This window comes from Strix aluco, chromosome 3 (assembly GCF_031877795.1).
Source record: "Strix aluco isolate bStrAlu1 chromosome 3, bStrAlu1.hap1, whole genome shotgun sequence".
Taxonomy (NCBI): Eukaryota; Metazoa; Chordata; class Aves; order Strigiformes; family Strigidae; genus Strix; species Strix aluco.
Genome location: NC_133933.1, coordinates 9623138 through 9766036, shown reverse-complemented (window position 1 = coordinate 9766036; position 142899 = coordinate 9623138). Strand labels below are relative to the sequence as shown.

The window sequence follows — 142899 nt, the reverse complement described above, 5'->3', positions numbered from 1 at the left end:
CATGCCAGGCCCTGCAAAAAAAAAAAGGCTTAAGCCCTCAAGGGAGCTGACATGTCCCCTTCCCATGCAGGAACCTGCTCCGCATACAAGTGAATCCACTTTCAGTTCACAGTCAGGCTTTCCAAAGCCTGAGAATTCACTGTAAAGGAGGCTTTCCGCCTTTTAAGCCACCCCTGGAAACACTATTTCCCTTCTTCCTGGCATCACAAAGTTGCCAGCAGTGCTATTTCAGAGAGCAGAGTAGAGCTGTTCATCTTCTTCTTTAACACCCTCAGTTTTTGCTTAGGTCAAGACGTGCTCATCTACCATTTTCTGGTGATTCACAAGCCAGAAAAAGATCCTGGCTGCTTCAGAGAAGGGATGCACGAAGCCCTCAGTCACCGTGAGTCACTTCTCTGCCGAGTGCTAATTTTGCATCAGAAGCATGTTTTACTTGTATTTTGAGAGGACTTTTTTTTCTTTTTTTTTTCTTCTCAGTTCTGTCATTTGAGGACACACCTTGCCTGGGAGGTGGTGAACACCCAAAAATCCTGTGAAACTTGTGGGTGCCAGAGACTCTTATGTGAGATTTGGGACTAGAGCTTTCCAGGGTGTTAATTAGTGTAGACCTCCTGATTTTGGAGGAGCAACTTAATCAAGTCCATAATCAGTACAGCTGTCTAAGCAGGATGTTAAAAAATAATCAAAAAGGTGAAGCTTCACATGGGCTCCTTCATGGAGGGGGATTTCTTCACGGTGATTGAAAACACATCTTTTTTTCCTTCTTTGGTTTATTTGCTGCCATTGTACTTAAAAAAATCTTCCCCGGTGGCAGCAAAAAGGAAGTCTAGTAGGTTTTATGGCATTTTCAGGACTTTTACTCTCTGGCAGTCTGTATACTTGATCTTGATCTTTTGTTATGTCCTACTCCCTTTCTCTTCCTTAAGTTTATCAAGCTAAACTGTGTAAGTATTAGCTGTCATAGTAAATACATGTTGATGATCCTGAGTTAAGAGGAAATAGAGCACTTGGTACCATTGCAAGCTTCCCTTCTTCTTGTAGGTAAAAGTTGATAGGTCTTGTTGGATCCACACATGCTGTCATCTTTAAATGATTAAGCATTGGCCATCAGTAGCCAAAGTCTCAGTATTATACAGTGAAGATGAAGCTTGCAGAGGACATCCCTCCTCAGTAATGAAGTCAGGGAGGATGCTGGAGATTTAAGTCCCTGTTCCCCAGCAAACATGGTACATGCTGCACCACAAGCAACCACAGAGAAGTTTCTCTTCTTTCTTCCTTTTCCATCTAATTGAACGTTAGAGGTGCCCATCTAATTGAATATTAGAATGAAGGCTACAGATGGATGACAACCTGCAGAGCCATACTGTGAGATGTCCTTTGACAGGGTAACATAGAGTAGCTCTGCTGGGAAACAGAAGCTGGGGCTAGGGTGGGAAGGGAGGAAGACAAGAAAAAGAAGAAATAGAGGAAGTGGGGGCCAGAAAATTCCTCTTTGACTCCCCTTCTACCAGGTACATGATCACTGTACACTCACATGAACACTAAGTGCCAGTGAAACAGCCTGAAACACCAAATAAAACACAGGCCGTAGCCTTAGGGCCAGTAGAAAGAATGAAGAGAGCCAAACGTTATTCCTCCTCCAGGAGATGTGGGACATAACCCAGCACAGCGAAACCTGCTTTTCTTCTTGCATGAAATATGCCCAAACAACATCTTCAGGACTTGGTACCTGAATGGGGGCTTCTAATTATTTATTTACATCTGCAATTGTCTCTGCTTGATGCTCACATATCTGTGTGTACTGTTGAAGCTCACTAGCAAGGGACGGGAAAGCCCTATTAAATCATTAAGCCTCTCCCCTGAAGTGCGGGCCGCGTACTCTCAATCTGATAGAAACCGATACTGCAGTTTATCTCAGCCAGAAGTGCTGTGAACACTTAGCATCTGTCTCTTAATCTCATTGTTTTCTTAAAATACCACGTCCTTGGGCTCTGCTGTTATTTCAGCAGAAAAAGGGAAACGCGAGGGGAGATTGTGCTTAACCAACCTGATCGCATTCTGCAATGAAGTGACTGGATGGATGCAGGGGGAGCGGTGGGTGTTGTTTACCTCGACTTTAGTAAGGCTTTTGACACCGTGTCCCGTCACATCCTCATAGACCAGGTGACAAAGTACAGGTTAGATGTGTGGATGGTGGGATGGGTTGAAAGCCAGCTGAATGGCTGGGTCCAGAGGGTTGTGGCTGGTGGCACAAAGTCCGCTTAGGGGCAAGTAGTGCACCCCAGGGGTTGACACTGGGGTCAACGCTGTTCCACATCTTCATTAATGACCTCAACGATGGAACAGAGTGTGTCCAGAGTGAATTTGCAGACAATACAAAACTAGGAGGAGTGACTGATACACCAGATGGTTGTGCTGCCATCCAGAGTGACCTCAACAGGCTGGAGAACTGAGCTGTCATGAAGTTCAACAAGGGGAAATGCAAAGTGTTGCCCCTGGGCAGAAATAACCCAAGGCACCAGTACACACAACTGGCTGGAAAGCACCTCCGCAGAGAAGAACCCGGGGGTCCTGGGGGACACCAAGTTGCACATGAGCCAGCAATGTGCCTTTGTGCCAAAGAAGGTGAACAGATTGGGCTGGAGGAGGTGATCCTGCATCAGGAGGGGTGTCGCCAGTGGGTGGGGAGAGGTGATCCTTCCCTTCTGCTCAGCACTGGTGAGGCCGTACTTGGAGTGCTGGGTCCAGTTCTGGGTTTCTCAGTACCAGAGAGACATGGACATACTGGAGAGAGTCCAGCGAAGGGCCAAAAAGATGATGAAGGGGCTGGAGCGTCTTTCACATGAGGAAGGGCTGAGAGCTGGGACTGTGCAGCCTGGAGAAGAGAATGCTTGGGGGGATCTCATCAGTGTATAATACCTGTATTAGTATTAATACCTGCATCAATATAAATACCTGAAGGGAGAGTATAAAGAAGACAGAGCCAGGCTCTTCTCAGTGGTGCCCAGTGACAGGACCAGAGACAGTGGGCACAAAGTGAAACACAGGAGGTACCCTCTGAACATCAGGAAACGCTTTTTCACTGTGAGAGTGACTGAGCACTGGCACAGGTTGCCCAGGGAGGTTGTGGAATCTCCATCCTTGGGGACGTTCAAAAGCTGTCTGGACATGGTCGTCATCAACTGGTCTAGGTGGCCCTGCCTGAGCAGGGCAGCTGGACCAATTGACCTCCAGAGGTCCCGTCCCACCTCAACCATTCCGTGACTCTCCAATTCCCATTCTTTTTTTTTTTTTTTTTTCCAATTGAGGAGGCCTTCTCTGCCTCACAATTGCCTAATTTTTTTTAGGCAACATCAGCCAAGATATTTGGCATCATCAGACAAGATTTCCAGTATGGGGGAACTGAATCCTATTCCCAGGGCCTCAAAGACAGATATTCAGCAACAAGCACTACATTTCGTCAGGTATTTCACCACTCTTCTCCAAAGGGTCAGTATCATAATCATGATATTCAGTAGGTATCAGAAACTATGGGATTTTTTAATCCAGTAAACCAGGGCTGTGTTATAGCACTGTGATATTAACAGAGTCTTCCTCTGTTACATCTTGCCTGTAAGTTATATTTCAATAGAGGAAACCATTTGTATCCTGCCATCTCCTGAGTTGGCCAAACATCCACAAGCCTATTGCTAATCTGCTTTCTCTAATGAAAGCATCAATTCCTAGCAGCAATAGTTGTCATTAAATCAATAAGACATGTAACCCATTCTTCTGGTGCCTCACACGAACACTTGAGCAGCTTGTTAACAAGATTTGCTAACGCAAATCCCACAGTCCAGAAATTTCCCACCAATGCTGCAAAACATAACAGTATTTGGCTTATGGAAGAACTTTTCTGGTTTGCTTTGTTCTCCTAAATATCTTAACCCTGTTTTCCCTCTGATTTTTCAGTGTTTGAAACCTGTGGAGCAGCTTTGCTCAGGTGGAGGCAGTTCAGGCTTGAATGAAGCACTGACAGCGAACATCAGGCATTGTTTTCTGCAGGCAGTCAAACACTGCCACAGAGACAGTCAGTTCTTCGTTTGACCAGCAATTTATTTTTACCCCAGGGAAGCACTAACTCCTAGTCATCCCTAAGGGGTTTCATTCTTTCCCTGGGATCTATTCCTGATACATTTTTTGAATCGTTTGAAAGTAAAACTGTGGCCTCTTACAGTCTCCTAACACTCTTCTGGCTGGTAAAAATCCTGTTCCTGGAAATCTGGTGGCCAGCTAATGTTTTAAGGATGAGGAGATGATCCCAAGGTTGGCAGCTTTGCCTCCAGAATATTTCCTGCCGTTAAAGTGCAGCTGATGTGGCTTTTCTCTCGAGCACCAGGAGCAGCCTGTCCTGACAAGGGAGTGCTTTTATGGTGTGAACAAGCGTTTTTATTGGTTTTACAGGTTTTTGGTGGCTGGGTCTGGCCATCTTCCCAAAAGACCTTTATCCTTTCTCCATGCACGTTTGTGTGTGCATAGTGAGATCGAGGACTGCAAAAATAAGCGTCATATCGCTGTCTTGCTGTCTTGTAGACTGTAATTAGTTTATGTCTGAAAAGCACGACAACAGAGAAATGTCTCATGTGTGTCTGTTCAGAGAGACAAGCAGGGAGGTAAGGAGGGTGATGATGCTAGAGTAAGAAGAGGAGAAATATAAAAGGAGCAAACAAGCTGGCAAAGAGAAGGCCAGAGGTGCTCAAGGACAGACACACAAGGAGTCAAACTGATTATGAAGAAGAAACATAAAGGGGAGCAGCATAGAGAGATGCGGAAGAGCAGTAATGACAGGGAGATGGATCAGATGGGCAAGCCGTGGATTGAAGGCGAAAGCACAAAAGGGCAAGGACAGATACATATGGCTTTGCAATTAGTGGCTGTGATTTATGTTTGCTTCTTTGTCTTATCATCCTTCCATGGCAGATGTCCTGCAAGCAGTGGCAGTGAGGGGGGTATTTGGGGAGGGGAGAAAGGGGATTTTAAATAGTCACACTAACCGTGAGATATGGCAGGGACTTTCTAGTAGCCTGTACAACCTACCCAGGCAATTCTCATTAGAAATATATTCTAAATTAAGTAGTGGCTGACATTTTAAAAATAATTTTAAGAGATCCCTTCTCCCTTTACCCCAACATTTGAGCTTCTCACAGCACTTTTCTGTTCCCTCAGACAGAGCCTGAGCACTCAAATTCTGGTTTGGGTTTCAGCTGGTGGCTGACAAGGGGCTGGGAGGAGGGAGGGAAGCAGGAATGAAGGTGGTGCAGAGGAAAAGCCATCTTTGTTGGGACACATCTGCTACACTGCTCCCTGATCCTTTCTCCTCATCCTGACCATCCGCTTTCCTCTGTACACACACACACACACACAGGTTTCTATCCCATCCATTGTGCCAAATCTCAAAGCAATATGATCGCGTGGCCATCACTTTGAGCTGGTGAGGCATGAGGCTAACGGAGAAGTTCAAAACCAGGAAGGGGTCTTAGATATTTAACTTTGATTTGTTTTCAATGTGTTTTTTCCACCTCTGCTCACATGGCAAGATTAACACCATAAGTGGGGAGCAATGGGCTAATCTTTACCCAGGGCTGGCCCACAGGGTGTTCCAGCACCTTCGGTCCCCACCACGGAGGAGGGGGTACCTGAAGCGGGGCTGTGCAAAAGGAGAAGAAGGAGGTAAATGGGGTGAATTTGGGAAAGGAGGGGTGCACTCCCTTGGGATCAGAGGTTGAAGAAGCTCGGTTGTTTGGAGGGTACCAGCTGTAGCCACAGCAAAGGCGAGTGGTGGGGCAGGAGGGATGTGCGGGTGACCACGAGCTCCTCTGCTGGGTGTCCCTCAGGGAGTGAGTCAGGACTTGTGGGCTCACCTTTTCCTATAATAGTCGAGGCCGAGGGTGTTTACCCTGTCTGCTCTGGCAGCCCGAGCACAGGCACCCTTTGTAGTTCTCCTGCCCCAGCAGAAACCCACCCACAGCTCCAGGCTGACAGGCTTCATGCCCAGGGCACCTCAGGACTCATGTCCTTCTCAGGGGAATCAGAAATAAAGATCCTGGGATTGACTGTGTTAACAATGACACTATAGATCCATATATAAATGCAACTACATTAATATATTAACTTTGTTTTGTTGTTCAATAGCTCCAGGAAAGCTTATGTCTGGAGTGAGCACACCTAAACCCCTCCTGAACATCTCATTTGTTAGCCCGGGCAGGCTCACACCATGACAGCCTGGAAATGAGACTGTAAGTGCAATTTTTTCCTCCATTATTCTTCTTCTGGAATTTCTTTTGCTGTTTTTCTCTTATCCGCAGGTCCTTTGGGTGAGCAGCTGGTACCTGCTTGCCCAGCTTGGCTGCCTTTTCTTGATATCCTGGCCTCTTCCTGATCTTCCTTGGAGGCTGTAGCAGCTCCCCTGCCCTTAGAGGAGCTCAGGAGGACCCTTGCCTGGGAAATGGGGATTTGCTGCCACTTAGGCCAAACAAGAGCACACACTCATAGTAGTAAAACAATAAATCTCCTCTGACATTGTGTGTAAGAGATGCAAATCCCTGGTTTTCTATCTGGTCTGGGGAAGGGACATCCCTGGTTTTCCTCTAAGCTAATTTGTGAACAGTGATTGAGAAACACAAGTCAGGTAAAACACAGGGATCCCCATTTCCACTGTCAGCCTTTAAGGGAGTCTGTATACCCTAAAAAGTCTGGAAACAGTTACAGGAGACAGTGTCACCAGCATGCTCCCAGCCAGAGCTCATCCCTGTGCTTGGAGGTGACTTCTCCCAGCTGTCTCCTGCTTCCCCCTGGAGCCAAGAGCCTGCAGCAGGCTCTTGTGAAAGATGCCTTGTTAAAGGTGGCTCAGTCGAGTATCTGTGGATCCCAAATTAAGAAATAAAAAGTGGAATCCTTTAAGAAGTGAATCCATTTTTATCCTGGAAATCAAAGGTTACCAGCCCAGCCTGGCTCGGTGGGGTGCTTCAGGCTCTCTGGAGGAGAGCTTTGGAGCAGCTTTGACAAGTTCAAGAGGGAGAGAAGCAGTGGGAAGGGATGGGAGTGAATTAAATAAAGACAGAGGAGAGAGAACTTCCTTATATTAACATTCACTGCCCAGCTACAGAAAGGGAAAAAAAGGCTTGGACGTTTGTTGCACTTCCAAAACCACATAGAAGTGGAAGTGCATAAATTGTTTTAAAAAACGAAAAAAACAACATGTGTTAAATTGTATTTAACTGTCAAAACTTAAGGGGGGAGGGAGAAAAGAAGAAGACATCAATTGGTGGGAGAGTGGAAAGTATTTTCATTGAAAAATGTCAACAAGCTCTCATAGAAGCAACAACAAGCAGCAGTGATTGTGTCTGTACAATACAAGTCCCTCTTGCCTACGCAGAAGATTGGTTTTATTTTTCCAGTTTCAGATCACCTACCTTTCCCACAAGAAAGCCAGATAAAACCCTCCAGACATCTTGACTCCCCCTGTTGATCTCTTCAGAAAACTTTGGGTAACAGAGAGGAGAAAAGAAGAAAAAAACTCAGAAACAAAATCTGACAGTAAGGTCCACATCCTCAAAGACCTAAAAATAGCTCTGAGGACTGGGGTCTGTGTTGGCGATGATGTTTTGGTGGTGAAGCTCTTCCTGCACATCCTGGCTCCTAGCTCAAATTTGGGCATGGAAAGGAATTTTCTAGGTGTTTAGGTTGCTGCAGGTTTAGTGGCTTGCTGATGACTTCTAGGTTTTTTAATTCCCTAATCCTACGTGAGCTTCGTAGACTAAGAGAGACATAATCCAGGCTCCTTGAAAGAATCTCACAGAGTTTTGTTCTTAGACAGAAAATGAATTAGGTTAAGCCGGGATTAGAGGAGACACACCACATGCCCGCTTGGCCCCGTGCAATCGCAGTTGTTTATGTGTGAGCTGAGAAAAATATGTTTTGGGAAAAAATAGTTGTAAAAAATAGTGGGTTTTCCAAAGTGAAAAAAAGTAATAATAAAAGGGAACGTCAGAAGGTTGGGAAGACTTTCTCAAAATGGCAATCCCATGGCACTAAACAGCCCCAGAGGTCAGGGGGAAAATAAATCTAGGATGGAGCCAGCATCCATGGAAAGATGGAGGTTCAATGGCTGTGGATGGGTCAGAGAATATCAAGACAAAGCTTGGCTGAGCAAAGAAGAGCTGATAGGGAGAGAATACTTTTAGATCGCAAAGATCATGAAGATTTGGGTGGTGTTTTAAAAACTGCAGTCGCAGCAGGTAAGTGGTGATGGCCCATGGGTTGCTCTCCTTAGCCCCAGCTTTTCTCCAGCCCTGAGAGGCCAGATCCTGCTCTGCCTACCGTGCCAGAGCCGGGCTTGCTGAGCATGGAGCGCAATGCCCGCTTTCTGGATTTTCTATTTTAAGCAGCTTTCGTCAGAGGTGAGGAGTTGAAAGTTGCCATGCCGACAGGGAAATTTCAGGCCCTAAAATAGTCAAAACTTGCTCCTGCATCATGCGAGTGTGCGTATGCTTCCTGCGAGGGAGGCGAGGACCAAGCTAGGAGGGTGCAGGGAGGCTGTAAGGATCCTTCTTTTGCAGGGGAGAAACGACTCCCTCAAAAAAACATCTATAGGGTGCTTTCAGACTCCTTCCCTATAGGTATCTGGGTAAATTAAGCAGCAGCGTGCAACAGACAGCAGCAGCAGTGAGGGGATCCTAATGATCACAGCATTAAAAAAACCTGATTATTCCTGGTTTTACTATTATTGTCACTGCTAGAGATCTTAGCTTCCAGACCCTGATAAGGAAAAGCAGAGGAAAAGAAACCAGGTGGTTTAGGAGGGAATATGCATTTCTCAAGGAGGTCTCGCACTATGCTCATGGCACAGTAGTGGTCTGTCACAATGTAAAAGATTTGCAGCTACGTGCCAGAGATACCCAAGCGCTGCACCAAGCACCTGAAGCCTCCTGTTGTGCAGGACTGAATGGGCTTGGTTTTGAATTTTCCCCAATGTTCAATCCAATTTGAATAAAGATCCCAAAATGTGGATTTCTTTGGGGTTTTTTTAAAGTTCTTTAAAACTGGGGTAGCCCCTGCAGAGATGCCCAAAACACTCAAGCCAGTGACACAGATCTGCCTGTGATTAGGGGACAGTTTTCCCTCTTGCGTGTACTTGGATGAGGTTATTCTCCAGCCTCACAGATGCACGAATGCAAGTGCTGTTTAGCCATCCCTGAGTGAGGAGAAAATCAATTCACTTCACATGCTCAGAGACAGCCACACTCCCGACCCTAATGGATGCTGGAGCATCTCTGTGACCACCAGAAATTAACTCCAGCAGAGCCTGGGAGGCTCCTTGCTGTGGTGATACTCAACATGCCTTTCAGTCGGGGCTAATCACAGTTCACCTTTCATTTCCCTTATTCTGCCTTTTTTTTCTCTCTCCCTTGCTCCTATTGTTTTTCCCTGCTCGCCCCTCCAGCCAGTTGTCGCTCTGCAGTCCACGCTTACAAATGTGATTTCTTCTGATGTATGAATATTTCACAAGCGTTGCCTCCCCGGGGACCGGTGCCTGCCGAGGAGGAGGCAGTCTCTTCGGGGATGGAAATGGTAGCAAATGACAATCTTAATGAAAGATCTCTTCTCCAAGGGCATCTCTGCAGAAGAGTACACCATCCTGCAAGAGCTCCCAGCTCATCAGGGTACGCCCTGCTCTCCAGATGCTTGAGTTGCCTTTGGCCATGGGTGATGGATGTATAAAGAAATACAACTTGGTCTTTTCCCAGGATACACAATTTCATAGGTTTGGAAATGTGTTGGGATGCTCTGGTCTGAGCTCCTCATAAGACTGATGACATATCTTCCCTTCAGTAGACATGCAATGGCATAACCCAGAGAGTGGCATGATGCTTCGGGTGAATTTTTTTCCACCTAATGTCAGGACAGAGGAAATTCATCACATAATTCCCTCCCTCCTGATACACATAAGTAGCTGATAATCAAAACGTATATCAAACCCAAACAGCAAACTCAGCATCTTCACCAAAGAAATGTGCACATAGGCCCATGTTTTCCCATATCTCCATGTCATCATCCCCTTCCCATCTCCTTGCCCATCTTGTCTACATCTGCAGGCCACCAAGAGGAGCTGGTACCCAACTAACATGTTTTCCAGGGCACTTGTGACCCCCAGGCCCCCCCGAGTTTTTCCAGTGAGGCCTCCTCCTTGCTGGATCTCCCTTGCTGTGTAGGACCTCTTGCTTCACACTGGCTTTCTCAGGATGGTGGCGTGCATAGTCGCATCTGCCTGACCCCAGCAGTATGTGTATAGCTGTGTGTATATGTATAGAGCTGCCTTTTAGATATCCTAGCTGTCTTAGATTACACCTTAGATACATCTTATTTATCCGAGTAGCAGGCACAGCCCATGACTGAGCACGGTGCTGTCTGTCTCGCCGACAGTGGGTGGCACTATGCAATCAAAATAGCTTTGCTTCCCCTTTATTCCACATTTTTCAGCCTGGTGGGGTTTGAGCCGTGCGGTTTTGGAGAGGCAGGGAGCGTGGGCTTCTCACCGCTGGCACCTCGAAGCCGAGGTTCGTCGGAGGGGAGCTCGTCCAGCAAACTGCCCAGAGGATCCTTCCCTAAGGAAATCAGAAATAGCAAAGGGACTCTGGAAGCTGAGCCTGGTTTGAGTCGTGTTCTTCACCACTCTTTTTTTTTTTTTTTTTTAATTTAAGGAGCAAGAAGTGTCTATTAGGAAAACTCGAGTACGGTTGCTACTTTGTTGCCCTTTTTTCTTGTAAAACACAGAGAATAATTGCTGGTCCACTTTTCCAGGATGATGTTAATTTGTGACACTCTCTCTCCTACAAATAACTTTAAAATACTGGAACTCGATGTTGTGACTCGTTCTTGACAGCAAGAGATGTGGAACTTGATTTGCGTCTGTTGCGATGATTTTTCTTCTGTTAGAGATGCAAGAGAGATACTCGAGGTCTTGCTTTCATCTGCCTTAGGACTTTCCCATCAGCAGGCTCTCCCTAATTAGCTCCCATTGCAAAACTTCTGCCAAATGGAACTGATTGCAAATGAACAATAGCAAGATGGTGCGGTCTATGAGACCATGAACGATGGTACAGTCAGGTTCATCACTAGGGAAAAGGACACAGAAATGTTTGCCCAGATTGCTAGGCTTGACAGGAGCGCAGAGCACTTGAGCTTGTGTGAAAACAATGTTCTCAGAGAAATAAATAAAGTTTCTGTGATATTAGCAAACACTGAGCTGTATGGCAAACTGTATTTAAAAGCTGAATGGATATTTTTTACCTAAACCACACCCTTGGCAGGGAAACAGTGGGGTGCTAAAGAAATAATGAGAAAACAACCACGTATTCATGATAAAAATGCAGAATCTCCTGACACCTCAAAGGAAGACCCAGTTTCAAGGTGGCCCATGCACTAGGGTAAAATCCAGTGAGTGTTGTGCTGTATATATGCCAAACCAGTTTCTCAGGCAAAGGCTGGTGAATCATTTCCAAGTGATACATTATACCAGGAGATGTCAGTGTCTCCTGTCTCTACTCCGTGTGCTTGGGAGGAATTTAAGGTAGGATCTGCACAGTTTGCAGCTGGGACTCGTGCTGGTGCTAGGATCTATTTGATGGAAAGTTGCCCCTGCTTTAAACAGAGGAATGGGATCAGCTTTCAACAGCAGCACAGTCCATGCAGAAAAGCAACAGTGAGGTCAGTAGGGGAATTACAACTTCTGTTTGGCTCTTCAAATGGGACAGGGATACATTCTCATTTGTACAAGTCCTGGTTTCACCCTGAATGAAAATGACCACAAAATAGGATGCTAGGACAAAAACACTGTGTTCACACTTCACTCAGGCAGCCCAAGTAATGTGGTACCCTGCTGAAGTCAGGTAAAACAACAACACATCATCTCCCTGGTGGATATTTTATCCAAGGTTCCTCCACTCTCTGTCACATCTCAGCCAGTTCAACTTCCTTGAGGCAGATGAAGATCCAAGAGAAGAAACTGGAACACAAACATCTTCAGAGCCAAAGGCATTGTGTGACCCTGGGAGCTGCTGGTTGTGCCTTCAGCACCTCAGGCTCAGTTTAGAGGACAGGCTGTGCTTAGCCTGGCATGCCGACTGTGTAGACATATCCATCAGCAAGGATATAAGTCATGCCTGGGAAATAAAACACAAACAAAACAAGTCTGCAAACTGGAAATGCTCAATGTCACAAGATGGGGTCTCCGCTGGCTTTGGCAACCAGGAGGGCTTAGGGTGACCCTGCTTATGGTGGTGACATGGGACCAAGCTTCCATCCACAAAGAGAGCATCCCCAGTTGCTCAGAAAACTATAGTTTACCTTGGGGTGGAGCAGGAGCCAATCCTTCATTCTCTTAGATGTTTGGAGGAAGTTTTTGAGAGAATAACCGTGCTTCTTTCACAAGCCCAGACTAGAGAAAAGGAGACTTTCACAGCACTGAGAAACCTGGTCCCTACATGCAGGGAGAGCAGCGATGGACATCAAATGCCTCTGAAGTGCATTGAGAAGGCTGGGCAAGCATACACAGGGTTCGTGCAACGTGCAGACCACAAAGGAGATACACCAGCAAAGGACATGAGCATGCTTGGTGGAGTACTGCTTTTTCCACTTCCAGAGGAGGCCTCTTTGGCAATTACAAAGCACACTCTGCTGTAGTAGGCCAGAGTGGGTGACTGGTGTCTCCAGGTATCACTGTGTCCACCTCAAGGGATGACAGCTCCTACAACATCGGTCTATGACCAATCCCAACCACCCTGTGCTAACAGTGTGTGTCTGTGAGTGTCACGTTTCACAGCTCTCTCACAGTCATACCCTGCAACTTCTTTATTTTAAAGCAAATGACTCCGTGGACTTTATGCCAGCACTTCAGATTTTCTAGTGTCTATACATCAGCCTAGTTTCAGAGACCAGTGAGTTTACATTAGTTGACACCAGCCAGGGTCTGGCTCAGCCTGTTTGCTGATGGCAATGCCATATGTTTTAGTGTAGCTCCAGCAAGGTTCATCTTACTGGGACCAGATGGGAGAGCAAAGGGCTCTTGTCCCAGGGGAGATGTCTGAGTGTGGGAAAACACCAGTTTCCCTGAGGCATGCTGCCTTTGTGCACCTTGCCATCCAAACCAGCAAAGACCTCAACACAATGTCAGCCTCCCTGCTGCCTTTTGCAGAAGCCCTGGGGTTCAGGTGTACCAACCACATGGGCCAGACCTTCACCCTCTCCTTCACAGCATCTGCTCTGCTCGGATGGATGATGCTCAATAGCAGGGGAACACCAAGGGACAACATCTGCCACTGTGGGAGTTTATATTTTTTTATATAAAAAGCTCGTGGAAAAGCCAAATTCTGCCCTTGCAGTGAAATCTGTGAGGCTTTATGGAAAATCAGGCAAGGCAACCATGGTCCTGTCACCTATGCCAGAGCCTGGAGGCCCAGTTTTTCCTATGATCAGCCCCACCAGTCCCTCATCTTTCTTACTCCAAGCTCACCACCCAACAGCTGTCCCCGCTATTCCCTTTCCATACAGCGTATGGCCCAGTTTCTCATCCTTTAGTGGTAAAACTAAATTTTACCTACGCAGCTGGGAAATGTGAAACTTAGCCCAGACTTGTGCCTGTCCAGTGCCCGTGCAGGCTGCAACACTCAGCAAGCCCTGAGGCTGAACCCCTTGGTTCAGACTTGTCCACCCAGCTTTGGTCTCCATCACTCCTCTTCATGCTGAGTGTAAACATTATGGTTAATGTGAAGGATTCACAGCCCTCTCATGAAGGACTTACTATCAACAAGATGCCCTTTATGAAACAATTTCTGCCAGGATCATTTAATAAGAATTATTTTGCCATGTTTTATCTTGGTTGGATCCTTGGTGGGACTGGCGGGAGGTTCACTTCAGTGGGGCCAGAGACTCACTCATGAGCCAGAGGCTCTCAGAAGTGGCTTTGGCTTTTCTCAAATTAGGCTGCTTGTGACTCACAAACTTGTGTCTTGCTTTCAGATGAGAGAGAGAGATAGAGGAAAGATGGGTAAATAGGCAGATTGGTGCAGGTTTCATCCCAGCCTCTGCAAATTGCTCTAGCTAAATCAGAGATGTTGCTAGTGGGCTTTTGACACACAATTCCTGCCTGCTCCTCAGTTAAACTTTCCCTGGGAGCAGAAAACAAGGGGATTTAAATTTCTTGCCAGGACCAAAGCACAGTGCTAGTAAGGTGAAATGACCCCTCCAGCTTGTGTGCCGTGGGAGGCCTGACAAGCAGCCTGACCATGTGATGTGTACGGATCTCCATCATGGCTCTCCATGTAGCTGGGGGACCTCTGGGTTTGTCCAGAAATCCTTCACCAAAATCTGTATAATTTCCCACCAGCCTTCCCATATGCCTGAGATCTGGAGGAGAAAACTCTGTGTACAGTAGCCAGCTGCAGGGAGGACTAAGGGAGGAACCAGCAACAAGAAGTTGGGTAAAATTGTCCCCTTCATGCTGGATACCTGCTTCACACGTGGTGGGTGATAGGCTCCCAGGAAATGACTTCTGAATATGTACAAAGTTAAAGGAGAAGTGCTGTGTTCCTGCTGTCTACAGGAGAGCTGAGAGTACAGTTACACACCTGGTTGTAACATTTTAATTATTAGAAACCTGAAATTCACTGAATGTATTTAGAAATAAAAGCTGTATTTGCCAGTGAGGCTTCTGATACAATGACAAGAGAAACTCCTAAGATATTTGTGGGTTTTTCACTTTTTGGAATTGGTTTATCCCATGTGAATGAAAATCTCGACATATATTTAGAAGTTCCCCCACCACCAGTCAGAATTGTTTTCCACCAGAGCTCAGGTCCTGGGGAACGACTCAGGGTCCTGAACACAATATTTCCCTGTTTCAGAGTTGGACCTGTGTACTCTAAGCACGTGCGTGTACCCTCACACGAACTAACACATCTCTTCTTGTTTATCTGGTTCAACCTCTTGTGAAATACTTCTATCAGATTCTGTGCTTTTTCAGCCCAATTGCCCTGAATGTAATTACCCAATCTTGATAAAACTGTTTAAATGCGATTAGCCAATGTAATTGTCCAATGATAGAGTTGGTCCAAAAATTAAAAGCAGCAGAAAGAAAAAGAGGGGAGGGAAAAAAGAAAATGAGGCATTTGCATCAGATTTTTAAGAAATTTACTTTTCTTATTTGACAGTATGGAGGGAACAATGATCTGTAGCTAGAAAAAGATTGGTTTCAAAGTGAGAAAAAACCACCCCTGCCTTATCATCAGAATTCATTCCTTGAAAACAGCTTTCTGTCTGAAAATTCTGACCCAGGGAAGATTTTTTGCCATCTTGCCTGTGGTCCTCTTTAGTCATCTGGAGGCACATGAGAGATGGTATCACCTTGTTCCACATAAGTGGGATCAACAGTGGTCAATGTCCTGCAAAGAAAAATGTGTCCAGAACCTGCTGGAGCTGGCTGGTGATGCTCTCCCATGAAAGACACTAAGCCCTGATGATTTTCTTGTGTTCCTGGGGAAATCATTTGGGGATGAGGTGAGAACCTTGCTCCAGGTCTGCAGGCAAATGCTGTGTCGTGCACACTGGCTTCTCAAATGTTTGCATCCTTCTTCATGCAAAATAGTTCTTCCAAAATATCCTATGGTCACTGCCTCGGTCTTCACTGAGAGGCCCTGAGGTCGAGGGCTATTGGCCAGCTCAGTCCCTTTCTTCACCAATTCTTCACCATTTTCTGCACCATGTGAACAGGCCCATTAAACCTTCAAACTCCAAATCAACACAACTCTCCCAGCTCAGTAATGGAGGTTATAAGCCAGCTGAACAAGTCGAGGCTTACTTCTATGCATTCACTTTTCATTCTTCATTTGACTAATTAAGCAAGAAACCTGGCTTGTAAATTAAGATGATTAAAACAAATGAAGCAGTGTAGAGTACACCCTTAACTGTGCAGATCATAGGTCACTCCATCTGTACTTGTTTGCTTAGCCCACTCCGGACAAAGTCCTAGCAGATTTTGAGCATTTAATTGTCAACTCTTCATTTTTTACGGTTCACTGCTTGCAAGCCCACAGATTGTGTGGACATTGAGAGACAAAGGGCCAAATCCTGCCCCATCCTGCCCCACTGGAAATGAACTGAATCAACAAGACAGGCAAGCTTGCTGCCGAGGGTGGGACATGGCTGTGCCCGGCTGCTTGCGCTGCAATTTGAATTGAGCAGAAGTAGGAGACAGTGGTGTTTTACCAAGGAGGAATTTCTTACCTTGCAAGACGCCCTGTACTGACCTCCTGTCCCCATCAGCTTTGCCTTTTCAGCTCAGGCTGGATCTTGCAATTTGCCCTGAACTTGCTTTCTCTGGCTCTTTCCAGCTGGGAGCAAGGGGCGACCAGGCTCCGGTCATAGGACTCATGACAAGTTCATCCTTGTGCAGGTGCTGGGGTACCCTGGCTGCACCCTTTTCTTTCTGCTCAGCACCAGATCATTAGGGGACCGAGTACCACCCAGCCACCACTTTCATAAATGTGCTGCAGCATTGCAGGTATCTGAGCTCTTCCTGGCAGCACCCATGGTCCTCTGGAGGAGAATTGAGAAGAACTCAATCATTTAATTTTGGGGAGAGAAACCAGGGAGATCAAAGAAACCCCCACTCCTGTCTCAGCCACATGTCCCCTGGCCATGCTGGGGTGAAAATGCCACAAGGCTTTTGCAGGCAGATCTCTGTCCCCTTTGTTTCCCAGGCCCATCTGAACATCTCCTTTCCTGCCTCCTTAGGAGCTGTGGCCCCTGCACAGGTAAGTCGGGATTCTGGATGGATGCAGGGAAGAACAGACCTCCAAACACCAGTATTTTTCTGCGCCCCAAGGCTGTAGGTGAGACAGTACATCTGCTGGCTTGAAGTGGATATTGTTACTGGAATTTGGGATTCCTTTCGGATTAAGCATCATGCAGCACTCACAAGGCTCCACTTAGCCGACATGTCTGAGCTCTGCCTGAAAATCTGATTTCCCTGTCATTACTTCTAAAACTGTGTTTGCCTCTCCTTTCTTTTTTTGCTTCTTTTCATCCTGGCCAGTTGTAACATGCACCTCCCTGTTATGTTCTTCAGATGTACTGCTCTGTTTTTACTTGAAGTAAATAATTCTCTGTGCTCTTTTCTCCCCCCTTTCCAGCATTGGCCCTTTCCCCAAATTCCTGGTGCAGGCAGTTTGTTTTCTATGGTTTTGCTTCAGCTGAGCTTGGTTATTGAATGCGCTTTCTTCTTTCCAGAGAGACTCCTGATCCAGCCCCTGGGCTGTTTTTCCAACACATTAAGTGTTTCCATGTCTTTCCTCTCCCCCACTCCAAGAAGACTTAGTTTTATCCTTTTAAAAAGTAGCCATAACCTTTTACATCTCTACTTCTGGCCCGTTTTCTAAGGACACAAGGTGTATTTAATGGTGCTATGCACAGGTATATATATGTCTACCTGTTGATTCCCTGATAACTTGGACCCATTGGCCAAATTTAATGAAGGTGAACAGAGAGTTACAGGGCTCAAAGACTTCAGGTTCTGAAAAGTCTTATGAATACATCTGAATGAGCAGACAAGGAATATGCTCTGTGTTTCCTAACCAAAGGGCAGAATAGATACTGTGGTTTTGGGGAGAAAAGCTCAAAAATATGACCCAAGGGCTCCAGATCCAAAGGCAAATTAAGAACATGCACTTATTTTTAAACCCCATGCTTTTTAAACCATAGTCTTGTGATTTTGGAGGGACCAGACTCATGACTTTTAAACCCTTGGGTATGAAAGCAGTGATGCTGGAGTCTCCTTGGAGCCAATAGACAACCACAACCCCACGAGGGTACTGCCTCACCTCCTTTCATGCTGGTTCCCTGCCAAGCCATTCCTAGAGGCAGGAAAGCAACACTCCCAGCTTGGAGTTATGGAGTTATGCTTTTGCCTCCGAATATGTGGTACAGGTCCACCAGGGAGGGGACAGCATGGGACAAAGCAGATCAAAGAGCTGGATGTACTGGGTAATCTCGGGCAAGTCACTTTACCTTCCTGTGCCTCCACTTCTGTTCTCACCCCACAGAAACCCTTGATGTTAAGACTTTTCCCTGCCGTGTCTGTACAGCACCTACCACTTCAGAGTTCCCACCACGTTGTGCCCTGCAGGCAGGGACTGCATCAGGCCCTAAAAATTAATTGTTATGGGCACAGCAATTTCATTCAAGAGCCACGGGATCAGTATCACCGTACAGAGTGAAGGGGATAGCCTGGCTTGTACCAGGCATTTCTCAGGGGCTTTGTCCCTTGAAAGGATGCCCCTTGGCTAGGGTTTGTCTCACAGGCACTCTTCCCAAACAGCTCCAAGAAGATAAAAAGCTGAGGTGGGAAAAAGGAAAGAAATGAAAGAGCAGGCAGGAAAGGAAGACAGAAATTGGGAGACAGAAAGCAGGAGACAGCTCTCTTCTGTGTCAGAACAGGTAGTTGCTGACTCAGGGCAAAATATTCCCATTTGAAGACCAAAAAGCCTCCCTAGCCCCAGCCTCCTGCATGCACAGACCCCACAGAAGCAGCCAGCGTGGACAAGGTCAGCATTGCTCCCCGCTGAGGAGCACAGCTGAAAACAGCCACATCTGCTTCCTTTAGGAGTTCAAGTCACCCCCCACAAGGTCTAATAATTCAAGGAGAGCCTCTCCAGGGTGTGCATTTGTCTTCCTTCCTAACCGTATTTGGCCACGATATGGGTGTTTTACCTACAGCTCCCACACGAAGAAACCCCCTTAGCTGTAACCCAGCTTCTCCCTCCCTGCAGACAGCTATTTACAGGATTTCAATGGGTAGGTCTGAAACGACTCCACGTCCAGAATTGCCACTGCCAAAGGAAGGAGACGGGGGTCTTTGCAAAGGGCTTTTATAATCTTCCTGTTGCTCTGGCTGGCAGCTTTCGGCATGAGTCCCACATTCTTCAGTAGCCCTTTCCTTAGCAATGAATAGGCTTTTAGCACACTCTCATAATGGTTTCTTTTCCTGTGGCACTCAGAAAAAGCTTTCAGCCTGCTCCAGCTGCCGCCTCTGCTGCCTTTCCTTACCCACCAGAAAGATGCAGTGGCTCTGCTCAGCATATCCTCTGCCTCTAATAGAGCCACTCTTTCACCTCTGAAAAGAGGTGGCGTGTGAGCAAGGGGTGGAGGATGGCTTTGCCTCTGTTTATTTTTCCTAAAGCTCCTTTGCAAGCTGGGGGTTACAAGGCTGAGTTAGGACCTCTTCACCCTCCCCAAGAAGCACACGTGCCCTGCGGGTCAGCAGCCCCGATGCAGGATCAGGGGGCTTCAGCCTGGGACTGTCGCCCTGCTCCTTGGCTGCATCGTGCCAGAGACTGAATTTGCACTCCCCGATGCAGGAGGTCTTGGCTCCAATTTAAGGCAGGTGGAACGTGCATGCTCCTCCCGCCTTGTTTTCCTCATCTTAATTCCCAGCAGGGCTCTTACTCCGAAACCTGCAGTGACAGGACTCTTCCACAGCCACAGTAGTGTGTAATCTACTCTGCATGGGTATGTTTGGTTTCTTCCTCCTGGATTTGATAATGATGCTACTTAATTAGGGAGCCAAAATTGCTTTAGTTTAGGCCTTCAGAGCTCCCAGCCCTTATCTCAGATAGCTATATTAGCAGGTACCCTAGACAGCTTTGAAAACTGTACAATAGAGACCATAAGCTCAGATTCTCAAAGGCTTTGAGATCAATGAGAATTACAACCCCTAGAAAAACGTTAGATACCTATGTACTTTTCTAGGTCTGGCTAAGAAACATGTCTGAAACTCTGAACTTCAGCAGCAAAAAGCTCATTTTCCATGATACAAACATGATGGGAGGAAAGGCAGAGAGTGGCAATGCAACAGGCTGCTGTGACTTCTCAAGAACCTGAAGTTATTTTCAGACTAACCTGCAGTCTCACTACATGAGTTTCTGTGTCTCCCCTTTCTCTTAACTTTGTTTTTTCTATTTCACTGCTCAGGAAAGCACTGAGTATGTGTTTACCATTTTCCTTATGTATATGTTAACTCCCTCACATTTCCACATATTTCTGCATATCTTTTCAGGTTTAAAGAGAAAATCTACATCCGCCCTTTTCTCTGATGTTAGGACAATTACTTTGTGATTGACACAGAGAGTTGGGAAAACATTAGACACAAAATAAGTTTTAGCCTGGTTCCTAAAAAATTGTACATTGGCATATGCACTGGGAGATGCATCTCTGTGTGGCTCCATCCATCCCTCATTAATAGCTCTTGATTCCAGCATGCAATTTCACCAAAATTTCACTGAAAGATGGAGATCTCACAGGAAGTGTATTTCTGTGAGTTTCATAAAAATAAGCGGGTTGGCTGAAGAGAAACTTCCACTAAGGAGCTGTCTGAGATTACCTCTGAGCAGAAATCCGAGGATTCACAGCCTTGGAAACCTACAGCTTCATTAGATGGGTTGGTCTTAGGCACCTCCTGAGCCTGAATGCCAAATTCTATTCATCACAAAGGAGGGAACTGCACTCGGTGGCTGAACAGCAGCCTCGGAGGATAGAGACAAAGAAGCTGTAACGCTTTCCTAAATCAGTATTTCACGGGTATAGCAAACACAGCAAGTTTTTAGTGGTTTGATACTTTACACGGGTGGTTAATACACCCACTTGGTGAATCAACCAAGTCAGAACACATCGCTGGCCAGATGCCATATTCTGCAGTAGGTCAGATGCAGCCCCGGTAGCTACCTGCCTCTCACTGCCCTAAAAGAGACTTACACAGTCCTGGGGTCTTGTCATAAATGGCCAAATACTTCTTTTCTTCAACAGTGTCCTTCTTATACCAATCAGGTATAAAGTTAATTTTTCAGGGAGGAGGGGAGGGCTCTACGCTGACCACTGACATAAACATTATTTTGGATACCCCTGATAATGAAGTATGGCTGTTACAGTAACACAGCATCTGACAACCTCAGAGGTGCGGTGCTAAAATACCAGTCTGAAAAATGGAAGTACCTGCTTTCTCCTCGGCACTTTTACTCCTGTTACAGCATTACAGCAACACACACACACACAGAGCAATTGCTCTTTGCTCCAGGCTGGTTACTTTTCTGCCTAATCCATGCACAGCCGTCAGCGGCCTTGTAACTACTGGCCGTGCTTGAATCTGCGGGCACGGACCTTGGCAGCAGTGCATGTAGCACTGTTACTGCTGAAGAACAGCACAGCATCAAGTAGGGAAACAACTTCTCTGGTCATGAGCAGCTGCCTTCCTTAGCTCCTGTGTGCTGACTCTGCTGCCTCGGCTGTAGCTGGCAGAGGAGAGAGGAGTTTCCACCTTTCATCAATCCGTACCATGCTCTTGTGCTCCAGTCTCAAGGGGTACAGAAGAACCAGGAAAGGTGCAGAGGGTGACAAAAACATGCACTGAGCTCTGTACAGGACTAACAACATCTCTGGAAAAGAGATGATGGGGTTCAAAAAAACAGCAGAAAATTTTGCAGGAGGAAAGCGCACGGAAGGCTTTTAAATCCAAAGGACTGCACCTGGAAACATCTGAGCTGCAGATTGTTGGATGCTTGGAAAGTATTCTCAGAAAATATCACATGTTCTTGTTTTGATTATTCCTGTGTTCTTCCTTTCCAGTATTACTCTTCTTACAATATTTTGGTGCTCTTTTTGCATGACCCCAAGGATCTCTACAGCTGCAGTTACTTCTCAGAGACCTGCTCGGTCCACACATTTGCTCCCACGGCCCCTTGGTGTGGCCACTGTCACACTCCTGCAGCAAGCTGGGGGCATAGGAAGACATCCTCACAGGCCAGGAGGCAAAGGGCAGCTGCACGGTCCCCTGCATTCCCTGGCAGAAGCTTTGCCACTCCTGTTGGCTGTCATTCCAGTTTACTGTCACCCATAATCAGGGATACAGTATTCATTGTCATACTGTAATCAGGGATAAAATGTGTAAGGATAGAGATTCCCCTTGCTGCTTCTAGCCACTGAATCACAACCAAGGTTCAGAAATTGCTCATGCTTTTTCCTCTCCCTAATGTAGCTTTTTATAGCATATTCCATACAGCTGATGTAAGTCAACGCATGCTCTGCTTGTGTATTAATCCTCGAATGCCAGGCAAATCCTCAGCTGTCTAACTTACCCGCCTCCTGCCACTGGCCGGGCGCTTTATCAACCCACAACCATGGGAGAAATCAGCAGGCACTTCTACTTGGAGCACTCACAAGTTCTTCATTCGAGCATGTTTCCCATAGTTGAAACCCTTGTTTCCCTTGCTTCTTCAGTAGCAAAGCTCCACCATGAGAGGAGATCACACAGCTTGTTTTCAGATCAGCCCAGCTTGTTTTGAAAAGCCTGACCTTGCATTTCCCCTGCCAGCTAGAGGCAACGTCCCCTGCTAGGACAGGATGTCACACATCCAAGATCTTGAACCTCTGTGCTCATTCTTGCCCTTTTTTCCTGCTTTTCCCCACTTTACCCTCAAAGAAAAATCTCAGGGAGGCCCTACGAAGGAGAATATGCCATTTTTCTTGGAAGGTGAGTTGGGGCGCTTCTCTTCCAGCACATAACAATTTGGTTTTCTTCATGTTTGTACATTATTATGGTTTTGAAAAAGGGGACAACACACCCAGGTTTAAATTTACTCCTGTCTCAATTTAGCGCTCTTTCCAGAGTCATTCAAAGGGGTCTTAGAGTAAACAAGGTGCGTGTGGGGGTATTATTCTATATTTTTCATCTTCTTGCTGGTAAAACTGCATGTGCCTCTGGAAGATAAAGTTAAATATTTACCCTAGGTCAACCATCCCTGTCTGCAGAGTTTATATTTTGTTGGAGTTTGGGCAAGCAAGTGGTATTTGCAAAATTCCTTGCCTGCCTCTGCTATTAGAAAATGCACTCACAAAGGCCTTTTTTTTTCATCCTCAGAATATTTTCTGTCAGGTGTGAGAATTTACCTGGCCTGGAGAGACAGTGAATCCATGTGTGACTCTGTGGTAGGATTGTGTTTGGAACTGGCTTAGTTCTGTTTCTAGCCAGGAACCTACATGCAGCAGGACCTGAGGAATATTATTGGGATCTAGCATCACAGAGGGCCAGAGGGTTTTCTTTCCATGGTTTCAGGTGTCTTGAAAACAGGCTTGTTCTGATAAGTCCAGGTGTCTGCATGGAGGTGTTTGGTCCTGCATCCAGCTTGAGATGGGGTGAGCAGGTCAGTGGTGGAGCTGGGAAGAGCTGAGGAGCCCACTCCATGTTCCTCCCAGAGGCAGGCGGAGAGCATTTCTGTGATGGGGCTGGAGTCTGTCCAAATTGCTTGGCATCCCAGGCTCAACAAAGTCATCTTGCCAAGCTAAAGTCTGCATACCAAGGAAGTGCTCTAGGCCTTCCTGCCTCAGCCAGCATGCTGTGGCTCTTCTGAGAACTTCATTTTGCCTGGTGGAAAACAAGTTCTCTCCCGCATGCTTTTCATGTATTCTCCTCAGAAAAAGGCCACTCTGTAATACAGCCCCTTGGGACACTGCAGGCTGCCCAGAGCATCTCTGTTGGGATGTTTGGGAGCATCTTTATTCAAGCTTGTCTTGAAAAACACAAATAACCAAAAAACACATCCCCTTTCTGCCCTCTTCCCTTTCATCTTTTTCCCTCCTCCCCCCACCATGACTTACAGGCATCAGTCTTCAAACTACTTCAAATCAAAGCAGTCAAGGGAGATGGACTGATTAATGATAATTTTGTAAGCCTACAGAGGTTTCTGTTAGGTCTCCCAAGAACAGAGGGTAAACAGCAGCCAGACCCAAGGAAGCTCCTGAAAGCTGCAGACGACCATACTGGTTTTACAAAGGGGGAGATAAGGTCAGGAAGCCAGAGGGAAGCGGAGGCGGCAGGATGAGTGATCACTGCACTCCTGCTGCACACAGCTGGTATGTGGTTTTGTAGGAAACATCACCTGAGGCCTACTCTAACCTGTGCCAAGAGGGCACGTATCAGATGTGAGGCTCAAGGAGCTGCAAGCAGCTCTTTGAAAGCCTTCCTCTCCTCCCCTAGTAAAGAAATTTGTCTGATTTCTTTCAGACTTTGTGTTGACCTTCCTTAGGTGTGGGAAACCTCCTCTGCTTCTTATGGGCTTTTCCACCCTCTGAAAACAATGTCATTTTTGTGTCAACAACTTAATATGTGTTGATGAGACCCCATGAGTGACTGAGAAAACACCCACCCGATGAGTTTATTGTCATCATAGACTATCAAACACTAAGGCTGTAGCAATTGCTAGTTTATTTCATGGGCCTTGCTCTTTCAGAAGTATTTGTTACATATAGTCTATTATCCTTGTGCTTTGTGGTAGTACATACTAATACCTAACATATGCAGTAGGACAGATAGATACAATGTAGTAATGCAGAGTGGATTCCACTTTTTCCTTCCCCAAAAAACAAAAATCTCAAGGCAGAAGTTGTCTTTAACACCTTCATTTCTGGCTGAGATGAGCAGCACTGTGCAGTTAACAGTCAACTCTGACTTTCCCCAGAGATCACAGCTGTTGTTATCCAGAGGTTTTATATTATTAGAGGCCACCATGAAGTTCAGAGCTAGCTCCAGATGTGGATGTCCTCAGGGTCAGTGTACATTTATATTTTGGAGGTCGGGACAGAAAAAAAGTAGGAAGCAGTTCAGCTGCCAGGTTAAATCTCCTCTGAGGAACAAAAGAAATAATCTTGAGTTTGTGATGTTGTGTGAGTACAATATATACAGAAATCACAGAGGGAGGAAAATAATGGTTTTCTATGATATGGTTACACAGTCTGGTTTTGGTGAGACCTGCATTGTAAGTCAGGGGTGGGGCGTGTCACAGGACAGAAATTACCAGAAACCTGGGTATCCTAAACCAATTGTCTAGGTCTCCTCCATACACAGTGGAGCACGGTAGATACACTCATGGGAATTTCATCTCATCTGCCTCAGACACATCTTTTAAAAGGGGTGACCTTCCCTATATCTCTATTGACCATGGAAAAAGCAAGAATTAGACATGAAATTTCTAGGTGGCAACAGCTAGATTACATAGATCCCATCCTAAGTGCCCATCCCACTGATTCGCAGCAAGATTGTGGTAAAGGTTAACGCTGGGAATGGATGAGCAGTAGGAAAAAGGAATTGTAAGCCTTTCCTCAGAGACATGTCTACATCAACTTCCCTCAACAAAGTGGGACCTTTTCCGAGGGAATCAGCTCAAAATGAGTCCTGTACTCTGCTTGCTTGGTGCTGAAACATAGAGGGGAAGGACCTGATGCCCTTACAGCTGTCCAGATTCTTTCATTCCCTTCACCGAGGCTGGAATTTCAAATACCCACCATCAAAAAATGCTATCAAGCAGAATTTGACTGGAAATCAGCAGGACCTCTTCCTTCCTGGGCCAGTGGTGAAAACTGTGTTGGCTGTCTCCTCACCAAAAGCAAAAGGAATTTTAAAATTTTATTTAAAACAAACAGGATTTTTTTCCTGGTTTTCGTTTGTTTGTTTGTTTATTTGCTATTGCCTGTTTATGATCCCTCCGATGATTTATGGAGGAAGCACTCTAGCCCTGTGCAGGTGAAAGCCATCTTAGACAATAAATTCTTCAAGTTGCAATAGGTAAAGTCAAAAACCTTAATTTAGAAGCACCAGCAGGGTGGACATTGGAAACATACAGACTCACTCACTGGAAAGCTCCCAACATCTACAAGCGCTGAAATGAAAACATGACACAACGGATCAGTCAACGGTTACTACTGAATAAGTCAGTGGGCCTCAGAGTTAATCACTGCAGCCATCCATGAACTCTCACAGGGTGCAGAAAAACAGTTAGCTTTGCCTAGAATGTCTTTGGGATGATGTCCATTCATGTAGTGGGAGGTTCACATGCTCTATTGTCTTCTTCTTGGCAAAAGCCTTGTCATCTGAAGATACGTTAGGAGAAGAAGGATAAATTTGAACCAGTGTTTAAATAGGAACATCAAGAGAAAGAATAAGCGATGGGAAATTGGGAATCCGAATTCTCATGGTGTCATTGACCAGGAAGCTTGACACAAGCATCCTTACATCAAGGCGTCCTTCACGAAGGGTTGGCTATCCCCAACCAGCCTTAGCATGGGTTAAAAAACTTGCAGTGGGATCTATGATTTCGGAGATGTGAGTTTCTGCAGGTCACCTGGCTGTTCTCGTGGCACTGCTCTGAGCAATGTCAACCCTGCAAGGACATGGGGAGATCCTCCAGGGGAGAAGGACCCTCCTATTGATTCATACTATTTTAATGCTCTATTTTAAGGCTCTAATTTTAAGGCTCTATTTTAACTCTTGTGCTGGTCTCATAGATGTGCTGCTACAGATGAGTTTTCTGATTTAATATGTTCTCTGTGTTCACACTTCCCTGAATTTCTCCCCTTGTTTGCATATGGGAACAGCATTTCTGCTCATTGTTTGGTTTTAGAATATTTTTTCAACTGAAACAGAGAATAAAGACTTCTATATTTTTGTATTTATTTTTTAATTTCCTGTCGTCCTTTCTTTTCCCCTTTTCTCTTCCCCTTTTCATGGAAAGAAAAAAGGGTGAGACCGAGAGAGAACAGCATGGAAAAATGGGAGGGAAAATGAAGCATGACATTTTCACAAGGTATTAATTAAAAATCCTTTTTAGAAACCATCCTTTCTGATGGGGAAAGAAACAATTATTTTGGAGGGTTAATTGTTTATTATTCGCAAATCTATTTGCAAAAAAAATAAAACCAATTTTAGAAGACCCATGTAACTTTTTGTTCTTTTGAGGTTGGTGGAATTTAGTATCTTTGAAATTGTTTGCAGATACTTGCTTTTCTCTTTAGTTTAATCTCTGTTTCCTCTCTCTGCTTATCCTAATTTGGTGGAATACTCATTCCCTGACTTCCACAAACCAAGTGTTCCTCAACGGGAAATTTATCAGGAAAAAAAAAATAAAATCAATAAGGATATGCCTGGTATCTTGAGTCAAATTTCAGTGCAAGAGCAAGCTGCGAGTCAAGACTGCATCAGGCTCTGAGGTGGGTAGTGGTGGTGGCAGTTGCTCGCCGGTGGTGCCATTACCTATTGCAGGACACCTATTCAGGCGGCGTCAATTCCCAGGAGATCCAGCCATGATGTAGGGATCTTCGGGTCTATCCACAAGGCTGGAAAGCAGAAAAGTCTTATTAAATGGGGATTATTGCCCCATCACGCCCTGTCAGTCTCTTTAATTAGTCCGGTCTACTCAAAAAGCAAATGCGTGGCTGGTTGTTTTCACAGCACGTTTTCTGCTAGGCTGTGCTTTGCTGATGTCAAGGGAATGAACTGAAATGAAGCCCCTTCTAAAATCCAAACATCGGCTGAAGCTCGTGCAACTGGCTCTGTGAGTCAACACAACTCCAAGGCCCTTGCGGATTTGAAAGCCCCAGGTGTCCTTTATCAGCCCCTCATACAGTCAGAGACATCGTCTGCACCTCAGACAACCTCCTCGTGTGACCAGACGGGGGTTTCAGCCCGGTTCCTCAAGGAGCATGCCGGAGCCCATGTGTCTGTGCCACCCTGCCACCGATGAGCCCGTGGCGGGGGACGGCTTTGACTGTGGGGATGGGGAGCACAGCCACCACCTGTCCTGATGCAGAGGATGGCTCCTGCCTCTCTGAGAGGTTCCTGGAGAGAGGAGGGGGACACTGAGGGGGCGTGTATGAACCATAGGGACACTGAGGGGGCATATGTGAGCTGTGGGGACACTGATGGGGACATGTGTAATCCATGGGTACACTCAGCAGACATGTATGATCTGTGGGGACACTGAAGGGACATGTACACGCCATGGGGAGACTGAGGGAACATGTGTGATCCATGGGGAGACTGAGGGGAACATGTGTAAGCTGCGGGGACACTGAGGGGGACACTGAGGAGACATGTGTGAGCTGTGGGGACACTGATGAGGATGTGTGTAAACCATGGGGACACTAAGGGGACATGTGTGAGCCGTGGGGACTCAGGGGGACACTGAGGAGACACATGTGAGCTGTGGGGACACTGATGGGAATATGTGTGAACCATGGGGACCCTGAGTGGGTATGTGATCCGTGGGGACACTGAGGGGACATGTACAAGCCATGGGGAGACTGGGGGGACATGTGTGATCTGTGGGGAGACTGAGGGGGACACTGGGGGGATGTGTGCAAACCATGAGGACACAGGGGGGCCATGTGTGATCCGTGGGTATGCCTAGGGTGACACTGAGGAGCATGTGTGAGCTGTGGGGACACTGGTGGGGATGTGTGTAAACCATGGGGACACTAAGGGGACATGTGTGAGCTGTGGGGACACTGATGGGGGCATGTGTGAACCACGGGGACACTGAGCGGGCATGTGATCTGTGGGGACACTGAGGGGACGTGTATGAACCGTGGGGACACTGAGGGAATGTGTGTGAGCCATGGGGACACTGATGGGGACATGTGTGAACCGTGGGGACACTGAGGGAACATGTATGAATCATGGGGACACTGAGGGGACATGTGTGATCTGTGGGGACACTGAGGGGACATGTATGAACCATGGGGACACTGAGGGTATGTGTGTGAGCCATGGGGGCACTGGGGGTACGTGTGTGAGCCATGGGGACACTGAGCGGGCATGTGTGATCTGTGGGGACACTGAGGGGAGATGCGTGACTCGTGAGGAGACCGAGGGGGACACTGGGGTGACGTGTGTGAGCCCCAGGGACACCGAGGGACACCGAGTAGACGCCTGAGGGGACACGTGTGAGCTCTGCGGCACTGCGGAGGACACGGAGGGGCTGCGTGCGAACCGTGAGGACGCGGGAGGCTCCGCGGGGGCGCGGCGGGGACGTGCGGGGCCCGCGGGCGGCGATGGCGCCGCGGAGACCCCCGGCAGCGCTGGCGCGGCCCGGCCGGCGGGCTGGCGGGGTGGGGCCACGGCCCGGGGTCCCCTCCCGCGGGCGGGGCGGGGCCAGGGAGGCTCCGCCCCTTCGCCCTCCCGCTGGCGCGCGGCCGCGGGGCGGGGCCTGCCCGTCCGTCAGCCGGTGGGGCAGTCGCGCGGCTGGCGGCGGCGGGCGCGTGGTGCCGCGCGGGCAGCGGACGAGCGAGGAGGGCGCTGCCGCCGCGCCGGGCAGCATGGAGGCGGCGGAGGGGAAGGCGGGCAACGGCCGCAACGGCCACGCGGAGGGCCCGGCGGCGGCGGCGGCGGCGGAGCGGGGCGGCGGCGGCGGCGGGGGGCGGCTGCGGGGCTGCCGGGGCTTCCTGCGGCGCAACGCGCTGGTGGTGCTGACGGTGTCGGGGGTGGTGGCCGGCGTGGCGCTGGGCGCCGCCGTGCGCGGGGCGGCGCTGGGCCCGGCGCAGGTGGCCTACCTGGCCTTCCCCGGGGAGCTGCTGCTGCGGATGCTGCGGATGGTGATCCTGCCGCTGGTGGTCTGCAGCCTGGTGTCGGGAGCCGCCAGCCTCGACACCCGCTCGCTCGGCCGCCTGGGAGGCATCGCCCTCGCCTATTTCCTCGGCACCACGCTGCTGGCCTCCGGCCTCGCCGTCGCCCTCGGCTTCATCGTCCGCCCCGGGGCCGGCGCCTCTGCCCTCAACGCCCCCGGGCTGGGGCTGCCGGGCGCCGTGCCCACCAGCAAGGAGACGGTGGACTCCTTCCTCGACCTCGTCAGGTGAGGCCGCCCCGCTCCCCCCACCCCGCCCTCCCTCCTTCCCGCCCTCCCCGCCGCCGCCGGAGGATGATGACAGACCCGGCGGTGTTGCACGCTGCAGCTGGGGAACCCCCCCCTTCCCCCCGCCCTTCTCGTCCTCCTCCTTCTCCTCATCCTCGTCCTCCTCCTCCTTCTCCTTCTCCTGGCTTATACAGAGGCACTGCTTTCTGCCCAGGTACCTGCAGCCCAGTCAGGTACCCCCCTTTATTTTTAATTTTGACTGGGTGGCTGTGAGGATGAGTGCAGGCTTGCTCAGAGCTCTGGGTGCCCGGGCCCGTTTTTGGTCCTGCCTGGAGGGAGAGCGGCTCCTAGGTGCTCGCTGCAGGGCAGGTATGGCTTTGCCTGGCACCTTCTCCTGCCCCGCTGCCTCTCTTGCCTGTATCCCGCAGGCAGGGCAGGGCAGCTTTCCTCATCCCTCACACACACCTTTTTCTTTTATTCCCTTACCCTTTATTTAGTCTCCTCACACAAATGCCAATCTGCCTTTTATAGTGCCCTCCGGTAGGTGTGGGCATGGAAATGCCACCCTGTATTCCTATTGAGGACGTACCCTAAACACAGTCTGGCATGAGGACAAGCCTGTATGTTTGTGAGCTTCACATCCCACCTCTGCACCTTGCAAAGACAAGACTCGCATTCCTCAAAACTACCTCGAAGCAAGGCTTCCACTTCTAGCCAGATTGTTGTCTTTTTGTCTTACCCTTATTCTTCCTTGAAAAGTTGCAGACTTTGCCTTTTTTTGTTTTCTCAGAGCCCATGTCTTGTTGAGATCTGTCCAGCTCTGTAAGAGAGGAACACTTACACAAATGGGGCAGACATCCAGCCAGCTTTTTGAGTGTCGGACTTCCAGCTCTTGTGCTTTGATGAATCTTGGTGCAGAACCCCAGATGTGAACAACTGATGTGTTTTGTTATCCTGGGTCTGGCTCTGCCACTTTGTCACACCTGAGTAGTGTTGGGCAGTCATGGAAAAGTGTATTACAGGTGTCTGAGAAAAGCGGTGGAATAAAGGAAAATGGGGGAGCAGCAGCTGAGTCTTTCCCAGTGAGCGTAGCTGAGGGGGTGATGGGAAGTGATAGCGCATCAATAGGGAGCATGGAGGTTTGCCAAAACATTGGGAGATGAACGGGTGTGGAGGTGGTAGATGTTACCAAGATGCAAACAGAAGAGTAAGGGAGGTGACCTGCGTACCAGCGAAGCGGCTGGAGAGTTGTGCTTAGCAGATATCTTTGTAATTGCAAAGCTGAGTGGGGGATTTTTATTTAGACTGTTTGCTTTGCTTTTATGAGTTCAGTTTTTCAGCTGAGAGACTTCTGTGGTCTGTTTGGGTAAATGGATGTGGCAACAAAGAGAAGAAGTTCTTAAAAAAAAAAAAAAAGGCAGCCCCAAACTGTATTTACATGTTAATGTCCTTTTCTCCCCCAGAAACAAGTATGTTCCCTTTGGACAGAAAGTAGGCCTGGTTTGTCCCATTGGCAACCACATACTTCCTGTTCTCAGCCCACCTCTCTTAAGGACCAACAATTAAGGATCTTTCTTCAGGACCAGCAATTCGTGACAGCATGTTAAAGAAGTAATAACAGAACAGTGAGAGTAGGTGGCCTGGCTGTGAAGGGGACATGGAGTTGAATGGAAGTGTAGGCAGGTGAAAGAAAATTACAAAAAAAATGAGTTGGCACGAGCAGGAGAGTTGGGAAGGTGACTGTAGCGGTGGCTGCCCCTGGGTGCATCCTGACGTGGCTGCTGTGGCTAGTGTTTCATTCCTGTGTCGCCACACAGCATGGAGTAAGATGTAGCTGAGAAACAGGGCAGGGATGCTTCAGTGAGCTTCGGGCTGTGGGTAACATCTGTGAAGCTGGGAGCAGAAAGCTGCTTCTTGATGTGAGCTGTAAATGCAGGTGGAGAGTTCATCTTTGAAGGGGTTATAATGCTGCTGGGGTTGAGTCCTTAACTCCAAAGTAACGCTCATAATGATGAGACTTGGGTAAAGCATGCGGGTTGCAGAGTGGTTTCCTTCTGGGAAATGAGGGGCCAAGGGGCTCTTCTCCTAATGCTTGTACAGTGGGCTGTGAATTCAGCTTTTTCTTGGAAGGGCTGTTGCAGCCACATTGTTGGGCAGTCCAGTTCTCACAGCAGCGACAGTGAAATCCAGTCCAGAAGAGATGTAAATGGCCATCACTAAAACTCCCAGTCTTAGCACAAACCCCTGACAGACCCAGGGATGGAGTGAGTTATGTGATTTTTCTGCAAATAATACCTCTCTCCCTCTGCCTTTTAAATTTTTTTAAACTGTTTTCGAAAATGTGGGTGTTCTGGTTTGAACATCAATCTTGGTCTCTGCCCTGGTAGAAGGTACCAGAGTAAACTCATCTTCAGTTAACAAGGTCTTGAGTCTATAGGGCCTGGAGGACTGAAAGCGTTGCCTTCAGTGTGGGTGGGTCTTGCAGCATCTTGCTCTTTGCTTTTCCTTTTCTCTCTTTTGGTCGTGAAAGTTTCTATTAGACGCAATAAAACTTTGTTTTCAATTGTGACACAAGACTGTGTCCTTCAAGGCTTCACTGCTCAGTTTCAGATAAAAGGTAAAAATGAGGCGCAAACGGGTAAACTGAGTCCACCTACAGACTGAATGCAGATGTAAACGTGGCCCAAGGAGGAAACAGCAAAGAGGAAATCGCAGCTGTGAGTCAGTATTTGCCATGATTTCTGCAGGGGTGACACAGGGTGTCCTTTCCCAGGATGCAGATCCTTCTGCTTTTGGGAAGTGTATTAGAGACCAGAGATGTTGCTTTCTATTGTCGCAGTGATGTCTGGAGGCCAGCTTAATTCTTCATCGTGGTTTTCCATTTCCAAGTCTAAAGCTTCCACACAACCATGCACCTATGTGTGCAGACACGACCTCTGGAGATTTATCTTGGGCTTGGTAGCAAATGAATGATGACTCACTGGTGAACTGAAAGGCTGTCTCTGTTTTGTTTTGTCCACTGACCATAACCTCCAGGTTTAATTTGTCTGCCTTCCTCTGGTTGGAGGTGCTGGAGCACCCTCCTGGCTTCCCTTCTGGCAAGTGCAGGAGGCAAACCTTGAGCATGCCTGGCCGGTGCTTGGTTGGGCACCCGTCGTCCTCTGTCCTCTGCCCCAGGCCACTGTGTGGGGACAGCAGAGCTGTCCTGAGGGTGCCTTTGTGCCACACAGCAGGGATGCTGATGGCCCATCTTATCTCAGGTCTGTGGAGCTCCCTAAAAGGTGAACATGGCCAAAGGCAGGCAGAGAGTGCAGCTCAGTGATCATGGGGAGGGATCCAGCAAGAGTTCAGAGGTGCTTCCACAAGGCTGATGGCTTAAAAAAACCCCAACAAACCAAAAAGTGAGGTGTGCTCTGAACCCAATGGGGGACCTTGGATTTCTTTAACTCATCCCATGTCAGTGAAGAAAGACAGGCTTTTCCAGAGTTCAGACTCTTACATGAAGCCAAGCTCTGGAGCACTCTTACTCCATGTGATCTTAGCTGAAGGTGGACCTTGTGAACATCTCCAGAGCATCTGGCATGGAGAGCAGCTCGGTTGTACCAAATAGGTGAGTGCTGAGTGCCAGCAAAAGAAGGGAAATTTTAGAATTTCTAGTTTCATCCCTTACTGGTTTGGTGGAGAAGGCAAAGCAAGAGTGCTTGTCATCTCGGCTATGAAGTGGGTAGCAGGTGGAGGAAGAGGCTAGCTGTGATATGGTGGGCTCTGGGGCTCAGCACCCTCCTGGGTAGGTGACACTGCAGAGAGCCAGCTTGGCTCTGATCGCACTGGGCATCTCACCAGGGAGAAACAGGTGAGGAGGAGAGAGGTGGTGACAAGGAGGTGACTCCAGCCACTAGCTAACACAGGCCACCTATAGCTTGTTGGAAAGTGGTTGAAGCAGCAGGATCAAGTGTTTTGCAAGAATCTATTGATTTGTTAACACTTTTGGCGGGCAATTGTCAAGACTGCATGTTTCGATAAGGTCAGAGTTTTGGTTTAGCTCTGATTTATATTTGCTGATTCAACACAATTAAACAGATTCACCAGGAACCTATTGATCCTGTCAAAATTTCCAACAGCAGGTGATCCTGGCATTTCATTTCAGTGAGGCCAATGTTTTGCTGTAATTTTATACAAAAGATTAAGTAGAAAATCTCACTCATCAAAAAGGAACATTTCAATAATATGTTTTACAATATATTTTTAGTGGAAAAAAAGGTCTGGAACAGGCTTTCTTTGCCCAGTTTGGGGATGAAAACATATTTTGAAACTGTGGAATTGGCATTGGGAAGGGAATTCTGTTTTTAATCCAGCTGTAGCTGTAACAGTCTAAGGAAGGAAGAAGGTAGTAGCATCATCTGCTTTTTATAGGAAGGGTAAGCAGAGGTCCTCATATCTGCCCTGAGCAGTGAGGTCAGGGTTTCTCGAGCTGCCAGGCAAGTCTGCAAAAGCATTTTAAATTTTATTGCTCCTCGCTGCCCTTTCTGTCTCTCTGCCAGAGGTTACCAGCTGTGCTGCCAAAGGGAGTACCCACGGCGCCACCAGCAAGCCGGTGGGTTGGCTCCGAGCGCCTTCGGAGCGGGAGGGAAGGCAGGCATGAGCTTGAGCACAAGGAGAAGCATCGGTCGCATTCTGCTGGCCGGGCTGCAGAGCAGATGGCCAGGGTGGACCACAGAGTCCGGAGCACTCATGCAGTGACCCTCGCTCAGGCATCAGTTGCTCCAGCAGCACTTGTTTCTTATAGCCTTGGTCTTTCTGGTGAGTCACCGAAATGCAGCAACTGTGAAGGCTCTCTCCGAGATCGCAGTGTGGAAGGAGAGCAAAACTTGACTATTAGGAGAGGAGGGGGTGATGCCACCTTCGTAGTGATAAATAGAATAGGAAGTGGCCAGGGAGCAGCTGCCGTTGCAGTAACGGCGGGTCCCCCAGATAGGCTAACCACATAGCTGGATGGCTAGCTCTTAGCTCTGGGGTACTCTCAGAAAAAAGGGAAGTTGTAAATATTACTGTCCACCTCTGCTTGTGTTGCTTTCTGAGCCTGGATTCTCCCTTGAAGTATAGGGATTGCTGACTGATTTTTGTAGAAAGAACTCAATGTTTTCATTCATGTGCCTGCACTGTCTGGTGGGTATTTTTAGGAAGCCTCCTTTCTTTTGTTCTTTATATTCATTACCTTTTACTATTTACTGACTCCCCCCAGTTATGTTTTATTTTCCAAGAAACAAATAGGCAGACTGGATCGTCAAGACAAAAAAGTACCCAATAGCTGCTATAAGTAAACACATTTTCAAGTTTTTCTGTGTTATAGCAAATGCATTCACTCAAATATGTTTATGCCCAGGGCGTGTATGGTGCGTCCACACACATATCAAAAAACAGATGAGGAAAATTGTTGTGTGATATTGAATGAAGATCTTGGGACAGAAAGAAAAATAAAGGTACTGGAGCAATCAGAACTGGGCTCTAGCAGGTTGCCACAGATATCAATAAAGTTGCTGTCAGTGGACTCCTACTGTTGAAAACACTTCATTAAAAAAAAAACCAAACCCACAACCCCCCACCTAGGAGATAATGCAACACAGAGTATTTTTTTTCTAGGCTTCCTCACAAAAATATGTTTTCCAACAGCAAAGTTCTTGGCCTCAAAAGTGGAACCTTTTTGTAAGAAGCAATGCAGGAGGAATGCGTAGTATTTTAGGGTTTCGTTCTGCTTGCCTGGACTTCCCTTCATGCTTTTGCTGCCAAAGTTGTTTGCAGAGCTCTGTCAAAAGAATCGTTTAGAAACAGTTACTAATAATAATCCCTTACACATGCAATGAAGGAGTTCCTGTGCCATCCTTATTCTGCTGGTGGAAAGATACAGGGTAAGGAAGAGAGGAATTTGCCCGTAATATCAAAATTGAGAAGGATGGGAGCTACAGCCCCTTTTTGCTCCCTTTACAGCTCTTGGTTTCCTTAGTCATCTAGGATTCTTGGTATTGGATGCTGCAGCTGAACTAAGGTTTCTCTTACAGCAAAAACACAGTGAGACCTTCTTGCTAAATTCTGTTAGGGGAGTAACGGTCCCTTCTTGCCTGGTGGGAGCAGCTTCCCACTGGAGGAAAGAAAAAAGCTGCATTTATCCAGCTGTGCACAGTGAGTACAGTATTCAGACAGAAAGTATTCAGACCCTGAAACTGATGCTGCTGCTTTCTGGTGCCTATTTTAAGAGGATCCGAGACAGATGCTTTCTCACACTGCGTGTTGCACAGGTACGTGAAGGTTTCCTGGCTCAGCCCAGCTGCTGTTCCAGCCCCAGGACACAGCTGTCACCCTTGACAGCTGTCCAGTGGATTTCTGATATTTTTGGGGCGGGGAAGGGCTGTCTGCATGACTTGCAACAGGCAGGGACTTTCCTGCGAGGGCAGTAAAGTCTCTGTGTACCAGTTGGGTCCATCCGTGGGTAATCCATCCCTCTCCGCGGAGCACCTGGGGTGCACACAGCACGTCTGTCCCCCTGCCGTAATGTCATGTGTCACTGGCTTATCTCATTCTTGCCACATACAGCAAGTTTCATCTCTCTGCATTGGGGCCAAGGCTGCCTGGTCCCAGATGCCTGTGCTAGGCTCCTTATCACCCAGACTCGGGGTTTCCTCAGCGGTGTGCTCTTGTGATAGTCCCTGTCCACTTCAAAAAGTCATTCTCTGGCACAGAGCATGGCAACAGCAAGGATGGGGCCATCAGAAACAGCAGCAACAGCCAGCAGTCCAGGGGTATAACCATGGTGATTGCCTTAAACTCCACGTTCACATCTGGCACAGGCTTTCAGAACACAAAAACCTTCTCAACATTTGGTCTGCGTGGAAAACCCAACTGGCAGACACCCATATTTAATTTGCATGCCCAGTTACCCAGCTCATCAGCTTTCCTGTTTGCCGCTTCACCCGGACAGGAGGGATGTTCACACTTCCCTGTGTGACTCCTCTGCTTGGGCTTGGGGACATGGTGAAAGCCAGCTAGCAGGGACAGAGCTAGGCCTGGGTTTCTATGACAGGTGAACTTTGCCTTGCCCCGCATGGTGAGCAAAGCCTGCAGGCTCAAGCATGTGATGCGCCCAGACAGGTCACCAGCCAGCTTCTGGCTCTCCCTGGAGCATGCAGCATCCTGACCCATCTTTTTTAGGTGCTGCTGCGGTGTTCTTGCACAAATCCATCTTAAGGTAAAAACCTGTGGTCTGACCCACCCTTAATTAAAGCTTAATTTAATTCGCACACTGACTGATCTTAAGTGAGCAATGCGAGTAGTCTGTGCAGCACTCTTGCCTCTAAGATAAGTCATTTATTTGTTTCTCGCTTTTTATGGCCTGACACATTTTGTATTTAAACTTCAGGATTTGAAACAAAGAGGAGCAAAACATTATTTTATGCATTGTTGGGACTGTGCAGTCAGGTGTACTTAGAAGCTGGATTGAACAAAACAGAGCTCCTTCTGAGCTGCTGAACTGAGATCCAAATTTTTTACTTGGTGGATTGTCAAAAATGCTCTTCGCTGTCCTCCAAGGCCTGCGACTGGTGCTCCAGGGCTAAAGGAGAGTGACTGCTATATGCTCGTATTTGAATAGCTTTAGTGCTATTCACATTTGAAGCAAGAACCTGCCCCTTCCCTTGCTGTAGCAGGGCTGCTGGCATCACTTCAGTATGTGCTTTAAGTACATGCTTGGAGTTAAGTTAGTGTTTAATTACTGAGGCCCATGCCTGACATACTGTGTAAATTATGGAGGGTTTGGTTTCTCGGCCACATTTAAGCATTGGAAAACCATATTGTTTAGGCTTTAGGATTGCTTCCTTTGGCTTTGTTTCATCAGGATGGAAAAGCTGATTTAAAATAAAAAGTAATTTGATTTCTGGTTGGTTTTCAGTCTTTTTTCATCTCTTTACTTCTTCACAATCCAGTCAATTACTTGTTTAAAAAAGAAATTATCCAGCTATGAATAGTTGAAAAGAAATATCCTTATTTTCCCAACAGCATGTTTTCTTGTTTTGGTTAAAACTGTGCACTGAGCTGGGCCCATTTGTATATGTGATGTTTAACTCCTGATAAAAATAAGTTTGCTTTCACTTTACATGAGGTTTTTATCCACCAGAGAGTTCCAGCTGTTCAAGAAATTGATGAACGTTAGCTGTTCCATTGATCTTATTTGACCAATTCTTAAGCAGCTTTGAGAGTTAGAGCTCGCTCTTACCCTTTCAGACAGACAGACGTATCGTCAAATTTTAAGGAGAAAAAGTTGCCGTTTCTTTCTTGCTCAGTGGAATGTATTCTCCAGAAGCCAAATTATTCTTACAGCAATTTGCAACTGCCTCCTAGTGCACAGTACAGTTGTAATGCAACAGAAGCTGAGGTGGTGCACAGGAGCCACTTGTTTGATGAAGGTCTGTGTACTTTAAATTGCTGTCAAGGCTGTGGGAAAGCCCTCGCTGTGTGGCAGGATAAGGAGCTGTGCAATGGAAAATACTAAAGTCCTTATCTGTGCCATATCTTAATCTCCCTCTTGCTTCCAAAGATTTGACTCTGTTGCTCTGTTTCTTGCAGTGGTTCAGATTTGTGCTTTCCATGTCCTTCGTGGAATGATCACAACTGAAAGCCTGGTTTAAAAATCATGTTTGCCAGAGTAACTACATAAAAACCTCGGGGGAGGTTAGCAGGGCCCAGCCTGGAGGTAGCTGCAGCTTCCTTGGAGCAGTGCAGGGAGCAAAGGATGGGGAGCAGCTATCCCAATATTTTTTGCCACAGTTAACTGGCTCTGGGTGAGGTCTTTTGTTTCCTTACTGTAAGAGTCACCATGCCTCCTTGATGCATTTGGCTGGCAGTGTTTTCAGTTTGTATCCCTAGCCTTCCTGCCCTCAGCAGCTAGGGTTCTGTTGTGACCCCAGAGATCACCTTTTATTCCTATTTTGTTTTCTGACACAGCAAAAAAAGCTGCCATTTGGCTAGGGGAACACATGCTCTTTGCCCACCATAAGAGGAGAAAGGAAGTGTAGCATTAAAAACAACTATAAAATACAAGAAGCAGCAACTTTTTCCTTACATGGTCCAGTTAACCATTTTTCCTGTCCTTGTTGCTCCATAGATGCACACATACACTGGATGCCCAGTAGAAGCGTACGTCACTTTGCATGCTATCCTCTCTACACAAACCTAATACGTTGGATTTGCATTTCTGTACAAAGGCACTACCAAATTCAGATGTTGCAGCTTTCCGTATGAGTTGCCCTTACTTTCATCTGTGCTGTTTAACCACTTAAGCCCTTGCAGACAACTCTGGGCCGTGACATTGTTCTGCTTTACCTCGATGTTCAGGGAAGCTGACCTTGTTGTGTTGAAGGGTTAAGCTGTTCTCTTAAGTGGATTTTGCTGATTGGATTGTCCTTCATGTTGATGCTGTGAGCAAAGTGTAATCACATGAGTAATGTTAAAAATCTGCCTGACCCTGGAGGCCACGAACTGTTGCTGCAGATGGTGTGGCTAAGCCAGTTTCTGTAGCCACTGACTGATGGGTGTGTATAACTAGCATCCTGTTGGATTGCCTCTGGTGTCCCTACCCAAATGGTTAGGTGTGGCAGACAAGCAGGACCTTTTTATGTGAACAAATGATGATGGCATTTACACCTCTGGAGATGTAGCAAGACACCTGCTCCGTGTTGCCAGAGTATCTTCTGTACCTCACTCATGCCGATATGCTTGCCTTTGCAAAAGGAATTCAGTTTCTGAGAGTAAAACACTTCTGTGCATTCGTTTCAGAAGTTCTACAAGAAATATTTCATTTTCTTGTTTGTATTTTACAGAAACCTGTTTCCTGCAAATCTTGTTGCTGCAGCTTTCCGAACGGTAAGATACATGTGGGCTTTGGACATGAGCTACAGTGCACAGACAGAGTGACTGCTCCTTTTGACTAGAAAGATGGTGTAGAAAATACCAAAAGTTAATTTATTTATAGTAAGTGGGATTTTTAAAAGCACCTGACATAATCAGACATACAACTTCTATGGCAAAGGGTTTGATTTTGAAAAATACTCCTCAAGAAAAGTATCTTCATAGCCTATGTTTAGCACCTCCACCAAAATTGTTCTTTAAACTTTTATACTTTGGGTGCCATGTTAGGCAGCCGTGGAAACTCTGCTTTGTGCCAGGCTGCTATCACTTTGCAGGAGCTAGCTTGGAAACCCTTGGGTACGTAGTTTAGAGCTGGGCTCAGAACACACAAGGCTAAAGACTTTTAGTCTCCCATGTGTGTAAGCGTTACCCGTTGGCTGATGCTTTTATTCAGTATTTTCCTTTGCTGGATTAATCGCTCAGCCTGGCTTCTCTTCCGACAGAGAACTAAGGTAGGATGATAACTGGCACCAGAACACAGTGTGGTTTAAACTGATGGACAGGAACTGTGAGGATCTAAGAAGATTTTGCTTAGTTCTTATTGCTAATTTTAGATGTCGGGGATAGACACTGTTGAGAATATTGCTCTGTGGCAGAGTGATTCTTTATGATACAGGAGCAGAATAATAGCTTTTGCCTTCATGGTATTCCGTGGGTTTGTTTTTGTATCAAAACCAAGGTCAAACTCTTAAAATCAAGTTCCATTTTGAGTGTATATATAATACAGTACAAGTCAGTATGCCATAAATAAAAATAGGAGCAGCACAAAAATATCATTAAGAAAAGGATATTCTGTGATACCTCAAGTGTCAGGGTTCTGTATGTTCAGGGATTAAATAAATAAGTCCTCCTTTCCTCTGTGCTGCTGTTGTCACAGGTAATTGGCAAGTACATAAGCTTTTCTGTCCTCTGTTTCATATCTAAAAAAAACAAGCACAAAGAAGTGCCCCGCTTTTGGGAGGTGTCTAGCTTATTTATCAAAGCAAATTGTTGCCCTGGATTTTAGATATTTTACTGGCAGTTTTAATGCCTGCCTTACCATTTCTGACAGTGAAACAGCGCAAGCGCCACGTGCCTTCTGCAGCAGCCAGTGTGACAGCATGGTGTGCGAGTAACAGCAGAGTGGAGGAACGGGGAATTCCTCAGCTGCTGCCCAAACCTGGGAGCCCAGATCATAGAGCACTTCCCTGTTGCCACATGGGGAAGGAGCTGCATATGCTGTCACTCCCTTTTCTTGCACAGGACAGGCTCGTTAGCCTGCACAGTATGGTCTCCAGACAAAGGCTTCCTAACAGTAATCTCCTTGTGAAATGCTAGATGGTATGGTCATATTGACAATCTGATCAGCAAACATTGTGATATTGTTTGTGGTTTTTTTTTTTCCTTACTCTCAGTATGCAACAGAATATAAGATGCTGCGCAGAAACACTACCTCTGGAAATGTCACGTGGGAAAAGGTAAGGTCACTTCTTAGGTTTTTATACAAACCGTTGCCAACTGTAACATTTGACTACTTCACAGTCTTTAATCCTTTCCAGTCGTTGAAAAGAAACAAGTACTTTTCTTTGCCTAGAACTGAGACACGCACAAGCCAGATGAGTTACCCCCAGCCACCCAAGAAAGCTATGATGGATAGGAGAGTTGGGCTCAAATGATCTGACCCTCGAGACCTTATTTTTAGACCATGATTCCTTAGACCTGGTCCCACTTGATGTGATTTTTTACTAGTGTCTCTGCCTCCTGTTTCCACATAACTTTCTGTAGACTTGGAATTAAATAGCAATCAGGCTGGCTGAGTATGTCGCTTAAACCTTACTCTTTGTTAACAGTTTGGAGAGAATGAGCTTTTTTTCACTACCCAAGGCTCTTTTTGAAAAAAAAAGAAGAGGTTAGTTGAAAATGTTTTCTTGTTGCCATGTTGCTGAAATTTTGTTTGAAGCAATAACAAGTGGTCAGAAGGAGTAAAAATTATAGACAGAACATTACAAATAGGCTGCTATTGCAGTGGTGTCAAAAAGGAAACTAATTTGCAGGTGTAGCTTAGGTAGAGTGTTATCTTTCATAAGTATCTTGTAGGACTTCCAGAAGTGCTCTACATCCTGTTGAGTGGCATCTCTCCTGCAGCACGGGGCTATCAAACATCTTTATTATTGGCAAGAGCCAACATATTGCAGGTCCAGCAATGATTACTGTTGTCTTGCAGACAGCATGCTGTGAAACAGACCCAGTATCCCAGCCTGCGTTGTCTCACTTCACTCCAAATGAAGGATCTCATGTGCTTTCATGAGATTTTGAGGAGACAGGTCTGAGACTGGAAATTATTTTGGGGATTATTTTCTATTTCTCAGGCTCATTCTGACTATCTGAGATCAGTGTTGGATGTTGGGTTACTATAATTTTAATATGATTTGACTGCCCCTAGGGCAAGAGACTCATATTTGTCATGTAAAGGCTCAGCAGGGGCTTGCCCACCACTTTGTAAAACCATTGAGGAAAAAGCAGTTTCTGCTCATGCAGAGGGTCTCTGAAGCGTATCCCTGAGCACAGGAAGTACTGGCCTCGTTACCTCCTCCTCGCCACGCGTGGTGCGTGAGCAGGTGATGCAGAACAATGTGTTTCCGAACTCTGCTTTCGGCTGACGGGCTGAACTTTCACCAGCCCCGGAGGCAGGGTGACAGGTGACTTGGATGGCACAAGAACTGATCAGGGGAAAAGTCAGCCCTTGCCTCGAAGCTGGCTATCGCATGGTGAGCAGTTTCACTGGGGAAGAAGGCAGCCCCATCTGCCCAGGCTCTGCCCATGCCTGTAAGATTGCATTAGCCCAGATCAGCACTCACCCTGTCTGACACGGGTGTGTGGCAATGACTGCCCAAGGGCCATGTGATCCCAAAAGAGCACTTTCTCTTCTCAGCCATTATATCCTCAGGCAGTACATGCCCATGCAGGCTCGTGCTGCTAAAAAACAAGTTTAGTATGAAAGGCTGTAACAATGTGCACTTAGACACAAGAATAACTCCGCACTTGTTTACAGAGTGTGAAGTTATTCTTCGTTTAAGCAGGGGTAAATGAAAGGTGAGTAAGACTCTTCTTCATCTTCAGTGTCAAGTTTGATAGGGGCTCCTTGGCAACCAAGCACGGATCAGGGCCAACCATATGCCCTGGACATAGGCTTGGCTGTCAAGTACTTTTTAAATGCTTGTTCAGAGGCCTCACTCTTCCTCAAGAGATAAGATTGCATCTTCTGGCAATTTAAAACATGAGATTCTTTTTCAGCTTTCTTCTTTCCTTTTCCCACTTACCAGACTTGTTTGATGCAACATCAGAAAAAATACTCTGAAATTGTCACTGGTGCCTTTTTTTTGCCAGTGGTTATGATGTAAAGGTTATTTCTGCTATTACTTTTCCAAAACTTTTCTTTGAGCAAAACCAGACCTGAGCTTCTTTAATTCCAGAAGACGCCCTACTGTCTCTAGAGAAAAGCGAACCAAATAAAAAGAAAGCATCATCTCAGTTTTGTTAGCTCAGTTTCAATACTGGTCTGACCACATTATTTATGGATAGATGAGGGTTAAGTTTGGAAAGGAACAGTATGATTTTTGGATAATATGTAGTATAAATATCATAGCAATGGAAGTTGAGTTTCAGAGAAAGAAGATGATATTCCTATCTAGTCTAGTTTTCTTTCATCAGTAGAATATTTGATCGAAGAGGGGAAATGTTTTCCTTCTACTTTCCATATGAACAGCATAGAGCAAAATTTTCCATTGATTATATTTCTCCCCTGCCCCCGCCACTGCTTAATAGGTTCTGTCTTCTCTCAGTGATGATATGAATAGTGGGGCACGTAGATGTCTGCTCAGCCACGTCCTTTTTGTTGTTTCACATGCTCCCCTCGTGTTTACCTAGCTTTTATGGCCACATCCTCTCTGTCTCTTCAGCAGCAAGGCGTCCTGGGGCACCGACTATCTCAGTTCCCCATCTGCAGCACAGGGAGGCTGTGGGGGGACTCGTGAGTTCCTCTTGTGGCAGCAGTAAAAATACACAAACCTGTGATTGCTCTTCTTCCTCACATCACATGGCTGCCTTTTCTTTTCAGCCACCTACTACTGGGACAGCTCAATGTCAGCAGTTGTTTCCTTGATAAGCATTTGTTTCAAGAGCTTTAAAACAATAGGATCTTCAGAGAGATTCAAGGACCAGAAGAGCTCCATGAGTCTTCCTACCAGAACACATAATTTCAAGCAAACAATAATGCGTCCCGTAGTTTATCCAGGAACAAAGCTCTCATTAAAGCTGTTTTTGTTTGGTGTCCACAATGCTGCTTGGTTTGGCAGCTCCTTTGGGGTGATGCACTCTTCTGTTAGAGCACAAAAAGGCTGTTCAGCATCTGCCAGTTTTAGAGGCTGGGATTGAGAGGATCTTCCGCTGAGGATTTATTGCTGGACTCTTTCCATATTGTGCTGCAAGGAGGTGAAATTCCCTGAATGCTGCACATTGTCCCCTTGATTTGCAGGGAGTGATTTTTTTGCAGTAAGTTACTACTCCATGCAAACGATGCACCTTCTACCTACCTCTGCGGTGACGGAAGGCAATGGTGAATGTTGTGTGTTGTAAAGAAATTGGGTCGAGGGAGAAAGGGAGAGCAGGACCTGAAAGCGGGGACAGGATGGCAGTGAACAGAGGGAAACGGCAAAGAAGTTTTTGGTGGCTGTACACAGAGTCCTCCCTCCGGTCACCAAGAATTCAGGGGTCCCCAGATCACAAGACCTAGGCTTGAAGGACTAGTAGGTGTGAGCACTTGGAGAACAGCAACAGCAGTGATTGCAATACCGGGAGCAAGGTGGAGAGAGACGTCTCCGAGGGTGAAAGAAAACTAAACTCCATGTATTGTCATTCTGGAGAGGTTTAGGGGAGTTCAAGGAGAATTGACCAATTTATGCACAGTAGGCCACTTTGAAGGTTAAGACAAAAGGTGAGAAGCCACCTGTGTTGTGGCTGTAGCTAACTGGAGATGCTACTATCTCTTTCCCTCCTCTAGCTTCCCAAGAACAGAATCTGGCAAACCTTTGGCACCCATGGCTCTAAAGAAGGTGGAGCAGCTGATGTTTGTGGGGATTGAATGACCTAGAAGAGCCCTGGACTTCTCTAGTCAGGGAAGTGACCTTCCAAATTAAGCACTAGGAGCTCTGGCCCTGATTCTCCTGTGTGCCTCCCAAACTCTGTCCTGCTCTGTGACCCTGTGTGCCCTACACAGCTGGTGGGAAGCTGAACAATCCTCTTGTAGGTTCAGTACACTGTTCCTGAGGCTGGACCTCTGAGAAGCCCAAACAGTAGCAGGTTGCTGGGCTTCAGGCTCACACCAGTGCATTTAATGAGTTGAGAAGCAAATCTCTGGTAGAAGGAGTTTAAAGTGTGGAGATGCAAAACATCGGTGTAAAGTAGTATAATGAAATTCCCTCCCAGTTACATCCAGGTCAGGATGCTGGGCCCTTTCAGCAGCTTGAAACACTGAATTTCTGTTCCATAGCAAAGTTGGATATTTATTTTTTTCTGAATGAGAACCTAAACAAAAGATCAATGTTTTTAGGATATTTTTATTGTGGAAAAAGTTTGGGCTTGTTATGGTAAAATTAGGGTCGACGTAGCGCTGAGAGATATGGTGTAGATGGGAACTGGCAGTGTTAGGTTAATGGTTGGACTAGATGATCTTCAAGGTCCTTTCCAACCTAGTTGATTCTGTGATTCTGTAATTCTGTTCCAAGCTGAACTTTTCATATTAGCCTTGTATCAAATGAACCCAATATAAGATGATATAATATAATGAGTTGGAAAAATAAAACTAACCACAAGGTGAAAAGTTGTATCAAAGTGAAAAAGTGTTGCATTCACCCCCTGTGAATGAAGTAAGTGTTTCTTTTCTGGTGTAAAAATGTTCACATTTTGCCCAAGTTGACATTTCCCAGACAGAGCTTTGGTTTTGATGACATGACATGGCAGCATTATTTTACCCATTTACTTTCTTCCTGCTAATAAATAAGTCATAAAATTTGAGACTCATACATCGATTTGTACATTGTTACTGATGAATTGTCACTGAAATTTTGTTAGATTCTCTTCAGCCTTATGGTAAACCTTATCTCCCACCCTAGAGTTATGTTTAACAACAGAAATGGAAAATAGAAAAATGTGTGCATGCCATGTACACAGACAATTTATTCAGTTAATGGGAGGGTGTAATTTTTTTGTCTAACTTTTCTAACCACAGAAGAGTTTAGGGCTTTCAGGCACACCAAACAGAACATAGACAAAACTATCCAGAGAGAAAAGTGTTACTGTGTGTGGACAAAACAGCACGTTTCTTCAGACATCTCCGGAGATGCACTGCACCCCATTCTTAATATACTGTGCATGTTTTCGATTCTTTCAGTTGGAAATCAGATAAATACTGACAACTTAGCCCTGAACAAGCAGCTACCATGAAAAAATTGCAGATCCTATATGTAATTATTTTGTAGCTAGCAAATAAAAAAAGCCAGACCTCCACTGTTGGTAAACACTTTTGTTAAGAGCAGTTTAGTCTTCATGCTTTTGTCTATAATTTGTGTTTTATCCCCTTCCCTGCAGTACTTTGTTTTCACCTGCTGCTGAGAGACAGTGCAGTTCAGCAGTATACTTCCAGAAAAAATATCATCTCAAGAAGGCTGGTTTTATAAGATTTAACAGATCAGTATCCTGAGTTCTTTAGTCAATACTAATTTCAAGCTTTTAGCTCAAAATATATTTTTCTTTCCTAGTGTTGAGCTAGTGTCTGCTTAAACTAGCTAGAAGGCCAAAACTTGTACACAAACCTAATCTGTTTAAGAAGCCCTTCCAAATAAAACAAATATTTCACATGTTAAGCTTGTACTGCCAAGTTGGGGGGAAAAAAAACCCAGTTTGTCAAAACAATTATATTTTTATGTAGCCACAAGAACACTCATTCAGTTCATATGATACTACGTTGCCAAACAAGGTCCAGCTCTCTTTGAGAAACAAACCGTGAAGGACCAGCAGAGCAGACTTATGAGTAGACTAGTTTTTGTCAATAGGTGTATCCTGGTTTTATCCTCTTACTTCTACCACACAGCCACATGATTTCTGAGAAGGGGAACAGGTATTTATTCTATTCTCTCTGTATCTCACATGACTGGCCGGAACAGATTTGCTACCTTTCTCTGCCCCTCTCCCCACTTTCTGCTTCATAACATTGGTTGTTTTCTTGTGGTTTTCACCTTGGTATAAATATTGCACTAAAGCAAGGGAGCGGGCAGTTTCTGAGAGCAGATTCCCACAGAAGCATGTTTGGGGCCAGACCGCTGCAAGCCTCTTGCAGGTATGATTTGTTTAGGATGTAGAATATGATAGTGCCGACAGCGAATGATGCTTGGTGGAATAAGCAGAGCTAGGAAGTCAATGTCACCAGTATCTGCCATTTATACCTCTGGTCTCTCCCACACCTATCTTCCCTCACGGGGAAACTGGGACGAAAGTTTCAGTCTTTTAACCGCACATGTGTGATTGGTGTCCATGCTGCTTTGCATCTGCAGTGGAGCTTGTCCTGAGTAAAATGCGGAGGTTTGCTGTTCAGGTCACTGAGAGCACACGTATTGTATTGAAGGGCATGAGGGGAGGTAGTGGCAGGCCCATTCCTTCTCCAGTGAATCCATGCCAGCTCATAACTAAGGAGGTTTGTATCTGAACTGTGTCCAGATCTGGTTTGGTTCTCTTCAACAAAATAGGTTCTTCTTTCCCAAAAGAGGTTCTGCTTGTTGATTTCAGATCAATTGGGCAGCAACAAAATGAGGTGACCCTTTTGTTGGGTTTTGTTCTGGTCCCATGTCTAACAAGCCTTCTTTTTTTGCCTCTACAGATCCCTGTTGGTACTGAGATTGAAGGGATGAATATCCTGGGACTGGTGCTGTTCGCTCTGGTTTTAGGAGTGGCACTGAAAAAGCTTGGCCAGGAAGGGGAAGATCTGATTCGCTTCTTTAATTCATTCAATGAGGCAACTATGGTCTTGGTTTCCTGGATTATGTGGTAAGTGTGTGACTACAGGTACAATATTATGCTCAGTTCAGGAATCTCACTGTTTGTCCATTTCTCCAGCTTTTTCCTACCAGATCCCTTATCACAGCAAAAGTGAATGTCATGTTGTCACACGATAGGGTCTTCTTGCTTGTGCCTTGTAATTAGACAGTCACACATAGCTTAAGGTATCAGTCTGGAACACCTCAGAGGGTTCTTCAGGACCTCTAATTAATTTTTTTATTAATTAGTGGAAAAGAAGCTTTCTATTTCAAAGCAGCATAAGCCCATGGCTAGCTGCCGTCATGAACCTCAAGGCACTGGCCTTCAATTAATCAAGGGGATGTGAGTAAGTGAGGAATATGGTCACGTGAAGGCCAGGGATGTCTGTGCTTGGAGTGCACTTGCAAATGCAGTGAGTACCTAAAATCGTACTTGTAGCTTGATGGCGGTTTTTTTTTCAGCCTTGATTTTTCTGTTGGTCAAAAGTTTACTTGTACTGACCTGAAAGATAGCCAAGGAGATCCGAAGATAGCCCACTCACTGGTATTGGTTTGAGAGAAACCCTGCTGAGCACATGAATACAGAGCCCCATCTGTCTGCTTGCATCAAAGGGTGATAGAGAACCTACGTCCCTTTGTATAGAAGGGAGGAACAGTCTCCAGGGCTATGCTCTCCATCCTACTGAAACAGTAGTGCTGGCTATTGAGTGGTTTGCCATTGTTCTCAGCAGAGCCTGAGTTATACAGTGGATCTTTAAATCTCTGTTTCTCTTCTAAGACCTCTTTCATATTCTTGGGTGAAGCAGGAACTAATGTTACTATCAGAGCAATCAACTGTTTTCTTGTTTGTACTTGCTTCTCCAGAGATGCTTATCTTTTCCATTTTACATCCCTGAGAGCAGGTATTTCCTAAGGTTCATTGTTTATTTTGTGTCCTGCCTATTAACGAGCAAATCCATTATTTCACTTACTTCCCTGGAGTCCAGACATATTTGCTCTGACTGATCTCACAAAGCTTTTGGCACCAAAAAAAGTCTGTATGTTAGGACCTGGAGGGCACTGAACTTTCTCACTAGGCAAAAAACCAGCATTGGAGGAGGCAGGCACCTCTAGAGAGCGGTTCAGGCCACCTAAGCTGGGGTAGGACCAGCCTCCTGGATGGGTTTTCTGTCAGGTAGGATGAATCTGGGCCTCAGAGCAGCAAAAATAAAAATATTCATAAGGACAGCTAGCTAACAAATTGACAGTGGGGCATTTCTCATTCCCTTCCCAAGGCTGTTGGAAAAGCTATAAGCTTACCTTAGCAAAGGTATTTTTTCTCCCTTCATTCTGCATTTTTCATTCCTACTATTTTCCTCCCTCCGAGAAGTAGAAGGGTTTTAAGAAAACACCTGATTTTACACAGGCAGATCACTGTGTTAGTTGCTGTCATAAGGGATTGAAAAATTCAGTCTCAAAGCAGCTTAAGTCTTCTACTCTTGAGTGTAATTCCTTGGACACTGAATACTGATAAGAGGCAGTTCTTGTATTCAGCTGATTACAGTGCTTACACTTCAAGCCAATCAGTTGGTATATAATCCTTTACTTTGTGGATTATCAGGACCGCAGCTGACTTTTAACACTGCAGTGCACCATAGCCCTTCCTGTTCTCTTTCCTTCCTTAAGGCTCTTGTATCATCCTGCTATTTATTCAGAATCTGTCAAGCTGCATGTACTTCCCAAAGGATACTTCAGAATGGGTGAAATCATACTATCAAGGGAAAAGACAGCTTGAGCTCATTCCTAGTCCCATTCAACAACTGCTCTCGTGTTTAGCAGCACTTTGGTCTCAACTTTCAGTTCCTTCCTCTTCAGCCTCCCTCTTCAAGGGGAGGGATCCAGTCTCAGCTCTGAATCCAGTGTTCCTGTTTGCAGAGCTTGTGCAGGACTGGGGCTCAGCTAGATGTGGCTAATCGGGGTGCTCAGAAACATAGTTCAAAGGCAGTATGTTGCAGAATTGGCAGAGGCTATGTGGGGAAGGTTCAACAGGCCCCCCTAGAGGTTTGGCCAAAGGAGGACACATTGATCTGGGGCATAAGGAGGTGCTCTCTGCACAGAACAGCGCTGCAGAACCACTGAGAGAGAGGCAGGCTAGGAAGGAGTGAGTGATCTGGGCAATCTTAAGGCTTGCTCACCTTTCCAAACTTTTGCATGCTTAACCAAACCTTCCGAAGTTTGTCCTGACTCCACTGATCAGCTTTTCTGAACGTGGGCATTGGATTGGAGGGGAGAGTGGGAGAAAAAACCTTCTTTATTCCTGAGATGTACAGGCAGATCTTTTGTAGTCACATGTTGTGCCTGATGCAGGGTTTTGAAGAGCTGGGTGACCCTTTAGTATTTCTTAGTCTTAGAAGCAGAAATGGATGGAGCATGGACAGCATCAGCAGGGATACTCAGACACAGACATCCCAAGTAGACATTTGGAGGAACTGACCCTGCGCCTGAAGTGATTCGTGCAGTTCATTTAGTAGCCGTTGTGCTGTAGGTGCAAGGGCAATTCTGCCTTTTCAGGGCTTCTGCCAGCTGTGCTACTGGGACCAGAGGTGTGGCTGTGGCCTGCAGGTGGCCCTTCCCCTGGAGCAGCTCCAGGTGTTCCTGACAAAGGAAACCTCAAACAAACGCTGACGTCCTAAGACGTGGCATGTTTCTAGATAGGAGGCATGGGAATGTACGTGTACGTGGCTGTTGGCTTGAGGGAAGCTCTGGAAGCCTGATCGTTTAACTTAAGTCTTTCGCAGACAAATAGCAGAATTAATTGCTTTCTTTGGCACATGCATCAGCTGCCTTTAGCTGAGCTTTCTGCTATGGGCATAGCTTTTTCTTTCCTACACTGAATATGTTGGCACCCAGTATGTCTACCATTTTAATGACCCAACTTCATACTTCTGCTGGTAGTCACCACATGTGTGAGATCCTGCTCTTCCACCCCTTCCTCTGCTCCAGTGACATGATGCTGCTCCTTTTTCTTTCCTACCATCTGTCATCCTTCAGCAGTGACTTTAGTTTTAGGTCTTTGCCTGCCTTCCTCCCTGATGGACTAAAACTCCACACCGGTGTCTTGTCCTGATAGTTTCTGCCAGCATTTCTGCTTCCCGCTTGGCTTCTCTTCGGCACTCTCCTAGCTGCCTCTTTGAGGGACTAGGTGGACAGAGCTTTTTCAGTTTGACTGCTTCCCTGCCACCAAGCAAGAGTGTTAGAGAGGCCTTCCAGATTTGCTTAACATGAGTGTGTGGTGAATAAGGCGCTACCCTTCAGAAGGAGCAGCATATTCTTTAGAAGAATGTTATGTCCAGAACAGAAAATGGCATATTTTTCAAGGCTTTTTGTTTGTACTTAATGACAGGCAACATCTCTTTACGCAGGTATGTACCTATTGGCATTATGTTCCTTGTTGGGAGCAAGATTGTGGAAATGGAAGATATTGTGCTTCTGGTGACCAGCCTGGGAAAATACATCTTCGCCTCTATTCTGGGCCACTTCATCCATGGAGGAATCATTCTGCCGCTTATTTATTTTGCATCCACACGTCAAAATCCGTATCGTTTTCTCTTAGGACTTATCACACCACTTGCCACTGCTTTTGCCACTTGCTCCAGGTGGGTTTCTGTGCTTCTTTTGGGATTACAGCCTGGTTATGTTTGTTGCTGTAAACTGGTTATACCCCTACACCAAACTGTGTTGAGTTTTAGGTGTGAATATTGTTCCTGAGATTGCAAAAAGAGACTTCTGAGCGTAGAGAGTCTCACTGCTGTCAGCAGCCTGCCACACAGCACATACTGATAATTAGCTGTTGAAAACAGTTCCTCAAAATATTGGGACTGTAGAATGATGCCAAGCTGGAAATTTTTTGGACATAAGGTGAAAGTATTTACCTTAAAAAGATCCTGCCAGCTGTCCTTTCAATTTTAAGTAAAGTGATGGTCAATGGTGAGGGACTTTGTCCTGAGAAGTTTAATTCTCCAAGTTCAGAAGGATCTGGAACAAGTTTAGATTAATTTTGCAGGAGCAAAGCAGACTTATTAGCTAGTGTAAAGGGACTTAACATTATTGATTTCAAAGATCTGGCCTGATCAGCTTATATTTGTCATAACCAAGCTATCAAGCATGTAATTTACACTTTTCTCAAGGGACAAACACCTGATCAAATATCATAACTATATAAAATTATTTCAGGTCATCTCCAGAAGTAGATGCATATCTGTCACAGGAGCTGAAGTACCTGAAGTAGGGGAGGGTTTATGAATAAAACCATATAATTTATAATGCAATAAATAAATCCAATGGTAATTTAAATTTTTTTTTAATTTGTTCATTTGAGAAGGTACTAGTACAACATTAACAAGAGATTGCTGTTGCATCTGTTGTGTTTGTATTGGCATCTATTGGTGTATTTTTGTGATTTGATCATTCCACATCCCTGTTAGGCTGCATACTGTGTTAAGTCATAAGTTCTTGCTTCTGGGAGATGAGAGTCCGTATCAACTATTTCTGGATGGAAGCAGATTATTAAATACCGCTGCTCAAGACCAACAAGGAGGGTCTTTCATTGCTATTATGACAGAGAGGAACTATAAAATGGCATTGTTGTCTTGACAGTCCTGCCTGCGGCATGTTAGAAACCTGAAAGCCATGAGAGAGTGACTTTCCATTCAGTGCACCCTGATGCTTTGTGTTTGATTTTTCCCTATTCTCTGTTTCTAGCTCAGCCACTCTCCCGTCGATGATCAAGTGTATTGAGGAGAACAATGGAGTCGACAAGAGGATCAGCAGGTTTATCCTTCCTATCGGGGCGACTGTAAACATGGATGGAGCTGCTATTTTTCAGTGCATGGCAGCTGTGTTTATTGCTCAGCTGAACAATGTCGACCTCAACCCTGGGCAAATCTTCACAATTCTGTAAGTTGCTTGCTATTACAACCACATCCTTCTGGCCCCCAGACACATTCAAGCCTGTGGTCTCTCTGTTAATAGCTAGCAGTTTGCATTCCACATCTCTGACCTAAAGCTTGCAAACTGCTATGAAACATAATTATAGGGTGATTAAACGATTGAGTCTTTCAAGCTTTATAAGATTTGCCAGAATCTCGATTTAATGAAAGGTGGAACCTGGGAGGGGTAATTGAATTTTGAAACAGACTTTGAGCTGTTTAAAGCTGTTTCTCACATGAAATTCCTTTCCCTCCTTAAGCATCTCACTCCTCCACCCTCCACTTGCCATTAAGCTGGGTAATTGAGGCATGCTGCTCTACCCAGAAAGCTACCCCTGATTCCCCCTCTTGATGTCTTAGAAAATCCTCCTGCCAGCTTCTCAGTTCCTCAGTATCAATTTCATACTAAATACTCTGCTTCTGCTTACCTCTGCCGTTCCTACCATCGCATCGCTGGCTTCCCAGGTCAGACCCATTATCGTTCCCCTCCACTATCCCCTCCACCAGCTCAGTCGTGCCTCCTTCTCTAGGACTCTCTCCCCTCCATGCCTGGAATATCCTCCCACGTCCCATATCCCATGAAGGGTCATTCTCTCCATTTCCCTCCTCAAAATCCCTTAAGTGAGTAGCCTACAAGGAGCTCTAACCCCTCACTGTGCTGAGAAGCCATAGCTGTATCCATCAGATGACTCCTAGGGCCGGTTCCTGGGATTTTTTTACTGTCCCTGGCCAGGTTTTATTTCCTTATTGCATTTCCCAGTATATCATTTGTCTATTTAAGGCAGAGCTGGAGGATTATTTTCTTTGTGGATGGCCAAATTAGCCTTTCAGGTACTCTTAGTGAATCAGGTGTTAACACGGGCCTGAGGATTATGCAGTGATAGCCCAAGGAAAACTCAGTTGTAGACATGTGCAAACGAAAAGGTGCGTGGTCCATGTCTATAGCACATGCACCGCAGTTTTCCAGCTCCTGATTTAGGGTCTGTGTTTGAATGCAAATGAGACACAGAGAAGGGATGGTACCTTGCATGGCAAAGGTTTACCTTTATACAGTTGGGGCCAGAAGATGTAATGTACTCAGAATATTTGAACTAATACATGACTTGGAAATGGAAATATGAGTAAGGCAGCAGGATATAGTTGTGTTGGTTGTTTTTTCTTCTGAAAAGGCAATCGTGGTGTTAAACAGAGAGCCATTGCCTTGGTAGCTGCTGTGGATGCCTGCTGAGCAGCTGTGCTCTGTACCCATTACTCTGCCTCAGCAGGCTGGAAAGTGTTTTCCTGGGAAGCAAATGATCTGTGTGTCCCATGCTGTAGAGTTTGTTTACAGTTCCCATAGTGGGGAAACGTGTGACGTAAGCGTAGGAGAGGAGCGCCACAGAGCTCCTGCTAACCGGGTACGCAAATTGATTTGCAGCGTGACGGCTACCGCATCCAGCGTGGGTGCAGCCGGGGTCCCAGCCGGAGGAGTCCTCACCATCGCTATCATCCTGGAGGCCATTGGACTTCCGACCAACGATCTCTCCTTGATATTAGCAGTGGACTGGATTGTGTAAGTACTTTAGGCCCCGTGTACCTGCTGTTGCATGGTATGTAGCGTGTTCAGCTGGAAACACGGGGCAGGGTAGTCAAAGTAGCGTGGTATAAAATAAAACCCTACAAGATATGGCTGCCTACAGGACAGGTAACTCTTGATAGATAATAGCAAAGGTCTTCTCAATTAAAGCAGTTAGTATGCTAAAATCCCTCTTCAACTTTTTTACTCAGCCTTTATTGAAACATATTTCTTCCTGGTTTCAATTCCCTTTAGAAAGATTTATGTTAAAAGTTTGTTCAGAAGATGTTGATATTGCTGGAAATTAGTTGGACACTAGGAGGGAAGGGGGAGAAAGGAAATTGAGTCTCAGTAGTGGTGGAAAGCTTTCTTGGTCACATGTGGGAAGCAGTCTCCATCAGAAGCTGTTGTCAGCTATTGTTTGAACTATTTTTATAGTTCAGGACTGGTCAAAGCACCAACACAAACGTCATGGAGAGGTGCTGTCCATTGGCAGGGCAGGGACAGAGAGGATTTGTGGCACTCATCACGGCTCTGGGCAGTGTCACAGCTGGAGGAACATGCTGCTGGGAATCACAAGTTTAGTACACAGTATTACCACCTTTCATTTCCATTTTCTGGGAAAGAGATAAGAAGTCAGACCTTTGCTCAGCTTCTCTTCTTTTGAAGAGATTATCTCCTTGCCCAGCTCTGTTTGGAAGAGCTTGTCTCACCACTTAACATAGTAATGTCCTTGCTAAGGCCTAAATTTACCTTCTGTACCACCTAGATTAAGGAAAGCCTAAAAAATTTGGTTTGCTTTAAGTATTGGGGACCCAGCTACAAGTGCATAACTGGAAATGCCATGTGGAGGTGATTTCTTACAGCTTAGATGAGCCCTGTGGAAAAGGGTTTCTCCACTTTTCGTCGAACAAGCCTGGCTGGCTGCTGTTCTTCAAATACTAAAAAATCAAACTGGAAGGACTTCTCTGAGCACTCATGAATTACAGCATGCTTAGAGTTTAAATGCTAGTGAAGTAAGCATGATCTGATAATTTAAAAGTGTAATCTGCTTTCAAGCCATCTGGTTGAAGTTGTGTAGCGGGTTGAAATAAGTGGTCAGTATGGGTCAATCGATCTGAGCCTATTGGGGTTTTTTTCTGGTTGGTGGGTTTCTGGGCAGTTCCTGATGTAGACTGTAGATAATCCCTCTGCATTGCTTTTTGGAAACACCAGCCTCTCTGTATAGATGGCGTACTTCCACAGCAGATGTGGAAATTAGGATGCCTGAGGACACTCTTGAATTCCAGAGGCTGGGGAAGGCGGCAGCTGTATTACCTCCTTCCCTTCCCACACCACACGTGTCTGTGGAGCATAATCATATTCCTACAGCTTCATTAGGGCCATCGAACTCTTTCTTGCTGTCACCTCTTGGGGATCAACCACCTCCAAAGGACAGGAGAGACAGGCAAAGCAGTAGTTAGCCCTTTGTATCCAATCTTCCTAAGGGATTAAAGTAGTGGCTGTGTGTTCCACAAGCTGTACTTGCAAGTGCTTGGAGGCAAGAGGGAAAAGCTTGCCCTTCCTTTCACTCTGGGCTGTCTTCAGCCTGTGTCGTGCTGGCTGCCTTCGTTTCAAAATATGTAGCATCCCTCTGTGGTCAACACTGTTGTTGTAGTCAAGGAACTCAGCCTTGTGGTAACAAAAGGGGGAAGGAGGGAGGGAGGAGTCCTGTGTCCTGTTTTCGCAGAATCACAGAATCATTCAGGTTGGAAAAGACCCTTTGGATCATCGAGTCCAACCATCAGCCCTACTCTACAAGTTCTCCCCTACATGATATCCCCCAACATCTCATCTAAATGACCCTTAAACACACCCAGGGATGGTGACTCCATCCCCTCCCTGGACAGCCTATTCCACTGTCTGACCACTCTTTCTGTGAAAAACTTTTTCCTAATGTCCAGTCTAAACCTCCCCTGTTGCAGTTTAAATTTTAATTTAAAATTTTAATTTAAAAGTTTAATTTTAATGCCATTTAATTACCAGAGAGGACCACAGTTACAAGTTGAGAACATGTTGAAGTTAGGCTGCAGAATGACTAACAGAAGTCTCAAAAGGCACGTGAAGAGGTTGTTTTTTATGACCCATAAACCTCCTCCATTAGACCCTGTGACAGTTTTGTGTTGTAGGACCAAAGATTAGGATAGGTGCTGCTAGCGAGAGAACCAGAGAACACAGTCATTCTTCCTGCTTTTGGAAGGGTCCCTTAAGTAGGTGTTAAGTCAAGGTATGAGTCTCTGTAGTTAAAAAAGAGCTGAGAGCTCTGAGTCACCTTCTGGATAAGCCCAAATTAAGATGCTGCTCTGAACTCGCATTTGAAAAATGTTGGCCTGGGGAAGGGGAAGAGGAAGGAGGTGGGCTGGGAAAAGAAAGAGGCCTGAGAAAGAGTAGTACAATTGCTGCAACCCACCAGAACCAGTTGATAGTAACAGTTGTGCCGACCTTAAACCAGCTCCAGTGCACATTTTTACCTCTGAAATGGTGATGATACTTCTGTGAAAAATACCTATGGTAACAACATCTTCCTTGTCTAGCTCCACTGATGTTAGTGGATCAACAGGGGCGAATCAGCTCCCCTTATTGTGTTGTAACTCTTTTAAGCTAAAAGCCTGCTGCTTTGTTTTTTGTTTCTGATCTTAGGGATCGAACCACCACAGTTGTGAATGTGGAAGGGGATGCCCTAGGAGCGGGCATCCTTAATTATCTGAATGAAAAAGAAAAGAAAGACAAAGAGCAGGAGCTAAAGGAAGTCAACGTAGAAGCAGTTGCTAACAGCAAGTCTGAAGAGGAAACATCGCCTTTGGTAACCCACAAAAACCAAGTCTCCAACACAACCAGTACAGCAGACCCTGAATCCAAGGAATCAGTATTGTGAACTAGAGGCCGTTCGTCAACACGCGTCCTAGAGGTGGACCAGGGACTTGTTAACGCACGTAGACATTTGCAGTGCTAGCAAGGGCTGGATGGCTCTTGAAAGTTTTCAGTTCTGGTCTGTTTTGAAATACGCTGGCCTGGGGAAGGGGAGGGAGGTGGGGTGGGCAGAGAAGGGGTGTTGAGAAAGAACACTTGCTTTATAATAGTATTTTGATAACTCATATGTATACATGTATATTTGTTGCACGGGCACACACATATACATGTATGTGAAAACAATGCCATTGAGACTTCTGGTTTAACAAGACTTCTGTTAGTAAAGGCTCGTATGGGTTGGAGGTGGGGAAACAGACAAACCCAGTATGTGCTTATTGTAGGGAAAAATTAGTAAGCTTATTGTGCTGCTGTTCGAATGGAGATGCAGTCTAGAAACTCCAGAGTGGGTGAAAATGTTGCTTAAATTTAGTTTCTGTCCTGGAAACACTTACTGACCATTACAGACACGATACGAAGCAACATTTTTCTCCCACTCCCCTTTCTGTCCTGTTCTCTGATCCCTTAAAAAGGTCAAATATACCCTGAAAACTAGCTTTTTTTAAAAAAAAAACTTTTTTGTTTCATATCTGAATTAATAGCTTATAGGGATCCCACCCTTGTTCCATTCCCCCACTGCAATGCAGCTCGTAGCAGCTTTCCTGCCTTTTGGTGAGTAACTCCCAAACTTTGGGACCAAACATAGGAGATCTTTGTGCAGATCAAGGACCAGTTTTCTCCTTTCCTCTAACCAATCTGTTAAGGAAAAAATCCAGAGGAAACACAAATTTTGTTAAAGTAATCCCTCTGGGGCTGAAAAAAATGTAGTCTGTTCCAGCATAAATATATCTGAAGGAGGCTTGCCTGTGACAATATCAAGAAATCAAGAAGTCAGTTTGCTTCATGAAAACACGTGTGCTCCTTTGCTAGCACGCCATGTCCTGCTCATGTTTATTTAATGGGTCAGTCCAAACAAGTTAAGTCATATCCCTCTTCCAGCAAAATTGAACAGGGGAGGAGAAAATCAGAACACACATCGTGTGGGAACTGACAACAGGCAAGTCTGAGTGTTGGCTTGAAAGGGAAAGAGAAGAGGTGAGTTTATAACCCTGTGTAGTTCAGTGGTTTCTGTATGTTGGGACAGCTGCGTACCTGTTCCTGTGAGGAGTTTGGTCCTGATGTAAATGTCCTTCAGGCAGCAGCTTACATTTAGTAACTCTGGGTGGTGCTGGGCCAGGGTACTGCTTAGTGGCAGATGGTAACCTTTGCTTGAGGCTGAGCCAAATGCTTCTGGATTCTGACTCCACCTTTTTTCCCTTTACAACATACTTCCTGGATTTGCACCCCAAACCTGAACAAAGTCCGGCAAACTCATTGCAAAGATCCTGTTGATTTAGCTTGGCTTTTTGGACAGCAAATAATTACAAAATTATGGCTGCGCATATGCCAAGATTTGCCTGGACTTGTGACGCTTTCCCTTGGCTACTTTAGCAAGATGATTGCATATGGTCAGTCTCCACACTGTTAATTCAGCAATATATATTTACACTTAGCTTTGATATAAAGTAATGCTAAGTCTCCCTTTTTCTTTCTCCTCTCTTGCTTCAGAGGAAGCTATCTTGGAAAGATACCCAGTTGCTGATGTTTATGTTCACGGCACTAGGAAGAGGCAGCTCCAGTTTCATAGCAGCAGCAGCAACCTTCATTTGCAAAGCATCCATCCTGGTAAAGGGACACGTGACTTTTGCAAAAAGACTCTCAGAATGAGATGTGGCTACCTCTGAGGGAAAACACAGTGAGTGCGTCATCACTGGCTGTTTAATCGTGTGCAGCAGGGCTATGCAAACAATCAAAGTAGGAAAGGATTAGTCAGCCCCCTGAGAAATTGCAGGTGAAGTTTCTTTTTAACCAGTTTATTTATAACCATGTCCACAAAATTTGGTCATTCCTTGGCTCATCTTCAAAATGGAAGGAGACAAACACAATTCTCTGGGGACATCCTTTGCCCAGTATTTATTATTCTATTTTTAGCAGATCAAGACCCACAGAAACTTTGCGTTTCCTCCCATTAGAATCATCCCAACTCCTTTCAACTCAGGAAACCAAAAGCGCACTTTGTAGCTGACAATGAAAGTCAACAAATACGAGGTGTTTTGAAAAATGTTGGAGGTTTGAAAAAATGGTTCTCAACAAAACTTTTTTTTCTTTAACAAGTCTTAAGTATTTCTTTGAAAAAATCTGAATGCACCAGAACCCCAAATACTTTGATTTTAAAGCAGTATATGATTGTTTCAAGGAAGCTGAAAACCATGACTGTTCCCTGTGGGCTTGTTTCTGTAGCTGCATTTTATCCCCCATCAGACATTTAGCTCCTCTGATACTCTCCCTCTCTCCCTCTCCATGACACATTTCAGACTAGAACATTTCTCAATTTTTATTTTTTTCACCCAAAGCTGTTGCCCACAAGTAAAAGTACTCACCTGGGCAAGTCCAAAGGCTGGGCTTCCTCGCAGGCAGCACCTTGCCATTGCTGTATTGATCTTTCTTCCCTCTGTTGCTGCAGCTTGATTGTGCCTCATCCTTGTACCAGTGTGTGTCTGTGGCATATTCCTTCTGACAGTAGGTCCCAGGAAATGGTAAATTAAAGCCAATACCTCAGAGTCATCTTAGTATTTTCCAGTAGCAATGCAGAAGCTCAGAGTCTTTGCTGAAGAATGCCTCTCCTAGTGCCCACTAGTGGATTGCCACGTTTTGTATCCACGTGAATGTCTAGTTCCATGTAAAGCTTGTTAGAGCAGCCAGATTTAAGGAGGTCAAATCATTCTCATGGCAGGAATTGAACCAAGGAAATCTAACACTCCTTCTCCTGGAAACAGGTGCCATAGGGTTTATATGAACTATGAGTATTTGGGTCTTAACCTGCCAGTAATCTGTAATCTTACAGAAGCCCTACTTTAGACTTACAAAGGTGCCAGTTCTTTTGTTGTTTGTGCACAGCAAGAGGAATCCCAGAGTTTTCCATGGAAGCAGGAACACTGGGTAACTACTGCTTGTCAGAACATCTTCTCGGTCTTTTCTGTATCATCTGTGTCAGAAATTACATTTCTTGTTTTCCTGTGATGTTCCCGTTCCTTGTGATGGCCATGCCGCATCTTCTAGGGCTCTCCACCTGGCTTCAGATTTTTTTTCTTAAGGTACAAATGTAAAAGATCCAATATTACACTGGGACTGTAAAAAATTTGACACGTTCCAACAACTGCCCTTGTAACAACATGAATCCTGATTGAAAGCCTGATGAGATAGAAGACTTGCCATTTCTTTGAAGTGGTCAAGGTCTTCAGGTAAGGCCACTGGGAGAAAAATGAAAGGACTGTTGAAGAATGTGCAGTTTAGATGCTGTCCTTGATCTGCAGTGCAATGTGTTACACTGGGAGCTGCCTATTTCAGGTCCCCGTGCAGCCTCACTCCAAGAGGCTACGAGCTGAGAAGGTGCTCAGCAGCAGTGCAGGTGCAGCCAGTAGTACCTGCTCTGCTCTCACCCAGGCTCTCCACAAATCTGGTGTTGGTGTGGTACTTAACTCCAATATCTCTTGACTGGACCTATGTTTATGTTCTCCCAACATGACTGTAAATTGGAAACCTTTAGTCAGTTGCTTTTTCTTTCAAGAGGAAATAAATTCCATCTAGAAAACATAATTTTTCTTTTCGGTTTTAGTCTTTTTTTTTTTTTTTTTTTTTTTTTTGGAAGGTACAAATTCTCTCCTTAGGAACGCAGGCTACAAACAGCTCGTGTCCTACCCTCTGGTACAGCGATTGCTTTTTGGGAGAAAGATACGGAAATATGGAAGAGAAGAGTCTGCAAGCCTTTGGCATATGCAATCCCATTTTGTCTCTGATGCTATTTATTCTTCCACTTTTACCTTCTCTTTTCAGTGAAGTTTCTTTGCCTGTTTTGGATCATCTTTTATTTCTTCTTTTCCAGAATTGACTTTCCACCCCATGCTTTATCCATCACTGCCTGATCTCATCCCATTTTCTGGAATGCCCCATGCTGGTTTTATATATCAGTGACTCAGGTATAAATGGGAGAATGAACAAAGTTTTGAGGGTTCCAGCTGGTCCTTGGGAGAGTAGTTTGCATTCTGCTTTGCTCCTGTCCTTAACTCACCAGAGGTTTGTGAGACTTAAGAAGTTATAGAATTGCTCTGAGAGTGCGGAGCAGTATCTGTCTCTCATCCTGAGAAAGGTGCTTGTTCTGTGCTGTGAGATGTGGCTGTGGATGCCTGAAAAGCTGTCGTGAGTGATGGGGGGTGCCCGCACTTGGCTGCTATTAGGATATTTCCAGTAAAGACCCATTATTCCCAGGAACTGAGCTTTCGCTGAGTGATAGCTGGTGTGTTGGTAATTGCACGACAAGACTCGGTAATCTTTAAACCCTTCTGGGGATGTCTTTTGCAATCAGGATGGCTTTTGTGTTGAGAACAGACTAGGACCAAATCTGGGGCTTCCCCTGCAGGGATGTCACAAACAGGACTGTGTCCTTTGGACATAACAGAAATGTGGAGCCAGCCAAAGTACCAAATCGTTTGGTGAAACAACCTCTGTTTTGTCTTTTCTGGGCAGCCCTGTTACTGCCTGAAGAGGCAATGCCCTGAGCTGGAAGTGGCGAGAGGTTGGGGGGACAGTGTGAAGGGCGCAGGAAGGTTTCATCTGTGCTTGCTCTGTTCCTATACACTTCCCTGGACATTTGCTGTGGCCAGTGCCAGAGGTGGACATGAGCCAGTGTCACCATTCTTAGACTCATTCTCCTGGGGTTCCTCCATATTTTACAGCAGGAATAATGAAAACTGAGGCATTTAGGCTGTTCCTCTTTCAGTCAAATCAAAGGCCTTGGTATCTTTTTGACTGACCACCCTGCCATATGTTGTCAGTTGTGTCCTTGAGAGGTTGCAAAAGGTACAAAACCAGCACCTCTTTTTGCAAAAATTTGCAGGTCAACAGTCAGGGCTGAATCTTCACTCTGGTCCTGTGCTAGCCAAGCACATTTCTGCAGCCACTGGAAAGCATCGCCCTGATGGAAATCACCATTTTTAATCCTGACCCTCCCACAGGCAGTGAGCAATGGGCCTCAGGTAGGAAGTCAAAAGTCCAAAAGACAAACTCTCACTGAAGGAAAAATGTCACATCTTCATTGATTTTAACTGGGCCATGGCAGTTCATAATCACTCACAGACCTGCCTGTAGTGACTGATCCTGTGACTGATGAACAGCACAGAATTAGGCAGGTCACATAAATCCTCTGCCTGTGCTTCCTTTTCTGTAAATTAAGTTTACAGATACTTACCTGTCTCTCACAGGCAGTAGTGTGGAGGATAGTGAGTTGCAGTGTGTGGAAAGCAGTCTGAGGACACAGAGCACTAAATCTTAAATAAGAATGAACTTTTCAAAAATCTGAAAGGAATCAAATGAAGTATGCATCATGAAGTCAGAGTTGCATTGTGCTAGAGTATGAACGGCTGTGTGATGGAAATCCAGTGATCCAGTGTCTGCATTTGCTGGGCTAATTCAGGGGAAGTGGGGGAGCTGGTGTCGGTGTGAGTTGCACTTCAAAAAGTGGATGTGATGTAATCAAGGGGAGCACAGTGCCCTGTCACATCTGTCTCCTTCCATCTCCATCCACCTGGCATGCCATGAAAGCTTAGGTTCAGGTGAATGAACAGATCTCACTGTGGATTCAACATCTAAATTAGGAGTCTTGACAGCTTGGTTTCTGTCTAGTTTCAATGGAAGAAAGAGCTTTTCAACTAAGAGAACAAGTTGTCTTGTTGACAGTATGGGTGAGAAAAGTGGAGAAAAAGGAAGAGCGGGAGGGTTGCAGGGGGAGCGTCACAGAAGACAGGGTAAGCAAGTGGATATAAAGAAGCTAAGACCTGAAGGAAGCATCTTTTCCTTGGTGTTTTGATACAGATAGCATCAAAAAGACTGCAGGCATTTGTCCGGCCTGTAGTAGAGATGATGCAAATCTCTGCCTGCTGACTGGCCAGGATTTGCAGGGAGAGGTGCTGCGAGTGCTGATGTTTCTGAAGCACATCATCACTGAGCAACAGCGCAGCGTGCAGCGTGCCAGCACGGAGCTCTGATAAGCTGCTTCTGGCTGCTAGCCATGACCACAGAGAAATAACGGTACAGTTCTGGATCAGGGATTGACCCACATTCCTCCTTGCAGGATAACTAGGATAAATACTCCTCAGATAAATGCATGATAGCCATTATTCTCCAAGGACAAAGAAGACCTTGTTATCTGTGCGAGCATTTTGATGAAAGCCATGTTCACTTGCTGCTTCAGTTTCAGGGAGGAGGGAAAAGGGTATGACAAATGATTTGAAACTTTTTCCAGACATTGGGCAACATGTTGAGACAGTTGCCACTGAATAGTTTAAGTGTGATGAGAAGTGATCAAGAGCTTTATTTGGCTCCCGTAGCTCTCTGTCTTCACATCCGAGCACTGGCTTGGGAAGTTAATGTTAACACGGTATTCATTCTCCGCATGGGGTCTTTACAGACATTTGTGACCAGCAGGCACCATTTCACAGCTGCAGAAGTGAATGCATGTAGAAAAAGGTGAAAGAGCGCTTTCTTGAGTCATGTGAAGAGTTCTCAAGCAGACTACAAGCAGATCTCGAATCCTGAAGCAAAGTTCATTGCTAGCTAACAACTATCACCTCCCTAAAGAACATCTGGGGGTTTATAAATATATTTGAGTATTGATAGTAGAAATAGCCTATTAGTGCAGGATGATCACTTCTCTTTTTGGAGGAATGGAAGGGGAGAAGTGTAGACCTAGGAGAGTTATCCTCCCTCTAGGATGGACTTTTTAATAGAAAAGGAAAAAGAAAAATCTCTTTCATTCAAGAGTTCATGGTACAGTTACTTATCAAATTCTATCTCGGTGTCAGCAGATATCCTCAACAGCTGTGAAATCTCCTTTGGATTTAACCACTGATCTTGGTGCCAGCAGGAGGTGAGGACTGTGGACTTTCCAGCATGTCAGCTGCTCTTACTTGAAGTCCTGCTCAAGAAACATTTATATTTGTCTTTCCCAAGGCCACAGATGCTGTTTGCAAGACAAGCAGGCCTACTGACAGGAACCAACGTGAGGAAATGAATTTTGAGCCAACCCTATTGTAATGCAAAGTTAATGGTGTGGTTTTAAGCCACAGAGACCAAGAAATTTGGTATTAGATGTTCCTTAGGATAGCTTTGGCTTGCTCCTTCTGATAACAACACTGAGAAAGTAAATACCCTTCTTTTGCAAGCATGTATTTAGTAACTGAAGCTAAACTGCACATGGCATGTCGGTGCAACTTAAGTTAATTGCAGTTACATGTTGCAGAAAGAAATTACCAAGGGAAATCTTCTCTGAAGGAAACTGTTTACACATGCCTGAATCCCCCTGGATTACATTCCCACAGAAAGAATTGTGCTTAACCATAAAAAAATACTTAAAATATTAACTGGTTTGGATTGTAGCTTTTTTAAGAACCAGAAGGAATGCCACAAAATGGATGGGCCGGGGCCTTCACTGGTGTGAATTAGTGTAAGTTCCTGAGCTTTCAGTTGCCTGCAGACTTCTGATGGAGGTGATACCTCCTGAGCAGCATAGGGATTTGGTCTGGTCCTCTTAAGATGATCATGTTCAGTAAAGCAGTAGTAAAGAAACATTTCTAAAACTTGTTGGCTGTAACTAGAGGCATTTTACGTGCTCACAGTATTCTTATAAGATGGTGCCTCCCACAAGAAAAATGTGTTTTCTAGATGTTGATGCAGAAGCAAAGCTTCCTAATTTTTTGATCGGTCTTCCTTCTCTGTATCCTTCTTGCAGTGTCTTCTGTGGTCCTTGGAGTCTGCCCAGACCCCAGCAGGACCAGGCTCCTATAGTATATAGATGAAATTTAAAGATTTTTCTAGTCCCACGTGAAGACATACTGTCTCACATCCTGTTACGAGGGGATGAAGATGTAGCTTCAACTTTGGAGGAGGGGCTGGGCTGAAGAACACCCTACTTCATTAAGGCAATACCTTAATAATGACATTTTACACTTAATAAGTTAAGTCAAGTAATTTTGACCAAGCTAGCGCAGCCCTGGCTGCCTCCCTGCTCTGCCCCACAGTAGATGCTCTGTGACATTACTTCCCTGAAGACCAGTGTGGAGGTAATGTGTTTGCCATCCCTGAATATTCCAATCTTTTAAGAATATAGTGTTATTTAGACTTTCTTTGTTACTATCCTGGCTACACTTATGTAAGGTCATCCACAAAGCACGTGCTGTATGAGATGGAGACCATGTGTAGCACTACAGCTAGCTGAGCGTACCTCTGCTAATGGGAGGTGAACCTCTTCTTCCAAATTGCTTCTTGGTTATAGCAAACTGAGACTTGACTCACTCACGCTTTGTGAGGGTGAAGATTTTGATTAGATTTTAATTAATGCCTCTAGATTCAGGGACAGCAGGACCACACTGAAGACATGAGGAGTCTCCTTCTCCAGCAGAGGTATGTAATCTGCCTTATTATCCTTAAAGGTGCCTTGTCCTGGTTCCCTTCAGGACAAATTCCAAGTTGCTGTTTGGCTTTCAAATATAACTATGCACCAAAGGTGAGAGACTCCATTATCCCTGGAGACAGGAGGGAAAACGTGGTGTCCTGGTGTGGAACAGGGAAAGTGAGTTTCTTTTCTTTATCCTGTAAGCTCTCTGTCAGCAGTCCTGCCTCTGATGTGTGTATGCGTGTGTGTGCTTTTATTTCTACATGAACACAAATTGCTCTAATTAGGAGGGAGGATTCTTGTATTTTTATATGTTAAGCCATTCAATTAATTACTTTAATAAAATGACAGACAGATAAACTCTGAAATTCACTGCCATCTGCTCCAGTACAATCCAGTATCACTGATACAAAGATATCTGCCTTCAGATAAAACCTAGTGCTTAGAGTAACCACTCCATTGAGTAAGTACTTGTGCCATGTGGGTGTGTCGATCCTTGTGAACATCTGTAACGGTTCCTCTTTTAAAGCTATGGGTCTGATCCATGTGACTCTGTATCAGCCTTTTTATTATCTACCAAGAACAGATGTACGTGCACATATGCAAAAAAAGACCATATTGCTGTGTCTGGGGGTGTGTGACCCTGTGGTAGATATTACAGATGTTTATTGTGTAGTGCACCCTTCGGCGTAAAAACTCTCCCTGCCTGCCTGGGGAGAAAACAGTCCTGTGGCTCAGGTTGAGATGGTTTGTTGTATTAGGAGGGTGACACAATAGGATGCTCTCTTTTTCCCTTCTATCATGGAAATGTATATTTGTTCTCTCTTTGTGTAGCTTCTCAATCTGAAATAAAAATCACCCGGAATAGAATTCACGTTTCCATCTTTGTTTGGAGAAGACCTAGCCTTTTATCTGATCAGCTTTGCATAGTCAGCTGGGTGTCTTGCTGGACCAGGCTCTCGGGCTCTGTCACCCAAGCAAACTGTGCATCTCCTTTGGAAATACCCCTGAATGAGAATTGTGTAACTTGGTGTTAGGGTCCACTTTCCCAGACCGTGCCCTTTGCGTCACTGATTATTGGCGTATCACTCCATTTAACCCCTTCCCCTGGAGCCCAGGGCAAGCCTACGCAGAGTTGCATTTCTCCAAGCCCTCTGCACAGGTACTCGGCTCTAAAGGGGCTTTGGGAGAATCCAGATCAGTAGGTATTTTTTATTGATGTGTGCCATACTGGAGTAGAAGGGCTGACAGAGAGACCTGCTGCCAAGCAAACGGACTTTGTTCCCTGGAGGAGGATTGAGGAGTGGGAGAAATCATCTAGCAAATCCTTTGCAGTAGGCAACCGGGCTGGTAAATTCAGGGTAATTTTGCATTTGGCACACGCAGTCAGCCTGAGCAGCATGCTGGTTCCAGAATCAAGGACCTGGGTTTGCTATCAAAGTGGGTTTGACACAGCTTTTCCACTCATACATCCCCGCGGGGTAGATTTTATCCTGAGATGCACAATGCAGAACATCACATATCCTGAAACAAATCTACCGTGTAAGTGTAGTTTGGTTAGTTTCAAGCATTAAATTCTGGTCCCAGAACTAATAAACAAGGATGGAAAATTTGCAAGGATTGCAAGCACCAGAAGAAGTATAATTTGAAGTACCTGCCCATGTATGACTTACAAATTGTGACTGGTATTGTGGTTTGGTATGTGAATTTTATGAAACCATCAATGTAGAGGTTTCCAAAAAGCCTGTCTGACCCCATGGTTGTGTCTTTGCCTTCTTGCTTCCTATCTGAAGCCGAGAAGATACCTGGAGGAATGCTAGACCAGCAAGCTAACAGAGATGTCCTCTTGAACCTTAGCCTGTAGCCATTCAAACGTCAGCTTTAAATACAGAGATGGCTGCTGCCTAAAACAGGTTTTCTGAAATCATCTGAGGTAAGTGGTGGTTGTCAGAGCTGTGGTGCCTCGCCATCTGAAACACATGAAGCTTTGAGACCATGGAAAAATGTGGAATGATTGCTTGTCTTTAATGAGAACTGAGCTGAGTCTTAGACTGAGTCCCAGCTGACTCAAGCCAGACATTATTACAGCTTGTGAGGCATTATTACAGATAAAGTTTCTTCCAGTATTTCAACAAAGAGATAAAAGTTGGAAGAAGTTCTAATTAAAGTTCAGTAACTTCTGTTTTTCTACCACCATCGACCAATCTGGCCACATGCTTCCCAATTTCTTAATAATTTCATCTTTTTTTTAAGAGGAAGAGAGTTTTGGGGACAATGTTTCTTGCTTCTTCCTTCCAAAAAGCTCTAGGCAGGCGACACACATTTGTCTAGTTCACATGAAGAAAAGCAGTTAAAAATAAATTTATAACAAGAACTGCTGCTATTGTTGTAACTTAATATTTGCAAAGGAAATCCAATTATGGCCAAAGATCAGATTAGTCCTTTCCTTTTTTTTTAATCCCCAGTTTGTCTGATTAAGATAGATATAGTTATAGGGAAGTGCTTTGGGAATTAGTTAAACAGAAGACAACGCCATTTTGTTCTGCTGTGAAATGAATGGTTTGAGTTGAACAGGTTGTGTGGTACAGCTGTGCTAACAGGTCATCTTTAAAATACGTAGATTGAGGTTAACTTGTTGAAAATCAGATCTCTGCTCACTTCCCATTATGAGCATTCAAGCGAACATATGAGTACGTTGTACCTCTCAAGAGTCTCGTGAGCTGTGATGTGCATGGAAATAGCTTGGCGAGCTGACAGCTAACTTGCTGTTCTTGCAAGTTCCTGCATCTTGGATGTTAGGGTCGAGCTGTCATGCTGTGGAAGATACCTGTGGTTTTAAACTGGGCAGGCGGGGCAGCAGCTGGAATTTATTTCCACATTTTTAAAGTTATCCTCATGATCGTAAGGGTTGGGTTTATCAAAATATATGCCAGGGATCAGACAAATTACAAACTGGCTCTGAAACCTAGGACCAGAGATGCAATGCAAAGCCACTCCACAGGTTTGGGTAACAAGACTTCACCATCTCCACAGGACAGTGATCAGCAATGCGATGTAAATTACTGTAATTACTGTGTCACCAAAACATGTACACAGTCAGGCAGATCTGGATTCCCTTCATCGTGTTGTGCTAGAGTATAATTAGATGTCGATGCCTACAGCTACTAGAGTTTGAGGGAGGCCAACAAACATTCGTGACTCAAATCTCGCAAACCGAGTAGGTTCCAACCAACAGCAACCAAATCGTTCAGATTGAGCTTCTCTGGTACTGCATCGTTAATCAGCTCAAGTAATTTGACTCTCTGAGCATCCTGAAGGCACCAGGCTTTGTCCTTTTAGCAGTACTATTCTCACCGAGGTACGAAACCCATGTGGCCAAACTCAGTATGAGATCTTACAGAAGGGGAACGTGGTATTTATTTACATTTTAAGCTGGTTTTACCCACCTGCACACGTTCTCTTATAGATTTCATTCACTCGTGCTCACAAGCAACGAGAGACATGGTTGTTCAAGTGGTCTGGTCCTAATAACTTACATGCAACATACACAACGAGGGATGGTGGCTGTCAAATCTTCACTAAACCTCCCGGTTTTGGGACAGTTCTTTAATAACCTTTAAGAATAGATAGTTGTTTTGTGGTGATCCTTTGCTGCAGTCTCTCTTCCTGCTAGGTTGCCAGGAGAATGAATGGGAGATGTGATATGCTGCCATCATTCTCTTATCAGAGAGGAGGCTCTTTCACGAATGAGTTGTGTGTGCTATGGTCTTTTTGGTGTGCACACCTTCTGGGCTTGACAAAAACAACATAGTCTCAAATTTTTTGCTGAAAGTGGTGTCATTTGTTACAAATACAAGGCATTCTTAACCCCCCCGCTGCTCTGCTATTTCTTCTGATGCTTACCTAAACAGATTTTCATTCATACCAACCCCAATATTTCTTTTACAAATGTCTGCACTGGCAACTGGTTCCTGTAGATCCCAGCTCTGGTTTTGAAGAGCTTCTTGGTTCTGCTCAGGGCAACATACAAATGACAAAGGGCCAAGACATGCCAGCAGTTAGAATGAAAACGAAATCCCTCACATTCCCCACTGAAAGCAGCAGTAAAATCTCACCTTTAAAAAGTGAAATTAATCCCAATTATTCATTGTCTATTATAATTCACATTAATCAAAAGCTGCTACCACCTCTTGACCATCTGGCTCCTATTTATTTCACAGCAACGTGTGACCTTGATCCAACAAGAGGAGAGGTGAAGCGTCTGGACCACACCAACTCCATCCCATTCATCCCTCTCTGCACCACGGCACTTAGCCCTGATCTGCAGCTGTGTGGGTGTTTTAGAGCCTGGACAGAGGTAAGGAGATGCTTTGGGGGAACACGCAAACTTGAAACACCTGCCTTTGTGGCTGGGTCTCCTGTTGCGGTCGGTCCAGCCAGGCTGTTCGTGGTGTGATGGGTACATCGTGTGGCCAGAAAGGAGAAGTGCAATTTCTAGTTGATCGTTTTCTTGAGCTTAATCCTGCCGCTCTGTCCCGCTGAGCAACCGAGTGGTAAAGAGCTGCAATTGCCCAGCTGCTAGCATTCATTACTCTGCGCTTCAATGTTGACACTAAAATAGCTGTGACACTAGTTTTTCCTCTGTTCTTCATTAATCCTGCCTTACACGTTTCATTTGTCAGCTGTCTTGGGTGTGCTTAAGTCATATTTTCATATGTGCTTCTCTGAAATCAGGAAGAAAAAGAAGCAGCTACCACCTTTAGGAAATATTTCTACCACTTTTAGGAACTAATTAATAATAGTGCGGTACTAGCAATGAAGATCTACAAGAGTGAGGGAAATTTTGCAGGCTTTTGATGAGTCTTCAAAGATGCGGTTTAACATCTTTGTCAGCAACACAGACAGTGGGATCGAGTGCACCCTCAGCAAGTTTGCTGATGATGCCAAGCTGCGTGGTGTGGTCGACACACTGGAGGGAAGGGATGGGCCATCCAGAGGGACCTGGACAGGCTTGAGAGGTGGGCCCGTGCAAACCTCACCAAGTTCAACAAGGCCAAGGGCAAGGTCCTGCACATGGGTCGGGGCAATCCCAAGCACAGGGACAGGCTGGGCGATGAGTGGATTGGGGGCAGCCCTGCGGAAAAGGACTTGGGGGTATTAGTGGATGGAAAACTGACCGTGAGCCAGCAATGTGCACTCACAGCCCAGAAAGCCCAGCCATGTCCTGGGCTGCATCAAGAGCAGTGTGGCCAGCAGGTCAAGGGAGGGGATTCTCCCCTCTACGCCACTCTGGTGAGACACCCCCCCTGCAGTGCTGTGTCCAGCTCTGGGGCCCCTAGTATAGGAAGGACATGGACCTGCTCGAGCAGGTCCAGAGGAGGCCTTAAAGATGATCAGGGGGCTGGAGCACCTCCCCTGTGAGGACAGGCTGAGAGAGTTGGGGTTGTTCAGCCTGGAGAAGAGAAGGCTCCAGGGAGACCTTCTAGCGGCCTTCCAGTACTTAAAGGGGGCTACAGGAAAGGTGGGAAGGGACTCTTTATCAGGGAGTGCAGGGATAGGACAAGGGGAGCTGGTTTTAAACTGAAAGAGAGTAGGTTTAGATTAGATCTAAGGAAGAAATTCTTCCCTGTGAGGGTGGTGAGGCACTGGAGCGGGTTGCCCACAGAAGCTGTGGCTGCCCCCTCCCTGGCAGTGTTCAAGGCCAGGTTGGACGGGGCTTTGAGCAACCTGGGCTAGTGGAAGGTGTCCCTGCCCGTGGCAGGGGGGTTGGAACTAGGTGATCTTTAAGGTCCCAACCCAAACCGTTCTGTGATGCTGTGACTCTCAAGACTTTGTAAAGAAGTTAAAGCAACATGGCTGAGTTTGAACCTGCTTATTTAGACATTACTAGAGCGACTGTCCAGCTGAATGACTGGATTCCTCAGGGGCCTACCGTAGGTCCAGGACTATAACTAGTTGATTAGTGAAGCAAATGTTGGAACAGAGAAAAATCTGCAGGTCCTACCTGGAGGAGAAGGTCTGGGAAGATGAAAAAGAGCAGGGCTGAAATTCATAGCAACATCGGAAAAATTGAGAGAAGGTCTGGGCAACAGAGGCTGCAAAAAATTAATCTAGATGAGCGTAATTAACTGCACTAATTCTGGTGGGAAATGGTAGATTAAGGAGCAGGATCAGGAAGTTACGGGCAGTCAGAAGCATGAGTCAAATGTCCTGCGCTGTGAATAAGGCAGATACTGTACCAGGGTATGTAAACAGGAACACAGCCTGGACTACATACCAGTTTTGCCTAATCGTAGCCAAGCCCGTGCTGAAGTTTTGGACCAGTTTTAGGTGTTGAGCTTCAAAGAAACATGGCCCAAAGAGTGAGAATCAGGAGGAGAACAAGGGGAACGGTCCAAGATGTGGCAATCCTGACCTCTGGGGGAAAAGGAAAGGGTTGTTAGCCTCAAGAGGAGAAGGACCCTTCTGTACAAACACCTTTCAGAGAGGGGTTAGGCAGAGCAAGTGCACAGTGAGCAGAGTCCTGAGCAGTTTGTACAAAGATGGCTCCTGCCCAGAACCATGGGTGAGAGAGTTGCCAGCCAGCCTGTCCTTGAGCAAGGAATGTGGTGCTGTCGGGTTGCAACATAAGTATTTTTATAAATCAGTGCCTGAGCAATTTTAACACAGGAGAGGAATAATGTCAATCACTTTGATGTAGCCAACAGAAGCAAAGAAGGCTGTGGCAGCTCCTTCCCACCTTGATGATAACACTGGAAGATAGGCAGGTATACTAACAGGTTACATGTAATATTAACTCTCTGGCTGTCTGAGGCACAGCATCAGAAATGGAATAGTTTTCCAAATGCAGGAAAATCCTCCCCAAAGATCATGCCATACTGCTGGCCAAAAGATGGCAAGGTGATCACAACCAGTTTTTCTTTTCACTGCAGTACTCTATTAATATTGCTAGCAATGCCCTGGGAACAAATAGGTCAGGTCTAAGCCCTGCATTTGCTGACATCTCATCCATCCCAAACATTTGCATTGTGAGACTGAAATTTGATGCCAAAGATAGTGCAGATGCTATTGCAAGAGCATATGGTGCACATCCAGGCATCAGGTTTCATCGCAGAGTGTTAACTGTCTGGTTTGTAGTGTGAGACCATTCAAGGTAGAAAGAAACTACGAAGTGATGTGTCAAAAACTTTGGATAACAGCACACGATCAGTTATAGGCATATTAAAATGCTGGGTACATACAACTGGTGCTCCTGACGGATCTGGTTCTGTACAAAACCATGGATATTCCCACCAAGAAGGTAGAAGTTTTTGAAGAAAATTGAGTCTTCCTATCCCAGCTTCTCAAATACTAGAAATGTACCACTTCCAAATCTGATCATCATAAGCAAGCTCTACTTCACATCATCACTATGGGGATTACTGCTGAATGACTGCATCCAGAGATGCGGTGAAATAATTTGTCTTTGCTGGAGAACCTTCTTGCTGAAAAACACAAGGTTGAAAGAATCCTGAAGTCTCAAATCAGCAAGAAAATATCCATGTTAGTCTTTGCCAGCCTTGAGTGACTTTGGGTGGGAGTTTGGCTGGGTTTGGCCCTGTATTATAGATCAAATAAGCTAGTTTCTCTTCATCAAAGTTCCTATCAAAGAGGGCCAGATGCCAGTGGAAGAAAATCGGTATCGTTTCCCTGAATTTTTAAAATAATCTCTCCTTTAGATCACCAGTTTATTCCTCCCTTGTTTACTGACACCCTCTCAGCATGAGCCCAAGGAGAGGGGAAAGATTTTGCGGTGCTCTGGCTGTTCTTGTAGACATCCTGGCACTTGTTTGATCGGAGGCGGAACAGGACGCAAACCTTTCCTGCTGGGGCTGAGACCGCAGCCGAGTGCTATTCAGCTCTGAGAACAATGTCTGGCAGCTTGCAAGTAATTTAAACCAGCTAAAAACAGGCGAGCCTGGGTATGAATCATGACCCATCCATGTTTGCTTCAGCCTTCCGACTCGCCTGAAATCAGCACGGCCTCTATTGGCAGGCAACTGGCTCCCTGGAGAATAAGCAATAAACAACATTTTAAAAGAATTTTTCTTTAAAGAAAAAGGGCTTTGCCTGCATGAATTCCAACAAAAAGCTGACTGTCAAAAGCGTGCATCTGAGACAGAGGGATGTGCAGCCCTCCAGAAGACCTGCTGTAACATTCATCAAATAAACTTCAAATACTGAAATATTATGCAGGAACAGAGATGATGTGGGCTTTTTCTTGGCTGTGAGTTCTTCTGAGAGCACTGTACCATGTTATACCATGGTGTTACAGCTCTGCTTTTTGAAGCAGTCCCAAAAAAGATACTCCCACTCTGTTTCTCTAGAGAGAAAAAGCAAGATTCTCCTGGATGGTAACTGGGGCTGGTTCCCTTGAGGTCAGTAGAATAAACCCGGGTCATAACAGCTGGGAACCTGTCCCATAATAGACAGGGTGGCAGAGCTGAAGCACGCTGTGGGGCCGAGGAGTGTGGCCAGCGGACTGAAGCACTAGCCCAAGGACTTGGGCTACCTGTGCTGTTCCCCTCACCCTGCTGCCAGCCTGCTGAGCAAAGCCGAGATGTCTCTTTGGTCCTTCGTGGCCTAAAGCTGGCAGCAATGTCATTCATAAAGTGCTTTATCAGATAACTACCTCTAAGAAATCTCAGCGTTATCTAAGAAATAAGCTCCAGGAGCAGATGATGGAGACAGAAAACAATCAGCCTATGGATAGAAATAAGAGGAAAGGTCTGTATTTTCTGTGGGACACATGTCGGGATATGGCTGCTCCATCCACCAAAGAAGGTTCTGGCTGGGTACAAACCCCCGAGCAGCCTGCTGCAAAGCATGGCCTGAGGATCTACCCAAAAAGCTGCCCAAAGGGCAGAGCACAGCCGGCAGCCGGCCCTCGGACACACTCTGCTACATCGGAGGGACGCCCTGCACCAGGACTTCCTATAAAAGGGGCTTTGCCTTGTGCTTTAGGATGCTGAAATCCATTTGCCATTACACCTCCAGACATTGCTCCTGCAATACCATTTTTAGATGGTTTTCCGCCCCAGAAACAGCGCAGGAACACGCAGAGAGGAACAGAGGCTGCCAGTGCACAGTTTGGCCCCGGGAAGGTCAATAGCACGGCCAGCAGGGACAGGGAAGGGATCCTACCCCTGTACTCGGCACTGGTGAGGCCGCACCTCGATGACTGGGTTCAGTTTTGGGCCCCTCACTACAAAAAGGACATGGAATGACTCGAGCGTGTCCAGAGAAGGGCAACGAAGCTGGTGCAGGGTCTGGAGCACAGGTCTGATGGGGAGAGGCTGAGGGAACTGGGGGGGTTTAGTCTGGAGAAGAGGAGGCTGAGGGGAGACCTCATCGCCCTCTACAGCTACCTGAAAGGAGGTTGCAGAGAGCTGGGGATGAGTCTCTTGAACCAATTAACAAGTGATAGGACAAGAGGGAATGGCCTCAAGCTGTGCCAGGGAAGGTTTAGACTGGATATCAGGAAGTATTTCTTTCCAGAAGGGGTTGTTGGGCGTTGGAATGGGCTGCCCAGGGCAGTGGTGGAGTCCCCATCCCTGGAGGTGTTTAAGAGTCGGGCTGACCCAGCGCTGAGGGATCTGGTGGAGTTGGGAACTGTCAGTGTGAGGTTAATGGTTGGACTGGATGATCTTCAAGGTCTTTTCCAACCTTGATGATTCTGTGATTCTGTAATACACAGGAGAAAAGGACAGTATGTAGGAGAAAAGGAAACACCCTAAAGTTGCAACAAGCCCCTCAAGGGCACTGGAGGTGACGCTGCTCCAGCCGTGGCAGCGGCTGATTTGCTCGGCCCAGGGCCGGAGCGGTCCCGGAGCGGAGCCCGGCGCGGCGAGGCCGCTCCCCGCCCAGCGCCGGGGGCAGTGCCGGGGGGCGGGGCCCAGCTCCACGCTCCGCTCCCATTGGCTGCCTGGCCGTAAGGGCGCCCTTGTGGACGTGGCGACCCCCGCTCCCATTGGCTGGGACGCAGGAGGGGGCGTGGCGGCGCGGGCGGCGGCGGCCGCCGCTCGGTAGGTGCGGGCCGGGCCGGGCCGGGGGCTCCCGGGGGCGGGGGGGGGGAACAGAGGAGCAACCCTGGGTGTTGCCGTGGCCGCCCGGGGGCGGAGTGTGGGGGGAAGCGGGCGGCTTTCCCTGTGGAAGCCCGTGGCGCGTTGCCTCCGTGTCTCCAGCAGTTCAGGGCGTCCCCGGGGTGCGGTGCCTCCTCGGCTGTATTGACTTTATTTGGGGATGTTTTGGTTCATCTGCCGTTTTTTCAGCTGCGGGAAAGGCTTTTGGGGCGGAAAGCATGCAAGAAAAGGGGCAAAAAAGTACCAAAACTCGGATCCCGCAGGCCTGACAGGCGAGAGCGGTGTTTTTTTCCCTAAAACAACAACAACAAAAACCTTCCCGGCAAAACCAGAGCTGGTGGGAGACGGAAACTCGATCAGCGCCTGCGGCCCGGGTTGAACTCCGCCAGCCGAGGGGTGCCCGGGGCGGTGGGATGGTTCTGCTTGGGACAGAGCTCTCCTTGTCTGCTGGGTTTTGTGCGACTCTTTGGCAGGCAGATTTCTTTTGATGACGTGAAAATGTCCAGGGATCGCTTTTCTTGAGAGATCCCCGTGGACCTTCCCCTATTGAAATGAATGAAAACAGCCACTGTCTTCTCTGCGAGCTAAAAAAACAGCCGCGGGTACCATTTCTGTGCCGCCCCACCGCTGGTGAGACAATTGAGGGCTCGGGTGTAGCAGGGGTTTCTGGGCCTTTTCCTGTGGTTTTAAGGCCAGTGGAAAGTTTCAGCTGGAAAGTTTCCGCTGTGCCTAAATCGGTCGCCGTCCATCCCTCTTTGGAGCTGTGTCAGTCTTCCCCACGGATTTGGGCTGCTTCTTCCCGTCATGAGGGTTAATCTTGATGCGTCACCACTGGCAACCTGACCTCTGAATTTTTGCGTTTTTGATGGAAAATGGTGAGAAGCCTTGTTTTCTAGATGCTCTTGTAGTTGGGAGTTGCACTTAGTGGCATTTAGCGTTTTCACTGTTTTTAAATATGACTTTTTGCCTAATCGTTCCGCGTATGGAATGCGTGTGACCTCCCCATCTACTTTGCATCCAAATGTGGTTGGATGTCCAGCTCCGCCTGAAATTAATTGAAATTAGGTGCCTGAACTAGAGACTTTTGAAAATGCGGTGAAATCTCTGGTCTCTGAAATAAGCAGATTTACTCTCACTTGTGCGTATTGGCAGGTTTCCTCATTTCTCTTTAGCTTCCAGTTAGCCTCTGGAGGCTTAATGAACCTGTGAACCAGCATTTTCTCTTTTTTTAGACTGATGGCATCACAGAAATGTATATCACTGCATGCTGCATCCGTAAGATCAACAGATAGTCTTGAAAGTTGAGAATAGTTCAACCTTTGTGTTCCTGCATATGGTTACAAAAATAACATGGGTTGTTAAAAACAACAAGATGGGTTGTGACCTATAATTTTTTTTAATCTTGCTTAACACAAGTTTTTCAGATTTAAGGTCAAGCTTATATATGTTTTTTTATAATTGTGTTTACTGGGCTGACTGACACATGACTCAAGCCACTAAATCTGATGCAGATAATGATGTTCAACATCACTTTGAACTTAATGTGCCATTTTCTTAAAAATGAAGAGGTACCGAGGTCAATCATTAATTACTGCACATTCAGTTTAAAACTTTAAAGTTTGCTTTGATGCCTTGTTAAGCTTTTCTCTCTTTTATATATTTTTTTTAATCACTACCGAGCAACAGAACTGATTGTTGAAGCATTTATGTCCTAAGCTACAGGTGTCCAGCACCCTCCTCTCTATTAAGATTTATATTTACTGGATAATTTTTGGATGTACAGTGCTGCCAGAACGTGTAAGGACGGATTAGAGCTGGTGAGATGCCGGTTCATGTCGTGATAATTAGTGATGATCTCTGCTGAATCACCTGCTTCTTGTCACAGAGGAAAGCACCCAAAATGGTGAATTTGAAGGAGGCTCTTAGGCTCTGAAACAGATCCTGGAATTTAATATGTGGTAGCTTACAATTTGTCACCCCGGTGGCATTTTGCTCATTAGGTTTTGGTTGGAGGAGGAGGAATCCAATCAGTGAGCATCGTTTCTCCTTGTGGCCAAGGCCCTGGCTTTTAAAGCTGGTAAACAAATACATCTCAGGGGCTTTTCTGAGCATTTAAATCACCTGGATTTGGCATTTGATTCACTGATACTTGCTTGTCTGACTCTCTAAACAAAACTGATTCAGAGGCACCGAACGGGAGTCGGAGAATGCTGGCGGGTAACAGGGGGCTGCCTCCTGGGGCTCGGGAGACCTCTGGCCTTAAAAATCTATGTGATGTGTCTGTGAAGAAATCATGCACATGCTCTGCAGGAAACACACCTGGGTTCAGGAGTGGTTTGGGTTACTCTTTCTGTTCACATCAGAAATCTACCTTTTGTTAAACAAGATATATATGCTTACATATATTTGAATGATATATTGTTGTATAATATGTAGGGAATTTAGTGGGTGTAGGTTTATCAATCACGTTTATTGCAATTACCATGTGTTTTTGTTTGGATATACAGCCTTTTTTGGGGCGAAAAGGAGAGCAATACCATTGATTTTAGGATAACACGATGTGCGTAGGGTTGTCTCTGGCAGCGACTTAAGCAATCAAGTGGGTGAGTCGAGGTGTCAGCAGGCACACGGCTTGCGTGGAGGGCTGGGAGGGCCCAGGCTTTACTCGCCCTCTCCGCAGCTGCTGCCATGCTGAATATAGCTGCCGGGCAGTCGCACGGGCTGCCGGCGCTTGGGGAGGGGGAAGGCAGCTGCGGTGCCTGCCACGGGTTGTGCTGGGGGTTCGGTCTCCCCTGGAGACCCAGCGCGTCGCCCCGCTGCTCTTTGTTCCGTGCATGGGCTCTGCTCGTGGGAAAAACCCCTGTCGCCGGAGGGGTGGGTCATGATAGGAGATCGCCACAAAAGAGCTGACGGAGGGTGTGAGTATCAACTTGTTTCCCACTTCCAAGTATTGTTTGGGAATACTTTCTTTCCTCCTTTTTTTTTTTTTTTTTAATTTCTTTTCAAGTTGAGTTTGCTGTTGATGCTCCCTTGGCTGTCCTCTCCATCGCCAGCCCGGTGCTAGCTGGATGAGTAACCACTGCCGGTGTTTTCTTAATGCTGGTATGGGCTGGAGTTGCTGGAAGAGGCTTCGGTATTGCCGGTGCCCCGAGGATGCCCGCCTGTGACCCAGCAGAGCAGAGCCTGTGCGTGGAGATTTGGGCAGTGCCAGTTTCGATGCTCTGCGGGGGTCCCGCAAGGTGTCATTTGCTTTGAGACTATTTTTGAGTCCTGCTAGCTCGGCGAACACAGGCAGAGGCGCTCAGCTCTGGCTGGTGTTTGTAAAACAAGATCTCCTGTGTGCTGCTCTGTTGGGTCTCCTTGATTTGGCCCGTTGGTTGTCCTGCTGCAGCTCTTCACTCGCGTCCAGCGTGGGCAGCAAGAGGGTGATGGTGGAGCATCTCCGTGGTGGAGCACCCAGGGTTCAGGCTTTGAGAATAATATTTCATGTTAGAAGGATTTGCAGCAAGGTGCAATGGGCTTGGCTGTACAGCACGCTTGAAACTGTGTCATTGGTTGTGCAAGTATTTCCATTAATTGATTTCACTAAGAGTTAATTTCATGAGTTGAGATAGAAGCTGCAGAGCTAAGTGCCAAGTTTGGGTTTTACAGCCTCCTACTTCCCCCTCTCATTTTTTATATATACTTCTCACTTCTGGGTGGCTTCCATTTCAAGGTTTTGAAACCCTCAGCTTTCTACCCCGACAGCCGTCAGGGCTCAGCCATACTAATAGGTGCTTTACGTCCTAGTTAACGATGCCTCATTTGGTCCCAGTAACCTCATGGTGCAAAAACTGTTTGTGAGATTGGCCATTAATTCAGGCGACAGTTGCACTGTGCTGGAAAGGTGTAAAGTACAGGTTTGTTCTCAGTGCAGCCAGAGCTTTAATTAGATTTTCCCTGGGTGTCATGTCCTCAAAACCAGAAAACGCTGCTGAGAGGCAAAGATTTGCTCTTTCCTCTGTCCCACTTGAGACACCGAGATGCAACTTTATGATTTTTGGGGTCTGACCCAGAACACACTTAAGCTCTTTGTTATTAGAGACACCCAGTTTCTTTACTTGGCCTGGAGACAAAGGGGGGATGGTGAGTTGCCGCTACCACGTGTTGTGTATTTCAGAGAGCCTGAGGCTTGTCATCGTCTTGCAGAAGTTCTGTCCCGATGGCCGTGGATGTGGGGAAATCACCTGCTGAAGCCTCGCTGAGCAGGAGGGCTGAGGGCGATGGTAGGTGGGACTGCGCAGACGTGGAGACGGACTACCCAGAGCTGGCTGACAGCCTGCGCCGGCTTTTAGGGGCAGAGGAAGCCAAGCCCTGCCCGCAAGGGATGGAGAGCGTGGCAACGAGCAGACATGGTCACCTGGTCACTGGTGTTACCCAGGGAGGCTCGAGGTACCACCAAGAAGCGTCTTCAGCATCTGCATCCAGATTTCCCAGAGCAAGAACAAGCCTCTCGGAGACAGAGACATTAATTTATAGAGCCGCTGACGGCGGTGATGTGCCTCGTCACGTCAGCCACCGGTTCCTCTCCTCAGAAGAGCAGCAGGTGAGAGGGTTGTACATACAGGGGTTGCTGCATCACCGGGAGGTCCCAGCCAAGGTGGGGACTTGTTTGTCTGGGCTGTCCTAGCAAGGGCTTTCCATCTCCTCCAGCCAGTGTGTGCACCCCAGCCCTGGCCTAAGTGGTCTTGGGGGGAATGGCTTGGGCTCCAGCACCTGAGCTGTTGCCTCTGTTCCGGTATTGCCGCTGTGGAGCTGGAAAGTTGCTTGGGATGGGGCTCCTTAATTAAGTGCCTCTTGCTGCCCAATGACTCACACAGCTTCCCAAGCCCTCGGGATGCCTTTCCTTAAAAACAAGCCCCACTCCGGGCTCCAGGCAGCTGCGTACTGTCCTGCAGATGGAACAGAGTTCCCCTTCCAGCCTCTCTTCATGGCAGGTCTGAGGCTGGCCGTTTTGTCGCCATGTCCCAGCACAAAGGAGCCTTTTGTCTGGATGCAGTGCTTCATTTTATGCATCTCTCTCTCCCTTTCCTTTTTCCCTGGGTCCTTGAGCAGGTGAAGGCATCGGGCTGTTGGGAGCCAGCGTCCAGCCCTCCCAGCCGGCGCAGCTCTGCCGGAGAGAGCATCCTTGCTGGCAGCTGCCACGATGCCCGCACCAGCCGGCGGAGCCAAAGGCTGGGACCTCAATCCCCATTTTCCTCCACCCCTGAGCTCCTGCGACCCCAAACCCCGCCCAGCCCTAAGAGCGCCCTGCGGAGCCGCTCCGCATCGAGCTTCTCCGCTCTGTCTTCAGAAGAAAACGGCCTCTCTGAAGAGCCGTCCCGCAGCTTGCCAGCCAGCGTGGACGTGCCTTCTCCCGCGGCCACGGCCACCGGGGACCTGTGCTGTCGGTGGGGTGCGGCGGAAGGCAGGGCACCGCGGCCACCCAAGCCCTTCGGTCCTCTGCTTGACAACCGCCCAACCACGGAGCGCATCAGAGGGATGTCATCCTACCAAGCTGATTACTGGGCCTGTGCCATCCCGGATTCGTTACCCCCGTCTCCGGACCGTCACTCGCCCCACTGGAACCCCAATAAGGAATACGAGGACTTGCTGGATTACGCTTACCCACTGAAGCCAAGATACAAGCTGGGAAAGATGCCGGAGCCTTTCCTCCATGACTCAGGAATAGGTTTGGACAGCTTTTCTGCTTCTCCTGAGGGCACGTCGAGGTCCACCAGCATCTACGGCCGAGGTGGGCAGGCTCGGGGAAGCGGAGAAAACGGACGCTGGGGGTTCGTGGCTTCTGCAGAGAGGTTCTCCACCCCAACGCCTGGAAAAAGAGGCTGCTCGGGAGCTGGCTCGTCCTATGAACCTTCAGCTGCTGCAAAAACATCCTTCACAAAGAGTACTTCGTCTTGTCCTTCGAGAGGTTTTGCTAAGGATGTAATGAAGGATTCAGCTGGGCCGGGTTCATTTGGGCACCCTGCTGCAGATGGGAGAAGCTGGTGTACCAGAGGGAGCCCCTTCCCAAACTACAAAGGGCAGGCAAAAAGCACCAATAATAGGTTTTTACCTACAACGCAAGTGCTCCCCCTGAGGCAAGAGTGGGAGAGTGATGAAGAATTTCTCTCCCTGCCTCCAAGACTGCGGGAGCTGGAAAGGCTGGCTCAGTTTTTGACTGATCTTTCCTTAACTATAAGGATGCCCAGGCACAATGACCGTGACCTTCCACGTCACAGCGACAGCAGGCAGCCCCTTTCATCTGTGTTGGCTCCTTTCAGGGAAGCAGGTGGCAGGGATGAAAGAGGGAATATTGAGGATTGTGCAGGGCTGCAACACCCCTGCAGCTCTCGAAAACCCAGCTGGGGAAACACTGAATCATGTGGCCAGATCCATAGGGATCCTCTGTGGCGGCTTCATCTACCGACCGGTCTCAGGGACACGTTGGATGGGACGTACCTACATGAACCACGGGTCAAGGGACATCCGAAGAAGAGCCAGCAGAGCGAGTCCCTTGCCCAGTGCATTAAGGTAGGCTGAGACCAGAAATAAAGATTCTTATGGGAAGATCTCGCATAAAATGGGCCTGTGTTTATGGCACAATTAATTAAGGCTTCTCCTTCTGCATGATTTTTGGTGTCTGGCAGCTGGTGGTAATTTTTGCAGGAGGTTCACCAGAGCAGATTAATTTCTCCTGGTGGAGCAAGAGCCCATCTCGCTTTTGCCAGGGCTCAGCATCACGGGGCTGGGCTCAGTGGAAATGTGGTGCTCGGCTTCCCACAGCCCACCCGTCCTGCAGGGCCGCTGCACCGGGGGAGCCGCGAGAGCCGCGTTCAGGGCTGGACCAGCATGAAATCCGGCATTTGCTGCCTGCCCTATCACTCTGGCTATTTAGTGTGGCATGGCCAGCCTTTCCCTTCAGCCCGGGCTCACTCATCTTCCGCAGACTAGGTCCTGCTTAAGGGTATAATAAGGCCAGGCAGAACTGGTGGGGTTTCTCTGAGGTTTCCTGGTTATTTTGTGTATTTTTACTTTTTGGGCTAAGTGGTGCCTCGTGACCATCCTGGCACTGGTGCCGTGCTTCCCGCCTTCCCCTCCATCTTCTTCCCTGCCCCAGCCGCGGGCAGAATTTGGAAGCGATGCTGAGCTGTTTGCAAGAGAATAATTGTTATTATGCATGTAGCTGCAAACACCAGTGCAACTCTTTCCGCCTCTTGTATGGGAATAACTCTGCCAATTTAAAACGGGTCAGCATTAGGGTGTATCTGTCACCCCAAATTACAGTACCAGGGAGAAGCAGCTCAGCTTTATAGCAAAACCCTGACCGCAGAGCAGGAGCAGGGCTGGAGTCTGACTTCAGTGAGAGCAGAGACCCCTGGGTTTTGTGCAGCATCTTACAAAAATAATCCCTTACCGAGATGCTTTAAAAATAAATGAAAGCACTTAATTGAACGAGACACACCCCTGGGGAAAAGCAACTGCAAATTAACTTGCACAGCTCTGCTGAGGAGGAGGTAGTCTCTTCAGCTGGGAGGTGGTGGAGGCAAACCCCTTCCTTCAGGCTGGGTGCCACTGGCTTCTGACACCTCTCCATAGCAGCCATTTCATGGTGCCCCTCAATTCTTGCCACACTGTGGTTTTGGGGTGTGTTTAGGGGGTTAATTTGCTTTTTGCCTTTTTTTTTTTTTTCTGTCGACCCTTGGTTTCCCCAGTTTAGGGATGTTTGTGTGCTGAGGGGAGGTGGGCGCCGCCAGCCCCATGACAGGAAAGCAGGAGGGATCAGGTGCTTCCTGAAACACCTATTGCTGTCACTGCCGTACTTTTGTTGCAGAAGTAGAAAAGTAACCCCTTTTGTTATGCTTCGTTAAGTAGATGTTTTGCTGCCAGCTGGAAGAGCTAATTCGTTGGCTGTACAACGTCGCGGACATCACCGACAGCTGGGTACCACCCTCGCCAGACACCGAGAGCGTGAAGGCATCGCTGCACCGCTGCTTGGTAGGTATCACCGTCAGCTTTTCCTCCCCCTCTTCAGTGCACAAAGTGAGACACCGCTGGCACGTTCCAGGTGGGTGATACGGGGCGCGTCAGGTGTGCAAAGCCGAATTGGGGAACACCGGGAACCTGCTTGGGGCAAACTGCTCCCCGGACAACCTGCCGCAGGTGTGTCTCTTCCAAGAGCCCTTTTAAGCAGCGGTCCTCTTCTTCCCTTCCCAGGAGTTCAGGAAAGACGTGGCTGATCACCGGAGCCTGACGGAGAGCGTGTTGGAGAGGGGAGAAGCTCTCCTCAACTGCATGGCATCGAATTCGCCAGGTGAGGAGGAGCGCTTGAGCAGGGCTGGTCGTGGACACAGCCAGTGGTGCTGGATGTAGTGTCTGCCCCCCAAAATCACTGGCCCTGTGTGTGCAGGAGTGGGAAAGTGGTGGGCAGAGTTCGCTATTCAGCAGCTGTATGGGAACAAAAAGGGTTTCACACCTCCGTTGCTGTCTGGAGACGTGGGAGGTGAGGAGACTTGGAGGTTTGAAGCGATTAGTCCCAAACTGCAGCATGCCTTGACCCTTGCCTTGTGCTGTGCCATCCATCACAGAATCAGAGAACCATCTAGGTTGGAAAAGACCTTGAAGATCATCCAGTCCAACCATTAACCTCACACTGACAGTTCCCAACTCCACCAGATCCCTCAGCGCTGGGTCAGCCCGACTCTTAAACCCCTCCAGGGATGGGGACTCCACCCCTGCCCTGGGCAGCCCATTCCAACGGCCAACAACCCCTTCTGGAAAGAAATACTTCCTAATATCTAATCTAAACCTTCCCTGGCGCAACTTGAGGCCATTCCCTCCTGTCCTATCGCTTGTTACTTGGGTCAAGAGACTCATCCCCAGCTCTCTGCAACCTCCTTTCAGGTAGCTGTAGAGGGCGATGAGGTCTCCCCTCAGCCTCCTCTTCTTCAGACTAAACCCCCCCAGTTCCCTCAGCCGCTCCCCATCAGACCTGTGCTCCAGACCCTGCACCAGCTTCGTTGCCCTTCTCTGGACACGCTCGAGTCATTCAATGTCCTTTCTGTAGCGAGGGGCCCCATCGTGGGTGGTGGATGGGTTTCTGCCTCTTACGGGTCCCTTCACAGGTTTTTCTCTGCAGGCAGCTGGGAGGAGATGCTTTTGCCCAGCACGGGAGGTGATTTTCACACTCTGCTCGCACTTGGTGCATTCCGGGCAGTGGCAGCAGCCGATCTGGGGAGACAGCCCGGCCTGGCTGGTGGCGCGGCATGCCCAGGGCAGCGACTCCGGGGATTGGGTGCATCTGGCACAAGGGATTTCCGAAGGGCGGGCTACGTCTGCAGTCACCAAAGGGGCTTTAGTGGTCAAAGGCTGTGTTACCGATGGGCTTTCTTACACAGGCCTCAAGGTTTCCTTTGGGAGCCCCTATTTCTGTATCTTCACTCTTAACCTGGAGCCTCCTAGGTTGCTTTTCACTTCCTCCAAACTCTGCATCACAACGTGGATGGGATGAAAATCAGCTTATTGATTTCTAATACCCTATTTTCTTCAAAATTTTGTCCAGGCGAGTGCAGCTCTGTCTTACTGCTCTTACAGATGTTGAACTAACACCTCCATCATACGCTTTGTTTTCCAGCTCTGAAAGACACGCTGGGATTGATCGCAAAACAGTCAGAAGAGCTGGAAACCCACGCGGAGCACTTGTACGAATCTGTTCTAGCTGCCGTGGGTCCTGTGCAGGGCAAGGATGGGATGGAGGATGAGGGGGTGCAGCAGACAGCTGCTCAGTGGGTAAGCAGGGGGGCAAACCTGCCTTTCTGTGGCAAGGGGAGAGGGAGAGCAGCGTAGGAAGATAAAACACTTTAAGTTAGCAAACACTATACATCAGGCTTTATTATTATTTCTTTTAATCTCGTGTTTGGAAAGCCTAAAAGGAGAAGGCGGCCAGGGCGCTCTCAGAATGGATGCCACATGGTCTGTGTGTCAGGGGAAGAGCTGTGTGTCGGTGAACCAGCTGATGAAACCCAAGAGCGTGGTGAGAGCGACGGCAGCTCCTCGGAGAGACCCGGGGAGCCGGGAGGTCACTATCAGGCAGTGTGGGGCGGGGCAGACAGCTGCTCTACCGAGATCGCTTGGACAGCAGAGGGAAGATGGGAAAGGGGTATTTTTTTGGTTGGTTGGTTGTTGGGGTGGGTTTTTTTTTTGCCTTTTCTCAGTGTAAAATTCTGCTTGCCATGTCGTGGTGGGAAAGGGAAGCCAGCGAATTCAGGTGAAATGACTAGACTGTTTGCTGATTTCTTGAACATCTTCCTTCAAATAAAACTGCAGACAGAAGTGTTCCAGGAGGGCACGGCAGGAGGGTGAGCATGTTGGGGGGGTGCATGGTGTTTGAGGGCAGTCACGGCAGCTGGGTGCTGCCACAGCCCTCAGCCACTCCCGCTGTGACCGGGAGTCACTGTAAAACCCTCTGTACGAAACGACTGTGGGTGTCAGCAAGGTACTGGGGCCAGAGGTGCAGGAAGGCTCCTGACATCTTCTGAGCACCAAGAGGTAGGAATTTAGGAACTGCAGGATAACCTTGGCCCCCACCACCACTACCCTCCTACTCCCGTTAGCTCAGGCTGTTGATTTCCCCATGGCCCACTCCACGGCACGCCTTAAAATTCAGAGTGCAAAGAGGAAAAATTATTTCCAGTGCTTTAGAGGAGAGTGACAATATCTTAAGTAGCTTGGGTTTGGTTTTGTTTTTAAATTGCTAAACATATGTAGCTGTATCCTATACGCTAGCAAGTGTATGTGGAGGTGATTTAAATATAGCATAGGGGGTTTTCTTTCTTTCTGGCTTGCAGCCAAAGCACAAGTAGCAAACTTAAATCCATTTTATTTCAGATGCTGCCTCTGTCAGACCTGGGCTTTGTTAGCCAGTCTCGGGATGGCTGAGAAGAATTGCAGCCAGTGCCAAACCACCTCTTGCAGCGATGCCAAATAAATACGTATGATCACTGTGTTCAGAGTTAGCCACCTCGGGGCTGATTTCAGTTTGTGGTTTTTTTTAGGGTTTTTTTTTTTTTAACCGTGGCTTGAGAAAGGCAAGCTGTACAGCAGTTCTTTGGCTACTGGGATGTCTGGTTAATAGTGCTGACTGCTGGGGAGTGTTCTGAGTGAGGAATGTACAGCTGGCCATTTTTTGGTTTGTTTTTTAATGTAGCTTTACTTTTTTTATTGAAGTGGCCTGTTCCATGTATTAGCAAAACGTCAGGAACACACAGGTTTTTTAACAGAGTAATCCATAGTATGCTGTGCAACTCACTTCTAAGTAAAGCCGTGTGATTTTAATAGCCGTGTTCTCATGTTTTGTTTATGCTCTTCAAAAATAGGTGCTAGAAGCCAAGAAATAGCAACTCCTTCTGGTTCTTGGGAGCAAACTGAACTCATGTTTATAATTACCCTTCCCTGCCAAAGCAGAGCCTATGTAACTTTCAGATTTCTTATGCATAAACACAAAGAGCCGATATGCTCCCTGAATCTCAATAACACAGGTGAGCATGCTCAGGGAAAAAACACCAGTTATCTACAAACTGCTGTTCCCTGTTACTTGTAGTTTAGTGCTGTGCTGGGTTCCCTGGGCGCAGCGTTGTTCATCACTGCTCACGAAACACTCAGAAAGGGTTTCCAAACCCTTCCTGCAACAGAAAAGAGCAGCTCCAAAGCAGCGCCACGATGTTACAGCCAACTACAGAATGTTGGTTCTTGGGCTTTAATTAACCTTTAAACTGAACGGTGATCATCCTGTTCTGGCACAGAATGCATCATTTCCTCCCATTCTTGTGAACAGAACAAAGTGAAGTTTCTGTGCTGCACAAGAAGGTGAGAGCGTCGTTAAACTGAAGCAGGTAATTCACTGGGTCTTTCATCTCTCCCATCTTCCAATTTTTGTCATTGCCAAGTGATAGATCAGTGTAAGTTGAACAAAAAGGCTGAAGCGACTGGTTCTGAACCGTGTCAGCAGTTCCTGTACCTACAGGCAGTGGGCGATGCTCAAAGGCAGCCCGGAGCCGGGCAGGACAGCAGTTACACACAAGGAAATGCTACCTGCTGCCTGTTTGCCACCACTCACAAGGCTTAAGCCTGATCCCTTGTGTCAAAGGTATTTAATATTTCAGACAAGTGCCCTCATCCAGGATTTTTAGGCCTGCTCTACCCTCTTCCACACCCTTGAGCCTGGCAGCCACAGACTCTAGCACTGAACAGGACAACAGTCATGACTTAGGGAAAAAAAATAACCACCAAACAACTGGTGTAGCCCAAGCTGGTTTTGCAATGCTTTTATTACTGTATATATTAACATTGTTTTGGATAGTATGTAGCAGGCATCTTGACATTTAAGTTCATTTGTGCACTTCTCTGAAGGGAAGATGTTTTACCCTCAACACACCTCCTCCTGGTTCGCTTCCTGATCTCCGCAGCACTTGCTACTCCTACTGTTCCCGCTCTCACCGAGGAGCAAGTCACGTTATATAATGAATTATACCAACAAGCACATCTCTAATAGAAAGCACATCACTTTATTGTGAAGGTCTCAAGTGGAAGAGTTCAACTTAACCATGACAATACTTTATGTATTACAATTGCCTGTTGATTTATGCAACTATGTTGAAGAAAGCCGTTAGCCAAAGTCTCCCCCCCCCCTCAAAAAAAAAAATCAGAGGATATTTGCACCAATTTTAGTTTATACCTCACAACATACTAGGCTATATTTTTACTATCACAGGGTGTATTTACTACTAGGGGAATGTTACATGGTCTTTCAAACATGAGACTATTTACAGAATAGGCTGAACATTTGAGTTTAGATAAAGCTGAACAATTTTACATGTATAGGAAGTGTTATAGGCTAGCTTTCCTGTGGCTTTTAGCTAGACATCAGGCACTAATGATTTGATTAGCTCTGTACAAAGAATCACACACTGTCCAAAACCTCTTGGCTGCTGGTTAGTTCCAAATTGTTTGAGATAGCGCCTACTTTGAGCAACAGTCTGTTGCGGGGCCTTACCGGCCCCGTTTCATCCTTCCGATGCCTCTATGCGTAACGGAATAGAAGCTAAGCTGTTGCACTAAGTCAGGAGAGTACTGATTAAAAGAGGATGGAATTAACGGTATATAGAAAAGACATAATATACTGGTAGAAAGTTATACCACCTCAAGGTTACACATTGAAGTCATTCCTGTTAGGGAAATACTGTTCTCTCCCCTACTACACAGAGCAGACAGAATTCCCTAAATGGAGTCCTTGAGAAATAAATTAAGTTCCAAGACCAAGTTAGGGAACTGTTGTACATTCAGAGTGCATTATGCCTCCGTGAACATTGGCTGGGCGCTTCTGGTACAGCATATGTGCCTTAAGCACCACGACAACTCAGTCTTTTGGGCCAGAGTCACTAGTTTTAGTTGCAGGGAAGGTCTCTGGTCTAGGAGAAGGTCCAAGAGCCATGGCTGCACACAGATATGTTTTGTGCACAATGCAAGCCTGATTTCCCCTTTAGCCATACAAATTAAGACAATATTTATCACCATACAGTTTGATATTACTTCCAATAAGTACAATATTTATTAAACATTTCTTCAGTTTTGTTACATATTGTGCAACAAATTACAATATTCTGCAGCCACAAATTATATGCAGAGTATGAAGAAACTATTAATCAGATAGTGTGATCTTTCCATTTATAATTCTACAAGAAGGAACTAGCAAATCAGATCTTACATATATCTTACTAAATTTTATGCATGGAAAGTGACAGACACTGTTGTGCTGTTTGATACAAAATGGCTAAACTTCATCTTCAGAAGACTAAACCTGACATCTAAACATGCCAATAGAAACATCAAAACAAAAATACATCCTAACCAACCACAGGAAACAGTCTGGTATCAGGAAAAGCAACAAGGATTACACGTTTATAAACCAGCACACAAAGGTTTAAAACAGTTCTGAAAATGAAGTTAGCTGTCTTGAGTCAAGGGAATAAAAAAAGTCAGTATTGACCATTTACAATCTCTGACCTTTGTGGAGACGGTAAGAATCTGTTGTAGTGCAGCTACATACAGTACAATTCAGGCAATTTTTTTTTTTCACTTGGGTTCAGATTGCAAATTCATTGTTGTGAGACAAAAGGGGGGAGGCAAGTTTTAGCAGCAACCTCCACTAGACTGCTTGACTGGAGTGCTCTGAATTTTAACATTGGACTTCTCTGCACCACCAGCTGTCGCTCCCGGACCCATTCGTTTTTTAATCTCAGCAGCCATGGTCATGAAAGACTGTTCTACATTTGTGGCATTCTTTGCACTGGTTTCCAAAAATGGAATTCCAAGAGAATCTGCAAATTCCTGCAAATCGAGAAACAGTGAACAGTGAGCTCATACACAAGTTCATACCTCGCCTGGTTTCCTGGCGCAGCCAGGAGTTCCTCGGCCACCCCCCACTCCCAAACTCCAGGCACTGCAGGGTGGGGGGGTCACTGAACCACCTCCATTTACAGCACCTGGTGTGCCAAGACACTTCCCTGCCCTAGAACTTACTCCAGCACATCACAATCCAGGCGCTCAACCAAGCAAACCCGCATTAGTATCAACATACCTTTGCTGTTGTATAGTCTACTACTTTCTTTGTGGTCAGATCACATTTGTTCCCCACCAACAACTTGTTGACGTTTTCACTGGCATAACGGTCTATCTCCTGCAGCCACTGTTTTACATTATTGAAAGACTCCTAGGAGATAAGAGAACCGTAAGCAAGACCCTTAACCAAGAGGAGCTCAGCACTATTCAGTCATGACTGGGAAAGTGTCTGAAGCAGTGTACTTAGCTTACAGTGGGATTCACAACCACGAGAGAACACCCTCTACTTCAATGCTACAGTCCTCCCCCCTGTTGCCTCAGGACAGGCAAGTCCCAGGGTCTCTTCAGCTCCTCAGTCTGCACCCCAAGCCCCACACAATCAGCCCTTCCTCCCTTGCTGCGCTCCCCCTGTTATTTTTCCCTGCTCCATATCTTGAATAGTCAACAACTTCTACCACCTGGGCCTCTTCCTCCTCCTCCTCCTGTAGCAGAGATAAGACACAGTACACAGCTGAAACCAGAAGAATCCCAGGCACTTACAAAGCACCTGGTATTAGGTGCAAACCACATTGTTGTAGAGATGCTGGAACAACCTCTGACTCCAGAAACACAGAACTGCCACACTAAACTGATATTCAAGTTAGCAATTGAACCCAGTACTTCTTTTTCTGTTAATTCAGGAAACTCTACACTTCCTTGAGAGCCCTTCAAACAGGACAACCGCACCAGTAATTTTCAGAGATTCTTTCACAGAAAACACTGGCTCAGTTGTACACATGCTGATCATCTTCTGTTTCAAATGCCAGCTTTTATTGTAGACCAAAGTTCAAGTACATCCAGAAATCTTTCAACAACTTCCATCAGTAACTCAGAGTTCCTGCTACCAAAGGCAGGGCAAGAAGTATTCACACAGAACAATCAATTACCTGCCCAGCAAGTTTTAGGTTAAGCTTAAGATACAACTGCTTTAGAGCCACAGATCCCACTGCTTCTTTTATTTCTGTGTTTATCCCCAACCCAGAGACTAACACATACATTTGGCTTGATAAACCTTAATGCGGCCTGAAGAGCACGGTCACTGTCTCCTTAAGAAGTGCCAAGTTGCTAAATTCCCAGTTTTATTATCAGCCCAGGGCATTCCACCTGGAGAAACCCTCCAGGCCCAGGTTCAACACTTACCTGATCTGTAACATCATACACAACTATGATGCCATGAGCACCTCTATAGTAACTGGAAGTGATAGTTCGAAACCTCTCCTGTCCCGCCGTGTCCCACTACAAGACAAATAACAGGATCAGTTACTGCGACGTAGCTGTACCGGTGTTACATGTTAGCTTCCAGAAATACAGCTCAGCTGATCAGCCATCTGACTACAAGTGTATCCAAGTCACAGCTACAGAAGTGGCTCTGAAACTGTACACATCCAACAGGAGCTGAGAAGATCAAGATATTTTAACAGAGAAGAAATACACTTCAGTAGGTACTTTTCTGGAAGTGCTCATTTGTTTGCTTGCAGACAAGTGCAGTCGAGAGATCTCACTAAGGAAAACACTAAGCAGTTCTAACCCATGAAGCAGCCACAGTTCAGTGGTCAGAAGAACAAATGTGAGTTTGAAAACCTGTTAGCAATAAGGTCAGAGAAATATGGGTCTCTGACACAACCACTCGCTTCAACCTCCTTGGTACAGGAGCTGCAAAAGTATTTACAGGCAACCTCCTCTTCTGGAGAGGATGAAGTGCAACAACTCAAACCAAACCTGGTTCCCCTTCTGCTGCTGGGAGAGTTAAGGAGGGACTTTAGGTGCTTGACCTCTCCCCCCACCAGGACAGGAACAGCACTCAGGCAAACACTTCTCTCTGGAGCCATGTCAAGAGCAGAGCTCTGCATATTAAGAACAGTCAGACTCGCAGACAGATTTCAGCAGTGACAGCATTCCTCCTGGGCTGCTCTGGACTCAGGAGAGCTACATTAGAGTCTGGAGGCTCAGACTCAGGCTTCTGGCCATCAACTGGACTCCTGCTCCACAACACAGCCTGGAATCCCTGAGTCATTGCCTTCGAGTCCTGAGAGCCTCTGCTTGAGCTGGAGGCAGTGGCTGGCAAGGATTGTGTGACCTTGCATAGATATTAGATTTCATTACACCAGTCACCCTTTTAGAGTGCTTCAAGATTAGAGGAGAGACCTGCCAAGTCTCTTCCCTTGCTTATTCCAAGCAAAAGGCCAAAAGCATAACCAGAAAACACTCCCCAGTGCTGAGGCAGACAGGCCAGTTACAAGCGTTTGTGTCAGTTTTTCCATTCAGGTCAACAAAAGCAGAGTTTCCAGACTAGATAGTGCAGTCAGCTATTAACAGCTGCTGTAGAATTCAGGAATCTTGGACAACTGTGTGATATTCTTGCACTTACACAAATCCTTGCTAAATACTGCAGAACCACACCAGTTTTGATATGATTACTCCATCACAGGATTCTACCCTTCTTCAGCTCACGGCCCATAGTGCCTTTTAAATATAGTTAAGCTTTCTTTTCTTCCCAGGAAAATAAATTTGTAACAGGTCATTTCCTCTTTCAAAGCAGACAGCCTTGGTAAGCATCCTTCTTTAAGGACAGGTCATGGGAAGTCTTGTAATCTTGTAAAAACTGCCCAGTCTCTTGTTACAGGGAAGATATCACTTATATTTTAATGATTAAAGTACAAACTACCAATAGTTATGAATGTAATTCTATGCTTCAACAGATTAAAGTACCCAGGAGTTGAGAAATACTACTTACTATCTGAAGCTTGATTGTTTTCCCATCTAGTTCTATAGTTCTGATTTTGAAGTCCACACCAATCGTGCTGATGTAACTTTCTGTGTACGTGTCATCCTAGGAGAAAGAGTGAACATAAGTCAAGCCAGCTGCACCTCTTCTGCAGTCACCTACTTTATTATGCAACAGGCAGGCACCAGGCAGACAAAGGTACTTCATTCCCTAACAAAACAGTCTGATCATGGCAAAGTCCAGTAGGTAGCTAGGTATTTTCACCAAGTATTTACTTTTCAAAACTTGTGCAAAGTTTTTTAAAAGCACCTCAAACAACAGGATTCGTGTTCCAAAAACTAGTCAAAAAGCCTCCTTTCTGGAAATCCTGTAGTGTTAAGTCCTTTTGAACTGTAGTTTGAAAAAAAAAAAAACAGTCTTTGCTCATGTTGGCAGATTGAAGAGCTACTTAGAATAACTATTATGGTTATTAAAATGCCTCAGGTTTTTATTTCCCTTTGATGTTTTTCCATCTGTATTACACAGCAGCTACCTACAAGTCAGAGGCTTTCCCTCAGTGACACTCCACATCTGAATTTCAGATCCTCTGCTGCCACAGCTGGTTGCTAAGGCAGTTTAGAGTTACAGCTTGGGCACTTGTGTGAAGTCCTCTGCTCTGCAGTCTGTGTAAATACAGGAAGGAACACACAGCACTGGTTTAGCAGCTTGCACGGACCCGACCGGAGTCTCCAGCAGGCCTTAAGGCACATGGGAAGCACTGGATCAATCTTTGCTACCTTTGAGTGATCATTAGTTTGCCAGCATGAAGGGTGGTTCTATTCCCAAAATACCAGTAGGTTAGAACTTCATGTAAAATATCCCACAAGAGGTTTTATGCGACCAACAGCTATCACAAAAGCAAGGGATTTTTTTGGGTTGTGAATGGAAAACACCTTAGTTAATACATCTGCCTGAAGGAACACATGCAAGTAAGAATAAAGCATTAAGCCTTTTAAAATGACATGACATTTATTTCCTTAACATTTCAATACTCAAAAGGCTATGTCTGAAAAGCCTGATGCTGTTTAACCTACAGCAGGAAGAACACAGCTAAGTGAATGCTGCACCAATTCCTTATGTCAGAGTAAAATAGCTTAGTCAAATTTCTAAAGGAAAAAGCTACTTAGTTGAAGAAACACCAGATATTCAGCTTAAGTTTGTGCTCAGTTATCAAGAAAGAAAAGTGGGATTATTCACATGAAGCCAAAATTAATTCAAGAGTATCCACAAGAAGAACAGGCTAGACTGATCTGGGAGTACTGCTGCAGCTTTGGTGTCACTTCCAACCCACTGCCTCCAGATCTGTGAGCAGAGCAGGTTACATCTTTCTCATGTTCATACTGGTTTTAGTGTCTCCCTGTCCTAATACTGCACAAACAACGGGTGTAATAGCTTTAACTTAGGTGATGCTATTTGTACACACCAGACCACCATTTCATATTAATAACATGAAACACAACAGGCTCCTTCCAGAGGTGCCCAGAGCAACTGTTTAGGCTGTGCAACTGCTGCCATCATCTTGCAGTAGTATTAAACTCTAGTTTCTAAACTAATGCCCCATATTCTCCTTTCCTTCCTCTCCCACAGCAACATAAAGCCACGCTTTGGCATAGACGTAGATAAGGAGTTCACTGGACTCCAGCTTCTTCTACTCAGAGCTGTCAAACCCATTTTCACTTTTCCTGTTGACAGGAAAACTTGAGCTTGTTTCATCAAATTTCAGCCACAGCAGCCCACCAGCAATTTTAATATTTATTATACACTCATTCACTAAAGGAAGCATAAGGCCTTATTCCTAGAGTATTATTTAAATTACTTCTCCCTCTGGCTAAGCCATTGGTAGGCCTTTTCAATGAAGATATCAAACTTCATCTGGTTGAAAATATTCAGATCAAGTATTAACTCATCAAGGTCTTGCCCTGACACATTTGTATTCTTCATGCCTGAAGGCACACACCCCAGAATTCTTCAGTGTTCTACCACTAGTGTAGTGATGAAAGTTAAATTAAGATATTTTGTTCTCAAGTAACAGGAAAGTGAGAATTAAACTTAACTGGACATTCTTGATATTATTTCTTTCCATATTACTCAAATGCAGAAGATAGGAGGGTTTTACTATAATTTTCCCTGGTATACCAGACCTGATATCAGTCCTATCAAGTAGCTCTTGTAGCAGTAAAATTCTTGCTAAGTACCTGGTAGCTTTTTTACATAAGATTTTCAAGCAGGATCACTTACTGCAAACCTAAGTAGAAGGCAAGATTTCCCAACACCGGAGTCTCCAATCAGAAGTAGCTTGAATAAATAGTCACTGCAGAAGGAAAAAAAATTAAGTCACTTAATGAAAAACACTATCAAGAACAAAGTTCCTTATAGCTAGTATATTATGATGTTTGAGAAGGGTAAATTAATTCACTACCAGGGAAGTCACCAACACCCCCAAGCTTTTCTATCCAGTTTAGACACAATTTACTTAATTTACTTGGTAAGGGAAGTATGAGGTAGATGCTCTGAACACAGCATTTGTGTAGAACTGTGCTTCCTAGGAAGTTACTCCAGGGATATTAGTGCAACTATCAGCAAGACTAACACAGTCCTACTTCAGCCCTCTGTGGTCTAGCTAAGATTAAAATCATGCTTTGCAGTTAAGCAGAAGCCTCATTGTTTGGTTGAGTAACTCAAGTAACACACAGATGGTAGTAACAGCCTGCTGTCCACCAGAGCCGTTATCTTCATATCATCTTTAAAGTCAAAGGCTTGATTCCACTGCCCAGCTTCACAAATACCATGTAGCTGGCCAAAAGCAGCCAATTCTTTCCTCAGTTTAAGTTACCCCAATTTAAGTTCCAGCAGAATCCATTAGCACAATATCCAATTCAAATGTACAGATGATTAACACCATGTTTAGTGGCCTTCTAAAGCAAAATGAACACCCACCTTCCACAATAGACTATTAACAGGTTACAGTGATCACATACTCCACTTGCCTTTCAGAAATTAAAATAAAGCTCACACCATTGCCAGACGAGGATACATTCATTCTCTAGAGGATGTCAGGCATAATATTACTAATTCTGAAGTCACACCAGCAGGGGTGACAATAATTGTTTTGCTTCATGTTGAGTCGTCCCAGTATTGAGGGAGCAGGCACAGTATCATCAATGACCAACCTAGTCTTACACTTCAAAGAGTAGTGATTTCATTGTTGGCAAAACAATAGATTTTTGTGTTAGTCATAAGACTAATGGGGCAGTTTAATACTGGAGATCAAGTAGCAGAAAAAAAAAAATCAACAAACCACCATTTACAAGTTATTTTGCTTTGTAAGTACTAGACTAACCCATTTTAGGTCCACAACTCTCCAGCCCTGTAGCGTCCTGGGTTAAGTCCTGTTCACATTTAACCACTGGAGTTTACAACAGGTATTTCTATGCCCACTTAGCCAAACTGAGAAGATAAATTCTATGCAGATGCTTAAGTCAACTGTCCCCACCTATTATTTCCTACTAAAATCACCACTGACTTTGGCTGGCAGGAATCCAGCCAGGAAACTGCACCCATCCCCAGTGATAACAGCCAAGCAGATGGTCAACTGCTCAGCCTTTCACCACTGCTCTGCTCAAGCACCCAAATGACTGTCATCTTGGCTGGTCCCAGGCTGCAAGAACACACTCAACTGAAACGTTCATCAGTTTCCACAGCACATCTCTCAAGGCTAAAGAGAGGTCAGAAGTGGTAAAGGTAGTAATTAATAAGCTGACCCTTAAAAATACAACCTTCCCCAACAGTGTAAAGCTAAAAGTACTCAAGGTATTTAAAAATAAAGTCAAAGTATACCTAGCAGTTTATGGTCACAGAACTCACCACTCCACCTGCCAAGTCACATACTAATACAAGGCAAGATGGTTTTAGTAGAATGACAGTTACTAACCCAAACTGTTCAGGGGAGATAAGTTACATTACATCACAACCCACATATCTTAACTGCTTCAAGATAGCTGAATCACTACTACTGACCAGAAGTATTATTACTGCTCATGCTTTCACATGGGTGATCACAGACAAAATACATGTTCCTTGAAACTTGGGCCTGCCCATAAGGTGTCCCCAAAATCCCACCTGACAACCTGGAGTCCCAAGCACTGCCTCTCTGGGTGCTTCTCAAGAGGAGCTGTGTGTTTCCTGTGGCTTCGCTTGCAGAAGCCCCACTGCAGCCACACTGACAAGCTAGTGGTTGAGGACGCACACAGTTTGTGTTTTAAGCCTAACGATCACTGAAGTGGGACTGCATCAACCAGTGTTACCCTCAGCTACCCAGCGCTGCTGCTTCTCAACGACCATCATCACTCAGCAACTGAGGAAAGGGGCTACCCAACAGCAACTGCAGCAAGAGGCATTTAAAACTTCATAACCCCACTTATAATTTTGCTCCCCAAGAGCAGCAGAGCAGCTCTGTGCAACCTGGAGACCAAAGTAAGGTACAACAGCTCTGAGACCTGGTCCACTGTTAGGCCTATGCCTTCTTCCCCAGGATTATGCATAAACTGAAGCCACGATTGCCTCAGCCTTCAAACAGCTCCTTCCTACTTCAGCAGGAAGTTTTAGTTGTTCAGCTCTCTGCAAAACCAGAATTTTCAGCAACCCTGAAGTTAAATTATTACTTACAATAAGCACTAATACACTTAAAAGTATTAGAGCTTGCAGCATGTTATAATCCCCTTAATGGTAACACATGAATATTACACTGCACTGTCTTCACTAAAGTTAGTGGAAAAAAAAAATAATTCCTTCCTGGTGTCGGTAAGGCTTCAGCTACAAGCCTGAAAGATTCAGTTAAGAGTCTCCTCTTGCTTTCAAGGGGAATTCAGGTCTCCCAGCCCCCAAACATCAAGTAGCTTGTCTTCCTCTGTTACTCTTAGCACTTAGGGCAGCTCCCAACCAGATCTACCCTGCTATGAAATTGTTTACCATTCACAAGCAAACAGGAATGATAATGGTTTATACACAGCACTGCTGTTATTGCAACAAGAACCCAGAATCCTTAAACACTGGGTTTGACATCTTTGCTGTTAAGACCTTCCCTCACTTTGGGCTTCAGTATTTCCAGAAGCAAGTGACAACCACAGGCTCAAATGGCAAGTTAAGTCACCTGCCTCACCCCCACCAAGAGCAGGGGCAGGGCCAGTCACACTGCAGCATGGTTGGACACAGCCTTCACCGAGCTAGCTCTGTCTCTGACCTTAGAAATAGGTGTTCCATCACAAAAAAACTTATCTTTGCCAGATAAGCAAGACCAACACATCTACATCAATTCAGAGATAATTTAAGTAGAACCTTGCTATTTAGGTTTTAAAAAAATTGAACTAATTTCATTTCAGTACTATAGTGCCCTTCTTTCTAGGTGCAATTGTTTTAGGACTTTTTAAACTACAGCAAGTGCATAGATATGGGCCCCAAGAACCAGATGAGCAGTCTGTTGTTACACATGGTGTTATGCTAGAGACAGCTCTCAGGGTACAGCAACAGTTTAAATCAAGTAAAAATGAAAACAAGCTTACAAAAATTTGCAGAAACCTATTTCTAGACTGGACTACACTGATAGAATATTTCTGATAATAGCTTCAACTGTAGCGGTATGTCTAACAAACCACAGAAATTAACTTTAGTATTTGCTCCTGAAGAGCCACACAACCTTGCTTCTAAAGCAACTGAATTCTGCTCTTTAAGCCTGAAGACTTAACACATCAGCTCTTCCAGCTGAGGGAACCTTCATAAAGCAGGCTGAGCTATGCAGCATAGCCTTCTCCACACAACTTGGAGGTAGCATGAATTCAGATTTATCATTCAACTATTTCTCACCATTTATATAAGCAAGTCATACTTAGCACCCATAAGACAGCACACTGGAAGAATATGGGCAGCAAGGCAGGTAGGTACTGTCAGTAGGAGTGAGGCTTTCAAATCCTCTCCATCAGGAAGAGGATATGGTAACTTCCTCTTGCCAAAGAGATAAAGGATAGATATGTTAACTGCCTCTTGCCAAAAAAAGGCACATCCAAAACAGCCCTGACAAATTTTCGAGCAGCGAAGCAGCATCCTCCTTTTACATGTATTTTCCATGCAACAGTCAGCAAGTTCAGCAGAAGACAAGGAAGTCAAGTTTAGGACAGACCTGGCCAAAGCTGGGCGGAACAAAGGACCTGTGGGCCTCTAAGATACTGTTGTTTATACAGGTAGACATGTGGGGATTTTTTAAATGCCAGGAATGTTTTATCCCAAAACAGACAAGACTAGCTAATCATCCATCTCCCAGAAGAACTGCTGGAATCGGCTTTAATCACTGATGTCAGCTGCAAGTTTACAGTAAACAGGTACTCACAGCAGCCTCAAATCCCTAGTCTTTGTTCTACCACCCAAGAAATTTTGAAGAGCATGACTGTCACTCTGATTACACACTACTTTTGTAGGTAAACAGAATCTGGAAGACATAATGCCACTTTGCATCGCAGATTACTGTTTAGAAAGGTTAGAACACAAACAGTTTCAGATGATTGCAGCAATCCAGAAGCTGTCACTCGATTGTCATCTACTGAACACCACCACACAAGACTGACCCCCTCCAGGTAGTCCCTAACACTCCTGAAGAACGCAAAAAACCTCATGTCTACTCCAAAAAACACTTTATTTCCCCATCTCTCCTCGAAGAAGATATCTAAGAACAAGATCCAGATACTACAGAACATTGATCAATACCTGATACCAACTAGCTGTTAAGACAGTTCACCCACGAGTGTGTTCGTGCTAGTCAGCCTGCTACACACAAGTCACAAAAGGGGTAGGAAATGCCAAACCTGACACGATCTAGTCACAACAGTCAATATTGACATTTTGCTCATTTAAACACCATAAGGGAGGAAGGACCACAGAAGGAATGCATCCCAGCACTAGGTGGGCAGGTGCTTTCAGAATTTAGCTTCCAAATGCTAGCACTCATCTCTCATCCATTCCTCCTCAGCTCCTTCACCCAAGTGATAAGCACACTAACTAGTTCACAAGGCTGTCCCACAGCCCTGACATTTCAAGGAAGCTCTCAGAAGCACACATACCCCCTTCAAACCCTCGCACCAGCAGCTTCTAATCCTATGACTTTAACAGGAAAATTGAAGGAGGCAGGTCTTTTTATTAAGAAATTTTTACTAGTGATCCCACTGACCTCTGACAGAGAGCTCTGGCATGCCCAGGAGAGAGGATGTGGGGCTACAGCCTGATCTGAAGCAGTGACAGGGAAGCAAGAATGTGTTACATTATAGGCAAGGCACTTCTAAAAGGACAAACGGACATCTGCACCTGTATCTGTTACAAGTAACTAGAAACAATAATGTTATAATCCCCTAAGTCTTACTCCTGGTTTAACATTGATCCAAGCATACCTATTACAGTGACAGATACTTTCTGTCCATCTCACCACACCCTTCCCATCTATCCTCATCCTGCAGACACAACCCTGTCAGGAAGTGGTAATTTAATATTACAAATTAATCTGAAACTACAGCTTCTCCTCTTTCTTTCGCTTTAAAGAACTGAGCCATCCTCACCACCAGGAATAAGCACTCTTCGCTGAGAATGAGTCTCCCTCAAAACGTTTTCCCCACCTTCATAGCAGCATTCAGTATCTCACTGCAGGGAACTACTCTCTGCATCACCGTCTAGAAAGCTGAGAGGCCTCAGGAAAGGCAAAAAAATGGAAAAAAACCCTTCAACCTGTTTCTGCACAGTGTTAGTAGACTAACATTTTGCAGTTTTTCACTACAAAATCCACCAGTCTGCAGGGTGAATTTGAGTTTAACTCTGAGAGTCATCACAACCACACAGGCACCAACAATTTGCTGGTCGCTCATCCACTGACTACCTCCAGCTACTGTTTTGGTGTTTTCCAACACCACACGAGCAAAGTTTGTTATGTAATCTTACCAAGATGTAACTTGAGTTCCTGGCTGTACCTCTTAGTTTTCACCAACTCCCTCACACTAGTTGATGACTGCTTTGCCTTCTGCTCCTATTTACTCTTCAGGTGTTTTTAATGCACCCAGAGTGCCTGCGACCATGCTGCCATAAGCAGAGAGCACAAAAGCCACGACCAGGCAAGTCAGTAGCTTCAGCTGTGTGGAAAAGCATGCTTTGAGGATAAAAGCTGTTAAAGTGTCACCCATGAAGAGAGACAATGGGTATTTAGAGCAGTAGTGTCATGCCACACATACATTTCAATACCATAACCACTTCAGTTACATTAGAGGGCAACAGTGGCTTCACCATTTCAAACTGGAGTGCCAGATCACCAGTGTCAGTGAAAGAATCCTAAAAACACTCTTCAACACTGAAGCATTGGGAGTGCAGCAGCTGGTTTTTAAAGTGCTTTTTAAACTAATCCCAAGTCTCTCCTATTCCCTCAAAAGCCACGAGCAAAATGAGGTTTACTATCCCTGACATCCTGGTGAGCAAGCCACTGCTCTTACAGTTGCCAGGATACGGACAACTATTGACCAGAGAGATTAGACACCCTCACTCCCAAGCAGGCCAACTAGAGAAAAAGGCCACATTCACACGACAAGGTACAACGACCCTCTGGAAAAAAAAAAAAAAACCCCACATAAAACTGTGCCATCACCAGGTTTTCTAGGCAAGTGCTATTTCAGCTCAAGACAGCCCCAAGAGCATTTCATTATCAAGTCACAGCGTTGCAAAATCTACATAGGCAAGAAGTGTTTTGCAAGAGCCATGTGACACACACATGACTTGCAGCTAAAGTGAAGGGTGGACCTCTGACTACTAAGCTGCCAGCAGCAATCGGCCAGGAAGATCGGCTTTCACAAAGAGCTGGTTTTTTTCCCCCCCTCAACTTGTTGGAGCCTGGGCTCTGATGTCTATTTTCGAGGTCCGGAAAAATCGCCGTCAACTGCGCCCATACTTACTTCGCTGCCGATAGCGCTCCCGGGGAGGGAGGCGGGATGTCGAAGCCACCCGGATCACCGGGCCCATCGCGCCGCTTTAGAGCGGGGACCTCATTAACTTTTCATGGCCCGTCGTGAGGCCGCCCCCCCCCCCACCCCCGCCAGGCCGATGCCCGTAACCCAACCCCCCGGGTACGGCACCAGCAGGCCTAACACCTGCCCTCCGCCGCCGCACGGCCTCCGGGCCACGGCTCCCTTGGTGACCGGAGGCAGGCGACGGGTCGCCGGAGGCCCGAAGGCTCGGCCCTCCCACCCACACTGCCCCCCCCCCCCCCCCCCGCGCCAGCGGCCTTTCTCCACCCCCCTCCTCCCCAACCTGCCGATCGCGGCCCCCCCCCGGCGCGGGGTAGCGGGGCCCGGGGCCGCGGCGAGGCCCTCCCGCGGCCCACACTCACTATTCGGGATTCATGCTGGACATGTCCGTGGGGCCCGCGGCCCGAGGGACGGCGAGCGCGCTCTGAGGGGGGGCGGTCGCGGCCTGGCACCTCCCGCCGCCGAGGCGGGCGCTCCGCGGATGCAGGCGTCCAACGGCTCCCGCCTTCGCCCGGCGCTCGGCTCGGCCTGCCCCTCCGCCGGCGCCCTGCCCGCTCCGCGGCCTCCGCGCTCGCTCCTCAGCCCAAAATGGCTGCCAGAGCCCAACCAGGAAACGGGGCGGCCTCTCGCCGAGCAGCGCTTACATGGCCGGGGGGCGGCGGCGGGGCATGCCGGGAAAGCGAGTCCGCGCCCCCGCCGCCGACACGCGCCGCCGGGCGGCCGCGCCCGCCGCCGGGGGACTCGCTTTCCCGGCGGCCCCTGCGGCGGCGGCGGCGCATGCGCCCCGGCCGGCCTTTCTTCCCTCGGCCCCGTCGGCTCGGCGCGGCGGGAGGCGCTGCTGATTGGCCGGCCGGGAGCCGGCTCGGCGTGACGCCGGCGGGAAGACGTGGCAGCTCGGGCGAGTCACCGCGCGGGCAGGGGGGGCGTGGCCTCGGCGGGCGGGGTGGGGCGGGGCGGGGCGCCCCCCTGCGGGCGGCGGCGGGGGGCGGCGGGCGACCCGGCGGGCGACCCGGCGGGCCCAGCTTGGCGGTGGCGGGGCCTGGCCCGTGGGGACGGGGCCTGGCCCGTGGGGACTGCGCCGCTCCGGGCGTGAGGCGCCGCGCCCAGGCCTCCCTCCCGCCTGGTCTGGCCCAGCCAGAGCTTGACTTTTCCCGTTGGTTACGGTCCCTCCGTAACAAGGGAGATCCCGAGCCCCGCCTCGGGCCTGCTGGTGTCTGACATCCCCGCACCGACCGGGTTCGGCGGGTGGGTTTGTGCGGAGAGACGGGCGGGGCAGGCCCGAGTGGGGAGGGGGTTGGGAATATTTCACCTTTACGACGAGGACAGGCCTGGGCCGTCGGGAGGTTGGGGAGAGGGAGATGGAGGAGGAGAACCCGCTCTGCTGGTTATTTTACCACTTGGTGTCGGGTGAGGGGTGAAAATGGAGGCATTGTAATAAAACCGGGAACAACAGGGGTGGCCGGCAGCGCAACGACGGCTATAGCAGAACAGAGCATCTGTAGGAATTAAGACCTCTTTTTTCCACAGGCATTAATAAGTAACAATCCTTTTCTGTGCTGCTGTTGCATCTTTTATATCAAAAGCATTTTACAAGCATTAATTACTCACATTTCATAATATTCTTTGTGCACAGTAAATATTACTATGCTCATTTTACTCCTGGGAAGCAGGGAGATTGTCACATGCCTGGGATCTTGGAGGAGATGACTTGTTAAAGCTGGAAGAATTCAGAATATAGGAGCCTAGTTTTCTTGTCAACCACTTAAAACAAATTCTTACTGTGCATCAAGTTGTATTGCTGGCATTTTTAGTTGTTTATGGTTTCAGGTTTATTCCTAACAAACTCCCAGCCTTTTTGACACCATCAGAACAAGCACATCGCTGCAACGCTAAACATCATTCTAGACTCGCACACAGAGCACTGCTAAACCTTATAAGTCTTAACAGCTTCTTGTAATCAGCTGGGGAATTTAAATCCCCACTAAATACATATTATCTGATGTTATTTCATTACAAAGGGCATAGTAATAATACATTGACCAAAGTTTATCTTCCAACCGGCTCAAAGGACAGGAGGAACAATCCGCAAATGGATTGTGAGATCACTGAACCATCCTGTGCGGGGAAGTGCGTAGGGCTTCCTCTTCATATGGCAAGCTGGGAAGCGTTCACTGCAGCTATCTAGATGTTAATCTGTTCACATGCCAACTTCCACCAAGCTGCAAGTCACCAGCCACCTAAGTACGCCAAGGGACTACCGAAATAACCACTGTGGACGGGAGTCTTTCCATGGGACGGCAACAGAACTGAGGTGAATCCCCAGAGGAACTGAAACGGCACAGTCTTGTCCTTTTTCGCCCCACAATAAGATCATGAACAGTCACTCACAGTCCACACATCTTCAAGGTTTTGATACACTTATGTTCAATTCCTTAAAAAAAGTCCATAAACTGTGCCAACTATAATTGAAAATACCTAGCATTGGTTAAAAAAAGGTTTTGGGTTTCCTCTGCTTTCTTGCATTGCCTGTTAGGTAACATAATCTACAGATGAATCTACCACATAAATTACTGTACGTACTGCTTCTGTGGCGGCCATCGTTGAAGATTCTACTTCCCGTTCCCTGTTGCTTTGTGCATTTGTGAAACAATACCCATTTTGTTCGATGTTTGCCATCAGAAGTCCAGCGAATCCTCTGAAACTCTCTCTCCTCTCTCATACAGCTGCGACTCTTGAGACGCGCTGTGGAAGGTGACCAGATGTGCAGGAATATCCCAGATGACAAACTTCGTTTAGCAGCCAGCATGTCATTCTCTGCTGAATACAACAATTGTTTTTGCAGGGACATATTTTAACATTTGTGCTTTTACTTTTCCCTTCCCTAGTGAAACAAAAAGCTCCAACCACCCCAATTCCTTATTCTGTTCTGAGGGATGATGCTTACAGGCCACAGTAAATAGGGCTCTGCTACATATGGCACTGCATAAACGTATCCAGCGAAGACAGAGCAGACAGAGGGACAAACCAACACCAGCACTAGCTACCTACGAAAGCCACAAATTAGATTTACTTCTGAAGTAGGGCACAGGTTAATAAGAGTGTGGGATGCTGTTTCATCTCAGAGAAATAATAGCTTCCGTGTCTGAGAAAAGCATATTTAATCTGTATGACTGAACCAGCAGCGTGGCAGGTGTAGCAACCCATGGCTGCAGGCTGGGTGTAAGGGCAGCACGAAAAGTGGGTCTACTGCAGCTCTGCAGGGAGGTGCAGAGAGGGCTTCCTGCTGCCCATGTTGCTGGCTGAGGTCATCTGCTGCTCTGCTGTCATCCGCAGCTGGATGTCTGCACATGTACCCGTTCAACTGGCTGAACGGGCTCAGGACTCCTGCCTGGTTTCTAGCTGGGATCGGGGTGACGATTTATAACCCATGTATTGCATTCTGTCCTGTTCCTCCTTCTTCCTTCAGTGGGTATTCATAGTTTGTCCTGAACACCACGAACCACTGGATGGTCAGAGAGGCCTTGCTTGTCTCCCGCTAATCGGAGCGTAATGCAAGGAGCAATATCAGATGCCAGTTAGGGAAACATTATTCATACACCTTCAGGGCTGAATTCTGCCTGTGCCAACAGAGGCTGATTTTATCCTGTTAGTGAAATCAGCTGCAGAATTTCCTTTGGCCTGGGCTATAGCACTCTACCAGAGCAGCCTAGGAAAAGCAGTGAGCAGAGATTACCATGAACTGTAATCACCTTCCCCAGTCCTGTCCACCCTGGGGCAGTATCCTGACCCACTAACTCATGTTTTTGAGGTTGAAGTCTGCTGGTTCCTGGTTCCGCTTGGGTGACCTGCCATCCCCTGCTCCCAGCTCTCTCCTCCTTAGGCCACAAAAGGTGTGTGCAAGGGGAGGCTCTGGGAAATGAGGGGACAGGAGGACAGGGGATGGGAGGGAGAGGGGAAGCAAGCTGGAGTGGCTGCAGGCAGGTGTAAGAGGGGAGAGGAAGGAGGAAAATCAGCACAAATGATGGAGGCGGAATGTTGCAGCTGCATGAGCTCAGGTTTGTTTTTTGGTTTTGCATTGCAGTATGGAGCCCACATGCCTGCTTTGCTGTGGGGCTGTCGGTGGGACTGAGGGTATCACCTGTGTGGACTGCAGCCTGCAGAAAGCAGTGAGCTGCCTAAGATTCATTCTACTTTCCTCTTCTGCCCTTATTTCATATTAAATGGTCAATATTTTTTAGCTATATAACCATGCCACACAGTGACGGGGCAAAGGAAGGTTTCAGGTCTGCTCTCTACTACTCTACCACAGCTTTTACCCTGAGAATGTCTTATTTCCCATGTGTAACAGTTCTTGATCCAAAGGTAGGGGGAACTGGGCTTCTGACCCAGTATTGCCTCTCCATAAAGCTGTCATGTTAGCACAGCAGAGTTCAGATATCATTCAGCTCCTACCAGTATCCTTTTCCCTAGACGATGTATAAAATAAAAAAAAAAATAATTTAGGTATTTATCTCCCCTCCTGCCTTCCTCTGCTCTTCCTTTCGCCTCCCCCTTCTCAGTGTCTGATCCATGTAGTGGGAAGCTCACGGGCTAACAGATGCACAACAGCCACGCGGAGAAGGTCAGGTACCAGGAATGCACAACAGCAAGCTGAGACCTTGCAACTGACTCTTTTGATACTGGGAGTGCTGGGGAATAAACACTGATTTTAACTTATCAATAGCAGCGTTTCTCTCTGGTATTGCTCACAGTCCTCCCATGTCTTTAATCTCTCTGCAGGACTTGTCAGCTACCAGTGTTTTTCTGACAATGTAACCAGTCCACTTCTGTTACACTGGCAGCACACCTAAAACTGTGCTAGCAAATTCTTCTTATTAATTCTCGATTTAGGAAGTAAAGGGCAAAGGAGAAGTAAGTTGCTGATGGACCTGTGGTACCACTGGGAGGGACAGAACAAATGAACCTATACTCAGGTGTAGTCTGATGTCAGAAAAACAGAAGTGGAGAGGAAAACGGTATTTTGGAACCATTTCCCTTACAGGAGGGAGGTAACCTGATGGTGTAATGGATCTTACTGGTCTGTAAATCACCAGGAGACAGCTGGTTTCTGCTAGAGAGCTCTACCTCTCGTTTCTGCCTCATATGGCCCGTGCTGTCACATCCTGCAGTGAGGGGAATGCAGCCAGAGGCTTCATGTTGGTTCCAATCACAGGCAGGAGGCAAGCAGATACAGGCAGGGTGAAGTGTCAAGAGCACTTGGTGGATGTGAAGGGATAGCAGGATGCTCAGAGAGCAGATGTCCAACTCTGGTGGGCTAAATGTCTTTTGAGAAAGTCCTAGAAGGAGATCTAGCACCTTGTTCTGACTTCTTTCTTCAGAATCCAGGCCCAGTTTACTTCAGTACTGTTGTGAACACGTGGGAGTTTTTGTGGCAACTGTCACCCAAATTTGAAATAGAAAATTATTTTGAGCAGGACATGAAACACTGTTATAAGCTGGCTACCTATGAACTTTGATATCTTTCTTTACTTTTTACTTTACACTGTCTCCATGGTTCAGATCTTGATTTCCCAACCTTCTGCAAAACTGACAATCCCACATTTTGTATTGCATGAGTAGCCATGGAGGAAGCAGAGGGGTTTGGTAGTTGGGGCTTCTGTTACACAAGCCTCATGGAAGCAGGGTAACACTGCAAGCTTAGGACAGTAACTGAATGCATTTGCTAAAATCATAGAAAAAAATAGGTTGGAAGAGACACCAAGAGATGATCTAGTCAGTTCCTCTGATTCAGCTGCATCTATTTCAGTCCCAATAGTGATATTCTTGAAAACATCCAGAAATGACAATTCCATTGTTCCCCAGGCCATTTATGACAGCACCCACAAGAAAGGTAAAAAAATCTCAGTGGTAAAAATGTTTCCAAGGATAAATTAAGCAGCTCAGGCTTTTACTTAAGGTTGCTAGTGAATTCAGTACACTTTACTTCATCTGTTATATCCTGGGCATCCTTTTAATCATAATCTTCGATGCCACAAGAGATAGACAGATCTCGACCTTTGGTGGCTCTATGCCAGCTGAGTATCTGGCTTGTTTGTTGTTTTTATAATGGCAGCTCAGACTCTGGACCACAACTCTGAGGTTGCTATCTCCTGAGCACCTGATGTCCTGCTTGCAGCACCCGTTTCCTTCTAGTAAATGAACCCTTTCTCACTGATGCAGACCTTGGTTGACTGCCACATAGACATTGGGGCAGAGTACTGCTAGAAAGCACACTTGAAAAGGGCCCAGAAACATCAGGAGGTAAGAACACATGGGTTTGCTTAAGTGGGGATCATAGTACTCTCCACAGATACTGCCAAGAGCTATCTTCTACCTCTGACTCATACATTTTGCAACCCAGCGGAGATAGCAGGGTAGTGCACCATGGAATTTGGTCGCTCTGCTCCCTGCCTAGGTATCTATTTGCTTAAGAGTTTGATTCATCATACCAGTTATCATCTAAACGCTTTGGCATGTATTCATCCAGCTGGGCTGGCATCTCCCTGCTTGGCACAGGATGTTATTTAACACTGACATCGATTTAATACTGAAGGTTGTTTTATTGGGTTTTGCGAGTGGTTTTGATGCCAGGGTTCTGGAAGGGAGTTTCACCCCGTTAAGCTGAAAAGCTTGTATTTTCTTTTATATGTGTATGGCATCCAGAAGTGGCAAAAGGATACATTTCTAATGAAAAATGGCAAATCAAATCAGTGGCTGTACTTTCTTTCATCTTTCTTCCTACTGTCTCACCCCTTTTCTTCAATACCAGCTTTTGTGCCATTATTCTCTCTTCTGACCTCCTCCTTTTTCAAAAACTTTCTTCTCAATTTTTCTTTGTTCACGATCCTCCTCTGCTCGTCCTTTTTACACACCTGCTTTGCACAGCATCTTCCATACTTTGTGTGTTGCACACTTATGGGGACCTGCAACATGTGACCCAACAACAGAATGCCCCCCTTGTTTCATGGCCTGACATTGATGATACCAGTTTACACATTCCACGATCTACACTTTGAATTTCTTTCTCATTGTTCTTTGTGCTTTTTCGTCTTTCTCGCCCCTTGGTGTTTTGTTCTCTCCCTACTCATTCCTCGTAAGCTCCATCTAACTTGGTTTGGGGCATTCATTATCAGGCTGTGAAAACGCATGTGCATGTACAGTTTAGCTGTGTGTCAGGAGAGAGAGTCTCAGACCTCTACAATGACATTTGGGTCTGCAATTGCATATTAGACTGTTTTCTGGAATTACCTGTTTTCATGGTGGCTACAAATGCAGAGAGAAAGGAGAAGCCACCTCCCACACCGCTCAGGAACAAATGCCTATCTTCATGAGGAAAGGACAAGCAACTTTTGCCAAGCCCTATGGGCACTTTCCTCTCCCCACACAGGATTAATATGAAGTCCTGCCAAGGCAATGGTTGGAGGCACAGTTTGAGAAATACTGTTACAGCTCAAAGATGCAGCATTAACTAGATCCCAAAACACACCACATACTGATCTTTTCAGTGCTTGGGCCTCCACAGCCTTCTCAGCACAAAAGCCTTTCTTGCAACTCTCAGCAGTCTTTCTTACAACTCTATGTTTTTCTTGTCCATACTTTCTTTTCAGTTGCCTGCTGTATTTCATGCCTAAAATGGCAACAGGCAAAGAATCAGTCAACAAGACCACGTAGTCTACCCAAAGCTCTAAATGAAACCTCTGCTTGATGCTGTATCTTTCTGTAAACAGGTGCATTTCAACTCAAGAGTTTTACTTTGTTAAGTATTATGGGATTTGGAGAGATTTGAAAGTAAGCTTACATAATTGGTTTATCCTATCATTAACATTGATAACTACATACTTTCCTTGGCTGGCAGACTAAACTTTGCATAGTCGTACACTAAATTAAACTAACATCAACAGAAAACCTGATGGGATTCATCTTTTATTATTGTTATTCAGCATGAAATGTAACAAAAGCTCAAGGAGAAAAGCTCAGGCTCTGCATATGTTAAAAGAGTCAAATGCCTTCATCTTCCTTCTAACGCAGGACAGACCAGAACTAACTGAGGCTAGCTTACAGACCTGTCATTGATAACCTTTATTTAAAATCCTTCAGATGTCAGTGCACGATTAGGTATCATCCCTATCATTTCAGCTCATCACTTGTATCATTTATATCATATGAGGGTATACCACTACAGCCCTGTGAGGAGGATGGTACAGATCAGTTTAATAAAGTCTTTGAAGAAGTAAGGAACTGTCTTTGAACAGTGAAATACTGTGATTTTTGGAAGTGGATTTTGAAAAAAGAAAATTAATAAAGGCTTTATTCTGCTTAAAACACTAATCAGTGAATTCAAGTGGTAAAGCTCTGCATAGTAGTAAAGCCAATATAAGAAGCAAGCCTTCAATGGGTTCTTTAGTCCACAAATAGTAAGGAACCTAGCTTTTACTTTATTGAAATAGGTATACCCATAGGCTTCAACAAATAGGCAATACATCCTATTTTACATGACTTATCACTTGCAAATTTTGAAGACCCATCTGTGAGTGAAAATGAGTACAGGCATGAACCTTTGCCTGGATTGTACAAAGGCAAAATTAGGAAATTACACTCAGGATTCAGCTAAGTGTGGAAAATTTTCCATGCAGTTTGAAGTTTTAATGATTGGGTGAATTTGTTTTCCTTCTCTCACTTTTTTACTCTCCTCTTCTCCCTCTCTGTTTTCTTTTTGCTTTTTTAATTTTATTTTTTTTTAAGATTACACTGTGTCTGCACTGATCTGGTACACTTATCCATACTATTTAGACACACAACCTAAATAAAGGAAGAAGCTTAAATTCCATAGAATTGTTTCATTTTTAAGCTAAGAGGCAGCAACATTTAATTACTAGCAGGCTGCAATCATTATTCACTGGACCCACTCAACACAACGGAAGGGTGCTAAGTTGATTCTAAACAACATTGTGTTATAACTAACAAACTTAAAAACCAAACAAACATGAAAGCAAAGGTATTAAGATACAGGACACATTGCTGAAATGCAGTAGAAAAGCATGATTCAAGACTAAAATATCCACACTGGAAATTCATTTTTCTGGGGTTTTTTTTGTTCATAAGGCACACCATGTTAAATTCCAAATTCTGTATTTAGATGCTTAATTTAATTTAATTTAGATCTAGACTGATTTTCAGGTATACCAGAATGTTTCTCCCAGATCTCAAAAGACTGCTTACCACTGTGGGTGAGGGATGACCAGTCTGGCCTATTGGTCACCTGTGGATTTTCTTGTAAGATGTATTCTTCCATGGCTGGGAGTGTTGTTGTACCAACTCATCAATGCAGTCCTTTTCCTGAGACCAACCGCAGTATGGAGATGGTACTGATGAAGCAGCTCTGGTCTCTCCCTAAAAGCAAACAAAAGGATAGAGAACAGATACATCATTTCAGGAGCTATAAATTTGCCGCTAAGAAATTAAAAAAACTATCTACATTCCACTGGCTATTGTGGTGAAAAATAATTACAAAGAATGTTATTCAAGATAGGGTACTGAAATTACTTGCTCCTTTTACCTTAAGAAAAAAAAAGCTATTTAAAGATCAAGTAATTCATAGTTAAACACAATCACTCCCTACACACTGCATGCATTGCCTATGTTCATTAACTAATGAGATTCTTTTTGTACCATGCAAAAAAAGGTCACCTTTTGAATACATGGGATTAACTATTCAAATTAGGCTGTTATCTAACACAATATTGCCCCATGTAATATTCATTCCATAGCTGGGGTTTTACGACCAAATATAAAATCTGCTAAAATACATGGTTCAAAAGACATAGTAATATCTATATCTAAATCAAGAGCATCAAAAAGTGGGGTGGGGCAAAAAGCCACAGAGGCTTATTATGTGAGATGGCACTTGAGGAAGAATAATAATCAGGACCACTACATTTGCTTTCCTGTTTGGTATCAACGAGATCCTCATGAAAGAGATGTAGCACACATGGGAACAAGGGTGACAGCTTCTGCTGTGATGATTTTTCGTTGCTTTTTTGTTCTAATACTACAGGTCAGAAAGAGCAAGGGACTGCTGTGCTTTCCATCAACACGTAATTAACAGTATCAGAGACCTCAGCCTCCCTCATTAATTCAAAACAGTTCATCTGATCTTTTCTGGAGTATGTCCACATACTAATTTAACACTTGGCAAACTGAATGACCACTCCACTCAGAGCAGCGATTTTGGGAGGCATCTAGTTCTACAAAACTACGAGGCCATACTCTCCCCCAGGTCCTACTTTGAGTAGTCATTCAAAATTGTGCAAAATAATCATCCAGCCTATTTTAGTGGTTACATTTCATGCTCCATGTCATAAACCTGAAAGATTACCAAGGAGGATGCAACCTCTCTAAAATTAAGAGGACAAGGGGAAACTGTGCAGTGACAATGTGTAATGTTGCGATGTACATTGCAGCCTTGGGAGCAGAGAAAGCTAACGACCTCTGTAACAACTTTCTATTCATGGATACAACAAAACCTGTTACAGATCTTTCTTATAAAAGCTGAAGTGATGCATCTTCATTTTCTTTTGGTGGGCAGTCACTGTACATGATAAGAGCTACATAAAATGAACTGTGGATACGGCATTTAGTCCAGCTATAGCTTTTTCAGTCCTGATAAACCCATTAAACTGAGCCAGAAATGACTCATTCTTTGCAATAACACTGCTCCAAAGCAATTGACTGCAGAGAACCAAGATACTGGCCTACTATAGCAAGACAGAAGGAAGTGTTCTAAGAAAGTTCCAACTATAGCTTTATGTTCATTTCAATGATGCCAAGTTCAAACACATGTCTTCTCCTACTCGCTGGACTACATCCTGAAGGACAGTCTGGCATACATCCAATGAGAAACAGGCCCTGAAGGAAATATAATGGGACACATGTAGTTTGTTTAATAAGAAATGTCTATTAAATGTTTAAGGCAAGGTTGATCTTAATATCCATCACTTGCTTAATAACTGAGATTGATAAAAGGGAATGACAGGATAAAAATGCTGCACTTTGCCCTTCATTGTATCTAGACATGCATGAAAGTCACCCAGTACTTTAGAGTTCTTCCCACAGTCGAGCTGAAAGCTGAGTGTTCAAGGCAGAGCTGAACTCTAGGGAATGAGCCGCCGTTTTTATAACAAGATTCCTGTTGGGCTTTCTATCCATTTCAGTTAGGCACCACACATACACAGCCCATTTGGCAACAGTGTTCTTAACAATCCATTTACATTTTTAATTAGTTTATTGTAAAGTTTAATTATTGTAGTTAACTTTTCTTTTTAAAAAAAGCTATTGATATAAAAACGGAGACTGAACCAATATCACAACCAGTAAGTTTCATGTTCACAGGAAGAGTAATAATGGCTGATGCAATCTGCTTGTGCCTACCAACATAATCACAACCAGCTTAGATAAAGACATTCCCTTTCATTATAGCAGCCCTTGTATGGACACTGTAATGCTTACAGAAATGTTATTTTAGCAGCAATTTGCCATCTAAAGCAAGCAAAAGTTGTATATAAAAAGTAGGAACTATAACGCCTTGGTTTCACTTTTGTTTTCATAGTTATAACACTACAACTGCGAAGCTGCAATCTGTAAAGGCTCCATCCTGCTTCTGTATGGAAGTCTCTGTAGACAAGCTTGCAAAATAGGTCTCCCAGGAATATATTCTGATTAAGAAGGGAAGAAAAATTATATATAGATGGGCTATTCATTTAACCAGATCAGCACAAATTGCCACCTGAGAGGAATCTACTCATTTTAACCAGCAATTTAAGTAGCAAAGATTTTAAAAGTGTGGCTGTTCAACTCCAAAAAAAAAAATCTTTACATTGCATCATAGGAAAGGTGACCAAACAAAAAGGAGACATTTGAAGTTGGACTTTTGAACACGTGCAAATGAGATGTATGAAGAGGAGTAAAGACAGGTAGGGAACTTCCAAATTGTGTAGGGTGTTCAGGATCTTTTGGGGGACTGCAGTCTGCTTCCCTGGTAAGCTAAATCTTGAAAAAAGTTGGTCAGAAAGGTCCATGTTCCTTCCACGGAAAAGCAGAGAGTGAGTTTTACACTTTTCAAAAGGTATTGAAGCAATTGCTTTAGCGTGTGCACAAAGTGACTTGGTGGGCTGCAATCACACGTCACCCCTCCAACACTACAGAAGGAGATCAAGTGCTGAATAAACCTTAACTTGTCTAGTTCAAGTTTGAGATAAATGGCCTTCTGCATGTAAAAAGCCACTCCTGTATCAGTCTATATCAACAACTGGGGGAGAAAGGAGGGAAAAAGGGAACTTTCAGTGGTTTGATTTGATCTAAAGTATGTAAAAAAACCCCTTTGTTTTCTGAAGAATGCTGTTCTACAGCAAGATAGCAATGGATTGTAAATTACTGATGTAAAGAGAAGATTTTGGTATATATTTTACTGGCAATTTATGCTGCTTGCATGAAATAATAAAAATGCATCCTTTTACTGATTTTTATACAGAATATTATCATATTCTGGCAGAACAAAGTACATCAGCTGAGAAACTATCTCACAGTGTGTGATGTCTAGTTATCTCTGCCAATATTAGCTTTATGGACCAAGTAATAATATTATGTTAATAACTGCTGGTTGCTATTTGTGTACCAGACTGTTCCAATACCATGGTGATGAGCACGCTGTTGGTGTCTGGAACAGATGGACAGAACACAAGAGATACTTGCCTTGATTTTAAGACAAATAGGATTACCTGTTTCATTAATAACGCTACATGAAAGCAGAGACAAAAACACATGGTTCTATCTCCATCTCCAGTAACTGACAGGAAGGAAAAGACAGTGCACATTTATAAAGACACACATTGGACGCAGCAAACAATTTACCCTAACTTTCAGGGAGAGCAAATCTTTGAATCACTTGTGAAGCCAGTGCAGCTGCTTTATGCTGTTAAAAGTGGAAACAAAATTCACCACCTTGCTGTTAGCAACATAGCTCCTTTGCAGTTCTCTGCAAAGGTGATACCTCAGGCTGGAGATGAGGCAATTGCCTGTGTCCTGCCCAACACCACTGATTCCCTACCTGCTGATTTAAACATCCCTTACAAAGAAGAAATCGCAACAGCTTTCCATCACTTCTGGAGAAGAGAACTGAAAGAACAGCAAATGCCACTTCACCTCATCTTTTTGATATGACAAAGAAATAGGGAGAAAAGTACACTTCAATTCCACTATGTTGTTTCTTAAGTCCTACCACCAGACAGCCACTTTATTCTGCACTCTCTTATTCTTTCACAGAAATGAGGAAGAAAGACCAAGAGACAAAAGAAGAGGGAAATATTTTCACTGTAGGTTGTGCAGTTCCATTTAGAATTAAGTCAGTGATACTGGGAAGAAATGATCTCGGGGCAATCTCATGCACAATACAAGATATGATGCCGTACACTATTGACAAACTGTTTCTGAATGACTGGAAAAGCAGTTATGTGGGGAAGAGAGCTCTGACACAGAGCACTGGGACCATACAATAACAACTCCTTTCCTATCTCAGTGAAAAGCCGAAAGAGGAAACTGGAATCTACTGCTTTCATATAAGAGCTGCCAATTTCCCACTGGTCTCAGAAGCCAGTCATGTTTGGAAAGGAAATGGCCTATCTCTGCATGGCAAAGCTAGCAGGTGCAGATGGCATGTGAACGACTTCCCCAAGCACTGATCTGCCAAGGTCACAAAACAGAAAGTACAAATGGTTTTAAGGACAATCATTCAGTTCCTGCCAGGTCATCCACGGATTCTGAAAGCACTTTATTCAATTTGGCATCCAAAAAGGTTTGAAATAAGGCCACCAATGTAGGTGAGGTGTCAGATCACTGCAGTGTTATATTCCACTCTCCCAACACACATGAACAAAATTCTCTAAATTACGTATGTCAACAGCAGCATACACTGAAGCACCACGATCATTCAAAAGAACACCGTGGCAATGCCTTGTCTTTAAATTTAATCATCTGTTAATGCAGCCAGAAATTTTGTTCACAAGTGTCTGCTTCTCCTGCAGCACTGTCTGGCCTGCAGACAACTTCCCAATGTCAGACTGCAGCAGAGCTGTGTGAAAGGAGCTGCGGAGCACCGCTGCCAAGGCTACAAAAGCAAGCAGGGACCGTCTACTGTGTGGCCATGTAAAGTATGTCTCAGGATGAAAGGAGCAACAATCATGCAAAGTGCTGTAAGTCTCAGGAAGTGAGATTTAGCATGCAGCCTCTGCTGAACGTGTCAAGCAAGGTCAGTGTTGGGGAGGGCTGTTAACCATGGTGCATTGGTAGTAAGCAGCAAATCCTCAGAACTAAAATGAGAAAACTTTCTGCCATGCTTTTGCCTTCTGTTACCTTTTTACTGGCAAATAACACCCATCTATATCTGCCCAAGGAATCATGTCATACTGCTACAAACACAGAGATTTTGAGTAGGTACCCATTCACCTCTGAAATACAGAGCTTGAGAAAATAACAGGAAATAGCAGAGCAAAGACGGTTTCCAAGAACCACAGAGACAAATCAGCACTTTGTTCTTAATGGGTAAATTAAAAAATCTTCTCTGCTGCTCTATGGAGCAGGGTGAAATATAGCAGAATGAATTCTATTTCTGCAGAACTTTGCATTTGCAAATACTGACCGCATTTTCATTTGTTTCCAGTAACAGGAACAGGTTGGATAGGCTAGTTAATTTGAAAGCGAAGCAATGACAGCTGCACATACAAGACAGCATCCCTTCTTCCTTCTGAGGGATGAGTTCCTCTACCCTGGAATGGGTATCAAAGACAGAGGGTACGAATCATTTTCTGAATTGCCTGTTACTCTTTATTGACTATTGACCATTTGCTGAGGGAAGCTGCCTGGAATTTAGGGTGTAATTCATTTTAGTTTATCAATTACTTCTGAGCTCTCTTCAATAAGAAAAGCAAAGCCGTGTACAATACCATTGTGGGATTCCATCTTTATTGTCTCAATAATTCAGTCTATTCATTTTCACTAGGAAATAAACAGACTTTCCATACTTAGGCACTAAATTTTTAGCCTGGGTTCTAGAAGTTAAACTACCTGCTTTTTGTTAACTTTAATATCCCCATATCTAGCAGAGGTACTGCTAAATGACTACCACAAATTGGTCTGGAATGATGAGGTCATATTTCAGGGCATGAGACCAGAGAGTAAAAATCCCCTTCCCGCAAGGCTTTGCCAGCCTCAAGGAGAAAAAAAAAAAAAATGGGGAGGAGGAAAGGAAAAGAAACTAAATGAAAGACTGTCCTGTTCTTGACCTGTAGCTGTCAGATTTTCTTAGATATTTGCCAATGAAATCAGTGAAATATTCTTGAGCAACAGGTAATTTTTACACTGACAATATTGAAAATACTACCCAAGGAACACTGAAAGTGGTACTGGAAAATGTGATCTGAGATGCGGTGACTTACACTGAGCATGTTAAGAGGAAGACTGTGGCTGCTAAGGGTATGGCCTGTGCTCTCGGGCACCAGGGTCACACTCTACATAGTCTTTGTGGTTAAATCTTCTTTTCCATGATACAGACACTTCCAATACATAGCATCAAATGAAGACTATTCAGGCTAGAGTAAACATGTAGCGATACTTCTCACAAGTACTCTCCTAGTCACCAGCTTCCATAACCATTTGCCCCTTCTGCAGCCATGAACACATACCCATGTCTGCTGACAGGGTCACACAAAAAGACCTCTTCCCCTCACAGAATCAGGAGAACCATTTTGTTTGCCTACTGTGCAAAGAGCACCCCAAACCTTCATAATACCTAAAGGGGTCCTTAAATTGGAAGACGACTCTTGTTTACTGTACGTACCCAGCAAACTCACAGGTGATACCCAAGGCTCAGTTCTAACCTGCTGTCAAATATTATGTTCAATGCAAGAAAATGGTCTAAGGTGCCTGAAAACCCACTACTACTACCTTTCTTGGCCCTGGAGTTGATTCAGATGTTGGCTAAGCTTATGGAAGCACAGATCTGAACAGTCAAGATACCTGTGCTAGTTTACAACCCCAGCACTGCTCAGGCAGGAGTCATTTGAACACACCAGTCACACCACCTATATCAGAGTGTTGTGAAAGAGTCATTTGGCAGGTTTGACGCCACCCCGAATTCCTTAAAGAGGGGAATCCTAATCTAACTACCTCAGTATTGTTCATTATTATAAACTGCAGCTGTTGAAAGTAGGGCTTATGCCCTGCAAGCTAACTGCTTATTAGAATTGAAAAAGTAAGGCTTAGAAGGCAGGAACTGAATACAGAAATCTGCTATCTCATAGAGTAATATATGAAATGATATAATAGTGGGGAGTAGAAATTAACTTCCTCAGATTTAAAAAGAACTTATCCCTGGATGAGAGCTGTGTTGTTAAGACAACACATCCTAGGGTCTAGTCTACATATAGTTCTTGTAGAAACATTACACTTTCTAGAAGCATAAGTTATAGCCCCCCTAGGGCTTGTAACATTCTTACTGAGAGTTCCACTGAGGCAAGTAAGTCTTTTTACCACACCCACCTACACAGATTCTCCCATCCCAATTATCTCAACAGATATTTTGTATTTTGTGGAAAAACTTTTGCACTTGGATAAGCACCTAGATAAAGCATTTTGGTTTGTGCAGTCAAGACATGTATTGATTTTTTTACATGCAATGACATAATCTACATGAAACCTACTTTTTTCTTACTAAGTCTGAGACGATGTATACATTACTCTGTATAGAATAAATTTTTAGCTTGTGTTAGCAAACATCAGGTAGCCTATTCAAACCCATGTCTGGAGCTAAATGAAGTTTTCAGAAGCAAACGGGAAAAACATATAGCTGTTTATTCTGAACAGTTCTTCTGATAGTTTCCTCTTTCATTTTCCATTTAAGCATTTATTTTTTTTCCTAGGACAAAAGCACAGCCTGCCACTACCACATATTTCAGCTACAGGTTCTCAAACAGTCAAAGGAGGGTTATTTTTCAAGTCAACCAAAGCATTAGCAAAACAATGGAGTATTGAACTACTGGGATGAAGATTTGATAAAAATGTTGATGAGAACTGCAGAAAATTGTTCTGGTTCACAAAATGTGCCTATTAAAATTGATCTAGGTACATGTTCAGGTAGATTGTTTTATGCACCTGTTAATGGATTTTGTTTTCTCATTCATACCCACTGCAGCTCCCACCTAGAAAAAAAATATATATTACTTTGGAATGACTAATGGGTTAACCAAAATGAATCATATCAGTAACACCTGCCTAACAAATAGTTAAAAAACTGTAATCTACGTAGAGAGTTAGATCAACACCTGGAATTCTAACTATACATATTTTCACCTAATAAATAACCAAGTTCCAAAAAATGCCAACAAACCCACCACAAGAGTGCAATGTTGTAAACCTGTACCCCAGCTCTCTACAAAACAGCTTCAAGGGCTGCAATGTGAACGTGGGTTTTAGTGCTGCTTCCATTTACCCTTTCTATGCCCCAATTTGAGATGACCTTGCCTGTGCTGGAAACCACCAAATCTAGAGGAAGTGCCTTCTCCAACTGTTCTGATTTCCTAAGGAAAAAAGGCCTCTGTCATCATATTTTGTGTATAAATGCCTATTTTGCTGTCTTCACTTCCTCTTTTGAGTAACTTTTGAATTCAGTGTCTGCTTTTCAACTAAATTTGAAAGTGAATCACAGGTTTCAAGATACAAAGTTGTCACAAGTTTAGTGAAAATAAGCAGCCAGCTAGGAAGAAGAGGACATCCACATGGTGCCTCCAGCCATGGAAAAGGATGTGGCAAAATCTTATCAGATGTCAGACAATCCATCTAGGACAGACACAAAGACCATCCGGGCCAGGGGAAAATTTTGCATGAGACACAAAGCCACTGGAAACCAGGCTTCAGTGATTCCATTGCTCATGGACCTACTTGCTCATTTCTCTTAGACTTTCCTACCATACAGAGAGCTAGGGTTCCCTAAATATCTGCTCATGCCATTCACAGTCCAAGTTACAGTTCAACTACATCTTCTTCTTAAAAACTCCAATGTATACTTAATGAGGACTTTTTTCCACACTCAGAATAGATCTCCTTAATGCCTCAAACCACTAAAGAGTTCTTCAATTACTCTGTTTCCACCTATCTACAATTTTTCTAACTGTAAGAAACCATTTTTATATGTGGCGTTATTTAAAATGTGATTCTGCTCACTGGCATTAGTTTGTAAAAGTATATGAGTGAATCTTTTTCTTTCTGTTTGTTGAGCTTAAATATTCAAGCCCCCAAATGGTGTTAATTTATGTTTTGTGCAGGCAGAAGTCTTGCCTGTGATGCCATATGCTTGTGCATTATCAACAGGGCTTCAGGTCCTGTACAGATGATTTCTTCCACATCTAGCAATGCCAGCGGATAGGATTAACAACTGCAGAAGTTCCTCACCACTCTTCAGATGTGCTAACAGAAGAGTGCTATGGGAGTACTGCTAACTCAGGTGAGGCAAAGCCAGCTGCCATATCTCAGACCAGAATTTTAAACTGCTTAAAATAATCTACCTAATTGTGCCTAATATGAATTAGGGAGAACTCACAAAACCTGCTCTGTGACAGGTCAGTATGTAGCAGCTAGAAGGACCCATGTGGTTGTAGATGGAAAATCTCTTTGCTCTGCACATCCAGATCTGGAACAAAACATCTGTCCATGTTCTAAACTAGCCAAGGCTGCGGCTACTGTTGTCCTAAGAAAACCAAGAAACATAAACAGAATCTTTAAGGCTTCAAAAACACCTACTTAAAAAAAGGAAATGCTATTTCTCCAGCAACACAGGCATAATAAGGCCCAAGGTTATTGGGCTTTTTCATAGAGCAAAATACCTTTTGGCACATTTTCACAGAATCACAGAATCATCTAGGTTGGAAAAGACCTTGAAGATCATCCAGTCCAACCACTAACCTCACACTGACAGTTCCCAACTCCACCAGATCCCTCAGCGCTGGGTCAACCCGACTCTTAAACCCCTCCAGGGATTGGGACTCCACCACTGCCCTGGGCAGCCCATTCCAACGGCCAACAACCCCTTCTGGAAAGAAATGCTTCTTGATATCCAGTCTAAACCTTCCCTGGTGCAACTTGAGTCCATTCCCTCTTGTCCTTTCGCTTATTACTTCATTAAACAGACTCATCCCCATCTCTCTGCAACCTCCTTTCAGACAGCTGTAGAGGGCGATGAGGTCTCCCGTCAGCCTCCTCTTCTCCAGACTAAACCCCCCCAGTTCCCTCAGCCTCTTCCCATCAGACCTGTGCTCCAGACACTTCACCAGCTTCGTTGCCCTTCTCTGGACACGCTCGAGTCATTCCATGTACTTTTTGTAGTGAGGGGCCCAAAACTGAACCCAGTCATCGAGGTGCGGCCTCACCAGTGCTGAGTACAGGGGTAGGATCCCTTCCCTGTCCCTGCTGGCCACATAATTGCTGATACAAGCCAGGATGCCATTGGCCTTCTTGGCCACCTGGGCACACTGCTGGCTCATGTTCAGCCGGCTGTCAATCAACACCCCCAGGTCCCTCTCTGACTGGCAGCTCTCCAGCCACTCCTCCCCAAGCCTGTAGCGCTGCTGGGGGTTGTTGTGGCCCAAGTGCAGCACCCGGCATTTGGCCTTATTGAAACTCCTACAGTTGGCCCTTAGCCTTTAAGACTTCTCTCTTGAAGTATGTCCAGCCTTCCTGGACTCCCATATCCTTCAAGGCAGCCTCCCAAGGGATTTTGTTAATCAGTCTTTTGAACAGGTCAAAGTTAGCCCTCCGGAAGTCTAAGGTGGCAGTTTTACTAACCCCTCTCTTTGTTTCTCCAAGGATCAAAAACTCAATCATCTCATGATCACTGCACCCTAGACAGCCTCCAACCTTTATTTCCCCCACAAGCTCTGTCTTTCCAATCCCATAAACATGACTGTGAAGGAGTGAAAATTAAACTAATACACAGAACAACTGTTAAGACTCAGCCTTCAACCTAAAAGTACTGATCAGTACTGATCATCTAAATTAAGCCAGTTATGCACATTCTATCACAGTTTCAGTGGCCTTTTTTAAAAAATGCAAAAAGACGGGTGCTCATCTTGCCCCAAATAAATCTAAACCAGCATCATTTTGATATTTGAAACTTATTATGTATCTTCTAAATGAACAAATAACTTGTTTTGTCACAGACAAAAATTGTGTGCATTTCATACCTCTTCACCATCAAGTACGGTATATTCCACCTTCAGAAGGATACAGGAATGTTTAAAGACAGTGTTATCTGAAAGAGAACCATGACAACCATACCTAGGTACCGCATCTACACAGAAGAGGCACAGCCTCACATTCACTACAAAGGAGAGGCAAGCATTCACATTGTGATAGTTACCATCTCACTGTAGAACTTCAATAAACCCAAAGTACAAATATAGCCTCTGCCTTGTCTTCGCTAGTGTCCACTGAAGTGAGAGCTATCCCTATGTGAATAAATTCTCAGCAATGCAACTAGTGAAGACTAGCATCTCAGACATCTGTGCCTCAAAGGAGAGCTTGAATGGGTTTTCAGTTGTCTAATAAGAAATGAGTTCACACTGCAAGTTTTCCCTTACTAGAAGGTAGTAGTAGGATCTCTTTCCTCCTCCCAGCCATCCATTTTCATAAAATTACTAGGAAGCTGGAAGACTGGAGTCCTCTGTCTCTCTTCCATATGAAGTGAAATGGCCAACGGGGTTCCATGTTATTAGTGTTGAATGTTGGATTAGACAGAGTATGATCACATAAACCTTATTTCTTTAGGGAATCAGGCTCAAAGAATCATCCCCCACCACCTTTTTGCACTAAAAAGACAGCTATTAACTGACGAATCTATCTCCAACAGACGAAGAAGGTGAAGAAACAAAGCAATGATGTTAACTGTAGGAATAAATTACTTTTTGGTAGTCAGATGGAAGAAAAGCCTCTGAGGAAATTTAATCACCACACCCTGCTACTTATTAAAGGACTGTGTAGAAGCCATGGCTGGGCAACTGCTTATGCAAACTTAGGAAAATGTTTGTTTAATAAAAAAGATTAAACAAAAGGTTTCATGACAATGTCTGCTGTATCTAACAGGACTGGACTGTTACACAAAACCTGATCTTGCATCCAGGTAGACTATTGTGTCTGTGTGGAGCAGACAGATTTGTGCATGCATATGCTAACCAAAGGATTCAAGCCACAGGGAAAAAAGAAATTATTGTATTTTTTTGTTTACAGGCTGTGACAAAAAAACAAGCTTAGAAAATAAGTTCTGTTGTGGATCGAGGCTTACCTGCATGTATACTTTCTAGGTAGAGCAGAGTTGCAACTTCTTCTATTTGAAGGATTTGTTGCTTTGCGAACTTTTAAAGGAAGACTTTTCATGTGCATCTGAATGAAAAAATTGTAAATTGAGATTTGATCTAAAATACATATTTTTAAAATGTGGGGCTGTAGGGAAAACCAATCAATAGATATACAAAATTTACAATAAAATTTACAAGTAAAATTCCCACTGTGAATACCCAGTGAAAATAAGCAACGCTGCAGAACTCTCGGTTACATTTTGATTGTCCCAGTGAATAGTACTGTTCACATTCTTCAAAAAGATTAGAAGCGGGATGTCGCATGTAGCTACTGTAATTCATTTAATCTTTTTCTGTCTTTTTCCAACTAAGCATTTTCACAGGGAAAAACAACGATGTCATCAAGTTCCTCTCTCTGCTGAGACTGGGTAATTGAAAGGTTTTGTGCTGATTTGTTGATTAGAAAATTTCAATCAGTTATATTATTAATAAAAGTAGGTTCTCTTGCCATTACTTTGTGGTAATTCGTGAGGGAGATAGAAGTACCTCATGACCTGCTTGCAGACCACAGTCAGGGGATGAAGGATCACCCAACCTTCCAGCATACTTAAAAGGAGGACCAGAATTAGACACACCTCTTATTTGAATAAAACAATACAGTATTTTATTGGGAGTTATTCTTGTTTGCAACAAGATTTTCCTATTTAGAAGAAATAAACCCAGATGAGAATGAGACAGATTAAATTCTGCCTCTCCCCTGTGCTGCAGTCTTTCTCTCTACAACTATTGATCCAAATATTAAAAAATCTAGGAAAACACATACAACCCCACATTAAAATTAGTAAATAACTTAGCTACATTTTTAATTATCACGCACAAAGGCCAAAGCTAGTTGTTGCCATCTTCACTATCTAAGCTGCTTGTCATTATGATGTTTAAGAAAAAGGGCTCAGATCCTGAGTTTGTGCCCAGCTCTGCCTCCAGTTCGGATTTGAGTTTAACTAAGCAGAAACAGCCGTGAGCTGCTACTCAAGACTGCCACCTCCTGTCTTAAATCCCTAGTTACTCACTGGCTGATAAGTAACCTGATCAGGGTGCTTCTCCTAATACTCCCTTTGCTTGTAAAACTAATTCTATCTAGAAGGGATGTTTCTTCAAAAATAATCAGACACAAATATTTACAGTTACAGGAAGCAGAGCAACTATGCAATATGTTGTATCCATCTTACAAACAGTTACGTTTCCATGGATATCCAAAACTATTAGACTTAATGAAAATTCAAAAAGGAGATGTGTCTCACTGTTCTGTGTTTCAACAGACAGGCCTATCCATTTTATTATGCACATTAATCAATTGCCAGATAAAAATACATTACTGACACCTGAAATGTGCAATGGCATTTATAAACTGTTGATTAAAGGGAGAAAGATTAAAGGGAGAAAGGCTGCATTTTCTTCCCAATGATTAATACTAACTTTAAGTACAGGTGGCATCAAAACTGCAAAAAATTGAGAAATTAAAGGACAGTATTGTGCTTTGCACACTTCAGATGTCTGACAGTTCTTTGCTTCTAATCAATTAGGCAACAGCCTCGCAGTCTTTTATTCACATCTGAGACTTTCTCTTCACGAGTCTGGCTACTGAAATCCAAGTAAATGCATATTCCTGTGTTATTTTCTAGCTTGAGACCTCACTAATCTCCTTGTAAGGAAGCATAAAAATTCTCATACAAATGTCTTGACTACACCCAATCTTCACCTGCAACTTACAAAAAAACCCCTAACTTCATTTTCTTTCCTTTTCCTTCTGTTTTGCCATATTTCATCTGAAATACAGGGTAAATAATCTCTGCAAAACTGCTAATTGAAAGTTTTAGATATTTTTCAGTGTAACAAGAGAAGAAGGGTTTTCCTTATTTTAAGCTAGTGGTGCATCCTCTTATTTGAGCTACTTCCCCATTTTCACTATCAATCTTAGTAAGTTTTTGGCCTTCGTTTAACCAGGGTAGCCTCCAGAGGCCTGAAGTTAGGAATTTCAAGAGCAGTACTCACTAGTTCTCACCTCAATACTGAACATATTATTACTCTTGTGCTATGGCATTAGGAATCAAAAAAAAAAAAGGGGGCAAAAAAAGCAAGCACATCATTTTTGAAGCAGGTCTTGGGTTACTTTCATATAATAAAGTTCTTACCACTAAATGGAGTATGGTAAAAAAGTAATTGTGCTGAGTGTCTGCACTGCACATAAATCCATCAATTTTGCAGATGTCCAGCATTTCTTGGTCTTCGTTAAAAACAAAGGCTTTAAAAAAATCCAAGTCTTTTGAAAAAAAGTGAGCGGTGCAATTCAAACCATGTAGCAATACCATATATTGAAAATCCTTATGCCTTCTAGAAAAGCTACTTAATGAAAGACATTGCACTTCATTCTGAAATGAATCATTTAGTTGAACCTCCCTGGTCTTCAAAGTATTATATAGAGGTCTCCAAGTGTTGCAGGACCAGCATTGTCAGGCAGGAAAGCTTGGAAAACCCTGCAGCACAGCAGCATAGTAGGCTTTCCTGCATCCCACAACCAAGGTACAGAATCAATCACAGAACCACAGAATCATCAAGGTTGGAAAAGACCTTGAAGATCATCCAGTCCAACCATTAACCTCACACTGACCGTTCCCAACTCCACCAGATCCCTCAGCGCTGGGTCAACCCGACTCTTAAACCCCTCCAGGGATTGGGACTCCACCACTGCCCTGGGCAGCCCATTCCAACGGCCAACAACCCCTTCTGGAAAGAAATGCTTCTTGATATCCAGTCTAAACCTTCCCTGGTGCAACTTGAGACCATTCCCTCTTGTCCTATCACTTATTACTTGGTTAAAGAGACTCATCCCCAGTTCTCTGCAACCTCCTTTCAGGTAGTTGTAGAGGGCGATGAGGTCTCCCCTCAGCCTCCTCTTCTCCAGATTAAACAACCCCAGTTCCCTCAGCCGCTCCTCATAAGACATGTGCTCCAAACCCTTCAAATGGTACAGATGTTTCAATCTCCTAACCTCTTGCATGCTGCATGCTTGCATGATTGAATCAATTAGGATTGAATCTCTCCAATATCCTTGCAGACAGCCTATTTACTAAGCCCACATGTCCTGCTGCCATGGTGGACTCTGCTCTGAAATTTCTGGTCGCACCTCATCTTGCTTCAGTCATTGCAAACATATAAAATCACATAGAATCATATAGAATCACAGAATGATTTGGGTTGGAAAGGACCTTCAAAGATCATCTAATACAACTGCTCTGCCACGGGCCGGGACACCTTCCACTAGCCCAGGTTGCTCAAAGCCCCGTCCAACCTGGCCTTGAACACTGCCAGGGAGGTGGCAGCCACAGCTTCTGTGGGCAACCTGTGCCAGTGCCTCACCACCCTCATATTAAATAATTTCTTCCCAATATCTAATCTAAACTTACCCTCTTTCAGTTTAAAACCATTGCCCTTTGTCCTGCCACTACAGGCCTTGTTAAAAAGCCTTTCTCCACCTTTCTTATAAGTCCCCTTCATATATTGAAAGGCTGCTATCAGGTATCCCTGGAGCCTTCTCTTCTCCAGGCTGAACAACCCCAACTCTCTCAGCCTTTCTTCATAGGAGAAATAGAAAAACTCACTGCTTTCTAGTTTCTAGTATGCACGGAACGTATTTTTTCCTCAGATTAATTAAAATAACAGATCCTTATAACACACTTCAATGCTACCTTTCATTTACTCTCCCCACAACTCATCCTCATGTGGAGCTAGACTCCATACAGCGTATGGCCTAAAACATACACTGGGTTTTGAATCACTTATATATGTGAAACGTCGCAGGATGTCATCTCTATGAAAACTGTACATGAGCTGTTAAATACATAATTGTTACAGATCAATCTATCACAATGGGGTGCTGACAATAACTTTTGATCACAAATTCAATAACCTTATTTGTGGACAATACATGTCCACAAATGCAAGCTAGCTCAATTACCAGTGACTTTGTTTTTTTCGGGTCATACTTTATCACAAAGTCATTACTGCAAGTAAATATAGACTAGTTAAATAATACGCATAAATTACTGTTACCTCAGGTGTCATGTTCTCTGGCATTTTTTCTTTTCTAAGTATTCCTATTAAAAAGAATATAATAAAGGCTATTCTTAAAATCCAATGGCATGTTACAGTATTTTCTTTCTAAACAACAACATTCCATTGTGTTTTTACAGCAACGAAGCATATGCCCATGTAAAAAATAATAAAAAATAAATTTGAAAAGGCAGAAAACAGATGAAGAATGGTAAAAAAAAAAGCCATTAATCAATTTGTTAAAAGTAACATTCACTTGTATGGGGCTTAACTTCACAGCAATGAAGGATTAATTGATTTGAAATCATATTCTTTGAAAATATGAAGTGCAAATAGGCTTCAGCTATCAGAATTCTACCATCAGCAAATAACAAAACACTATTTTACATATGCTGCGGATGAGTTTTGAAAACTGCATTTATTTTTTAACAAGTCAGTGTTCAAGCTCACAGTATTAAAAAATCAGTGTTGTGGTTAATGCACAGGACTGGGTATCAGATGACTGAGAGTCTAGTCCTGGCTCCGCCTCAGACTTCCCCTATGAGATAATTATCTCTTCAGAGATTATCTTTTTGAAAACCCTGCTTTGCCTGCCAGACTTTAATATCTTGAACCCAGTTTTCAGAAAATGGTTTTATTGACTTCAGCTGGTATAAAAAGAACTCAAAAGCTCTGGCAATCAGAGTCCTGAAACTCTGAATTTCCAGTGGTTGCCATTTATATCTCTGAAAAGTGTCCACAAAATGTTACCAGTGACATAAGTGGAGAATTCAGATTTATTAATACTTTGCATCTTCTGCACATGCCTAAACAACTACAAAACATTTAGGGCAACGGAGAGCCAGGTCCAGAGCATCCAGAGGCTTACCATGAGTGAGGTGTCCAGTGTCCAACACACCTCATCTGCACATTTCAGTGTTTCAGCTTTGGTCATCAGAAATTAAACTGTTTCAAATAAGAAGCTGTAGCTGAAAAGGCAGATTTTCTTTACCATAAAATTATTTGTGGCCCCTAACTTTCAGTGAAATCAGTGTAAGTATATGCCCTGCAGGGATCTGGACCTCTGTGACAAAGCATCATCACATATACAGTGATCAAAATGCATCACGATTTACAGTGTCTGAACTCTATAACTTTGTTTGATGTTGTGTTTTAAAAATTCTGAATGGCAGATGCGATACACACTAGAGATGCTACATGGAACCGAATTTGAGTTGAATTTAAAAAACAAAGTGACCCTTACAATGTGTTCCTGTGTTTATCTGGAAACGAGTCAACAAAAATAAAAGTTCATATTCGGTAACCCTGTGACCCTAAAGAGGAAAAAATTTTCTCCACCTCATGAAGAAATGTTATTGAAAAATCCCCAACAGTAAAAACATGTTCTCATCATATTTAAACAACCAAATATCTCACTCAGGAATCCTAGTGTAACCTACACGGGATCATACCATCTGTGTGAAGATGTTTTGCATTTATGCCAGTACTTCCAGCTCTGATGACTCAGAATGGGTGGTGCTTACAGGGAGGAGAACCCAGACCCTTTTGTCCTTCACAGAAATCCAGGCCTGCTGAGCACTCTTGTCCAAAGCAGTTAGACACCAGCATTGTCTTTTCTTAGCAAGAAAATTATCCTGCATAGGCTACCATGACCACACTGCTTCTGGCACCTGAGCGAGGTTGGTTTTGATAACCAAGAAAGTTAGATATTCAAGATTTGGTAAAGGTCAGAGTCCCTTAATGTTAACAAGGTAGTCATACAATGTTGGAGGTGTGTCTGTCGAGGGTTTATCTGCCCTTTAAACCATGATCTGTTTAGAAGTATTCAGACTTCCTGAATGTTTTTAATTTACTGTATCCACTGTTTCATAAATCCAGCAAATGATACCGAGCTAAGGGACACTTTGTGTGAATATTTCTAATCTTCTATTTTTGGTAGAGTAATGAAATAATTCTGAGACAAAGGAAAAATGCCTCAATAAGAAACAAAACAGATTAATGAAAAGATTAATACTAATACTTAGGTAGAATGTCCTTCCCCTGCTCTGCCAAAACAACATTGGAACCAGCCTCATCAACACAGGAACTGGCCTCAGTTTCCCCAGCCAGCCCAGAGCTGGCATGTGCAAATCCTGTACACCTACACTGACAGAGCGGGCTCCTTAGGAAGCAGGGCTAAGAAACACCCTGTTTGCTGTGCTGTGTGTGAGATGTCATCTGCTCCTCCCAGACCCTCCTTCCTCTGCTACACTGAGCAGAGCTGTAGGACAGCTGTCCCAGTAACTCATTTTCCCTTTCTGTTCTGAGCATTTCCTGCCTCTGTTCTCTATGCCTGCGCATTAGGATAAGCACGGGGCAATTAATCGGCAAGTTCATAAAAGTCTATTAAACTCTGTATAAGATAGTTGTAGTACTTTACCTGATAAGCTTCAGCACTCTGCTCAGTCATCATACTTTTATTGTCTTCTATCATGAAGACTTGCTCTCTCACAAAAGTCACAGCAAGTCACCACACCTTCTCCTATTAGGAAACTGTGGGTAATTTCCTCCATGGCTTTACAAGCAGCAGTGAGTGGACACTAGCTTTTCAGAAGAGAAATCTTCTATTTACACAGTATTATGCAAAGGTTACTTTTCAACTGACTGCAAAAAACCCAAGTTATGAAGTATATATACAAAATTACTATGAAAATAGAAAGAAAATTATTATTTTCTTCTGTTTGCTTATTTCTTGTCAACCTTCTAAGCAAGTTGCACTAACTAGAATACACACAGAATGGAACATGTGCAATATATACACAAAGAAGATAATTCAAAGGTATATGGTACCCTGTACTTTCATCCATCAATTCACTAATTTTTAAGCTTTTCCACTTCAAGATTTCTTTGCATCATATGACTGACCCTCAGAAGAAATACCAATGCCTGTGTGTTCTGGGTGTAGTTAAATTAAATCTCTGCAGCTGTAATTTATTGATAAGTACACAATACACTGTAATATTAGCACAGTTCACGTACTTCACAAATACAGACACTCCGCAGGATCTCTGGGGTGTTACGCTGTTCCTCAACACCACTCATGGGAACAACAGATCTTCTCCACTCACACACCAGTGGCTGCACTGTCATGGAGAAGACATTCTCTGTTACCCTGCTCACAGCACATGCCACTGACAAGTACAGACCACAACAAAACTTCCTTCCGTTACTAACAAGGTTGCTACCATGCTCTGCAACTTTCTTCCTACAGACACTGCTTTTATTTTTTTCCTTTAGAACAAGAAATAATATCTCAGTTCAACTAAACTAGTAAAATAAGTATTAAAATAGATTTCCGTTCAAACCACATTATATTTCCTTTCTCACTTTGTACGTGACCTTTAATAAAACCCCAAAATCTTTTAAGGCTATCCAACAACTGACAGCAATAGTTGGTAGCAAGAACAGCAACGGATTTACTGACTATACCGTGCAGTACATAAGTTCCTCCTTAATAGGCCTCCTTCCAGTACAGAACTTGCATCCCTTTGATATGTAATCTTATATGCTATGCTAGAAGCAGCAAATTAACCATTTATTTTGCAGTGATTGGCAGACTTCAGTATCACTATTTCTTGAATGACTTTAATTGCACTGTAATTTCTGACTGCAGTTCTCAAACTAACCCTTTGTCATACAGCGTTTTCTTTAACTTATAGTCTAAATCCCTGATAGGAAAAGGCTCATGATAAAAGTTACAGGGGATGTACATTAATGTAATAAAATAAAAATCTTAACCATATATAAGGATCTAGTGAATATCTAATCTCAGAAAAGTTAGTGAAGGCCGTTTGTAAGATCTTTGGTTGGCTCTTTTTTTCTTCAGGTCTGCCAAATTAAAAAACACAGTTTGCCTCAGAGCAGAGTAAATTTTGTCATCGCAGTACATGAGGAGGCATACCTGAAGCATTCTGTCTGACAAGTCAACAGATTATTTGAACCCAAAATGAAACATTTCTCATTCAGAGATTGCAGATGCTTTATTCACGAGCATTAGTATGATACAGCGTGGTACCATATCCAGCTTATTGAAACTAAGACATAGGCAGGTTAAGTGATGCGTCCAGAATTACCCAGCAAGTCTAACAACAGAGCAGTAAACAGGGTGCAGTTCCCTTGTGTGAACCCTCTAGGCTGGGTTCAACAAGCTGAGTGATTTCAGATATACAGATTAATTAATTTTTCTGGACAAAGAGCAGGCTTTTAAGGCAATTGCTTTATGCATCTGGCTTCAGCCAGCAATTTAAACTGTTTACTTGTATAACTATCAAAACATCATGCCCTGAAAAATAGATTAAAATATGAATGTTAGAGAGCAGTTCATACCCAGGTAAAGCTGTTCCTGCTCCAGAGTGACCAGGATGTCCTTCCGTTATAGCTGCATGGCACTGGATTAGTCCACGTTCGTTTGCACAGCCTCTTCATCCTACTAGGTAATGCCCCGTCTTCTCATTCTCAATATCTGGATGTGATTAATGTTAAAAAAAAAAAAAAAAGACAAATATCATGGCTTATATTCTGGTATTTAAAAAATTTCTGATTGTTCCCCCTAGTCTGTAAAATTCAAGGCAGAAAAAACCATTACAACCACCATTATTTATATGTGATTCATATAACTATACAAAAAGCTTGCACTTATAGCTTACATTGTTTCTGCTATGCCTGATTGTAACAGGCCGGTCGTTCATAGTGGATTGACATAGCTCATGGCACAGAGGTAAAAAGGGCGGGGGGGGGGGCTGTTCCTGACTTCTCCAGTCTCGTGGAAGTCAGTGGAATCTTGGGCAACACAAGAGAAAAATACTGGACTGTCAGAGACAAGGCAGGAGATCATACCTATTCTTTCCTTTATTTGGAGTCCACCAGACTGTTTGCCAAACTGTTTGTCAAGCAGACCTGGGAAAAACCTCTCGGGGAGAGTAAAAGCTCTTCTGGGACGTGGAGCTATGAAATAACACAATATTAATGATCAATCGTTCGTTAACAGCTGCCCAATTCCGCTCTGTGCACGGAAAGCCACTGCGGGGCAGGCTGCTGGGCACGGCAAGGCGTGAGAGGGGTGAGCGGCGGCGGGCCCGGAGAAGGGGGGGCGCGGCCTGTGGGGACGGGGAAGGCCGCGGGGACCGGGGCCGCCGCCGCCGCCGCCGCCACCATGACAACGGGGGCGGGGCGGGGGGAAGAGGCGGGCGGCGGCGGTGGGGGGGGGTGTCGCGGCGCTGATTGGTCGGCGGCGGGCGCTGACGGCTTCCGGCGTGCGCGCGCGGCGGGCGGGCGGGCAGGCGCGCGGGCGGGGGGGGCCCGGTGGTGGCGGCGGCGGCGGAGGTTGGGGCGGCGGCGGCAGCGGCCGGGTCTGTGTCGGTGCGGGGCGGCGGCGCGCAGGGATGGACACGCTGGGCAGGAAGGTGGTGGTGTGCGACAACGGCACCGGGGTGAGTCGCTTCTGTCCCGGGACCCGCCCTGCCGCCGGGGCGGGGGGGGTGTGGGGTGGTGAGGGGAAGCAGGGCGACTCCCCCCGGCCCGGCCCGGCCCGGCTTCCTCCGGCACGCCCGCGGCCGCGCCCGGCCTGCTGCCGCTACCGGGCCCGGCCGCCTTCCCCCCACCCCGACCCGGGCCCAGGCGCTGCCGGGGGCTGGCGAGGGCCGCGCCGCCCTCCGTCGGCCCCGGCCCGCGGGCAGCCGCCGCAGCAGGGGAGATCGGTGCGGGCCTGCGGAATGAATGGGCGGGGGGAGCTCGGCGCGGAAAACCGCCGGTCCCGGCGGGTCGCCGGTTGTTCGCTGATTTCTAAACCGGCTGAGCAAAAACTACCGCCGGGGGGCTTCGGTGCTGTGTCTGGTGGGCGGATATTGTGCTGCGCACCCCCCTCCCCCCCCCGGCATTTTGCTGTTTTACCGTGAATATATTTCTCTACGTGACCTGAGCAAGTCTAGCAACGAGTATTTAACCAAAAATGCCGATTTTTAAAAAAATTCTGAATGAGTGCGTTATACATCGAGCAAACAGGGATGTGTCCCTCTATTGAGGATTATTCGTTTTAAGGAAAGGATTTGGTTCTGTGTTACTTGTTTGGGTTTTTTTTTGCAGCTACTGGTCAAAATGGAGCGTCGTCCTTTTGTTAATACCTTCCTGATCAGCAACATACTCAGAATTAGCATTTTTTAAATCGGGATAGTCCCAAAGGTTTTCTCCCCATCCTTTCACCTTTTCCGCCTTCCCTGAGCGTGCAGGCACCTACTAGAAAGGCATCCTTTGTCAGTGGTACGCAGGCTTTGAGGCGCCTCGACAGGAAGTGAAAAAGATAACCATTTTATAGCAAAAAGATGTTGTAGGTGGCTATTTCCTCTCGGTAATTTTGTTTAGAAATCTAGGGTTTCCCCCAGTAAAATACGATGTGAAGTTAACACAGCTGACAGCATGTAAAGATCTGTTGAATGGCAAAAATAAAGGAAGTGATTTTTTTTTTTTTTAATAAACACTTGGAAGAAAGAAGTTGAGTTTTTTAAAAACCAAAGAGGGAATAGTTGAGACAAAGGATGTCATTGTTAGAGATTCAGCATCCTGAATTAGAGGGTTTTCCAATTAGCATCTGAGATGGTTCAGAAGGAAGAACGTCATGTTTGACAGTTCTGATGTCATCTCGTTTTACTCCTATAGCAAAAATTATCTTTAATAGGGCTGGGGTCCAGAGCCTTAGGGCACTTTTTACACTATCATTTAGAAACAGGAAAGTTAAAAGGCATTTACCATTTTCTTGTTACAAAGGGATGTGGAAGCTTTTTTGTTGGTGTTTATTGTTTAATACTCTTACTGTCAGACCTGTATCCAAAAAAAATGTTAAGCTTCAACCTTTAGTGTGGTCCTTTACATAGCAATAAATCCCGGAGTTGTAAAATATTTGGTATATCGGTAGTGACAGCAGTGTTGTGCTTTGACTGGTCTCAGTAAGGTGTGAGGCAGAGGGTAGAAGCCATTGTTTTTACCCAATTTCCCAAGCTGGGTTTGCAACACAGATTTTGTACCGCGTAACGTACCTGTGTGTGCTTTTAAATCAAGAAATGTCTTGGAATGATAAATTTCTTCCTCTGTGAGTTGTACCAGCAGGATATAAATAACTATAATAGTGGAAGGTGCCTTTATAGTGCTGTTGCGTTTCTGAGAGGAGGGGCCTGTGTCACTTCAGCTTGTGTTGCTTTGGGTTGTGTTCGACCTCTAAGCAGAGCAACGTGCGCATGGGAGTACCCTGGTCACAGAGTTCATTGTGTGGGAGAACAGAGTATCAAGAAATAATCGTTAAATCAGTAAACTCAAAATATTTAGGTTGAATTGGGATAATTAAACTAGAATTGGAATAATTAAACTGGAAGAAAAATCAATTCAGTAAATCTTTCAAGCCTCAACTGCACATTATCAAGTATTATTGTCAAACCAGTATTTTTATAATAATATTTTTTTCTGTATGACAAAGAAGAGATGCTTTATGTCAGAGTGATTTCTGATATGTTGAGATATATCAAACTTAAAACCATAATTGAAATTAAATCTCTTGCCAAGCACCAGAAATATTACAGAAAAATAGAGAATATCCTTAGAAAACTCAGATGTGACTTTAACTTTAGGCTTGTCTCTGAAATTTACTGTTCTTGTTATGCTGCAGTAGGACTTCTTGTGTATCTGGCTGCAAGCAATCTTTGAGGAAGAGGTGACTAGAAGGAAGTTCTTGCAACACGTAGTGTGGCAGAGAGGCAGGCAATGGCACCTCAGAGGACTAAAGCGTTAGAGATGGATTTTCTTATTGGTATAGGACAAACAGTAAGTTACTTAGTGGCCTGTAAAATCGCTCTAATGGTATTTAGGGTGTGTGTTTGAGAGTTGCATCAATGGAAAGAATCAAGCACAGAGACCTGATAAGAATATTAGTATTCATTTTAAAACTTGTCACGTGAGCTGTTTGTGAGCTTCCTCATTCTTTTCGTTTGAAAGAACACTTATACGTACAAGTTCTTGCTGTTTGATGACTCAGTAGGAAGTGAAAGAGTCGGTATAAGCCACAGTGAAATGGAGAAGAAACTATATATGGTAAAACTCTTACATACGTGCTCTTGCACACAGGCAAGCTACATAGCTATTCTTAAAACATTCTGAATTTATAGCAAATGAGTGCAAAAAGGAATGATGATGAACTCTTGACTTCCTTAGAGATGCGTGTATTCATTGAGTGTTGGTGTTACTGTTCAATATATGATGTATACTAAGCATTGTGCTGAAGTTATTTTACAGTTGTTCCAAGGAGTGTGCACACTAAGAGATGGAAGAGGAACAAGCACATTATACTTAAATTTTGCTAGAGAGTTTCAAATTGAGAATGGCAGGAACAGTGAGTATTTAATGTCTGGCACTAGAAAAGAGAAGCTGATTATATTCCAAACTGCTGCAGTTCATAACGTTTAACTGAAGATTTTGCAGGTTCTCCTGTAAGGGACAGGAGGAAGAAGTATCTTCTATTTCTTGTACCCCTTTAAAAATCTAAAACTGTCCAGAATCTGTTATTGTATACATCTGTGTTTCTTACCTGTTGGTAGTTTTACCAAGATTAGTTCTTCAGCCATAATATCCAGTGTTATGTCATCACAAACCTACCGAGCCAGCTGAAATTCAATATTGTCAGGGAGAGTACTATGGTGGGGATGCTCTCATTGATGGGGAAGGCTGACTTGTTCTCATCTTCACCAAATTTTCATGTAATCTGGAAGGGAAAATTTCAAATTTGAAGGGGAGAAGGCAATTAAAATTCTGCTCCTTCTGTCTACTGCTGAGTTTGCCAAACTTTGTAAAAATGTTATTTTTTAAGGCTCTCTGTTCTGCCCTGAAAGAGGTAGAGAACAGACTGTGAATGTCCAAGATTAATCTTGCTCATTGTATTTCACATAGATTAAATCTGATTTTGATTGTGGTTTTGGCTGACTGGAGAAATGACAATTTGTTTTTAAAATCTAGGATTTTTCAGCACTATTAACTTCCCAGGAAGGTGTGTCAAGGTCTTAACACAGAAAGGGACTGGAAATTACTCTAATGGTTCAAATAGTAAGAACTTAGAGTAGTATTTTTGTAGGTCAGCATTTTCTAGGTCAGCATAGTTGTATGTGATTTTGAGAGGTATTTCTAAGGTTGTCCAAAAGGTGCTTACTGATTTTGTGCAGTAGTTGTTTTGGTTGCATATCTCGGTGGTTGCTATAGAAATCACAGGGTTTATTTGCCCAGTCAGCAGGATTTAAAAGTGTGGGTAGCAGAGCTTCTTGAGGGGTGCTCCAGTAGTTTGAATTGTAAAGATTCATTTAGATGTTAGTGGTGCTGTTACTTCTGTTGACCAACATGGTTGGCGATGACTGGTGGGGAAGCTGCTTCATGCCAGGGGAAAGAAAAGGAGGAAAAGCTGTAAGCAAATGGATGGGTGTAAAGGTGCATGGACTACCTGGAGGTGCTTATGGTTGTACTTGAAACAGTTCATGGAAGCCTAAGCTGGAGGATGGGATTGTATGGGATGTTTTATAGAACTAACTTCTAGCTTCACCAGGTCCTGCACAATGAAATTTGTAACAAGCATACCTAAATGTTGTAGTAGCAACAAAAATCATGTGATTGCCCTGAATGCAGTAATTTGCTAAGTCTGAAAGGGAGCTTGTTTCATTTTTTGAAATTTGGACGCCATTATTTGGACTCAGCTCAGTCATTCAAAATGTCTTATGTTTCCTCTGGTATAAAACTTCTGGTAGAGTCTCCTGGTGTATTCAGGTAGGTGATCCAGAAATGCTTGTGGCTACTCTTTGCTTTCTCATAGCAGCACTGCATTCTTGAATACACAGATAAGATCTACATAACTCCTAGGTACTTCTGGCCTTAATATAAGCAAAAGAGTTGATAAGTACTTGCCTTTTCAGAGAACTGGATTGAAGTAGAATGAGGGAAATGAGTTGAATACACAGTGTCATTCTTCAGGTATTCCAAACAGCTCTGCCTTGGGAGACAGCAAGCACTGAATGGGTGACAGAAATTGGGGTCACAAAAAGCAAAGAAAAATTCCCTTCCCCCCTGTATTAGCCCAACTTTAATTAAAATCTCTCTTGGCTCTTTCCCTAACTGGCTTTATAAATTTCTTTCCAAATCCGGTGCCCTGCAGTAAGGCAAATAATTTAGAGCAACAGAAAGTGACTTTTCATGTTACTGTTAGTGTAATGGCAGAATTCCCCTCAGCAGCAATTAGCTGTAGTTTTTCCTGTGATAATTGTTTTAGTGGCAGGTTCAGACCTCAATTCAGAAAACTCAGTGAACGTTTTGGAAATTCTAGCAGATGGCTTTTAATACAAGCTGAAATGGATAATTAAGCTTTGGGACAGGGTCCCAAGGAGGCTATGAATGTCCTTGGAGGCTTCTAACACCCAACTAACTGGTCAAAGCCCGAAGTGAATTCAGTGTTGAATACTTTGAGCCCAGGGTTGGATGAGACAGCTCCTGAGGTTCCCTCCAACTGGAATGATTCCGTGATGCTGTGTTACCACTGTTACACCTAGATGGTTGAGTGATTTTGCAGATGAAAATGTGTAATGTTTAGTTTGGGGCTGCAGGATGCTGTTCTGGCATGCTGATGTAGCACAGTACGCTAAGTATGCATCAAAAAAAGAGAAGCCTGCTCTGTATGAACTGCAGGCAGAACATCAGAGTAGCATAGCCAAAAAGCATAATTTGCTGATCCCCATGAGCTAAAATTGTAACTTCTTGCTGGCACATTTGAAGTTCTTGTTTTACAGCTGAGCTTCCTCTAGTGAATTTTTTTTTTTTTTTTTTGTGCTCAGTTAATCCTCACTGTTTTCTTAGTGTATATACTATTTTAGGACCCAGTGATACAAAGCTTCCTTTTGTACATATCTGGGTAACAAGCACTCTTTCAGAGTATCCTGTTTGGTGTGAACTACCAAGGTTCTGGTTTTGGTTATGCTGCTGGTTTTAGAAGTGCTTACTGCAGAATCATATCTTTATCCTTAAAAGAAACTCTGAAAATTATGGAACTGAGAAATCTGTCTGAGTTGCACAGGTTATCTGCTAATTCTCTGTTAAACACTTTTTATAACAGCATAACACCTGAATTCATAAGGTTTTGTTTTTTTCTGATGTGTAATTTGTTATGCTACTGTGTGCTCTAATTGGAGAGGTGATTTAATTTGGTCTCATTGGGTACTCATTATAAGGTGAGCCATTACAAAATGATGGGTTTCAGGTTGCTAGAGAGCTTTTTTATAGAGCGACAGGAAATCCAAATTCAAACACTGGACTCTTTTACACCTCTCAACGTACTTAGCCGTTTTAATACTGTTTCTGAAAAATCTGACAGTCTGATTCAGAAAACATTCTGGAAAATATTTTAATTCAGTTTTACAGATCTATGCCTCACCTGAAATGTGTAAAATTGATTTGAAAATATAAATCCAATTGGTTTCCAGTGAGACACGTGCTTTTAATTTTTTACCCCAAACCAGGTTTCTGTTGGTAACCAAAAGTAATGCATATTCTAATAAAATTATTTATTCCTTTTCAGTTTGTGAAATGTGGCTATGCAGGCTCAAATTTTCCAGAGCACATTTTTCCAGCATTGGTTGGAAGACCTATTATAAGATCGACTGCTAAAGTGGGAAACATTGAAATCAAGGTAAATTTTTTTCATTATTATTCCTTTCTAACAGATAAAAATATTTAGGGCAGCTTTTGACTTACGTAATGGTTGGAAATGATTTTTTCCTTAATTCCCCTTTATGCTCTTTCAGTATCTCTTGATTCGTTTCTGTATTGGGTTTTAGCCTGTCACAAACTACAAAGTTATTAAGAGGGTAATCTAAAGCACTGGAGGCCTTCAGATAGTACAACTGAGGAGGCAGCAGGTAGGGCTCAAGGGGTTCTGGGCAAAAAGGGACTTCAAATGCCAATATGTAAATGATGTCAAGTTTAGAAGGCAGAAATCGGAGAGAAGTGGTTGATGTTTGTCACCGAGCTGTACTGTGGGTTTCTGAGGCAATGCTGAAGAGCTGCTGGAGCTTCCAGGTCTTTCTATACTGTTTGCTTTCTACTCAGAGTTGATCATCTGTGATCTTGTATGAGATGTTTAACCTTGGTTGTGTTTGCATTTCATTGTTTCTATTGTTTTTGTTTTCTTTTCTTTTTGCTGTTGGTAGACGTAGGTACTCTGCACCAGATAGAGATGGAGGGGCTGTGTCCAGGCTACTTCATCTTGGGATGTTATTCCAAACTTGGAATGACGGGGAACCACTGTTTGAGAATCTGTTCCTGAAGTCTGGGGAGCTATCATTTCTCACTTTATTTTCTAATTACAGACTAATGCTTCAGATGTTAGTAGTTGCTTCTGCACTACAGGCTTCAGTAAATGTCTTGGCCCTGGTGTGGTCACATCCTCCCTTTTTGCTTCTAGCCACACATTCTCACCTTGTGCTAGTCATACTGCTTGTGCAGTCATGTGGTGAGCTGCTTTAGTGAGCTGATCCAGCTGAAGAAGAGTGATTTCTTTGTCAGGTAAAGTTTTGACTGCCCTACGAGACAGTTGTGCAAGCTGCAATTTGAGAGGAAGGCAGAAGCAGGAACTTGAGGGAGAAACAGGAGGTGATGCAGAGCTGTGGAAGCCCTCCTTTAGGCCAGTGAAGGTCAAGTAGAACCCCTGTGTATAGGCTTTCAATTTTGCCTGCCTTGTTGTTTCAGAGCAGCAGCTTAGTAAAAGGAAAAAAACCCCAAAACCTACCATCTGCCCAGTCTTCCTTATTTTCAGAACCCTGTGGGTGACAAGGAGAGCTTCAGTTATCTGATTTCTGATGCTGCCTGTAAAAAGTTAGTGGTATCAGCAGAAGGCCATACTAGGAAGTCAAGAGGACAGAAGACATCAGACCTTTCCAAAATGCGCTTTTTTTAAAAAAACAAACAAACAAACAAAAAAAAACCTGTGATACTGCTTACCTCTGGTAGGACACTGTGGTTGAAAGGATGGAGATCTTTCCCTTTCACGTAGACAGGAGGTTTTGTAAGGAGTGGGAAAACATCTTCCTTTCTCTTGCAAGACTTTGAGAGAGGTGTTTCTTCAGATATCTGCTTGAACTTAATGTGACAATTTCTTCAAGGAAGTCCTGGTAGAGTTTTATGAAAGTTGTGCAGTGATTTACAATTCTTAAGTCCAAGAAAAATTCTCTTGCATGAAATCTCATTGTTGAAGTCATGTTTTCTTTCCAGTTGATCTGATACAGCCTGTCCTGCCAGTTTTGTATCCTCTGATTATCTGATAACTTAGTTTAATATCATTACAGATGACAGTGTTGAATTGGAAAGATAGGAGGTAGAAGTGAGTAATTGCTATGAGATCAGTGTGAAAGAACCAGTAAACTATAATTTCGCATGCATTGCCCGTCTTCTGCTTGAGCATGGATCACACGGGTGTATCTTAGAGAGTATAAACAATGTGTCTAGATTCTTCTAGAAGTTTTATAGCATCTGCCTGTAATAGTTTGTCACTCTTTCTTAAGGAAACTGTATCAAGAGAAGAAATCCCTGCTACAGATACCCAAAGTATCCCAGTAGGATAATACAGTAGGAAGACTTGTTAAGTGTGAGTGCTGTTTTTCTATGTGAGCTTATTGAGATTTCCTAAAAAAATGTATTTTAGCAGATGAGTCTTATGCCAAAATTTAATTCTAGCCATTCACTGCAAGTTCTTATGGGATAAGTTTAAAACTGAGTAAAGGAAGCTGGCAAGGAGATTATCAGTTTAACTTTTCAAAACTATTCAGAAAAGCTGTCATTCCTGTGAAATTCAGAAACTGTGAAAAGAGTCTGGAAGCTGGTCAAAACAGTGGTTATCATCCATCTATTGAGTTACTGGTTTCAGGTTGCTTTGTCCATGTTTCCCTTCTGGATTCGCATTTCAGCCAGCAGCAGGGATATAGTTTTTCCCCCTACTTGGAGTCGCCAGTTAAGGACATAGACACAAAAGTTCAGTTCTTACTGGGATTATTTTGCTTAAAATTGCAACCTTAAAGCTCTAAATCCATAAGCATAGATGCTGCTCTTAGCTTTTACTGATTTACTAATCTTTGCAGCAGGTTTTGTGGTTAATAACCATCTTAGGAAGGCAGGACTGATGAGTAGCTTTGACTACTTAAAACAATTAGGATTTTAGGGCAGATCAGACCCGGTGACCTGCTGAGCCATAGTCCACGTCCTACAGTTCTGCTCAGTTTCTGCCAAAGGCAGCCTGGAGAAGGTAATTCTCTGGATTTGAAGTGAGGAAGAGGGCCACGCTCTGACCAGCCTCTTGGTAGGGCAAAGGCAGCTGCCAGAAACTCTACGCTATTTTCCTTTGACACAATTTGCAGAATAAGTACAATTGCCCTACGGGACCTGATATTTATTTTACGGCTTTTGACAGCTTAGGTGACTCAAAGTGAATTTAATTGAAGGAGGAAAAATATCTCAATAATCAAAGAAATGGCTTTACTGTAATTTTGGACAGTGTTTGTGCACATACACTTCAAATATTTCATAGTGCTTCCTGGCTGCTTTAATTATCTTATCTTTCTATCTCCATGGCTTGCTATAGGGAAAGAGCTTTGAGACACTGCTCTTACTACTGCACTTCATGATTGCTTGTTTCCATTCTGAGAGTAGATGCCATAATTGAAGTAAATATCTCTTATGCGATTCCTTTTGGGTATTTGTTCCATGATAATATTAACAGATTATCCTGCTTATAGGTGAATGCTTTTATATTATAGTTTTCAGTTCTTGGGTATTTAAAGCAGAATTTTTAAAACAAAATTTGAATTTAGCGTTTGTCAGAGCTAGTTATGGTCAAATGCCTCGAGTCTTGTCTAGTTCAGATAAACGCTT

The 142899-nt window shown here is 45.0% G+C and overlaps 4 protein-coding genes and 1 long non-coding RNA gene across 6 annotated transcripts in view; 3 read left to right on the top strand and 2 right to left on the bottom strand.

Annotated features, from left to right (window-relative positions):
- Positions 1 to 24327: 24327 nt before the first annotated feature.
- LOC141920491 (uncharacterized) lies at positions 24328 to 26618 on the bottom strand. The gene is made up of 2 exons (XR_012622353.1): positions 25420 to 26618; positions 24328 to 24761 (listed from the first exon to the last, which is right to left on the bottom strand). It is a non-coding gene; the product is annotated as an uncharacterized LOC141920491 (long non-coding RNA).
- Positions 26619 to 29226: 2608 nt separating this feature from the next.
- SLC1A4 (solute carrier family 1 member 4) lies at positions 29227 to 74034 on the top strand. Its single transcript, XM_074817284.1, has 12 exons — positions 29227 to 29759; positions 39626 to 39668; positions 41108 to 41170; positions 47623 to 47789; positions 51181 to 51414; positions 52520 to 52714; positions 54164 to 54298; positions 56981 to 57329; positions 58856 to 59042; positions 67594 to 67725; positions 70013 to 70149; positions 73511 to 74034. The coding sequence occupies exons 1-8, from the start codon at positions 29227 to 29229 to the stop codon at positions 57213 to 57215; spliced, it is 1605 nt and encodes a 534-aa protein (XP_074673385.1). The 3' UTR covers positions 57216 to 57329; positions 58856 to 59042; positions 67594 to 67725; positions 70013 to 70149; positions 73511 to 74034.
- A 546-nt stretch (positions 74035 to 74580) lies between these two features.
- On the top strand, positions 74581 to 86277 carry CEP68 (centrosomal protein 68). Its single transcript, XM_074820494.1, has 9 exons — positions 74581 to 74919; positions 75529 to 75540; positions 75645 to 75856; positions 80102 to 80498; positions 81005 to 82465; positions 83807 to 83929; positions 84149 to 84245; positions 85566 to 85632; positions 85856 to 86277. The coding sequence occupies exons 1-9, from the start codon at positions 74581 to 74583 to the stop codon at positions 86148 to 86150; spliced, it is 3003 nt and encodes a 1000-aa protein (XP_074676595.1). The 3' UTR covers positions 86151 to 86277.
- Positions 86278 to 88473: 2196 nt separating this feature from the next.
- RAB1A (RAB1A, member RAS oncogene family) lies at positions 88474 to 103010 on the bottom strand. Its single transcript, XM_074817283.1, has 6 exons — positions 102754 to 103010; positions 95589 to 95661; positions 93321 to 93416; positions 91727 to 91822; positions 90567 to 90698; positions 88474 to 90316 (listed from the first exon to the last, which is right to left on the bottom strand). Exons 1-6 carry the CDS (start codon positions 102774 to 102776, stop codon positions 90119 to 90121), a joined length of 618 nt encoding a protein of 205 aa, XP_074673384.1. The 5' UTR covers positions 102777 to 103010; the 3' UTR covers positions 88474 to 90118.
- A 30256-nt stretch (positions 103011 to 133266) lies between these two features.
- The window catches only part of ACTR2 (actin related protein 2), a 25539-nt gene continuing 15906 nt past the window's right edge, over positions 133267 to 142899 (top strand). For both annotated transcript variants that reach the window (XM_074817282.1, XM_074817281.1), the window contains exons 1-2: positions 133267 to 133400; positions 139556 to 139666. In XM_074817282.1, coding sequence (XP_074673383.1) covers positions 133353 to 133400; positions 139556 to 139666 — 159 coding nt within the window. In that variant the 5' untranslated portion in view covers positions 133267 to 133352. The remainder of the gene's footprint in view (positions 133401 to 139555; positions 139667 to 142899) is intronic.

What these genes read in the sequence shown, in the direction of transcription:
- SLC1A4 (XM_074817284.1), top strand. Translation starts at nt 29,227, where the DNA reads ATGGAGGCGGCGGAGGGGAAGGCGGGCAACGGCCGCAACGGCCACGCG. An exon ending in TTGCTGCAGCTTTCCGAACG is followed by an intron (nt 39,669 to 41,107) that starts GTAAGATACATG and finishes CCTTACTCTCAG; the next exon opens with TATGCAACAGAATATAAGAT. An exon ending in GCTTTTGCCACTTGCTCCAG is followed by an intron (nt 51,415 to 52,519) that starts GTGGGTTTCTGT and finishes CTCTGTTTCTAG; the next exon opens with CTCAGCCACTCTCCCGTCGA.
- CEP68 (XM_074820494.1), top strand. Translation starts at nt 74,581, where the DNA reads ATGTCGGGATATGGCTGCTCCATCCACCAAAGAAGGTTCTGGCTGGGT. An exon ending in CCCTTGCCCAGTGCATTAAG is followed by an intron (nt 82,466 to 83,806) that starts GTAGGCTGAGAC and finishes TTCGTTAAGTAG; the next exon opens with ATGTTTTGCTGCCAGCTGGA. An exon ending in CATGGCATCGAATTCGCCAG is followed by an intron (nt 84,246 to 85,565) that starts GTGAGGAGGAGC and finishes TTTGTTTTCCAG; the next exon opens with CTCTGAAAGACACGCTGGGA.
- RAB1A (XM_074817283.1), bottom strand. Translation starts at nt 102,776, where the DNA reads ATGTCCAGCATGAATCCCGAATA. An exon ending in AAACAATCAAGCTTCAGATA is followed by an intron (nt 91,823 to 93,320) that starts GTAAGTAGTATT and finishes TTTGTCTTGTAG; the next exon opens with TGGGACACGGCGGGACAGGA. An exon ending in TAGACTATACAACAGCAAAG is followed by an intron (nt 90,317 to 90,566) that starts GTATGTTGATAC and finishes CTCGATTTGCAG; the next exon opens with GAATTTGCAGATTCTCTTGG.